The 118,667-nt window shown below is 27.5% G+C and overlaps 5 protein-coding genes across 7 annotated transcripts in view; 1 reads left to right on the forward strand and 4 right to left on the reverse strand.

Annotated features, from left to right (window-relative positions):
- Window positions 1-4,401: 4,401 nt before the first annotated feature.
- On the reverse strand, window positions 4,402-34,193 carry LOC100214148 (importin-11). Its single transcript, XM_065816681.1, has 11 exons — window positions 34,013-34,193; window positions 31,545-31,645; window positions 29,831-29,903; window positions 29,502-29,588; window positions 25,382-26,836; window positions 16,933-17,007; window positions 16,621-16,818; window positions 16,134-16,543; window positions 15,902-15,994; window positions 4,820-4,889; window positions 4,402-4,641 (listed from the first exon to the last, which is right to left on the reverse strand). The coding sequence occupies exons 1-11, from the start codon at window positions 34,133-34,135 to the stop codon at window positions 4,483-4,485; spliced, it is 2,844 nt and encodes a 947-aa protein (XP_065672753.1). The 5' UTR covers window positions 34,136-34,193; the 3' UTR covers window positions 4,402-4,482.
- Window positions 34,194-37,648: 3,455 nt separating this feature from the next.
- On the reverse strand, window positions 37,649-57,541 carry LOC100213606 (phenylalanine--tRNA ligase, mitochondrial). Its single transcript, XM_065816682.1, has 4 exons — window positions 56,733-57,541; window positions 50,585-50,861; window positions 50,180-50,448; window positions 37,649-37,960 (listed from the first exon to the last, which is right to left on the reverse strand). Exons 1-4 carry the CDS (start codon window positions 57,303-57,305, stop codon window positions 37,793-37,795), a joined length of 1,287 nt encoding a protein of 428 aa, XP_065672754.1. The 5' UTR covers window positions 57,306-57,541; the 3' UTR covers window positions 37,649-37,792.
- A 3,689-nt stretch (window positions 57,542-61,230) lies between these two features.
- LOC101238826 (NF-kappa-B-activating protein) lies at window positions 61,231-75,504 on the reverse strand. Of its 2 annotated transcripts, none has more exons than XM_065816683.1 (2): window positions 75,345-75,504; window positions 61,231-62,083 (listed from the first exon to the last, which is right to left on the reverse strand). In XM_065816683.1, the coding sequence occupies exon 2, from the start codon at window positions 62,077-62,079 to the stop codon at window positions 61,276-61,278; it is 804 nt and encodes a 267-aa protein (XP_065672755.1). In that variant the 5' UTR covers window positions 62,080-62,083; window positions 75,345-75,504; the 3' UTR covers window positions 61,231-61,275. The 2 variants fall into 2 exon arrangements, with proteins under 2 accessions (XP_065672755.1, XP_065672756.1); XM_065816684.1 differs by having other exon boundaries at window positions 75,411-75,499.
- An 8,386-nt stretch (window positions 75,505-83,890) lies between these two features.
- Window positions 83,891-89,791, forward strand: LOC100205573 (cyclin-dependent kinases regulatory subunit). The gene is made up of 3 exons (XM_065816687.1): window positions 83,891-84,060; window positions 86,568-86,695; window positions 89,456-89,791. Exons 1-3 carry the CDS (start codon window positions 83,999-84,001, stop codon window positions 89,494-89,496), a joined length of 231 nt encoding a protein of 76 aa, XP_065672759.1. The 5' UTR covers window positions 83,891-83,998; the 3' UTR covers window positions 89,497-89,791.
- A 12,652-nt stretch (window positions 89,792-102,443) lies between these two features.
- Window positions 102,444-118,667, reverse strand: part of LOC100203775 (survival motor neuron protein) — a 30,669-nt gene continuing 14,445 nt past the window's right edge. For both annotated transcript variants that reach the window (XM_065816689.1, XM_065816688.1), the window contains exons 9-11: window positions 111,477-111,539; window positions 106,775-106,924; window positions 102,444-102,871 (exon numbers count right to left, since the gene is read on the reverse strand). In XM_065816689.1, coding sequence (XP_065672761.1) covers window positions 102,527-102,871; window positions 106,775-106,924; window positions 111,477-111,539 — 558 coding nt within the window. In that variant the 3' untranslated portion in view covers window positions 102,444-102,526. The remainder of the gene's footprint in view (window positions 102,872-106,774; window positions 106,925-111,476; window positions 111,540-118,667) is intronic.

The following is a 118,667-nucleotide window of genomic DNA, read 5'->3' on the forward strand; positions in this document are numbered from 1 at the left end:
TTACTCATTTTGTGCTGAAGAGAAACTTGGGATATATATATATATATATATATATATATATATATATATATATATATATATATATATATATATATATATTCTAGTCGTTAAAATAAATACTTGGTATCAAAAATGTATATTTTGATATATCGCATGAAGTTAAACTCCTTGTTGACCACTAATAAACAGTAGGAAGATAGTAGCGCGTCAATTAGAGTGCTCAAAATTCAATTTTAATTTCTAAATTATAAGCTTGGTCAAATTTTGGTCTTTTCAAATTTTGTCAAATTATTCGATGAACCAAATTTTTTTTAGCCAAAAATGTCATTTCAACTTTATAAGAACTATTTTTCTACTTTCAATATCTTTCAATAATATTTCTATTTTCAATATAAATTTCAATTTTTCTACTTTCAATATTAACTTTAAACTAGAATTCAAAGATATAGCCGTGGCGCAGTGGTGAGAGCGTTATATTTGTAACCTAACGGTTATAAGTTTAAATCCCACTTGAGCACATAAGCGTCATCCATTAAGTTGAAATTTAAAACCAACCAATTAAATGCTAATCACAATGAGGCGGTACTCTTTGATAAGACCATCAGGTTTTCTTACAATTTCTTTAAAAAACTATATCGAATAATTTGAATAAAAAAAATACAAAAAAATTTCTTTCTTAATTATACAGATTTTTCAACAAAATTAATCAATGTCAATGCGTCGAATACTTATAGTCCATGGGCTCCATCTCTGATGAGCCTCAATTAATTTAAAAAATCTTTTTTTTTTTTTCAAAATATTCTATTTCACACTTTTGAATAGGGGAGACCGGGGCTAGTTGGCTGCAGGGGTAAGTTGACGAACTGCGTTTATTTTCAGAGCCTTTCATCAGAAAATGACAAAAATTACACAGAAACTTCCTTATTAACCATTTCATCATTCACTGTAGTATTGTCAGGATTCGCTCATGCGCATGGGAGATATTGAGGTTTATGCATTTTTTGGACAAAAACATAACTTTTAGAACATCGCTTCCTTTTTACTTTACAAAGGAAATAGTTAGTCGTATGGAAAAAAAATTATTTTAAAAGTTCCAGTCACAAATGGTTTACTATATCCAGTCAGATTATTTTTTCAAAGCTGCCATTTTTCAGGATCTATAGACTGTTTATTAAAAAAAAGCTTTCGGGGTAAGTTGAAAAATTTTTCACGGGGTAAGTTGGCTCATAGCATTTACTATGGAAAAAAATGTATATTTTTATAAAATTATTTTTTTTTTTTTAATTTTTAACAATATTGAAAAAATTTATTCTTACAAAAAAATTAAAAAAAAAATTTTTTTAGTTTTTTTTTTCACGGATAAAAAGTGGGCTATTGTTTGGCTTCTATACGGACTAATATTTGGTACCAGCTAAATTAAAGTAAAATTAAATTTTGGGATAAAACTGTTGCAAAAATTAATAGTAAAAAAAATTCTATAAATTTTGCACTTAATAGTGCATTAATAATCATTTTTATAGTTTTGTTTAATCATTTTTTTTAGTTTTGTTTTAATTTTTTTTTTTTTTTTTGAGGGCCCGGAAAGGCCCCAAGAATTTTTTTTGTAAATGAATGCAAATTTTATAAGTTATTCTAATCCATATTCTTAAAGACTACACTTTAATATTTTCAAAAAAATGTACTGTTAGGGCTACAGAGCTCATAGGGTAAAAACCGAGCCTACTAGCCCCGGTCTCCCCCATTATTAGAAGTTGTAAACATTTATTTATATATTTTTTATTTACAAAAGCGCATGATAATAAGACATGCTGTTTTTTACTTGCCCTAGTCAGATTGTAAAAAAATATATATTACTGGTTATACATACAATACCATATATTTACATGGTAAAATTTGTATATTTACAAATGTAAAAAAACATCATAGTTCAAACTGACTTCACGGAGAGCTTTGGAGCCAAGTTATTTGACAAAGTCTTGAAATGCTGCCTCATTGAAATGTTCGATTGCTGCCTGCTAAATACTTCATCACAACCAAATCAAATTTCAGCTGAACTGATGACACTTGACAATCCGGTGAATGAATGGTTGTCTGGCTGCGATAAATGAGGGCTTTCCCCCTCTTTAAAATAAGATACCTTAATAGAAAGATACCAAATGAGATCAAATTTTTTAAGTTTAAAATAACAACGAAAAATTTTATTTAAACTAAATTTTGTTAAAAATTGCTATTTCATTTAAAAGTCAGGTTTAGTTGAACTAAAGTTGGATCTTACCCGATGAATAATTAACATAAATTTCAGAATTAGAGAGAGATAGTTAAATTTGAATTAAGATGCTATTGGAGTTTGGTGTGGACAGAGTTTTTCCTCATATTGGTCGTGTTCCTGTCAGTACTTTATTCTGATAAATGACCTTGGGATAACTTTTATCCTCCGTGTTGAGATCTTGGATTTTTGAAAAAAGTTTTTTTTTCTTTAATTCTTGAGTTTTTTTTAAACATTTAACTTGCTTTTAGCTTTTCTTTAAAATCAAGCGAATCTTTTCCAAGTCTTATTCTATTTTTAGGTTTCCATAATTTTACGATTGCTACAAAAACAATTTGCTTCAGACTTATAAAACTATAAACAATTTGCATAATTTTCTTGGAACAAGAATTAACACCTGTGTAATTCTCTTTGGACAAGTAACTTAGAGTAACTAACGATTGCAACACTACCATTCTCTCGGATATTGTTTCCGCTAGAAGGATTTCTTAATTGTATGCTTATGAAACGCATAGCGTTAAACTTACATTTTTTTGGTAAAAAAAACTTAATGTATTTTTATAAAAAAAAAAAAAGAGCTTTTTTAGCGCCCCTTAACTATTCGCGGCTAGAGCAATAGTCCATGTCCAAATTTAATAAAATTCGAAACTCAAATTTGAATTTTAAAACTTGTGTCCAATTATATAGAATACGAATCTGAAAACCGAAATTGAATTAAGATCTTAAATTTGACATAGAATTCCAAATTTAGTCGAATTACTTCGATTCGAATTTGTCTGAGCTTACTCAAATAAATTCCCCGGCCCTTTAGTTTCAAGATTTGATGTATAGTTGTCTATATAAACGGTTCTTTAGAGCTTTGCTAATTTTTGACTCGTTCTAGTCCAATGAACAACTAAATTTGTGATGATTGCATTACCGTTATTGATGCTAAATGAAAAATAAAGATAAACTTTTTATGAGCGTAGGCAAGTATATAAAATAAATCAAAATATTAAAATAAGTTATCAATTAGTTCTTTTCTTGTTACTGAATTAAGTCAAAGAATTCTTTGCGTGTTTAACTTAAGTTGTATAGTTAATATTTAATAAAAAATGAACAGTTTCTAATTTTTTGCTTAAGACTTTACAGCGAGTAAAAAAAAGTCGTCCCATAGCAGCTTACATTCTTGTAGACAAAAATGCTGATTTAATCAGTTTTCACAGTCACTTATAAAATACTTTAAAATTTTGATCCATTTTATTATACTGAGTGCTTTGGCGGCAATTCATTACTTGATCCTATTTTCGGTTTTTTAAAAATAAACCAAAATCATTAAACATCATATCAATATCCTGTATTTTTTAACTCTGCCATTCTGGAATTGGAGTGTGTGTGTCTAGTGAAAACTATCTAATTCATCAGTTATTCCATTCCACTGCTCATCGTACGATTAGCAGTGGAACAATTATCTATAACGTTATAGATAGTTGTTTAATAACTGCTTCACGTTTATAAATGATTCTTAATTTAAAAACTAAAGTGTGTCTATTTAAAAGAAGTTGCTGAAGGTTTTGCTATATTTATAATGGACAAAAATTTGCTAGAAATGTGCAGTTAAATCTTTGAAAAAAGCAGATATTGTTAACAATTTTAAAGGTTTTAAAACTAAGTTACTCAAAAAAATATTTAGTTTCATAATTTTTCATTTTCAACTCTGTTTTTTTTTAAAACTTTTATTAAGAGTATTTTTTTTTTAATTTCTCAGCCGTATTATAATTTATAAAGATTTAAATTGTAATAAGTAAGGCGCAACTTATAATGGCGAAATTATAAATGAACTTATAATTGATTTGAAGTTTATTATTAGTTAACCCTTAGAGCAACATAAACATTAAATTATGTTTTAAATTTAATTATAGATTGCAAGCTGATTTATTTATTTAAAAATTTGAAAGATTAGTCAAATAACATTATTATTTCAAAGAATAAAATGCTATTAACTAATAAAATTAAATTTGAAAAAATTTTCAGTGCATGGGTAGGCGTACGAGTAAACATATGCTTATTATAATGGATGGGACGAATATATCCCACTCTCCTCAAAGGTTAATTAACACGTTCCGGATATACTTTTGCAAACAAAACTTTATGCATTTTCTTAAAGAACTGATATAAAAATAATTTACTTTTGTTTAAAAAAAACTGTTTGCAGTTGACACTTGACATAATAAAGTTTAAGAAATAAGTGTCATTAGTTGCTTAGCAACAGCAGAATCCATAGCCTCTATAGCCTCATTAAATAGCAGTTCACCATAGGAAGTCTTACATTCGTTGAGAACATTTCGACAAAAGTCATGAAAAACAATAGTGTGTGCAGGGTCTTTTGATAATATCTAAAAAAAAAACAACTTCAATGTTAGAAAAAGTAAATTTTAAATAAATAAATAGCAAATAATTCACTATAAAAATGTTAATTCAATTCAAAAATAATAAAGCATTAAAAGTAAAAAAATATATATATAAAGAAAAGAAATATAGAGAAAGTATATAGTTGCATTATTATTTGTATACCTCACGATCTCTGTAAGACACAGCGTCTGTGCTTTCATCGTCTCTATCTTCTCGATCCGTGACCAAATAACTAAATAGATTATGAAAATAAACAATACTCCAATGAACTGCTAAAAAATGCCTATATAGGTCCGCTGCAAATCCACGAAAATAATGTTTGCTGGGATTTGTTTAAAAATATAAAAATTTGTTCATAGAAAGCTTGTAATAAAAAAAATTAAAAAAAAACCTTTAATATTTTTGTAAACTTTTTTGACCTTTAAATATCAAAGATAAATTATATAACAAATGATCAAATGCATATCACTGACGTTAATAGAATTTATTTCCCCTTTTCTATGTAAATCATCAAAAACACGTAAAAATTATACCATCTATTATTAATCTCAATGGCGAAATTCAAAAACCTCTATTTTTCTCAAATTTAAAAATGTGAACTTTGTCAAACAAAACAAAACTACCACTAAAATACACAAAGCGCGACGGGGCAGCGTAATAAAAACAGTTGAAACAAATGTGTTAAGTATTTACATTCCAAAAATGTTTCTTTTACAGCATTAAAATATTCAATAAATAGCTAAAAAAAATCATAGTTTATCTTTCCGTAAACAGAAAAAACGTTAAAATCAAAGTTTTCACATTAGTTTTCACTCATAGCAATTTATTTCCATTATCTCTTTATTTCCATTATCTCTTTATTTCCATTATCTCTTTATTTCCATTATCTCTTTATTTCCATTATCTCTTTATTTCCATTATCTCTTTATTTCCATTATCTCTTTATTTCCATTATCTCTTTATAGTCGTTCGAATAAATTACCAAAAAGAAACGTTTCAGCTTTTATATAACTTCTGCCCCATTGTATTAGGCTAAAACTGTGAGAGTTAAAATACCATAAAACCATTGTCAAGATAACATTGTACTACGTACGTACTTTATGGATGCCATCCACCTCATGATCGAATATACTTTATTAATTTATAAATTCTATTTATTTCATGGACCAAACAATCATCAAAAAGCTAGATGAACAGTTAGAAACAACAATACACAAAAACGCAACTGATAGAGCAGCACTATAAATTTAATAATGATTTTGAAGTGTTTCAAAATACTATTTTGGTTTTTTTAATCAACTTTTTTACGCTACTGTTGTTTTAAATTTACTGAGTATCTTTTATTGAGCATCAAAAAAAAAAAAACAATTCCAATTCAAACAATATAATTTAAAATGATACTCGCGCTACTGTTGTTTTAAATTGACTGTGTATCTTTTACTAAAAGCACAGAGTTTTAAAAATTTGTTTTTAATTTTACTTGTTCTTTTCGTGTTTTTTTTAGAATGGCGAAGAATTCTATGTAATTATCAAAGCTGCCATTTTCTTTGAAATCTTCCATTTCAGCTTTCATTTTGTTTTGCTGTACCTATTAATTAATTCTAAAGTTACGGTGTAGTCCTATTTTAAACTTTGCAAATTTGACCGTGCAAACACCTTTTCTTAACTGTTTATACGTCGGCTGTGCCATTAGTCTTTTTTAGAAGTTGTACAAGGCGACCGTGCCAATAGACAGTATCATAATTAAAAATGATACTCACGCAACTGTTGTTTTTAATTTATTGAGTACCTTATACTAAGTATCAAATAAAAAAAAAACCCAATTCTAACAATATAATTAAAAATGATACTCAGTAAACTTAGTACACTTTAATAAAGCCACTTGTCAAATAAGTTATTATTTCCTTCAAAAATTTTATTAAATAAAGCAAGCAAAACAGAAAAGACTAAAACAATCAATAAAATATGTTAGATAAGAATGTAAATACATTCTGAATGTAGATGCTTTTTTTTTTTTGTTGCAAGAACTAAATATTAATGTTATATGATAATTAAATATTAATATTATATGAACCAGGAAAGCAAGATGAAGGAAGCGAAATCCTAAGAACTGATGTTCAAGGAAAAAAACTAGGCGAATAAGACTTTTTGGAGCACTTAGAAACAGTCACAGTAAAAGAATGAGACTTAATTGAATGACGAGTAACATGAGAATGAACTTTAGTAGATGGCACAAGAGACGCTAACTCTTTAGAGCAGTGCCCATTAAAGTATTTGTAGAAAAAAGAAAGAGAAGCAACATTACAACGATGTGATAATGGTTGGAGGTTGGCTGCAAGAGCAGGTCCAACTGTGTTTACAATGCGTTTTTGCACCTTGTCTAAAAGAGAAAGGGCATCATTAGAAGAACCGCCCCAGATATGGCAACAGTATTCCATACAAGGCATGATTTGAGATTTATAGAGATAGAGAATAGAATCCGAAGTAAGAAAGTGATGAGCTCGATAAAGAGATGCAACCTTAGCAGATGCTAATTTTGCAACTGATTTGATATATGGTTTCCAAGAAAGATCGGAAGTAAGAGTTAATCCAAGAAGATGAAGAGTAGATGACTCATCGAGTACATCACTGTTCATAAATATAGGAAGATCTAACTTATTGCGATAACGATTGGCTGAAAAAATCGAGTTTTGTTTTGAATTGAAGTTCTGTATTGAAGTTCACCAGCCACTATGAGTCCCATGCTGTAGCAGAAGTGAGATCCTTTTCAAGCTCAAATGGCCCATCCAAGCAATCAGAGAGTGTTGGTATATAATATATAGTGTTGGTAATAAATGGTAGTATCATCAGCAAACAAAGCCACCTTAGATGCGAGAATATCTGGAAGATCGTTAATGTAAATTAAGAAGAGTATTGGGCCAAGGATAGAACCTTGAGGAACCCCTGAAGTTACAGGATATGAAGAAGAGTGCTGTCCATTGAGGACAACTTTTATACTACAATTGGAAAGGAAGGATTCAATAATTTTAAAGATGTTACCAGATGCACCATAAGAAGAAAGCTTATGGAGAAGAGCAGCATGCTAAACTTTATCAAATGCTTTAGAAATGTCAAGAGCAATGGCCTTAACCTCTCAAAAACCTTGCTTATGATAGGAAGAAGACTAATGGGACGGTAGTTATACGAATCAGATTGCTCTCCAGAATTTTTGAAGATAGGGATAACAGATGCCGCTTTCCAGCAGGCTGGAAAACAAGACTCTGATAAGCACTTGTTGAATAGTTTTGAGAATATAGACGACAGCTCGGGAAAACACTTCTACAAGACTATAACAGGTATGTTGTCTGGGCCACAAGCTGTAGAGTCTAGGCGGGAAATCACTTTAGATACAGAAGCTGGAGTGATACGAATGTCAAGCAATGGATCAACTTGTTTGTTGGGAATATCAGGTAGAACGCAACTAGTGGAATCAAGATTAAAGATTTGCTCTTAATATTAATACTATTAAAGATTCTCCAGAAGTCGCGAGAGCCTAATTTTTGAGATGAGATACGAGATTTCATGATCTGAGAATAGCGGGCTTTGACGTTAGACGAAACCCTTTTACAATGGTTTCTAGTAATAATAAACAGACGTCTGTTTTCTGGAGAATTGTTTTGCTGATAGATATGGAAGTAACGATTTCAATTGGCAATCGCAGCACAGTGTGAGGAAAACCATGGAGAGTGAGGCTTGACCTGGAATCGTTGAGAGGGAACAAAAGATTCCACGCCAGCCTGAATCCATGAAGTTATGTAAGAAGCATATTTGTCGACAGGAAGACAAAAGATTTCTAACCAAATAAATGGAAATGAAGCATTGTCATTGATGTTGAATTTAAATATGAACAAGACTGCATTTTTACTACATTGAAATTGCAACCTGTATCCTACATATAACAGTATATAAAATCATCAAAACATATATCAAATTATCAAACCTTTTGTGCTACCCTAACAAAATGGTTTTTACTGACTATATTGTAAGCATGCCACTACAAATTTATAGAGGTGGGAGTTAAGGTTAGTTTTAGTCTAATTAAAATTAGTCGACTAACTTTTTAGTTAACTAAAATTAGTCAATTAACTTTTCAGTTGACTAAAATTACCCAACTAACTTTTTAGCATAACTAAAATTAGTCCATTAATATTTTAGTTAACTAAAAATGGTCGACTAACTTTTTAGTTAACCAAAAATACCCGACTAATTTTTAGTTAAATAAAATTACCTGACTAACTTTTTAGTTAACTAAAATTACCCGACTAACTTTTTAGTTAACTAAAATTACCTGATTAACTTTTTAGTTCAAATAAAATTCAAGTCAAATAATATTGTTATTAAAATAAATCATTTTAAACTAAATTTAAATATTTGTATTTTTTCCCAGCTCGGAGATAAATGCCCATGATTTCGTTGCAACTGTTTAAAAACACCCAATAGGCACAGAATGTAAAAAAGACACCATTTAGACAATTAAATTAAATTTAGTATGTTTATTTACCATCTAATTTATTTATTTCTTTATGAGCCGCGCTCTATAGGTAGTGTGCAATAATAATCGCACATCATGAGTACTCTCCCCTGGCTTATTGCAAGGGTGGAGTAAACCTCCAATTTTCACCAAAAATCTCTTCGATTCCAATTAATTACTTTCCATCCAATCTATGCTTTTTCCCCCTAAACACCAACCCCTTCTAACAATTTATAACAGCCCCAAAATCCAAAAACACGCATTAAAAAAAAAGGAATAATAACTGAAAAAATACTCTAAAATATGAAATACAGAAACAATGCAGTTAATAACGCATAAAAAAATGTTCTTCAATATATCTAAATAAATAATTTATAATTTTCCTCAGTAATTTTATTAATTCATAATTTTCTTCAGTCATTTTTTTCAGTAAACAAAACTAAACATGTAATATAATTTAATATTAGCACCTATTGGGCATCTTATATAATATTTAAATAAATCTTGTGCTAGTTCTTTGTAGCCATCTTGTATTATAAATTTCTTTTTACCAACAACTTTCCCTCAATCTATTGAAATCTTAATGTAACCACCACAATAATTACAATACACAATCTATGAGTACTTATTGTTGTGTCTTCTCCCCCGACTATTAGTACCACAACACACAACAATAAGACAGGCAGGGTCGTACCAAACGACAAATACGTGCAACTAAAAAAGCTAATTTTACCAATGAAGGGTTTTTTTTTAAGATGCCAATACTCAGTTTTGAATTTCAGCACCCACTTCCACCACCTTGTTGGTACGACCCTGTAGGCAGGCGAGAGTATTGCCATAAACCCAGAATGTAATCATTTATAGGTTACTATGTGAACATTTTTATTGTTTTCAGAGTAGAGTTGTTTGTTGGTTGGCGAGACTTACAAAATTTAAAAGAATGCATTTATTATGCAGGTATTCGCATTTAAGAATGCAATTTCCGCAATTTAAATCGTTGAATAGTGTTTACAAGATAAAAAGTATTGAATAATACCTGTTAAATAATGAAAATATTTCATTAAGTAGCTACGGTCGCTTTTTAAACCAGAAAATTGTTTATTACATTTTAATTACTTGAAAATGCAATGCGTAATCTATCATTTTTAAGTACTTGTTTGTTTTTTGTTAGAAAAAAAATTATCATAAGTTTTATTTATATATTTATTAATGTCAAAAAATTATTATTTATTATTTGGAATAAATATCTATAAAAAAGGATTTCTTTTTTAATATTGAAACTATTATTTCCAATACCACACCTCTATGAGAAAGTTTAACAACAATGTCATGTTAGTTTACGTTAAAATATGATGGCGTTAATGTTTTTATCAAAGTCGTTTTCACTTAAATGATCACAACTTTTAACCCCAATCGAATAACTATTTTCGGTATATTTTACTTTCCTTTTAAATACTCAGAATATTTCGGCCATTTTTTACACAAACTATGTCATTTTTAATCTATTAAGAACCAGTAAACAAATAAATAACAAAGGATGCATTTTACGAACTTTGAAAAAAGTTCTACAATGAACAAAGTTCTTTGGAATGTATTAGTTAATGCTTTAACAAATTTTTTGGGTCCAAAAAATACATAAAAACGCAATATCTCTTATGCGCATGCGTAAAATTCTACAGCTGTAAAAGATTAAATGGTAAATTAAGATAATCCATGAAATTTCTGGTATTTCTGATGAAAGGCTCTTTTACTTGTAGCCTATTAAAGCGATACTTATTTTTTTAATGCTCGCTTCATTATGTATATATGGCTACCGCATACCGAAAAGAATCTGGCAACCCTGGCCATGTGGTGGACAAAAGTAAAAAAAAATTCAAACATGACATTTAATCACACCATTTTGTATCTTAAAGATGTAGCTTTTATAAAATGTATATATATTTTTATAATTATTATGGATTTGCATTTTAAGCTGTTGATTTAAATCAAATTTTTTTTTTTTCCAAAAAAATTCAAGCTTATTTTTTGTGTTACAAAGAAGCATAAAATAGTTAATGATTTTAAAACTTCTCCTTTTATTGCATAGTTAAATTAATTCATACATTATCTTTCAAATGAGTTATTGCAACACTATTTCAAACATACAATCATTGTTGAAATACAATACAATATTGGAAACACATGTTGAGTTTGATGCCAAAAGTGTAAAACATTTTGATCATGTACTGACAATTTTATATAACCACTATTTTTTTTTTTTTAAATCTAAACTTATTGTTTTGTCATTATCATTTCCTGAACCATCATCTTCATCGTCATATGATAATTTAAATTTTTTTGATTTGATTGTCACCTTTTTAACTGGAATTATTTCACAAACTTTTTTTGTCAGGTAAAAATTTGACAAAAATTCTTTCACGCATTTTAAATATTTTTTTTTGTCATACTTTTCAAAGAATTGAAAACTTTTATAGTTTGGATTCAAAAAAGTGGCACATAATAAAAACGAATTGTTCTCTAAATCACATGAGTCTTTGTAAGTTTTTAAAGATTCTAATAAATGCAATTTTAAAAGTATAATTAAAGAAGGGGTTTCACTTTTTTTCTTATTTAGTTGCTTCTCAAGGTACTTTATACTTGGAATAATTAAAGAACATGTTGCATAAGTATCGCCTGAAAGTAAAAAACTTACTTGATTAAAATTTGCTAATGCTTTTCTTTTAAGTTAACTATTTCATCTTTGTTAAGCAAATTTTTTCTCATATCTTTGTATTGTTGTTTAAAATTAAAGATATCTTTTATGTAGGAGTGAAATTTAAGCATTTTTTCTGCCATGAGAAACGTGGAGTGCCAACAAGTTTTCATATCTTGAATCAAATGAAGTGCGTGATTTCTTTCAACACCTTGTCGCATTTTACTTTCTTCTAATAAATCATTAAGTTGAGATGAATAATTGAAAGATGTAAAAAAATTTCTGCACTTAGTTAATGTTTTTGCAATAAAAAAGAATTTAGATGAACTATCATTTTCACCTTCTTCAACTAAATCTATGACATTTTTTACTACTAATTGCAAAACATGTCCCATACATCTTATTGGTTGAATGTTTAAACTAACTTTTAAAGAATATAAACAGTTGCGTACGTTACTGGCGTTGTCGGATACTACACTCATTATTTTATAACCTACCTTGAATTTTTCTAAAATTTTCAGTAAAGCATCTTTTAAATTATCTGCTTCATGTCGCCCATTAAGGTATGCAAATCCCAAACAAAAACTGATGAAAGTGGTTTCGTCAGAAATGAAATGTGCAGTTGCAGATATGTAACTTTAGTTTTGACAGTTTCCACCCATCAGTAATAAAATAAAACTTTAATTGAACATAATTTAGACTTCAAAAGATCAACTTTTTCTCGATATAAATCTGTTAAAAGAGATCTTAACTTTTTTTGGCAAGGCACTTTATACTTTGGATTTAAGCAAAAAACAAATTCTTTAAAGGCACTACTTTCTACCAACATAAATGGAAGACAACAGGCCATAATGAATATCAAAAGACTTCTATCAACCTTATCGCAACTTTCTTTTTAATGAAATTTAAAGACATTCATTAAAATGCCTTTAAATTTCAGAAATACCAAAAACCATATATAATTTGTGAAAAATAGGTAATTAAAATGTTTTGTCTGTACATGTATTGCCCCAAATGTTATTTTACTGAATTAAATAACAATCGGTTTTTTAGCAGAACAACTTGGTTAAAACAGCTGATATTTTATTAAAATATAATTTCATACAGAATCAATGGCGAATTAAAGCATTTCAGGCCTTAAGCAGAGATACTTCGAGGGCCTCATTTGATGACAACTGAGGGTCTTTTCAAAAAGACTTTTTTTATTATTTACTTTTTTTGGTAGTTTTGCCCCCTTCTCCACGAAAATGTCATGTCATGGCGCATAAATTTAGGCATATCACTATCAAAATTTTTTTTGTAAGTTTTAGATGGATAAACCGTTTTTTCTGTTAAAACTAAATCATAAAATTACTTATATTAAACAATATTAGTAACAAAAATATTTAACTAATATATGCTATTTAATTTTTTTTTTCTTTTTAATTTAATGCAGTATATATTTGTATACTTGTTTCAAATTAAAATTATGAGCCTCATTTTTGAGCAGCCCTTAGCCAACTACTTAGTTTACCTAATAAATAATCCGCCACTATACCGAATACATAATTAGTTAATTTATTTTTTACAACTTTTAAAATAAAAATAATAGTAAATAGTTTAACATGATATTCAATTAAACAATATAAAAACCTGAAAACCTGAAAAGCAAACCTTTCAATTTTTGCGCTTTAGTAAATTACAACTGTAAATTGTAACTTACAGCAATTCGTAAAGACAAATTAATAAATACTTGGAGATCTAACCTCTTCACAACTAACGCATTACAAGATTTATAAAGATTATTTTTAAGCCAACTTAAATAAATTATTTTTTAATAAATTGCATTTTTTAAGATATTTCACTTTTAAAATGGTTGTAACTACCTCTGTAGTTTACACGGCCTGCGCAAGTTGGTATTATGTCAAGAGTTTTATTAAAATTGTTGCTGACTGGAAAAGAAAATGAAAAACCTCGCTTTTTAAAATTTGCTGACCAGCTGGTCTGTAAGGTCTACATTTCCTGACTGACTTATCTAAAAAAGTCAAATTTGCCAACTAAATGAACTAAAAGTTAATTGATGGGATGTCACACACCTTCACAACCAACCACCCCACTTCTTCGTGCCGGCATCTCGTTAAATTTCTGGAACTGAAAAAAATTATTTTGATATTTTTTTATTTTTGCGGTATTTTGCGGTATTACAATGATCATGTATTAACAAACTTTTTTCGAAAATTCTGATAGAATTCTTATTAAAGTTTATAATGTTGTTTCTATCAGAAGTTTTGAAAAAAATTCTTTTTCTTTGGTGCCCCTTGGACATTTGCCGCCTGCAACAAATTGTCCCTTTCTCCACCCCACTCCTCTCGGAGGCCCTGAATACTAGCTTTTTAGCTGCAACTGAATATCTAGCTAAAAATATATTATTAATATATTAGCTGTATATATAATATAATTAATTTATAATATAGTTTTTAATAACTATATTATATAAATTAATTATATTATATATTTATCAATATATTAATAATATATTTTATATATTACTAATATATAAAATAAATTATCAAAGGGACAAGTTTGACGAAAGGGACAGTTTGTCTAAGGTGGCAGATGTCCAAGGGGAGCCAAAGAAAAAGAAGGTATCTAAAAAAAATAAAAATAAAAAAGGTCCTTCACTGAAAATATAAGGAAATTTTGAGAAACAGGGACGTAAAGGCTATCAGCACCCATGCTAGTATTATTTAGACTAAAAATTTAGTCGACTAATTTGAATTAACTAAAAAGTTAGTCGACTATTTTTAGTTAGACTAAAAAGTTAGTCAACTATTTTTAGTTAACTAAAACATTAATCGACTAATTTTAGTAAGACTTTTAGTAAGATGTTTTAATTTTAGTAAGAATTTTAGTAAGAATTTTAGTAAGATGTTTTAATTTTAGTAAGAATTTTAGTAAGACTTTTAGTAAGATGTTTTAATTTTAGTAAGAATTTTAGTAAGATGTTTTAATTTTAGTAAGAATTTTAGTAAGATGTTAGTCAACTAATTTTAATTAACTAAAAAGCTAGTTTTAGTTACGGTTTTTTTAGTTTAGTTACGATTTTTAGTTTTGATCACAACACTACAAATTTATGTGACCATAAAACACAAGACTTTGTTCGAAATGATTTAATTTTGAAAAAGAAATAATTAATTAATTATTCATCGATAAAACCACTTGAAAGATCTTTAATTTTGTAGAAACTTGTATAGAGTTATCTAATGGCAACTCCATTTCAGTCAGATATATACTTCAAGTTACTATGATAGATTGCAAAGTCAATACTGCCTTATTGAATGTAACAAATTCCAATCAAAGTTGCTGCATATATGGATTTTCACTAAAAGACATGAACAACATAGAAAGACAAAATTATGTAAAGAAACTTTGCTATCAGTCGGATGGACTGCAATATGGATTACTTTATGAATGGATAAGACTTTGTATTTCATTCATATTTCATATTAAATACTAATCAAAAAATGGCTAGCAAGAGGAGGCGCAGAAAGCTCTTGCAAAAGTAATAGAAAGTCTATTATTGTCAATAGATCTACTTAGTGAAGCTCAAGAAACTAGAAATAAAAAAATTAAAAATTTAAAACATCATTCTGGTAAAAATTTAACAATGAAGATGTCATGTAAAGCCTTTTATGTATATCTGATCCAGTTATTTCATCCTATAGAAAAACTGTTTTATTAATAAATAAAAAATTCCTCCTGCTGTTGTTGAACTTTTGATTTATAAGAACTCTCTTGTTCTTGTTCTTGTTTTTGATTTGTAAGAATTCTTGTTCTAGAACATAGATAAGTTTTACATTTTATTTGTAAATTTTTTAAAATACATTTTATATAAACTTTTTTCCTTTCAGCAATAAATATGAGCTTGATATTCATTTTTTATGATTTGTATATTTAAATTATAACAATTCTTATAACAAAAGACACTAAAATAATTTTGGAACAAAAAAGGCTATTTGGTCTAACTACTACAGTAATAAAATATATTTGATTATGAACTTACTCTTTACTACTATCTGCATCCAAGCATTTCTGCAAATCAAACATAACATTGACACAAAGATCAAGAATTAATGCAATGCGGTTGTATACAAATCTAATAAAAGAGTTTAAATATAAAGCAGAATTAAAGAGTTTTATTGTAAATATTAATAAGGTTAAAAAGTATAGTATAAAAGTAAGATAAAATTTTAACAAATATCAAACAAAGAAATACTCATCGAAACAAAATATACTTTGCTTTATGTGGAAGCAATGAGCTTAGTGCTAAAGCAGTGCACTTCTTCTGTTCTAAAGGCATACAGTCAATTTTTTCTAACCAAACATCCAGCAGCCTATCCATTAAATCATCAACAGAAGATTGCTTTAAAGAAGCAAATGAACTTATAAGTTCACTAAAAAGATTTGGTTGCAAGAGACAAACACATGCTAAAGTAGTTATATATTCATTCATTACTGGAGGTGAATTAGTGTCTCGAATAACACAGTCTAATGCCAAAAAAAGAATTTTTTGAAAATAAATTATGGCTTCCTTAGATATTAGTAATACTGACAACTTAACTATCTGAGTTATTTTCACAGTTGACGTTTCTTTAACATAATCTAGTAGCTCAGAAAACACTTGACATAAGTTTGAGGAATAAATCTAAAAAATAAATTTGAAATAACTTAAACAACATCAACTAAGGAAAAAAAAATAAAAACATTGAGCAATTAACAAACCTTCAAAAAAGAACTTGCATCCAGTGCTAAGTAAGCCTTTGTAATTGAAAGACATAAATCAAAGGTTTCAGAAGCCCTTTCATACAGTGCCAAAATATTTTTAAATATAACTAAAATATCTTCATTAATTGTTTTGCTGTTTTGTATTACAGAAAGAAACAACTCTAACCCGTCTTCTAACAAATACACATGAGCAGGCTAAAAGTTGATCCAAATCAGTTTTAGAAAAATATAACTATATAATTGTTCATTTATAAATATAAAAATAAAAATTTTATTTTTTGTAAGTGGAATAAATCTTATCTTAGATACCTGATCAACTGACGTGCTAAACAGAATAACAGGTAAAGTTATTTGCCATATTCGATCACTTTCAAAACCAAGACCCTTTGAAAAAAATAAAACAAAAATAAGGAATGTAATAAAATGAAAAAAATTTATGCAAGTAGTATTTTTATAAAATAGAGTTATTAATTATTGGAATTTCATAAAATGTTGAAATTTCTGATGTAAACCTCTGCTACAGACATATAACTGTCAATTTGTTAAACTTTTGACTTAATATTTATACTTCCTATTAAATAGAATAAACTAGGGACCAATTTATTGGATCAGCCTTCATAATTAGGAAAAATGTGGCAATTTATTGCCGACCTTAAACTGCTAGAGTCACCCACACATTAGAACAAGCATCATTTACTCTCAGGTCATTCATTACAATTGATTTCCAAAAATGACAATCCTACTACAGAACTTAAAACACTCACAATACAGCTGATTCTTAGAAGATATCCTTCACACACTATCAATGCGAACATTTCTAAAGCAAGATATAATCTCAAATAATAAAAATAAATAAACTAAATCAATCCCCCTATAAACACTTTCTCCCACATTCAAATCAATAAAATAATTAGGAGAGCATAACATCAAAGACAATTCAGAATTATCCATTATATTTCCAGTAAAACTATACTGTAAAACTATAAAAATACACTCATTAGTCACCCTGTAGGGAGACTAATGAGTGTATTTTTAATCAACCAAAATCCATTTTTTAGGTCTACATTTGGCTCTAATGCTAGCCCATTAGCACAAGAAGTGAGTGTGTTTAGCATTTTATTCTCCCAATGAAAGAATGAAAACATAACAAAACCAAACCAGACGACTAGATAAAACAAACTAATGCATCATCACATCTATAAACATTAATGACATTAAGTTATATTAATGACATTAAATGATATTAAAGGACATTAATGTCCTTTAATATCATTTTGTTTATTCTTTGTTTCACTTCAAATTAATTAACTTCAACTATTAAAACTTGACTGATAACATTTTACTAATTTAGCTCAACTACTACTAAAATAAATAACTTTGTATTTATTTTACATAACCTTCTTTTGGCTTTTATTTCCTATGCTATTATGCCACCTCTAACACAATCGATTTCTAAATTTACAAGCAAACCATACAGTTACTTCTGACATAATTCTTGTCAATCTGTTTTCAAGATTTCATTTTGTCATTGTTAGAATCTTTCTTGAAAACAATTTCATTTTCAGCTTCAGCTGCCCTTATTAATTGGACTGCTAAATTTGTTCAATTTAATTACTTTTATTATTTACAGTTCTCTGTGAACATAACTTTCATTGATTTTTGCATTAATTTTATTGAATGCAAAAATAATGACTTTTAATTAACGGGTAGTAAAAAAATAGATCCAATTTGTACCAATATAGTTACGCCTATATTTGCTTACCAGATATGGTAAGGTTATTTGTCTTTTTAAATTCATCATTTAACATTGTATATTATTATTTACATTTATTATTGTAAGATCTAGTAAAAACTATTGTATTATTTAGTTTTTACATTTTACTGTTTATATCTACATTTATATTCTATTATTTATTTTATAGTATTGATTAAGTATATATTATTTTTGTAGTATAGACTAAGTATACTTTGAGTATGTTTGTCTCTACATCCATATTTTTCCTAAAATTAATAAAGTTGTACAAATTTGGAAGAGATTTAAGTTTTACTTACATTTGTCTGCTACTTAATTCTAATTGGATCTTACAGTACCAATATACTTTTTATTATCTTTCTGTCTATATATATATATATATATATATATATATATATATATATATATATATATATATATATATATATATATATATATATATATATATATATATATAACCAAATATAAAAATGACACTAAACTTTCTAAAGAAGTATAGAAACTAAAATCTAAAAATAAAAAACTTGTGATTACATGGAAGATAATAGCACAATGTAAGCCCTACAATCAAGTATCAAAAGTTTGTAACCTTTGTCTCCGCAAGAAATTTCATATATTATCATACTGGGATCTTGGTATTTGGAACAATCTAGAGTTGCCAAAATGCCAGTATTTGAAAAGTTGAATACCGTAATTTCGGCATTTGACATAATTTCAATATTTGAAATAATTTCACCTATATAATGTGATATAATTTTACCAATATGTTTTTTATGGTTTTTTATTACAAAAAAAAAAAATACTTGCATTATTTCCTAATGCAAAAAAACAGCAATTTTATTCTATGAAAAGTTTAAAAGGGTAATTGTTTAAAAATATTTTATTTATATTAATTATTTCTTAATGCCAAAATCGCAGCAATCTACTATTCTATGAAAAGTTTAAAACTTAATTGATCTTATAAATCATTGTACAAAATCTAATTGTGGTTATATGATTCAGGTTACTTTTATGTGCTATAATGGCTTAATTAAAATATTATCATATAAACATCAGCAAATGGTACCATTAAAAAAGTTTGTAAAGGGGTCAAAATTTTTAAACTTTGCGTACAAAAAATGATAAAATACTACAAAAATATATAAAAGAAGAGATCGGGAAGATATTGTCTCTGGTTTTAGACTCAAGAACACAATAGAATAGTTTGGTGTCTACAATTTAAATAAATTTTAAATCATAGACATATAACATTTAAATAAATTTTACATGAAAAATATTAAAGAAATAACATCAAAAAGAGTCTAATAGATTTAAAATCATTTTGTTTTCAGATGCCAAGTTTGAAATGATGTCAGATATCCTTTCAGTTTTTTTTCCCATTAAGCTACAGTTGAAGCAATTTGCCGACAGGATGCAACTTTGTTATCTGCAGATGCTGCTATTCAACTTATGATGAAATCAATAACTGACCATTCATGTTCATTAAGTTATGAAATGAAAGCAGTTTTAAAAGTACATATTCTTGAAAGACGAACAGAGAATGCTGTCCAAGTGTTTTTCACTATTTACTCAATGCAAACTGCAATGGAAATCTAAGCGATGATGAAGCCGATAAAGATTATAAATTATTTCTGATTATTACCAAAACTGCAATCGCAAAAGTTATTATTCTACAGATACAACGTCTGGGTGTGGTCAACTTGCATTATAAAGGTGCATCTGTAGCAACAACATCTACTTTAGCCAATGTTTCAGATACAAATATAATATTTTATGTCAATGATGATAAAGATGATTAAAGAAATAAAATATCTCTGACTTTATAAGAAAAGATGAAGAGGGGAATGCCAAAAAAAAATTTGCACCAGATTACCTTAAAGTGGAATCAACCAAAATAAAAAAGGTCTCACATGCTCAATAGAAAAAGAAATATCATATTATGAGACAAATGGTATAAAAGGCAAATACTTAACTCTGTTATATAATTATTTGCTAAGTATTCAATCAAGCAGTGTAGAATCGAAGAGAGTTTTTTTGGCAGCTGGCTTAATCTGCACCGAAATTTGGTCAAAAATGGGAGATAATTTGCTCAACAATCTATGTTTTCTGAGGTCTTATATCAACAATCAATTGCAGAAAACGTAGAACCTTTTTATTTTTTATTCTATAAATAAATATATTTAGTTTTTTTTAATTGCCAAATCATTTTTAAATTAAATTAGTTATTTATTCGTATTATTATAGAAAAAAAAATAATACCATTATTAAAACCAAAACCCTGGGATTACAAATTTTTAATACCAAAATACCAGTATTAGATTTTTGGTCCGGTATTCTCAACCCTAGCCATTGTGCTAGACCATCTAATGGATATGAACTTAGATAACGACCAATATGTATTTAGCAAATTTTGGAAACTGTGGAAAGTGGAAAAATAGAAAATGTTTTTGAAAATTTTTGCAGTAATCTTTTTAAATCAAGTAGATTAAATGCAGTAGATTAGGATCCAGGATTAGGATTAAACGCAGTAGATTCCAGGATAAGGATCATTATGATTATGACAAAATGTAATCCAGTATTACTTATTACTTATTACAAAAGTCAAATTTGAGGAGAGTTATTTGCAAATAACTTTTCCTCAAATTTGACTTTTGAATGTAATGCCCATACTCCTTTTGCCATTCCAATTAAACAGATTGAATCATGTAAACAAATCAAGTTATAAAAAAAACTTCTGTAGCTAAAGTCAATTCTCAATTAAAACCTTCTACAGCTTGTGGTCCAGACAACATTTCCATCATAGTCTTACGAAAGTGTTTTCCAGAATTCTCTTTAATTTTTGCTAAACTAGCAAAAGTGCTAAATAAGTGGTTTTAATATTTTTAGTGGTTATAAGTGGTTTCGATATTTAAAAACTCTAGAACACACTCTGACCTCTCTAACTATCCTATTATTAGTCACTATTTTCTTTATATAAAAGCTTTAAGCTTTATTAAATCATTTGTTTCTAATCGCAGCATTAAAGACATTCTCAAAGGCCTACACTCTTCTTGATTTCCAATAACTTTAGGAGTACAGAGGTTTTATCTTTGCTTCCGTATTGTTTGTTATCTACAATATGATCTTTATGACAATCTTACACCTAAAGAGGCTTTATTTGCTAACAATTCAACTTTATACTTCTGTTTTGACAAAAAATCTTTCACTTTTTTATTGCGTAAAACAAGAAGCCAATCTTAAATCTGATCTCTCTTCAGTAACAACTTGAGGTTTGCAGTGGCTTGTGGATTTTAAATTTTAACAAAAACCTTAAAACAAGTTATTTACTGCAAACAACTTTCACAATACTGTTGACATTCCTATATTAAGGTATAACATTATTCTCAGACAAGGTCCAAAAGCACATTGTAAATGTAGTTGGACCTGCTTTATTTGGCAAACTTGAGCCACTCTCCCAGTGTCATAAAGTTGGATCTCTTTTTTCTACAAATACTAACATAAATGCTACTCAGATGAGCTATTATCTCTAGTTAGATCAATTAAAACTAGTTCTTGCTTGTCATTCAGTAAAGTTGCATCCTTTTACTGTATCTGTCCCTTCATGCTATAAAAGTATTTATTTATCTAGTTTTTTTCCTTCCGCATCAACAAAATCTCAAAACTCTCACCCATTTTTATGTGTTCTGACTCATTCAACCTACAACTTTTTAAGTCTTCAGCTAATCATACCAGTATTTTGTAAATTGTAAATATATGCATAATTTTATAATATGATAAATTTTTTTCCTAGCCCAGACTATCAACCCCTACTAAATGTCACTTACTGCTGAAACATCTTTTTATTATTGCAAGAACTCAATGTAAAAAGGTATTGTCTGATACTAAAGTCCATTGTTCTCAGATCACTAAATCTTTCCATTTCATCTTGTCTGAAATTAGGCACAAGAAACTTTTGGAAAATTTTTAACAATATCATTAATAAACCAAAGTATAACATCCCATCTCATACATAGGCCTGATCTAAAACAGAAGTTTTTTTTCAATAATAATGACTTTTCCTTGATCTTTTATTTTAACGCACTTGCAAATATTTGTTGTGAACTTGCAACATGTCCTGATGGTGCTGCTAATATTGTTGCTTTTGATTAGAAAGCAAAACATTCTATGGGTTTTGCAAATTGCGTTCACATAAATGCAATAAATTGCATTCAAAGTGTTCAATGTGTTATTGAACCTTTTTATACATCTCCTGAGACTTCTACAAACCAGAAAGTGGTTTTAAGGTCGGAAAGCACATGATGTCAATGCCAGGGCTGTAATTATTTTTTGCAAAAAAAAGTTGTAGAAAAAAGGGTCTCGATTCATGTAAAGATTTTCATCTATACAGATGATTTCTTCTATCATGAACTTAAAACCGGTATCTTTATTCTTTTTTAAACTGATAAACAAGAAAGTAATGGTCTGCTACAAAATTTTGCATTTTGCAGAGAGTAGTATGTTAAATGCTGCTACAGAAGGAACTTCTTGTTCCTTCTTTATCTAACAAATCAATGTAATAGAAAACATCTTTATATAGACAGTTTCGGGCAAAAAGATAAAAAAAATATGCCTCAAGAAGAGTTTGTGGAAACATTGAGAGTCAATCAATCAACAGTTTCTAGGCGCTTGATACAACTGGAAATGATTCAAAAGCAAGAAAATTGGGTGCCATATGAGTTGGAACTGAGCGACATCAATATCATTTTTTACTTGCAAACAGTTGCTCGCGTGACAAAAAAGAAAAGGTTTTCTCTGCATCGAATTGTTACTGGTGATGAAAAGTGAATATGTTACGACAACCTTAAATGCAGAAAAGCATGGGTTAAGCCTCATGAGTCATAAATATTGAGAGCAAAACTGAATACTTATGGTTCCAAGCTCAATCTCTGTATCTGGTGGGACCAGTTCAGAGTAATACAACTTATGAGCTGCTTTAACTGAACCAGACAATTACAGCAGATCGTACTGACAATCAGATTGTACCGATCAGATCGTACTGATTAGACTGATCGTACTGATCAGATTAGATCGTACTGATCAAGCATAGCCTAGCATTGAAGGATAAAAGACATAACAAGGTTATTCTTCAATATGATAATGCATGACCCCATGTTGCAAATGTTGTAAATAACTACCTGGAGAACTTCAAATGGGAAGCCCTACCCCACTTGTCAGATTCACCAGACATTTCCCCTCTGATAACCACTTGTTGCACAAATGAAGGATTGCCTCAAAGAATAAAGACTTTTATAAGAAAATGCTTATTTTCAATGCATGTATATATATATCTATGTATGTATGTATGTATATATATATATATATATATATATATATATATATATATATATATATATATATATATATATATATATATGTATATATATATATATATATATATATACACATCTAAATACATATATATACATATATATACACATATATATATATACATATATACATATATATATATATATATATATTTACACATTATATATATATATATATATATATACATATAATACATATATATATATATATATGTATATATATATATATATATATATATATATATATATATATATATATATATATATATATATATATATATATATATATATATATAAGCTATTTACATTTTTATATTAAAAAAACTAAAAATTTGTTCAGTAAACTAAATTTGCTGGTAAAATGCACAAAACTAACAACAACCAAAAAATCAAAAATGAAACTTGCAATGAAATGTATCATTTATATTTATATGCTATATTTGCATAAAACATAAAAGAAGATGATTAAATATATATAATTTTTTATAATATTTTTCTATTTCATTTACAAATGCCAAAGTTTAATTTACAACATTTATAAATACAAAAATCAATTTTTTTTTAAATTTACAAATATAAAATTTACGTAAATTTTGTATTTGTAAATTTTAAAAAAATTATTTTTTGTATTGAAATATTATATAACATTATATAATATTTAAATTTTGTAATATCTTATATATATAAAATATTACAAATTGATTTATTAACTTAGTTGCGATTTTTATTAGTTTTATTGAACGTTTAGTTTTATTATATATTATATATAAAAATAATTATTTAGTATTAAAATTTAGAATGAATATTTTCAAAATCTTTTTATTCATTTTCTTATTTTATTTAGAATGAATAAAAAGATTTTGGATAAATTAATTTCTTGTTAATTCAAAAAGATTCCAAAAATATCAGTTATCTCAATAATGTTTGGTTATCCCAACAAGTAAACAAGCAGCATAAGTTCAAGAAAAATTTACAAATTAAAAGTTTGCTAATTGTCTGGTTAAATAGAAATATTAACTGAACTCATGTTTTGTTTACTTGATTGTAAAATAAGTGTCAAAATAAATAAAGACCAACTTATTTAAATCAAAAAATTTCATTTTAAAACAACAAATAAATTTTAATATATAATTTTAAAATAATAGTCACTTTTTAGTTGTTTTTTATTTATTTATTATTTATTTTAAGTAAAATGTTTTTATTGTAGATTTTTACAATTTAAAAAAATACTTTTATTCTTTTATATAGGGTTAAAATTGTTGTTTTAAGCTAAGATAAGATGCTAAGTAACACTTTATCATGCTAAGTAAAACATAAAATGTATAAGATGCTGTCTATTGTTATCTTCTATTAATGTTGTACTCATTGTTGTTTTTGTTATTAAACAACAATAATTTCTCTAGTAACATCTTAAACTTGTCTTCGAAAACTCATAAATTTCTATTAAAACATAGTAAATTTGTCTCAGTAATTTTAATTTATTAGAGCAACTTATATGTGAAATAGTCAGCACAATTAACATATTGCAAACATAAAAATTATAAACACGTGCATTGTGTTTATGTTTATTAATAGAACTAAAAAAAAGAAAAAAATTTAGCAACAATAAATATAACTAAGAATACATTAATACAAATACCTTCACCACATGCACTAAAACATTAATTACAGCCCCTCGTAAAAGATTATGCTCCACAGAAATCTCCCAAAGTTGAGGAAGATATTGAATTAGGAGGTCTAAACTATTTGCAACATGTCTATTTAACCGCTCAATAATAAGACTGATAACACTAAGCACAGACATTTTCAAATCACACAATTCAATAGCAGTAAGTAGCTTACACAAAGCTGTAAATATATTATTCGCATAAGGTGTGAATGTATCTACTTCAAAATCAAAATCATCGATTGCTGTATGAAGCGTTTTGCAAGCTGTAATTTTAATGACTACATCAGTTTCATTTTGAATTATGTTACACAAAATTTCGTACAGTGTAATGCGGTTAGCCTTTGAAAACTTTACATTGATCCAACGCCCAATTAGCCATATAACATGTTGATGAAGGATGGCTTGATTGGGCCCATTGCTGCGAAGTATTGGCAAAAGAGTTCTTTGAAACCAACAGTCAAAGTCAAGGTCGTCAAACAGTTCATATGAAGATAACCCAACAGCTTTCAGGACAGCACAACATTTTAAAAGTACTTCCATTGAATTAGGATTTCCAATATTATTAACATCATTAACACTCTGTAAGATACGTGGTATCACAATAGATTTGTATTCATAAAATAAACTGACAAACAAAGCCTCCATGCAAGGACCCAGAAGAAACTTGTGTGACTCTCCAGCTTCAACTATACTATAATCTTCAGGATTTGTTAACCATTCTTCTAAATCTTGTTGATTAAGTGGAAAATAATTATATATAATATAATTACAAAGTTTTTCTACACAGTCGTCTGAAAGCCACTTACTTTTGATAACGCTTGCAGTTAACAATGGTTCACTTTTTTCTATGCTGACTTTGGCTTGTTTTTTATAAGAAATAATTATGTCTTTAAGTAAGTTTCCACAGTAAATTAAAAACAATTTAAAATCACAACTGCTGCTAGCAGTCATAATTGTCTCTAAGCAAAGTATTATTGCAGGCTCTAACAAAGCAACAAATGATAATGGTTGTTGACTTATACAATCTGAAAAAATTTTCATAAACAAAATGATAGATTTTTCTGCTTTTTCCTTAAATTGAATGTTATTTTTTATTTGAAGAAGCAAGGAGACATTTTTAAAGCACCCATGAAGATATAGAGCTTGTTCTGAATCAGGCTGGAATTTTTTGGTTCCATAAATAAGAATTTTTCTGAGAACCTTTGTGACAAGAATATACATATCATATACAAGTAAAAAGTCCTCTGCATTATTAAAAGTTGAATACCTAGAACTCAGTTCATGTAAATAGTTAAAAATACTTGCAGAGATATTTTCAAATATTTTTCTGTCAGACATTAATCTTTTGGATGCTAACTCATTCATTATTCGATTAAGTATTAACAATGAGCAATGTTGGACCACAGATTTATCTGATTTCACACCCTATAAAAAGATAAAGATAAAAATAATGTTAAAATTAATGAGCAATAATGACCACTTCACAACTCTGATTTTACAGCATTAAAAAAGAAACAATTATTAGTATTAGCTATTTTACTAAAATAATAATATAATACTGTACATAATTATTTAAAAATAATATTTTTAAATATTAATATTAAAATAATATAATTAATATAAGTATTATATTACTTTTAAAAATATATTATTTTGTTTGCTTGAATAATCAAAAGAAAGCATCAGTGTTTTTGTAAAAAATTTTTAAACAAACCCTCTCATTGAAGGACGTCTTAAAAAACTTTAGAAAAGTTTTTAAAAAGAGAAAAATAAGTTTTAAAAACAAATTTTTATTGAAACCCGTAGAAAATTTGCTTCTCTGGCCCTTCTTATATTTCAATATAATGATATAAATTTAGTTTTTTGGGTTGTTATTTGATTGGTTTGTGTTTTGATTTGGTTTGTTCTTTGATTGGTTTGTTTTTTGAAATTTTTTTGAAGATATTACAATAAACATGACACAACTTGCCATAAATTAAAACCAGTAAAAAATGTAAATTTCAGAGAAATAATGACTTAAATCATAAACATGTTAATGTTATTTTTAAATATGCATTTCATAGTAATTCAACTGTTTCATAGTAAATCAACTGTTCATAGTAATTTCATTCATAGTAGTTTCATAGTAGTTTCAGTTCATAGTAGTTTCATAGTAAATCAACTGTTCATAGTAAATCAACTGTTCATAGCAATTTCATAGTAAATCAACTGTTTTATATTACAACTGTTTTTTTACAAATTTATGATTATTAGTGATAAAAAGCATTTTTTCTTTTTTCTTTATGAGTTTTATATTTATCTGATTTATAATATTTTTTTTTTTATATACTTTTTGATTTTTTTTTTAAATAAAGTTTAGATTAAGTTAAGTAAACTATATTATTTAAAAAATAAATATTAAAAAAAATTATAAATAAAAAAGATTTGGGTATATAAATGAAATAAACAAAAATCTAAAAAACTAAAACATTGCAATAATTATTTTGCATTCAGTGTCAAAGTTAGTTGAGTGCATTGTATTGAAGTTAGTTAAGTCCACTTCTTCCAAGTTAGTTGTTTGCACTGTGTCCAAGTTAGTTGTGTGCACTGTATCCAAGTTAGTTGTATGCACTGTCCAAGTTAGTTGACAAACAAGCAAACCTTAGATGCAAGCAGGGGTGTACCCTCATGGCTGTCCGGTACTTGCTTTCTCTAAGAGCGACTGAAATTTAAAAAAAAATGCCTGTCAATAGCCCAGCAGGACAACCAAACAGTTTGTTACTTACAAAAGTGTGCTTATTAATAAAACCATATTTTGATCTATGAAGATTTTATTCCTTGTGACTATTTAAAAATAAAATTTAGAAAGTATTTAAAGTAGTATACACTTCATTTAATGAGTACACTACAGTGCGTTATATAATTTTACTAAACTTAATAAACAGAAGCCAACAAGCAATTTAATACTTTGAAATGCGACTATACTGTTTTTTTAAATGTTGGTAGTGTATTTTGAAGCACATTTATTCTCAATTTAAAATAAGTTTTAAAATAACAATTTCTTTTAGTTTCAAATGCTAATTTATCATTTTTTAAACATCGTCGCATTTTGAATCATGTGAATGGGCAGTTGAATCATTAATAACACTGAATTTCTTTTGTTTTTCATTAGTAAAATAAATTTCTATTTTAACTTTGTCCAGCAAAATTAACAAAATAAAAACATTATTAAGTGAGTAATCATTATTAGAATGCAATTAATGATACACAAGGAAATTTCTTTTCTTTTTTTTTTCTAAAAAAAAAAACACTTAATATAATGAAAAATGTTTAAAACATTAAAAACATTCAACTAAATTAAATTTGATTAAAGATTGAGAGAGAATAATATAATATTTTTCTTTTTATAAAACGTTTCTTTGCGGTTTTGGCTTTCACCTTTTTGGATTCACATAATGAAACCTTTGTTAATATTAACAAAAAGAAACCACATGAAACAAATATCGACTACAACAAAAAATGATCTTTAAAAGTTGTATTTATTGTTTTCTCTTAACCCGTATCTCTTTGTAACTAAAGTTACTTAACAATATTTTCTAACAGGTTGTAACATTTTACTTTTTTTTATTAACTAATTTACTTTTAATTACACTGTTTCTTATTAAACATATTTTAATAGTCAAATGTTTAAATTTTTTTCTTTAGTATTTTAGGCCGAGAAAAATACCATAAAAAATTTTTATACTGGACTACTGATCATCATAGTGGATGACTCAAATGAGAAATAAAATCTATTTCAGTTGCCCACAGGGTGACCAGGAAAAAACCACAGGGTACACCGCTGGCAAGTATTAACAAGCTTTTAAAGTCCTTAAGTTAGGTGCAGTGTTATGTTTTCCTTCTGTTTATGTCTAATACTTAAAATTCATATTTAAATTTGAATTCATTATATGGTATAAATTACTAAGTTTTGATAAACATCAATATTTAGCAATTAAATTAAAATTATTAATGATGAATAAACTGAAAAAAATTATATAGTAACACAACATTTAATATGTAAACTGTAATATATTTTTCCTTAGCCATTCAATACTTTGACTATATATACCTGAAGTGCAATTTGAATTGCTTCTGGCCATATCTGAACATCAACTCTCACAATCTTTGCTATAACAACAGCAAGTTGAACTGCTAGCTTAAAAAGAAACAACTTTTATTAAAATTTAAAAATTTTTAATATTGCTTCCTAAACACTTTTGAGAATAGCAACACCAACAATTTAGGTTTTTCTTGAATAACAACAAATAACAACATTTTTTATCAGAAAAATCTGTTCAAAGATGTTTTTAAAAAAATGCTGAAAAAGATTTATCACAATTTTAATGAATGGAAATATATAAATTTTCAATTTCTAATTTGCAAATAGAATTTTCTCACCTGGCCAACAGGTTCTTCTAAATCAAGCATTATTTTACTACGTATTAGATTCTTCTCATCTTCTGGAATACCACTAAACAGTAAACAGTTTAAAACAAGAGTAAAATTTCAGTAATATAAAAAAAATATATATATTTTAAAAATTGACAAAAATAAAAAATCAGTTTTGTTTATAAGTGTCTATCTCTGTAAGCTTTTATATTGAACTGCCCTGCTATATTTGAAAATTTATTATTAAAATCTTTATCTAAACATGCTATAGAAAAAGTGTAATAAAAAAAAAAGTTGCAAAACAATACTCGAGTCTGTTTTTGGAAAAAATGACTTTTTTTTTCTAATAATACTCCTTAGGTGTATAAAAAACATCAATGTGCATTGAATAATCATCAAACATCACCTAATTAGTTATTCTAAACATTATTCAATAAACAAAGTTTGAAGTTAATTCTAAATCTTAATTCCATTTGCCTTATTAATTTGCATAAACTTTTTTTCATATTATAAAAAACAAGAGCATTTGCTATGAACAAACTGAAAACAATTAGGTTTGATACAAAGATTTCAAACCAGTGATAAGTTCAAAACACACATTTTTCTCAGAACAGCAAAAACAGACTTATCAGACTTCCTACATTTATGAATGGTGATGTACTCAAGTCATCTTCTCATCATCTTTTAAGATTAACTCTTACTTCCGATCTGTCTTGAAAACCATATATCAAATCAGTGGCAAAATTAGCATCTGCTAAGGTTGCATCTCTTTATCAAGCTCAACACTTTCTTACTTCGGATTCTATTCTCTATCTCTATAAATCTCAAATCTGGCCTTGTATGGAATACTGTTGCCATATCTGGGGCAGATCTTCTAATGATGCCCTTTCTCTCTTAGACAAGGTGCAAAAACGCATTGTAAACATAGTTGGACCTGCTCTTGCAGCCAACCTCCAACCATTATCACATTGTTGTAATGTTGCTTCTCTTTCTCTTTTCTACAAATACTATAATAGGCACTGCTCGAAAGAGCTAGCATCTCTTGCGCCATAAAATCCATTCTTTGTTACTCGTCATTCAAATTAGTCTCATCCTTTTTCTGTGACTTTTCCTAAGTGCTCCAAAAACTCTTATTCGTCTAGTTTTTTTCCTCGAACATCAGATCTTTGGAATTCACTTCCTTCATCATACTTTCCTGATTCATATAATTTGCAATCCTTTAAGTCATCAGTCAATCGTTATCTTGCACTGCAATCTTCATCTTTTCTCTTCCAGTAACTTCCAACTTTAATTAGTGGTTGCTTGCAACCTTGTTGGAAGCAAAGATGTTTAAAAAAAAAAAAAAAAACGATGTTTTGTCTTGCAGCGATGATACACAAACACATAATTTATATTAGATAAAATTTAATTAGTTTTTTCAATTGAATTTAATGGTTTTTATATAAAGTGTACTTAATTTTGTCACTTTTAAAGACAGAGTTGTAAAGAGCTGCTTTTCACCACAAACAAATGTAAATGTCAAAATAGAGGAATATATATATATATATATATATATATATATATATATATATATATATATATATATATATATATATATATATATATATATATATATATATATCATAACAAGTAAATTTAAATTTAAATATTAGGATCTGATGCATCAAAAAAAAAAAAGTTGGCATCAGTGTACCCCTAAATAAAATAAAAATAGTAAACATACATTTTGCCACATCTTCTCCAATATTTTTGCACAGTATTCTTTAAACAAATTATTGCCATCCATCGATCTGGGACATCAAGATCTTTTCTGATAAAAACATCCTAAGTATTATTAAAATATTTTGTACAATATAAACTTTGATAAAATAAATTTTAAAAATGATTGATAATTTTTAGTTTTTTTTAAATATATATTAAAAAATGAAATTGAATCAATAAAATATTATAAACACTCAAACAAAACAACAAAAATATTTATCATTATATTGAAGATAGAAGTTGATATTTTATGTTTTGATACAAAATATTATGGCTAGTACATTTAATATATGAATAATTTAAAATTTACAGACAACTTAAAAAATATTGTACAGTAAAATAATTTTAAACAGTACTCTTATGTGGTTAATATTGTAACTTTCTCTTCAGAATGACTACACAAACACACACTAACCAAAATTTCCTTTATGTGACTACATAACAGTTCACATAACAGTTCTATGTAGTATAACAGTTCACAATACTTTAGAAAAATCTATATATTTTTATAATTCCTTACAATATATCTAAAATAGAAGAATTATATTAATACAAATATTTTATATGTACCCAGAAGTATTGTTAACTATTTATAATTTGTATTAAGCACCTACAAGTGAAATACAAACGAAACTAACAGAAATTACCTAAATATTATTAAAAAATTAAACTTACTAAATAATAGTGTTGTTATCAACTTCAAGTAAATCGACTAAAAGTCGACTAGTCGAAATTAGTCAACTAATTTCGAGAAAAAACAAATAGTCAATTTAATTGACTATCGACTTCCTGCTAATCGACTAAAAGTCAATTTAGTCGAAAATCTTAAAATCCTTTTATCTTTTCATTTGATTTAACTTTCCAATCTTTTTTTTTGTTCGTTTAAAAACAAAAGCATTATAACTAGAGATGTCACGAATAGTCTTGTATCACCAAATATTTGGCTGCTGTATATTCAGTAACACTTTTTTATTTTGAGTGTTCCGACCTGGTTCATTGAAGTGCATATCATGGGTATACTTGCAAAAGAAGTCAAAAATTGGCAGTTTTGACTTAATGATGCAGTATTGTAAAGTTTAAAATGCTTTACAAAATGGCAAAATGCAACTCAAAGGAAACACTATCTTTTCTCTGGTTATAAAAATACATTTAACGTTAACTCATAAAACGGGTGTTTTATTTAGGCTAAAAGCTTTTAAATAAAAAAAAAATAAAACTATAAATATTTTCTTAAAGAAACACTTTAAATTATTTCTTTATTATTTTTTCATATATATCTTAGGATTATTTATTTACGATTTATTTTTTAGTTATGCTGTTATGCATATGATTTTATTCGTTCCCTTCAGTTTTTTTGCATCACCAACTTAATAAGATTATAAAAGTTTCAAATTGGAAGAAAACTTATATGATTAATTTCTCTAAACAGGGACTTCTCTTAACAGCACACATTATTTGTTGGCTGGTACATCAATTTGATTTAACTATAGTTATGTATAAACATATCATACTTTTCAAACCACTCAAAAAGACTCAAAAAACTCAATTATAAAAATAACCAGCTTAGGTCTTTGCATTTAAGAGTTATTTTCAGAAGTTGATATAGATAGATCTTCACCTGAACTTAAAACTTTAGATTTAATTTTAATGGGAATGTCAATTATACAGTTGCAATAAAACGATGCAACAAAATCCTTTTCAGTGAAAGGCTATTTGACACTGATGAACCATCACCGGTGATTAGCACCGATAATAAGTCAGCTCTACTTTGTAAGAAAAAGATATTTAAATAAAAAAGATCAAATTAATCTCTACAAAAAAATGCATACATATAAAGATTAGAGAAAGAATAATTCCAATTGAAAATAATATTAGTTTTTACACGAAACCGTTTGCTTAAATCGGACAGCAAACCCTTACATGTGTTGGTCAGTAAACGCAAAACATTATTCTAACAGAACTTGCTTAAAATTTCTTATTAATTGTCGGCGGCAGTGTACATAGTGATTGGCTATTTTAGAAAATATGACATCTCAAATTATAACTATTACCTATTTAATTTGAATATGATGTTAAAAAATAGAAAATAAAAATAAACTACTTTATTATTTTAATGACAATTTATTTCAAAAAAATAAACTATTCTCATATTTCAACAAAATCAACTTGGTCGATTTTTAAAATGTTAAAAATTTTAAAAATCAACTTTAGAAAATATATTAGTCAACTTAGTCAACAGCCAAATTATTTAATAGCCGTAACAACACTACTTAATAAATACAGTTGCGATGCGACATAAAACAAATACAGTTATAATAAATAAATACAGTTGAGGTGCAACAAAAAACATAATAACAGAAATAAAATACTTTATATTAATCTTGTAAATTTTATATAAACTTGTGAACATTAATAACTAAAATAAAATACCAAGAGCATTGATGCAAATCCTGGACTTGATTGCCAAAACTCAATCTTTTCTTCAGCTAGTTTTACAAGATTTACATCTTGGCTTGAGGCAGCACGCAATACATCAATTAGCTCGTTGTTCATTGCTATAAAAAAAAAATAGGGGCACAAGTTCTTGCATTTATTTGCTCAACATGCTTCTTGCATTCGTGGAATGTCTATAAAGCGTAGAATTTAATTTAGAAATTGCAAAAACTCATTAAACAAATTGTTAAATGGCTTAAATGTAAGAAATTGTTTTACAATCATAATGCTTCCATTAGAGAAAGTTAAAAATTAGTTAAAAAATTGTATCAAAATCAATAGCAAAGTTAAAATTATTAATTACAGATTATTAACATTACATTTTTTATAAGGAGTCGTCAATAAATTACGTCAACATTTGAACATTTCTAACCCCCTCCCCCTGATTACAATATCTTAACTCTTTAGTAACAAGTCCTGTATGAATTGTCATAAACCACTAACCTGCCTCCCCCTCCTACTAGAATGTGTCCAACAAAAAAAAAGCTTAGATAGACATGCAAGAGAACTCAACTAAATTTCTTCAATTGATATAGAAAAAAATGAACAAAAAAATTTTTATTTGGTACATTGATTCTTAGATAGAAAAAAAACAAGAAAAAAATGACGAAAATTTGAGAATTTTTATTGAAATAACGAAATAGACCAAACTAATATTTTGTAGTGAAGCCACGGCTTTTGATCACTGCCTTGCACCGACGAGGCATACTCTTAACAAGTGATTGTAAGAGTTCCCCAGAAATGTTCTTTCATTGATTTTGAAGAATTTGAAACAACTCTTCTTCATTTTTTGGAACTCTTGTCTTGATTCCATGATCCAATATACTCCAGAGATTCTCGATAGGGTTCAGATTAGGACTTTGAGCTGGCCAAGAAAGAACCACTAATTTTTTGTTCTTCAAATAATTTTTCACATTGTTTGCCGTATGTTTCGGGTCATTATCTTGCTGTAAGACCCAACTTTTATTTTTAAAGAGCTCATTTGCACTAGGTATCAGTTGATGAATTAAGATTTGTTTGTACATTTTACTGTCCATAATACCAGGAATTTTATACAAACAATCAACACCCGATGAAGCAAAACACCCTCATACATTCACTTTTTTATCATGCTTTACTGTTGGCTGTGTTACTAATGGATCGTAACGTTCATTATGTAACCGCCAAACACGCGACCGCCCACTGAAGCGTAAACAAAATGGTGACTCATCACTCCATAAAACATTTTTCCATTGTTCGATTGTCCAATTCTGATATTGCTTTGCCCATTGAAGTCTTTTTTTCCAGTTACTTTCAGAAATGAATGGTTTTTTAACGCTCCAGTAAGATTTAAATTTCCCAATAGAAAAAATCCTTCGAAGAACCGTCCGTTCGTCAACATCCAGTTTAAAATTTCTCTTTATTTCAGCCGCTGTTATCTTTCTATTCTTTTGAACCTCTCTTATAATTAATCTGTCCTCTCTGGCAGTTGTTTTACGCCTTCTTCCGCTCCCTTCTTTGCGTTTAAAACTTTGAGTTCTAGTGCACCAATTTTTTTTCCAATTTCATGGTCAGTGTATCCACTTTCATGCCATGCCACAATTTGGCCCTTTTCAAACTCAGTGAGTTGTTTTCTTATCTTTTTTTGAGTTGTCTGGCGCATTGTTCGACTTGGATGCTTTGATAGAAAAAGTGACAATTGAAGCAAGAAAAATAATTTAGAATTAGAATTTAGAATTACGTTTTCGCTCACAATAAATTTTTTTTTTCACAACTCGCCAAAAAATTGTCCAGAATTCGACATGTCAAGCTCTAATTGACAAATAATAAAATGACGTAAACATGTGGTTGTAGTTTGCCCAAATATATTTCTAGAACATTAAAGATACACTATTGAAATAAATTATTTCTTCCTGAAATAGTATTAAAAAATATATATATTGTAAAGAATATTTGATTGTCATTCTTTTTTGTTGTAATTTTTTGAGAGTTTACCTAAGCTTTTTTTTTGTCGGACACTGTATATATATATATATATATATATATATATATATATATATATATATATATATATGCACACACACATTAAAATTGAATATTTTTATAATTTTAATTTTTAAAGTTTCATTTTATGCAAATAATTGAAACTTATTTAAAATCTTTATGTAATAATAAAAACATAGTTCATCAGTCTGCACATTTTTTAAACATATTAATTATTGTAAATTTAACTTTGACATCTGTTGAAACTTAAACACAAGGAGGGTAAAGTTTGTTTATGAATATATATTTATATGATGATATATAAAGAGGAATATAAAGAAACATTGATGCACCAGTTTTATTCAAAAAAATTTGATGTTTTATTTTTTACCTGCATTAATCTTATATTTAAAATGTACTTTCATAAAAAAAAAAAAAAATTATTTTATAAACTATTATAAAATAAAAAAGTATCTTTAATATTAAATAACATTTAATTTTAGTACATTAATGAGTACAACAAGTTTAAACAAATTTTTATAACAAATAACTACAAATAATAATAATAACAAATAATAAGTGTCATATAATATGACCTAAACCTTCTTAGGTCATCATCTCAGATTTCCTTGAAATTTACTTTTATGGAAATAGGGATTTCAAAAAATATTTTAAAGTAAATATTTTTAAGCATTCTAAAGTTATAATTATCTAAAAACTAAAGTTGTTGTAAAGTTGTACTTAAACATAAACCTTTCAAAAACTTAAATTTTAAAAAAGTTTTGGTCATTTTGGACTGGGATTTTATTTTAAAAATTACCAAAAACAGTGGTTGTTAACTTTTTTTTTAGTCAAGGACCTCCTTTAAAATTTGACATGACAGTTATTTAATAAGATGGTTGCTGCTGTTTCTTTTTAATAAGCACAGTTAATTGAGAAATTCTCTTAGACAATCTAAGATGCATATCGCCTTTGATGCCTAGCTGGTTACCATTTTTTAGTTTTTATTGACACTAATGCTGAGAAATTTGACTTACAACGGTAAGTAGCAGCAAATAGAATTAATATGGACATTGCTTGGTTAACAAGGAGATAGTAAGCTTGTCCTAAACTACACCAAAATCTACAAACAACCTTTGCATGAAATTCAACTTGCATCTTTTTAAATAAGATCTTTATCATTGATATTAAGCATAAATAGCCTCACACCCAAATCATCTAATTAACGCTTTTAGGGCAAAAGTACTCTTCAAAATAATTCTATTGTGTTTCAAGATGTCAGTTAATTAGGCAACTCCTTGCAAAAAAATATCAGTTTCCAGAATTAAATTACAATATTAATTACAGAATTAATGTACAATATATGTATTTATCTTTCAGAAATACTGAGACTTCTACACGTAATTCTAATAAGCACCTCAAAACTTGTCTTCTTGCTTCAATTTAGTTTTTAAAAAATTATACCTTCAGAATGCTTAAAGATATTAGGTTAAAACTTTGAGGAAATCTTTTTTTCATAAAACCTACAGAAGGTATAAATTTCCAGAAAATCTGAGATGGTAATCTGGGAAATTTAAAAAAATTTGATTTATTTAACATATAAATTATAAATTTTCATGCATTAAAATAATTTAATACATAATAAATAATAATAATAATTGCAGTAAGGACTAAAAGTTTTATCAAATAAAAAAATTACTTTCTTTCATAAACTTTTATCATTACAAACCAGCTATTAAAATTACAACTACAAAATTATCTCAGTTCAACTTCTAACTGTTTTTGAACTTGATTTCGTATTTCTTCCTGTAACATATTTACTTCAGAATCAAATAATGTTCTATCCATAGCACGGTATGTAATACGATAACAGAAACTTTGTTTTTGGGTCTTTGGATGTGTGAACTGATCAAGCAGTGTCATCTATTAGATATAAAATTGAATTATAAAAAATTTTTTTTTTTTTTTTTTTTTTTGTTAATTCACCACCCCAAGGCCCAGAAGACCACTACAGACCAGGAGGCTACATAATTGTGGTTATAACCCTCTCTCTTAGCAGAAAATAAATAGTTAAATGAAAAATAAGGTCCGCTGCGCAGAGAAAAAAGTTAAGTGCGGTACTACCAGGGAAGTGGTGGGGATCGAACTTCTTGCTTATGAAGCGAGCGCTCTACCATTACACCACTACCGCAAACTTAACACTTTATTGTATTACTAGATTTCCAACAGCGAAAATTTTCAGAAAAATGAAATGTTTTCCAACTCTTTTGAAAAAGACTTCATTTCATTCACCTTATTTTTCATTTAACTATTTATTTTCTGCTAATGTTATTAAAATCCTCACAACTTCATAAGCCAAAAACATAAATTTTATTTAATTAAAAAAAAAGCTAGCTTAGCTCATGTTTTAGCAACATCTTTTAGCTAAGTAACTCTTCATATTAAAATGCAGCAATGGTGAAGTAATAGAGCACTCACTTCATATACAAGAGATACAGGTTTGAACTCACAAAGTACCTTGGAACACTGGAAGTACAGTGCTCAACTTGCTTCTTAATGCAATGATTTTGTCATTAAGACTACTGCTTTAGATGTGACTGAGAGTGTGGTAAAACAAAAATTAGAAGTAAAAAAAAACCTGTTGGCTGCTATAATACTCATAGTAAGTGGTTGCCTACTATTTGCCAACAACAAAAATACTCATAGAAAACTGGCATAATAAATTTTCAACCTAATAGTAAACAGGTAGTCCTTCTAACTTATTTCAAATCATATTGAATCTGATTGGCTATGTAAACACATATAATTTTTATTCTTTAGCTTCACAGTGGATTTTCATAATAAATTGCATTCAAGCTTGTACTTAAAAAAACAGGTAGTCTAATTCAAATGAGAATAAAAATAGATAAAGCTTATAACAGATAAAATTAAAGTATATTTATTGTTGCAATTTTCTTTAATGAAAAGTATTGTGACTTATTCTTTTGCATTACATATTTTAAAACATTCACATAATGTTTTTTTACGTTTTATTTAGGTGCAAACTGGATATGGTTTTGTGGGCAATTTTTATTCTTAATTTGATGGTAATGAAGTTAAGTATTGGAGATTATTGTTGTTAATTTGATAGAAAACTTCATTTAAGCTTTTACCCAATAAATTTATTAAATCTAAACTTAACCAAAGGAATAGCTTTATTTATTACATATTTCCAGCAATTACATAAGATGGTATGTGTTAAACACAAATATATTGAAAAGATGAAGAGCTATTTTTTTGTACCATTGAGTTGACTTTCATAGGCAGTCATAATATGATACCATTTTATCAACCCAATATACTTCTGACATGCCTTGATTTTAATCTTGAACAATGTTGGGTTTGATTTTCTTTTCACCTCTTCCGTTTTTTCATATTTTGTTAATCATTAGCATCTCTTTTATTTACAACAACTAGCACGTTCCTTGATTATGTTTATGACACTTTTTTCAGTTTAGTTTTTGTTAATTTTTTTAAATTTGACTTGAGATCACTTCTTAATGTACAATATATGTATTTTTTATTTTATTTATCATGTGTTTGATCATTTAAATGAATTGTACTATTTATTAGTGTAATGGAGATAACCATTTTCCAAAAAGTTCTTAATTAAATATAAAACAATGCTCACATTTAATCGAACAAGTGCTTATTTGTAGTTGCCTCTCCAGAAAAGATTTTTATTTCTATTACAATAAAATCACAATTAAAAAGCTCCATATAAAAGCTGATACATCCATATATGATCTTTCTAAAGCATTATTGATTCATCAACTGGAATTTTTTTATATTTTTTATTTCATAATTTTTACAATGTTCCCAATTGTATTAACAAAATAAAGAAGCCCAAACAATCCAATAAGAGTCTACTACCTAAAATTTCATTTTCAACAAAGGAATGATTAATTAGGCACAAATTTCATAAGTGCAATTTAGCATAAGTGCAAAGAAGTTGCAAAAACTTGCATAAGTGCGAATCAGCATAAATGCCAACTAGCATAAGTGTGCCAAAAGAATTTGTTAACATTGGCATAAGTGCGAATTGGCATAAATGCCAATACACACCTATGTTAATATTTGCAATTTTATTCAGCGCACTTATGCCAATTTGCACTTATGCCAGTTCACACTTACGCCAGTTTTTGTAACTGTTTCACACATGCCAGTTTGCACATATGCTAATATTTGCAAATTCTTTTGGTACACTTATGCCAGTTTTTACAACGCTTCGCACTTATGCCAGTTCACACTTATGAAATTTGTGCTTATTCAGCCTCCCATCAACAAAATGTCAGAACTGTAGCATTAGCTGAAATTTATCTTGTAACATTGTTCTAGAAAACATTGGACTCTATGATGACTGTTCTTAGTCCAGTAGCACTCAAAGGATACCAATTTGTCACATCCAATACAAAGAATTCCAAGAAACTGATACATATCTTCATTGATCACATATCTTCATTGATCACATATCTTCTGCATTGATTGGTTTCTAATCTTTATTATAGGAACTTAATATGAATAAGAATATGCAGAGAGTTGCAAATAAAGTTAAACAGCTCAACTGTAGTAGCCTCCTCAACTGTAGTAGCCTCCTCAACTGTAGTAGCCTCCTCAACTGTAGTAGCCTCCTCAACTGTAGTAGCCTCCTCAACTGTAGTAGCCTCCTCAACTGTAGAGTCCCTTGGAGCCTTATCGAGGTTAATTAAAAAATAATAAAAAATTTATAAGCTCATCTGTAACAATTAGCCAAAAGAATTCTGCTGGAAATTTATTTTTAAAAATAAAATAATAAATTTATTATTGAAAATAAAATAATAAATTTACCAAACTTATCATTTTATTTTTATATTGTATTAGGAATATTTTGGGGTAATTAGAAAACATATACAGAGTGGGCCATAAGTAGGTTATTGAAAAAGAATGATTATAGCAACAAATAAAAACCTTTATGTATTTGTGAATTAGTTGCAAAGTTTGAGAAAACCGGAACAGTAATGGATGCTAAAAGAACAGGGAGCTCAGTCAGCATGACCACAGATGCTAAGAAAGAAGAAATCAAACAACATTCTCAAGATTATCCAACAACATCAACACATCATGGTTCATTGCAACAGGTTTAAATGTCAACGGTTTAATTGGTATGTTCTTTTTTGAAGGGACTGTAACAACTCAAAGCTATCTTTCAATGGTGTCAGACTATCTATGGCCTTCACTCAATAATCGACAAAAGCAAGAATTTATACTACAACAGGATGGTGCTCGCCACATTATGCTTTGGTAGTTCGAGATTGACTAGACTTTTATCTTCCAAACAAATGGATTGGGTGCCGCAGAAGTTTCTGTGAGTGGCCTGCAAGATCCCCCAATCTCATGCCTTTAGACTTTTTTCTATGGAGTGTTTTAAAAAAAAAAGTTTATTCTGTTCCTGTGGAAAATTTAGATGAGTTGAAATTGCGCATAACAGAGGCTTTTAGAGGAATTTCACCAGAGTTATGTAAAACTGTGTGTTATTCATTAACTGATTGTTGGGCAAAATGTATTGAATTTAACGGTCAACAACTTGAACATTTGCTTTAACTTATTTTGACTTTTCTTTATATTAATATAAACTTACTGTTCTTACTAGTTAATAATTTGTTCTTACTAAATAATAATTTGTATTAAATTTCAAATTGTAAAATGGGTGCATGGTGGAAATTTCTTATCAGTAACCTATTTATGGCCCACCCTGGACAGTATTTTGTTTTTACTAGAATTCAGCATATTAAATGCGCAATACATAAGCTAATCAAATTTAATATTTTTAAAGCGTTCTTCAACTTGAGTATTTATGTTTTTTATTCTTCTATTAAAATAATGTATTAATAAACAACAATAATAATAATGGATAATTGATAGTTATTAACAACTATGTTGATTTAATTAACCTTGCTGAACTTATTTTATTTAGATATGGATAAAAACTATACTAACAATAATATTATTTTAATATTTTATTTCATTTCTCATGTTTAATTTACTATTTTTTTTTTAAATTTTTTTTACTTTTTTTCTTTTTTTTTTTTTACATAACAAGTTATAATTGAAGTTTTTTAAAAAAGAATTTAACTTAAAAAACAATACTGATGTTTATTGATATCAACTATAAATGAATTAATCAGAATATCTATACACCAGAAATTTTTTTCACAAAAAACATTTAAAAAAAGTTTTAGTTTTAATTTCTAATCTTTCTAAGATTTTTATGCTTCTAAGGTTTATTTGTGAACACAACTTGTCTCAGCACTTAGGATTTCTTTTCAAGTAAATTAAAGAAATATTATTAAAAATATATTTAACTCACTCACACCTGATTGTATTGATACATGTCATTTTTATGTTGCACATATTTTTGTATAGCATATCACTTATTGTTTGGTTTCTTTGTCTTGTTAATTTTAGACTAAGAGTAAGTAACATGGTATGAGTAAATCAGTAGTAAATTTTAGATTTTCCTATTAGTTTAACACTCATTAATTCAAATGTTTTTCTTGTAAATGGTATTAGTAAGTAAATTAGTGCAACAGAAAAATTGAGGAGATAGGCATTCAGTCTTAGCTCATTAAACTTTTTAGTCCCCAAAAACACACAAATACTAAAAAAGTTATTAAAAAGCACCGTTATTTAATCAAAAAGTTCTATGTATCAAAAATATGGTATTAACATATTAAGGTGTTTTTTAATTGTGAAAATTTTAGACTTAACTATAATACTATAATATAAAGCATAAGACTATACAACATGTTACATAGATTACATAACATGTTAAGATTGAGATATTAGGAGATATGCTCAGGCAAGAAATTATAACTACCCTGAAGGGAAAAAAGCTATGTGTGTATTTTGATGGAAAGAGAAAGAGCTAGGCTGTTATACAAGCAGTCTATTTTCATTTATTTATTATTATTCAAAATAAATTGTAAATTAATAATTATGCAATTTAAGATTTTATATTTATTTATTTATTTATATATTTTTTTTCTTTTCTTTTTTTTAATTAGGTATATGCAGGCTGTACTTGACTTTTCTTCTCTGCTGCTTGCTGCTGAACGATTTTAAAAAGAACTTTTTATGCTATGTAACATGTTATGTAGTCTATGTAACATGTTATATAGTCAAACTGGTAAGAACAACGTCCTCTAGTAAAGCTTTTTTTCCAATCTGAATGAGAAATTTTTAAAATTTTATAAAGTTAATCGGTTTTCATTAAATTCTTAAGAATAGGGTGCATCATTACTTTCGAATGAAACCCTAAATATAACCATTGCTTTTTTTTCATTGATGGAAATTTGAACACAATTATTTTTCTATACTTTAAAATTGTTTCATATGGCCTAAATATATTTTAGTCATTAAAATGATTAAAGACATTGATAACATTTGTTATATTTCTAATAATGTTGGTACAACCCTATAAATGAAAAACATAAACTTTACTAATGTTGGTACAACCCAATAAATTAAAAACAGAAACCTTAATGAAAAAAAGCTCATTACGCAGAGAAACAATATGATTGAGTTAGACCTATAAATATTTTGCTTACAAACTGCTTTATCGCAGCCACTATAACATATACGACTGTGATAACTCACGTAAAATATATCAATAAGTCAAAATAAATGTTATTAAAAATACGGTATACCACTAAAGACAGAATATCAATATAAAAATAAAATTTGAGGTAAATATAAGGAATTCTTTTGAATAATGACCTCTATTGAAATATAAATTTATTTATATTTTTGAACCTTGTAATCCCAGCTAACACAAAAAATTCAAGTACGTTCAATGCGCATTGAGAATGTTGAGCACATTTTATGAACTCTCTGTAAATGTTTTAGAAAATATTACTTAAGGTTCACTGCAAACGCTCTTCTGATACTTCTTAAATGTTCTACTCAAACAAGCAATAACGAACACGGAAGTCTACCCAACATTTTACTTTTTTTAATTTAACTAAATGTATAAATATATAAGTTTAGATGGAAAAATGTTTAAACCTACATTTACTAGTTTTTATGTAATGTAATGCTTTTTTGAACTTACACAACCCTTATTTATTTGAAAAATATTAAATAAGTACTAAAGTAAAAGTTTATTTGTACTTAAGTACAAAACAATAAGTTTTACAACTGAATACACCATATTAAGCATGTTTAAGAGCCCATGATTTAATTATTACATTTCAACCATATGGCACACAATTAGCTGAGCTGATTACAATTAATAAAAATTCATACTAAAAAATAATACTTATTGCAATGAAATCCATAAGCACACATATGTCCTATTTTTTGCACTATACTAACGCAAATCTATTGGTATGAAATTTAAATAAGGAGCTAATCACCACTATAATAATAAATATTATTTTGGATAATAACTTTGTTTCATATACAGGCCTTGTTAAGAAACATTATGCCATTTGGATTTCACATAAGAAATGGCGATTTCACATACGCATTAAGCAATTTACATAACACAAAAACTTTTTTCGATTAGTTTATTCAAACAGTTTATTAAAACATTAAGTTGTAAATAATTGTTGTAAAAAACATGTGGATCTTTTTTTTATTAGATAGTAAAACATATAGATAAACTTTTTTCTATTTTCTGTTTTTTAAAAAAAACTTTTTAATTTAACTTATTAAATTAAATTTATTAATATAACTTTTTTAAATTTAAATTTAAATTTATTAATATTATTAATATTAATATAATAAATACATTAATAAATATAAATTTATTTTAAATTTAATTAAAATTGTTTTAAAAATTTTAAAATGTTCCGTTTTATAATTTTTTTTTAGTGTTATAATTTCCAAAAAATTTTAATAAATTTAATTCAAGTTACTTTTTAAATGTTCGTATTACATATAACTTTTTTTTTTACATTTCAGTTTTGAAATTGCTTTTTAACAAAAGTTTATTCTTTATCATTAATTTTTTAAATTGATCATAGCCTGAACAAATTGATTAGAAATGATTAACTAGTTTATGAGTAGTATGTGAAGATTTTGTTTAAGCTAAAATGTTAACAAAAAAGTTGAAAGTTTTTATTTATTTTTTGACTAGTAAAGTGATCCCCAAGTGCCAAGACAAGTTGTGTTCATATGATAAAAAAATCCTTGAAAAATAAGTTTCGTGTTAATCAAACTTTCTAGAACAAATTATTTATCAAGATCTTAGCAAAAAACTTTATAATTTTTAACGCCATTTTTTTTTCTCGAAGGTAAGTTCCAACTCTTTGATTTTTTTTTTCAAATACTGATTTGATTAATGCGCTTTGAAAGTTAATAAATGACGTCATAACAAAAAAGTTCTTTCAAATAACTTAAACTTAGTTAATTTTTATGTAGAAGAACATTTTTATAGATTTAAAAAAACACCATACTTTGATAACCGAATAAAAATAACACAATCATTAAGTAAACACTTTATATTTATTTCATTTTATATTTATTTCATTTTAAAAGCAAAAATTTAATTACCATGAGGTACTTTAAAACACGCAACTGATGTAATTAAACTTTTAACGGTGTAAATATCATTATTGAGCTAAATTTATGCTTTTCTGTTATGCAACAAAATCTCATAACAAGGCCAGCATATAAATATTGGTAATTATAATTATGAACTCAATATTATGTTTCTGCGCGTAAACTTTAGTCCCAATTAGCTCCTTGTTTATATTTCATACCAAAATATTTGCCTTAGTCACATTAAGGAAGTACTGTAAAGTTCTTTGCAACAAGTTGAAAATACATACTTAAGATGTTTAGCATACATATTAAATTAGAAATTTTGTTTAAAAAGTTGAAATAAATTATTTCCTAATATTTCTCAATAATACCTATAATTGAGCTATGATTACCTATAAATGATACTAATTGATAACAGTTGACTATTATTTTAGTATAGGATTTTTCTAATTACGTTAAAATTGAAAACATTGCATTATTAATAAGATGTAACCTATATTTTCCAAATGGTTTACTCTATTATTACAGGCTCATAGCCAATCTACAAGGTTATCACAAAGAGGAGGATAAAGAGTTTAAAACTTTAATATAAAATTTTAATAGAAGATATTATTTTATACACACTGGAAATATTGACTGAAATTTCCTACAAAGCAAGTATAATATCAACTATTTCTATAAATTCTATAATATATATTTATTTATATATGTATATATATGTTTATATATATATATATATATATATATATATATATATATATATATATATATATATATATATATTTTGATATTTTGAAGTCCTAACGGTCCTGTCACAGAGCATCACGGAAGTGCATTTAACCAGGAAGTTCACACCTCCTTCCTTCCGTGACGCGAAAATTTGTCCAGAGCTTGTTTCGAATCTGGATCTCCTGATTATAAAGCAAGCCCTCTAACCACTGCATCACAGCCGCACAATAGAGAGAGAGACAGTGCTTTCAAAAAAAAAAGGCACAGTAAAATTTTGTTGCTTAAAGCACATTTAAACTACCATAAAATAAAAACTAAAGAAGACATTGAGCAAATTTTATTTTATTTGCAAGAAAAATCTTTCTTAAACAAATCTTACTTATTGGATGGCATACTAAAACATAAAATCGCATACAAAAATGTTATCAAACATAATAACCAAAAATATCAATTAAAACTGCAATATACAAAAAATTAAAGAAACAAAAATAACATCTAAGCTAGTATTTAAAATATCCCCCACAAGCTTTTTTGCAAGCAGCACATCTTTTTGCATCGATTTTACAAAATAGTTGCAAATTTCGTGTGGAACTCTTCTCCAAATGGTACCTAATTCTTGCTTTAGGCTATTTATGGATTGTATTTGCAATTTGACTAATTCTTTGTCCATCAAAGCCCAAATAGATTTAATTGAATTCAAATCTGGTGATCGAGCTGGCCAGGGCATTAAATCTACTTTATTTTCTTTCATCCATGCTCTTACTGTATGAGCTGTGTGGGCAAGCACAAAATCTTGAAAACCGTTCAACGAAAACCGGAAAAAATACATTTTTTCCGGTTTTTGTTGAATGCGTCAGTGAGTTAACAATAACTTAACATCGGATTGGCTCTTACTTGACGAAATATAAGACTATTTTTGGGTTCAGTCGTTGTTTTTTTTAACCTTCCTGATCCTGCATGGCCTTGGATGCCACCTGTTGTTTCAAATATCTTTAGAGTATATCTGATGCAATTCTCTGAAATTTTTAATTTTCTTGCTTTTTCTCTATTACTGATCATTAAGCCATCCTTCCTACCTATTATTTGCCATTTTGTTACTTTGCTTACTGCTTTTCGACCCATTTCTATGTATATTTACTTTTAGGTCTTATCAAATTATTTTAAAATTCTTTGCATGTGACTAAACTGATCATTATAAGTAATTTTATCCAACACTTTATGCGAAATTGTCAAACTAACATATAAATTAATAAAATAACTATGAATAACAGTTGGGTTGAAAAGAAAAGTAGAACGGAAGTCAATTAAAAAGTTTGTGCCTACTTTTATTTTACAATCTTTCCGGTATGTTTTTTGAATTCCTTTGAAAAAAGTAAATTATTAAAAAAAAAGTAAATATTGAACTTGTTATTGACGTGCTAGTTATAAATTTTTTTTTGATTTTACGATGTTTTGAAAAAGAAAATGTACCCAATTTTTTACTACATCTATTTTTTTTGAAAGCACTGTATATATATATATATATATATATATATATATATATATATATATATATATATATATATATATATATATATATATATATATATATATATATATATATATATATATATATATATATATATATATATATATATAATATATATTTGTTTAATTTTTTTTTGGTTTATTTTCTTTTTTCTTTTTTTTAATTTCTGTTTATTTTCTTGTCCTTGTTCTTTTTTGAGTTTGTATTGTTTACAAGGTATTACACTATTCTCATTTCAACTGTTATTTGTACTTAAATTAGGTCATAATATCTGACTAAAGAAAGCATATTTGAGCAGTATCATAGGTTAAATTATTGTATCGTTTATTTTAAGCTAAATAATTGAAATATTGTGTTTCAACTTTCTAGATAAAACATATAACTAAATAGTATTACTAATGTATAATTTAGAAGTATTTAGTAGTATAATATGTATTTAAATTATACACGTATTAAATATGTATATAATTTATATACATATTATGCATAAATTATATACATATTATGCATAATTTATATACATATTATATTATAATATATGCATAATTTATATACATATTATGCATAATTTATATACATATTATGCATAAATTATATACATATCATGCATAATTTATATACATATTATATTATAAACATGACAATTATACATGTTTACTAGTCAACTCTGACAATTACGAATAACTTATTAATTGTACTTGTCAGATTTGACTAGTCAACATGTATAATATACTCTTACAAATATGAGTAATAGCCATATTTATATATAGGTACACAAATGCTTTACATGAATAATTTACACTTATTTTGTTTAATATGAATGAATAATTTACACTTGTTTTGTTTAATATATTGTTAAAATACTTAAGTTATGTTTTAGAAAAAATATATAATATTATCATACTTGAAAATAGTTGAAATGAAGCATAACAATAAGCTTTTCAGATAAACAGACCAAAGTGGATAGCTGCTAAGTGAAATCTTTAGCAATAACCACAGCAAAGCAACAATCAAAGTGACAACAACACTGAAAGAAATTTGTTTAAAAAAAAAATTAGTGGAACTCAGAAAAAGTGTTTTCTGTTCAATCTGATTTAGATTCTGATGCTTCTAATAAAAACAGTTTGTCATTCAGAGATTGATTACAAATCTGGTATGCAATATGTTTACCTGGAATAAATAAAAATTTGCTACAAATACTAGATCATCTTGAAGAGGACAAATTAGACAATTTATTTGACTTGGAAATCACTCAGAATATTGATGGACTATTTATTTAGTGGAGACAGTTTCCTGTTTCAACTATGTAAAGCGTGTCTTATGAATCATATTAGAGTACTAACTATTATTATGTTCATTTAACTTATTTAACTTATGTTCATTTAGTGGTGTTTATTTTAGTGGTTTGTGTATAAAACTGTTTTTTTATAGAATAGACAGTTTATAACAGTTTAAGTTTTTTATAAATGGTACATTTAAGTCATTCATAAATAAAACTAGTTTGTTAATAAAAACCACAAAGAGCTTTTGTTTTTTTAATAAAAAAATTTAAATTTTTAATAAAAAAAAAGAATTTTCCATTTTAATGAAGTGTTGTAAATTGTAATATGCCTTTTGATGTAAATTGTTGCTAGTGCCCATTAAAGCACATACTAAAAAATAATACTTATTGCAATGAAAACGTTCCTTGCAATAAGTATTATTTTTTAGTATGAATTTTTGTTAATTGTAATCAACTCAGTTAATTGTGTGCCTTATGGTTGAAATGTAATAATTAAATCATGGACTCTCAAATAAGCTTGATATGGTGTAACTCATTTTTAAAACATGTTGAATTTGTACATAAGTACAAATGAATTTTTACTTAAGTACTTATTTAACAATTATTAAATAAATAAAGGCTATGAAAGTTCAAAAAAGAATTACATTACGCAAAAACTAGCAAATGTAAGTTTAAACAGAAAGTTTGTCTAAACCAATACATTCATACGTTTTATTAAAAAATTAAAAAACAAAAGAAAAACGTTGAGTAAACTTCTGTGTTCATTATTGCGTGCTTGGCGTAAACGTTCAAGAGCTTTCAAAAAAACGCTTGCAGTGAGCATTAAGTAAACATTCACTGTTTTTTATTAGAACGTTTGTATTGAACATTCAAGAACTGTAATCAGAGTTCACAAAAGATGGTTCTTGTAATATTTGCAGCGAATGTTACTTGAACCAAATGAATGTTGTGGCAACATTTTTTGAATGTTAATTGTTAGCTGGGATGAACTAAGAAACAGAATGGGTCATCAATTAAAATTTAACATTTTAAAGTATACCTCTTCAATGACATCACCAGAAACACCTCTCACAATTTCAAATAAATCATTTGCTGAGAAATCTGAGTTAGCCCAAAAAGAAATATCTTTATATGAAGGAGGATATTTACTAAAGGGCTTAAATTTTTGATCATTGCTGCTTCGAAATTGCCCTAAAAATCTTTCGTCTTCACTCCAAAATAAACGAATATCTGGGATATCATACAACCTCATTGCAAATCGTTCAAGTCCAAGACCAAATGCCCATCCAACTTTATCAGGTGCTCCAGCTGTAGCAAACAAAGATGAAAAATTTATCAGATGCTCCAGTTGTAGCAAACAAAGATAAAAACTAAAACATTTTGTCACCATTATTTAAGACTTAAAACTATAAAATTTAAAAAAACTTAAAAAGTTTTTACATACAACTCTGAAGAATTTTCTGCTCTAAAATACCACAACCTAACATTTCTATCCATTCATTGTTAAACTTTACTTCTAGCTCCCATGATGGATGTGTAAAAGGAAAGTACGCATCAATCCAACGCATTTCTACATCTTGACCAAACAAATGTTCAACAAGCTTTGATAATGTATACTTAAGATTAAACTCTAAAAACTTTGTTGCGTCTAAAGTTATTAATTCCTGCTTTTCAAAAGTTCGCTTTGTAGGGTTCTTTTCAATTAACCGCAAAGAGTCATTCTAAACAATAAATAACTTAATGATTAATATATTTGTATGATTTTTAAACATTTACTTAAATAATACACAGGATAAAAGATATTTTGAACAACAACAACATAAGTAATAAAGCAAGAAGTACAAGTACCAACTCTTAAGTAACTAACATTTATTTTCTTTGTATTAATTTAAAGTGAGAAAACTAAAATTTTGTAGTGATAGAAGCATAATGAAGTTCTAAGAGAAAAATGCATCAAGCTAAAAGAGATGGTTTCTGAATAAAACTATTTATCTTGGACAGATACAAATTGCACCCAACTACTGACTTGCAGAAGACCTCCTAGGCAATAACTTTAGGGGTAAACAAGAAATTTTTGTTGGCTTCACACTTTTTCCTCCTTCCTTTGGTAGTAGCTATACAACTCTTTATGTTATCTTTTAAAAAGGGTACAGTTTTAAAACTCAGTTTAATAGTTCTGAGGCATTGGTAGTAAGGTTCTAGAACTCTGTGGTAAATTCTCAGAGGCCGATGGGAATGAGGCAACTGCTTATTGCTTAGGTGCTAAGTATTACTTATACTTTAGTCAAATTCTCTCTAATAATTTAAAACATGACTATAGTAACAAAAAATATTAAACATACAAACGTCTTTAAACATCTTTACCAAATTGTTTCAATCTATTCTTTACAAATATCTGTAGTTTTCACAAATATTTGTAGTAACTTTTCACTCATAGAATTGATTCGTATAAAAAATTCAGCAGATCTACTTGCTCTTTGTAAGACTAATTTAAATTTGAATGTTTCATCTTTGGATCTTAGTGTTAGATATTATCCTTTGATTTAAAAATTCCAATAGTCACATGCTTAGACTAGCATAAATTGTACACTGTTGCCATATCTGGGGTGGATCTTCTAATGATGCCCTTTCTCTTTTAGATAAGGTGCAAAAACGCATTGTAAACATAGTTGGACCTGCTCTTGCAGCCAACTTCCAACCATTATCACATCATCGTAATGTTGCTTCTCTTTCTCTTTTCTACAAATACTATAATGGGCACTGCTCAAAAGAGCTAGCATCTCTTGTGTTATCTACTAAAATTCATTCTTGTGTTACTCATCATTCAATTAAGTCTCATCCTTTTTCTGTGACTGTTCCTAAGTGCTCTAAAAACACTTATTTGTCTAGTTTTTTTCCTTGAACATCAGATCTTTGGAATTTGCTTCCTTCATCTTGCTTTCCTGATTCATATAATTTGCAATCCTTTAAGTCGTCTGTCAATCGTTATTTTGCTCTACAATCTTCATCTTTTCTTTTTCAGTAACCTCCAACTTTAATTAGTGGCTGCTTGCACCCTTGTTGGAACCAGCCTTATTACTAAACTCAGTTGACAGTTCTTGGTTTATAATTTTAGGATCTTCCCTTACCCTTTATTACAATAAGCTTTGATCCCTAGAATTAAGTTATGACGGTCTTCCAAATCTTGGTGCATTTTTTATTTCATTTGAAAGTTTTGAGTTTTTCAGCGTAGTTTAGACACAACATAATAAAATACCACATAACCTTGTTATTTCCCGTTGATTTCAGTGTTTTTTTTGGACTGATTTCAGTGTTTTTAGTAAAACACTACACAATTTTATTATTTCTCATTGAATTTTTTGATAGACTGACTATATCACCACAATTAAGTAGCCTCCTCATCTGCAATGGCCTTCTGGGCCTTGGGGAGGTGAATTAACAAAAAATAAAAATAAAAACTGTGATTTGACTTATAATTTTGACACATTTTTCAATAAGTAATAGTGTTCCTTTAACTTACCATTAAATTACTCAGAAAGGATAAATCGGATCAATAAGTGTTGTATATCAATAGAAACATAATTGATTATATAACTCAAAAATTAAACAAGGTTTTTAAGTATTTATCATTTAAAAAACTATTTAAGAGGTAATTGAACAGCTGTCAATAAAATCAAAGTGATCTTATATTTTTGAAAACCACTGTACTTACAAATCGATTCATTTTTTCATAAAACTAAGTTAGAACCCTCTGACTTGTTTTTTACAAGCTTTTATTTAGCATTACTACACTTTATTACTCTTCTCTTTGCTATTTTTTTAGTTTTCTTCCTTCCCAAGACTGCACACCTTACCATGCATGACCATGCATACAATATTTAGTTTTGACAACTTGACCTAAACTAAAAGAGTAAAACTCTTAACGAATCAAACAGTCGCAATCATGTATATAACTATAAATCAAAGCAATCATATATGTAACTATAAATCAATCTAAGAGCTACACTAACGTAGTCATATAGGATAAACTATATTTTAAACTTTAAACTATTGAGGCGCTTTTAAGTTAAATTAATTAGGTTTAAATTGTTAATTGAGACGCTTTTAAATTTAAAAAAATATTATTTTTATTATGCTTTAATTTTCTCTAGTTTATCCTTTATTTATTTTATCATTCGTTAAGTTTGTTTTTATTTTTATTTTATGGTTTGTTTACTTTTGATTTTTTCTAAAATAATTTGGCTTTTTCAGTGCATTTAAGCACGCAAATTATCAAAATATGCAAAAAGTTGTCGCCAAGTTGTCAAAAGAATATACTGTATGCGTGGTCATATGCATGCAACCATACACCTTTCCTGATAAGACTTGTAAATCTTTAAAATTCAGTTTGGCATTTAGCAATTTCAACATAAAAACCAATTTGGTTTAGCTTTACTACAGCATTTAACCCCTAACTCAACATTTATAAGCCGACCTAAAAATTTAATGATCAAAAACAAATACATTTCATAAAAATTATTATACATTAAATATATTTTAATAATTTAGTTATCAAAACCATTTTTTTTTTCCTTTTAAAATTGCATGCACATTGCAGATCCTTACAAAAACATATATGTTTTAAAACAAATCTTTGAAGAGCATGGTTGATAATATAACACCATTAAGTCTGGTTGTAGAATCAGAAAAACTTTTCCAGTTTGCATTTGACTAAGTACAACACTGTTGTGCCAAACTGAAAGCTTTTTGATTTCGAATCCTTTGGCTGCATCAGGGTATTAAAATCTTGTATTTTATCTTAGAAGGTTCTAAAAACTTTTGAAAAATCTATAATAGAGTCATTAACAAAAGCAAGTCTAACATTTCTCTTATACATAGGTCTGATTTTATTACTTCTCCCAAGGTAGCATGTTCTCCAACTATATATTAAGTGAATCTTGTCTTTATGCATGCTAGAAAATAGTATTCTAATTTTGAAAAACTCTTAAGAGTTGGTCATAAGAAGAAAATGTTTCTTGAAACAAATTAATAAAAAAAAAAAAAATTTTAATTTTTCTATTAAACTTCCTAAACTATGGAAGGTTTGATGTGAAACTACCCTACTTAGGATAATAAGAGACATGTGAAACCCAAAAAGATGTTATTGAAACTTTAAGCAATGAAGAAAAAACAATTATATCTTTACAATGTATCATTAATTTATCAAACTTAACAATAATATGTGAAAGACATACTCAAAAATATTTAAAGTACTCAAAAATATTTATCCTATATGGTAGAAAGCTTGCTGTGACCCATTCAATACACTATACATATTCCTTTTGATCAATACACACAATACACATTTAATATAAACAAAACCACTAAATATTTTATTATTATATGTATTTTTTTTAGTTTTTTACTTTCTAAAACATAACAAAATAAAGATTTAGGCAAACAAGCTTTATAAAATTCAATTATTTTTAGAAAACCTTGAATTAATTACAATAAAAGACTCACAAGACATGATTAAAAGTAGCTTGAATATCGTTCCTGGGAAGAAACTCTAACCTCCTTGTAAACAAAAGATTGCCAGAAGAGAAGATTATCCAAAAGAGGAACAAAGTCAGAGTGAACAAGATGATGAGGATTTTGTAGTACCATCATCCAAAGTAAAATTTCTCTCAAAAATGTGTTATGAAATAAATAGCATTTAAAAAAATCCTAATATCAAAATGCCATATTGTTAGTGCATGCCTTAAATATTGATGAAGTGTATAAGAATCTTCTTTCAAAAACTGTTTGATTTAGTAAAAAACAAAGAATGTATACTTGCACAGTGTTATGATTGTCCTGGTAAAGAAATGCTCACTTGTATGAGATTTTTAGAGAACATGAAGATAATTTTGAGATAAACTACAAGCAATTTTAAACTACAAATTGCACAACACTATCGAGTTTGAAAGCAGATGCTCCAACATTTCTTGAACTATGGTATCTTGCTTTAAAAAGCTATAAGTTCATTATTTAATTGTTCATTCTCAATTACACTACCTTAATCAACTAAAACAAAATACGGCCAATCGAGCATAATAATCATCAGCAACTTTGTAGAAAATTTTTTGTAGTCCAAGATGAAATATAGAACTATCAACATCCAACAATGTTTTTTACATCCATTAGTGATATACTATAAAGACGATGAAAGTGTACTAAAACATATTGCTTATTGCTTTATATTAGCCAAAATTAAACACAATTTAAACTATGTATACAAAGTATTTCAACTAATCTTACCCCCATTAAAAACTTCTCAATCTGCCCAAATTACATTAATTCAATAATGGTTAGCAGGGTAGTACAAAAAGATGTAAAATATATTTTATAATATATGTTAACCAGCATAACAATAAGTGAAATTGACCTTAAAGCTAAATGGAACTTTTTTACCCCACAGAAAATAATCATGAGAAAGGATTAGCGGGACTGTAGTTGAGAGTGCAAGAAAGTTTAAAACTATTATACCAAAACTAAATTCTACTGTTTAATTTCCAGCATAAATATATTGAAAAAACTATCTGTTCCACAAGCTTGCTCAAGTTTCAGTAGAAACTTTACGCTTGAAAACGTGGAAATGGAAGAAATACAAATCAATGGCAAAAATATTGTGAACTCTAACAAATATAGTCAAAATAATTTACAGCTTCGATATCTTAAAAAATTTTGTATATTTTTAAGTAACTTTTTAAATGAAAGTAAATTTATTTTATTGTATTTGCAAATATTTTTAGACAATTTCTGGAAAAAGTGATAGATTTATGAAATAGAGTTCTATGTTATTGTTGTTTTTCCAGTTAGATTTTTGGTGAAATGTAAAATTATAAGTAACTAAAAGTATATAGTAATGGCAACAAAAAAAAAAAATTAAACGAAGGCGTTTTGAGATATTGGGTCCGAAAGTTGTGTCATATAAACTAGTTGTTTTATTAACTTTTAGGCTTATTCCCTTCAACACTTTAACTACATTTATTGAGTTCTGCATCAAAAAAGTAATATAAATGACTATTTTCTTTCTTTTTTTACCATTGTTATTACTTATTTTATTTAGAAAAACATTTTTTTTCCTAGTTTTCATGACATTTTAATGTCATTTTAGAAAATCACACCAATATTAAAATTACCATATCACGCCAACTGCTCAACATTTTAAGCTGAAATATTTTAAATTAGCATGCAATGTTTTTTTATAAATAGGAATTATGTGTCAAAACATGAAACAAAAAGAAAGATACGTGGTCCAATAAACTGGGTGATTCGATGTGGAATTACCCAGTATTAGAGTTGTACTTGTTTAAAAAAATATACATTTATTTCTAGTAACCTCTCAAGCCCCTTAGTCCTATGTTGATTCTTATTTATATTGATGATCTTCCTGAAAATCTCACTTAAAAATCTTTACACTTTAAATTTTACTTCAAAATAGGTCTATAAATGTTAGTGACTACTCCTAGCAGTAAATTATATTCCAGTTACATAAAGTGAAGTAAATAATTTTGATATTAGTTTTGAATAAATATGCTTTTATAAGTAAATTAAAAATAAAACCTTACAAGACTATCTTGAAATATCTCATGCTGTTCAAATATTCGAACTCCTTCTGTTTGGTGAAATACAGGATAATGAGTACGATCAATCTCATCTCTTCTATAACAATCGCCAGTATTAAGAAATGCATTCCAACCACTTTTTATCAAGTCTCTCTCATGAGCAGTGGTATGAGATCTTAACACATAATTTGTATTTATATAGTAATTATCTATTTTACTGCGACTTACATGGTCTTTTGGCACAAGTAGCCCATCAAAGTTTTGATCCACTGAGACAATCGGGTTTAGGTTGTCAATAGATGCAAATATGCAGCCCCCATGACGTGAACGATAATTTCCATGGAAATGGTCAACTATTTTTGACTTAACTTTTTCAAGAGGGTGGTTCTTTTGCAAATGAAGTTTTTTTGAGAGTTTGCTTATTATACTTGATCCGATATTTGTCATCTTATCTGTTTTGTAAATTGTTCCAAATAATTCTAGATCTATAGCTGAAGCTACTTCTTTAACAGAATAACATCTTTGAATAGACTTTAAAGAACAAATTGATCTTGATGAGATCAAAAATTTAAACATAATGAAACTGTTACAACTTGTAAATCAATTGATCCGAAAGCCAGGGTAAGTTGATTAGTAGAACGGGTCAATATGATGACTAGGAATAATTTAAAACATTCCAAATAATTATAAGGAAATTTAAAAAGTTTATTGTGAAGAAGAAAAAACTAAAAAAACAAAAGCAATGTCTCTTCAGTTTGTTACTACATATTTGACTTTTCGGCCGCCGCCGCCGTCGTAGCCGCAATCGCCAAAAAATTTTACAATTCAAATGTTTGTAACTTCTGCGTCTTTATTTGGTATTTAGGTAAGAAACTACCGACAACGTGATACGCCGTTTCTCTAGACAAACGGCGTATCCTTAACAGAGCTTTTTATTATTATTATTATTATTATTATTATTATTATTGTTATTATTGTTATTATTATTATTATTATTATTATTATTATTATTATTATTATTATTATTATTATTATTATTATTATTATTATTATTATTATTATTATTATTATTATTATTATTATTATTATTATTATTATTATTATTAATTATTTTAGGTGCCTCAAAAAGTACTTACGGTCTTGTCACAGAGCACCATGGAAGAGCATTTGAAAGGAAGTTCACGCTTTTTTCCTTACCGATGTTGTTAAACTTGCCCAGAGGTGGTGTTGAATTTTCCAGGTGCCGTAATCTCATCTCTCCGTTAAGCTTAGCGGAGCGTTAGCCAAAAATTTCTATTCATTAATTCTATTTCTATACATCAATAAAAAAAAAATTTCTAATATAATTTTTTAGACATAAAATTTTCAAATATAATTTTTAAAAATATTTTAGTAATCGTTTTTGTTTTTTTTTAACAAATTTGAATAAAATTTGAACAAAAGTTCCGTTACGCTTAGGAGAGATTTCAAGACAATACATTCTTGAGGTGTGGCCGTGGCGCAGTGGTTAGAACGCTGGCGCAGTGGTTAGAACGCTGAGTGCGGCCGTGGCGCAGTGGTTAGAACGCTTGCTTTATAAGCAGGAGATCCAGATTCGAAACGAGCTCTGGACATATATTCGCGTCACGGTAAGAAGGACGCGTGAACTTCCTGGTTAATTGCACTTCCGCGGTGCTCTGTGACAAGACCGTTAGGACTTCTTGGGGCACCTAAAAAAAAAAAAAAAAATAAAAAAAAAAAAGGTGTCTTGAGATTTTTTGTTGTTGTTGTTATTGTTGTTATTTAGGTGCCCCAAGAAGACCTAACGGTCTTGTCACAGAGCACCGCGGAAGTGCATTTAACTAGGAAGTTCACACTTCCTTCCTTACCGTGACGCGAATATATGCCCAGAGTTCGTTTCGAACCTTGATCTCCTGTTTTTAAAGCGCTCTAACCACGACCACACACCTAACCTAACAAAGATTTAACTCAATATTTTCAATCATCCAGTTTTTTTATTAGGTTTTTCAGTATAACTGTATTAATAAGAGTGATAATTTGCAATATCAAAACAGTTACGTGATTACCATATAGAGGGGTTGCAAAGACGGTTGTTTTTTTTTTATTTTAGAAGGAGGAGAGGGGGAGTGATATCATATTAGTCTAACTCAGTTTAATCTTAGTTTAACTTTGTTAAAATGCTTTTAAAAAATTATTGCAGTTAATACAATTTTTTTCCTATTGGCAACACCAAAGCAACGGGTAAATTACTGTTTTTTTAAATATTGTTTTAAAATCAAGTGCTCTGCTTCTTAATTTTAATATTAATAAACTTAGCTTATGGTTTTTGTTAACTTGATTCATTTAATACAATAAAAATTATCCAAATGTTGTTTGATTAAAACGATATTTTTCTTCAATAATTTTTAATTAGTTTTTTAAGTGTGAATTTTTTTAGTGTGAAATTAATTTTAATTAAGTTTCAATTTAAATCGATTAAATTAATTTGAAAATTTAAATTAATTTAAAATAATAAGTTATATTAAAAAAGATATTTGAACTTTTAATATTTTTCTTTGATTTTGAACCCTGAACTTTTCTATTGTAACTATTCGAATCATCCGTTAGGTCGCCGACTAGAAAAATGGAGATGAAAATTGTAATTTATAAAAAAGTTAGCTCCAATTTTTTTCAAAATTATTTAAGCCGCTTTTTTGCGGCTAAAGTAATTTTTAAAAAAATTTGAGCTAAATTTTTAGATCTTTATATTTTAAAAATGAATTATTAAATTTAATAATTTAATAGCTACATTTAACAACTTAATAGCTAGATAATTTATAAATTATTTAGCTTTTAAGTTGTTTTTTTCGCAACCGTTTTTTAATTTATTTAATTGTAGAACAACTTTTCTGTTTTAAACTGTAACTTAAAAAATATATTTTTATTAATTTGCAATATTTATATTTTAAACTTATTCTAAATTTCAAAACTCTACTTAATTGACTATATTTAAATTTTGAATTTGTTTTAAACTTTAAAATTTAAGTAATCATTGGAGCTCCCTAAGCAAGTTGAAATCGATTGACGATTCCTTTATAATTTAATAATTATTTGTTTGCACTCGGTGTAGTTAAGGCGATTTACAAATTATTTGAATTCTTTTATTTGAAATTAGCATGATTTTATCAGCGTATTATGTCCAAACAAGAGCTTTAAATGTTATAATTTTTTTTACTTCAGATTTTTTTAATATTTCAAGAAACCTTTTTTTTTAATATATAATTTTTAAAACCTTTTTACTACTCCTAATAGTGAATCTAAAGAACATCATTTTGGAGTCTTTAGATCGCTTTCGCTCATCGGCTTTAACAAGAACTTAATTAAAATCTTTTGAAAAAGTGCCTCAACCCACTAAAGATCCTAGTTCTAATCGGTTCTGACGTATATTAACTATATATAGTTGTCAAAATACAATATTTCTATCAATTTTCATAAAAAATACTAGAATTTCGACCAAGAAAGAGCTTATAATAAAGAAAAATTACCAATAAACAATCAGAACAGATCACATTATTAAATTATGCTCATTTCATCTAAAAAAAACGTATTTGTTTAAAATCTTATTTAAATTTAGACAGGCGATTGTAAAAATTTAAGAAGATTTTTGTATAAAAAAAAAGAATCTTCGGTCTGGGCTTTTTCGCTACAAACATTTACATTTTATGTTACCGCAAAACTTGTCATTTTAATTTTTTTTTTGTCTTTTCAAAATTCACAGACCTGATCATTTAACGGAAATATGTCGTAGTCAACAAAATATCATGCAGACGCTATATTTTAAAATTGCCTTAACTACACCGAGCAGTTGAACTATTTATGTCAATTTATATAAAGACGATCATTTTAGCAGTTTTGTTTACCGTTTAACCTTTCAAACAACCATGTAACCTAGTTTTATCAACGAAATCGATCATTTGATTTCAATACAAATTTTTCATACTTGTGAATTTTAATTATCTGTTTTAGAAAAACTTAAATTTCAGATTATTTTTCTAAGTTTTAATTTAAGGATAATAAAAGGATTTTATAATAAACAGTTAATATAATTAAATTAGGTCCATTTTATTAAAAATACAACGATATTTTTAATAAATAAATGTGAAAACTTTTCTATTCTGTACTCGAACCTCACTCAAATACTAAAGTTTAGTATTATATTAACAAATGGCAGAAGAAATTTTTATGCTAAATAAAAAATAGCGTTTGCCTATGTAATATTGATAAAAAAAATCTAGTACAACTGACCATTATGAGGACTTATTTCGGATATTTAGAATATATATATATATATATATATATATATATATATATATATATATATATATATATATATATATATATATATATATATATATATATATATATATATATATATATATATATATATATATATATATATATATATATATATATATATATATATATATATATATATATATATATATATATATAGATATATATGTATATATACTGTTTTATTTGAATATAAAATGTTTCATTATTAAAATCATTTCTTTTTTTTTGTTTGAACAAGTTCTCTAAAATCTGCAAGAACTTTGTTTTCTCTCTTAGCCTTTTCTTCTCGATTATACATAAGCAAAGCTCTTTTTTCATCAGCACTATAAACTTGGTTTTCTTTTCTTAAACGAACTGCTTCCATGCGCCGATGACGACTACCACTCATTACATAACCAGCCGATTCAAATGATTCAATTTCTTCGCTAGTTAAACCAATCTCTCCTCTTCTAGGGATGCGTTTACCCTCCTTTACAAAATTGGCCATAGCTTCCCCTTCGCCAGGTAATAGAGCATGGCCGTAATCTTTCAAAGACGTTTCCTGAACAGCAGCAATTGCTACTGGCAACGGTCCAACAGCAACATTGTCTGATTTCGCATTTTCAGTCCATTCTTCCTCCTTAGTTAAATCAGCTTCATTGTCTGAAACATTTTTCTTTTTCTCAGTTTTTTTTTTATGCTTTTTATGTTTTTTTTTACTTTTTTTTTTCTTTTCTTTTTTAGAAATATCTTTAATGTTATTTTCCATATCATCCAGTGAATCATAATTTGATTGTTCAGGACTCAACCCCCAAACTGATGCACAACCTTTCTCAGCTATTTTTTCTCTGTCTGACCGCCACATGTCACCATTCTCTATACCTTTTCTATTATTGTATCTGGGACTATTATCATTAAATGGGCTGTTAGATCTACTGCGATTAATTCTTTTTAGATAACCAGAACTTTTAGTTTTCTTATCAAAATCTTCACATGGACTTGGACTTCGTGATCTTTTACGAATATATTGGGCCATTTATCTAGAAGAAATTAAGAATAATGGTTCTTAACAATTATATCGTAATTAAAGGTTTAATGATGCTATTTAGTTTAAGTTATGAAATACGGTAAAGAGCTTAATAATACAACAAAATATTTTGGAACATTCAAACTGTTTATTTAAATTTTACACACACACACAGAAAATAATTTTTGATAAGTGATTTTCTATTAATTTATAATTGCTCTGTCTTTTTAAGAACATTGAGCACTCTGTTTTGTAGAATACATTTAAAACTATATATATATATGTATATATATTCCAATTTATATACACACTAGGGCTTGCATGCGATTAAAATTTTTAATCGCAATTAATCGCATGATTAAATTTTTGATCATAATTAATCGCGCGATTAATCGAACACTATAATTTAAATAAATAAAAGAAACAAACAGGAAAAGTTTTAAAAATCATTTGATCTATTTACATGCAAATGATAAAACATCATAAAAAAGTTTTAATTATAGTTTATATTGTTTCTAATACAACAAATAAAAATAAAATATTTGAAAAACTTGAAATAAAAAATTTCTTAAAGCCAGTCTTTTAAACATAATAACATGTTCAATGAATCTGGCAGCAGAGATGATCTGTGCTTGTCTGCAATGAATCCAGCGGCTGAAAACAGTCTTTCGCATGGAGCTGTAGTCGCTGGAACTGACAAATATTTCTTCGGAATTGTTGCTAATCGAGGATATGACTTCGATGTAGCTTCCACCACTGAAGAGGATCTGAATCCATTTTGGCGCAGGGTTCTTTTCGATATCGACTACTTCATCTTCACTTAGGGAATCAACTTCATCCAGATCTGGTAGATTGAATGCCATTTTAAGATTTTTTGCTGATGCCTGTTGCAAAATAATTATTCAAGTATTACCATAAATAAAGCGTATAGATATTAACTATTTCAATTAATATTATAGTACTCATAGAATTTATCTATAAAAAAGGTTATTTTGATAAATGAATCCATTATTATGCCATTAGATAGACTACAAAATGCTCACCTCTTTTGGTTCTTGTTCTATTAATACTGGTCTGAGGTCTGGAACAGATTCAAGAAGCTTCGATAATCTCTGCCAGACATTTGATCTTTCATTTGAAGCTATAAACGATAAATTTTTAAATTTTGAATCTAATGCTGACAAGATTTGCAACCAACTATCATTCGAAAAATCATTAAATCTGCGCTCCATTTCATTTACAAATTTTTCTTTAAATAGCGTGATGTAACGAGGATCATCATCTTGAATAACCATTTCACGTGATAAGTGGCATATAATTGGTAAAACCACCGAACTAGATACGTATTTATTACCACCTAACAATTCTGAAGCCACTTTGCATGGTTGCAAAACATCAGCAATTTTTTTCCATTTTTTCCCACTCTCTTTCTGTCAAAGTCTGTAAGTGATGGTTTTGCTCATCAAGTGTTACTGTGATGGCTTTTTTATGTTTCAACATACGTCTCAGCATATCATACATGCTATTCCACCTTGTAATAACATGCTAAATTAGATTTTCTTGTGGCAGGTCGAGGTCAATCTGATTTTTATGTAATTCCATATTATTTGCTGGACTATGTTTAAAATGTCCAACAATTCTGTGACATTTAGCTAGTGTTATGTCAAATGCAGTCTACTCAATGGCAGATTTTATAATTAGCTGAACGGTATGTGCGAAACATGGAAGATGTTTGAAGGGAAAACTTGATACAGCCTTTACAATGTTTCTACCGTTATCAGTACCAATAGAAAAAAAAATTTCAAATAATCCCCATTCATCTGCAATATTTCTGATGAGGGTTGAAACATTGTCACTGGTGTGTCGGTCCAATGTTTGATGAACAGCTAAGGCAAATGAGTTCAACATCCAGTTGTTATCTATTAAATGACAATGTTAAACCAAGATAACTGACATTACCCATTGAAGACCAATGATCACAGGTAATTGCTATACTAGTAGCCATGTTTATGAGGTATATTTTTTTTCTTCTCATCTTCATAGAGTGTTTGCATTTTTATTTTAATTGTGTTTTGACAGGAAAGATTGTAACTGTAGTCGTCCGTTGCTGTTCGAATGACATTCGTCAAACCTGGATCTGTAACAATGTTGAGTGGTCGACAGCTACTGGCAACCCAGCAAACAATGGCTTCCGTAATTTCCTTTGATTTATCTGCAGAAATTTGTTTATTTACGCTCTTTTGTGATTTAATACTATCCTCAATTGTAAGTGGTTTTGACGAACTCGCGATCTTGCTTTGATTTTTACTAGTAGTTGCGAAGAACACGTGTTTACTGTTCAAATGATACTGAAGCGTTGTAAAACTTCGGTGATATGCAAATTCTTTGGAACAATATTTACAGATAACCAATTTTTTTGACTCATCTTTAAAAATAAAAGCTCCGTTGAGGATAGATTGATTGCCATTTGAACCCATAATTTAAATTATTAACAAATAAAGTTCATCAGGATAAGATATTAAATATTTGGAAATTTAATAAATTTATTGACAAAACAACAACGCGATCAAAACAATTTCGAAAACAAAAAGTATAAGGTAAGAGAGACATAATTGAGAGAAATAAAAAAAATGGCGTCATCACAGGAGTAAACATTGATTAGAAATAAGAAAGTGGTATAGAAATTTCTTTATTGCTCAAAAATTATTTTTTGATGCTAACCAAAATTAGCATTGCCATAAAAATTTATGATCTAATCTAATCGCCAAAAAAATTTATGAGTTAGAAAATATGATCTGCGTTAATTTTTTTAACTTGCGTTAAATTATTAGCGCTTTAACGCGTTTTTAACGCGTAAACTTTGCAATCCCTAATACACACACATATATATATATAAATATATATACATAATATATATATATATATATATATATATATATATATATATATATATATATATATATATATATATATATATATATATATATAGACACACACACACACACAGATATATATATATATACATATAGATATATATATATATATATATATATATATATATATATATATATATATATAGATATACATATAGATATATATATATATATATATATATATATATATATATATATATATATATATATATATATATATATATATATATATATATATATATACAGTACCTACTCAAATTATTAGACTCAAAAAAAAAATTCAAAATTTTGTTACTTTTTTGGATTTTCTTTGTTAGGTAGGGGTTATTGCTGTTTACTTTTTATTATTTATATGTAATATAACTTCCTGTCATTCATTTTTTGTTTTAGATTAAAAACATTTATGAAATATATACACTTTTTAACAATATTTTCAACTTTATAAAAGGTATGGTAAATTTTAAAAATATAAAATTAAAAACATTCAGTTATTTTTATCTTTCATAACTCAAATTATATGTCTTTATATGTTCAAATTATATGTCTAAATTATTGTCGACTGTCTTAAAAACTCAAATAATGAAATTTCAGTTGTTTTTAAGTGTTTTTTTAAAGAATCCCTGTCATATAATAACTTATTAAATGTTGTTGTGGTTTTTAGATTAATAATGGGTAGAGCTAGTGATGTTTCCCCACGTAAATTAGCTAAAGTAGCTGTTCTTCTGCAAGAAACAAATCACAGTCAAAGAAATATTGCCAAAATTGTCAAAGTCTCACAGGCTACAGTTAGAAGAATAAATTCTAAACTCAAAATGGGGGTCAAATTAGAAGCACAGCGAACAGGCTGCTGTGGCCGAAAAAGAATAACAAGTGCTAGAGATGATAGAAAGATCAAAAAAGTTATTGAGCAAAATCGTAAGATGCCAGCAATAAAACTGAAAAGCGTTTTGAAAGACCAAGGAATCAACATTTCACTTGGATCTTTAAGAAGGCGAAGTTACGAGTTAGGATTCAAGTGCAGAAAGCCACTGAAGAAACCAAAACTTACCACTGCGATGATTAAAAAACGTCTTGCTTGGGCTAAAAAACACTCTTCTTTTTCTCAGGATGACTGGAATAAGGTAGATTTTCTATTTATTCTCTCCTGAAACTTAAACAAACAATATTTTATTATTACAAGTTTTCAAAAGACGCTTTTGCATTAATATCTTACCCCAATTGATTTTACTAATACTTTAAATATTATTAAACATCAATAATTATTGCTATATTCAGGTTGTATTCAGCGATGAATCTACCTTTCAAACTTTAGAAGACAAAGCCACATTTGTCCGCCGCAGACCACGAGAACAACACAAGCCAGAATGTATCGTAAACAAGGTAAAGCACCCAGCATCCATAATGGTTTGGTCATGCATATCAAGCAGGGGTACCGGTCAACTTTACATTGTACAAGGGACAATGAAGCAAGATCAGTACAAGACTGTCCTACAGACCACCCTGATTCCACAGATACGAGAGTGGTTTCCTAATGGTGAAAAAATAGTTTTTATGCAAGATGGTGCTCCTTGCCATACTGCAAAATCCATAAAGACATTTCTTGCTAATGAGAGTATTGAGCTTCTTGATTGGCCTGGAAATTCTCCAGATATGAATCCTATTGAAAATCTGTGGGAGCTAGTAAAACGTAAAATCAGTGCGGAAATAATAACGAGTAAACAGAAGCTTACAGAACAACTGATTGATGTATGGGTTCGAGATCCAGAAGTTAAAGCATTGACCTCAAAGTGCATAAATAGTATGCCAAGGCGTGTCAAAGCTCTTATAGAGTCAAAAGGGCTCACAACCAAGTATTAAGTTTCTTAATATGCTTTGTATGTAATAATATATAGATTATATAACAAAAAAATTAAGTTGCGATTGCTTGTATTGCATTTTAGACACACAAAAAAGACAAAAAGCTAAAAATTGAGCTTGAGTCTAATAATATGAGTAGGTACTGTATATATATATATATATATATATATATATATATATATATATATATATATATATATATATACATATATATATATATATATATATATATATATACATATATATATATATATACATATATATATATATATATATATATATATATATATATATATATATATATATATATATATATATATATATATATATATATATATATATATATATATATGTATATATATATATGTATATATATATATATGTATGTATATTAGGGGTATGACTAAAAAGCACATTTCATTTTTTCGGAAATGGCATAGTGGCCAAAGATGAACTTTTTCTTGTATTAACTTAAAATAATAATACTTTTTTCCAAATTGAAAAAATACTCCCCCACCAGTGTGGATAAATATTTGGTCCCAGCCATCTAAAAATGCAAAAAATTTAAGTTTTTGCATTTATAGAAGGGGCAGGGTCACTTAACGAAATTTTAAAAATGCCAGAAGAATTATTTTTGTAGCTTGATCTATCTACTTTTAGATTGTTTTGTTTTTTGGTAAAAAAGATGGAAAGAGTTGATCTTAACCATTTGCAATCATGTTTATATTTGAGAGTGAAGGAGGGGGAGAGGGGGCTTTTTAATTACTTTTTTATGTTCTTTAAATATAAAACACTTTTGTAGCTGTACATTTTTTATTTAAAGAAAGTTTATGGTTTTTATCCAAGATTATTTATCAGTTGTTTTAAATTTACTTTTCCGTCTACTTTTGTTTCTAAAAGTTTTAGTGAGGTCTTGACTAGAATTAGAACGTTCTGCACTGTAATGTAGAACAAAAAGACCAGTGACAAATTTTTTAAAATCTTTTATAATCTGGAAATAAGTATATAATATATAGCGATATATACACATAGCCACAATATGTTCCAGTTTGATGCACCGATTTTCAGCCATTCTGTCTAAAGTAATGTCATTTTTAGCAAACAGAAGAAAAATTAGTTTTCAGGTCCAAAAAATCTTTAATTGCTATACAACTTGCAGACTTTTCTGTTTGAGCTAATTCAAGAGCTAATTTATGTAATTACTTTACAGATAATGAATAAAAATAGGAACAATATACTTTTTAAATTTTCTAATTGGCTGGAGATACTGTCTACCTTATTATCTCCATTATTGCAAGTATCTAAACATTTTATTGTCTCCTTAAACTTTTTACCAACCAGCCTTTGTTTGTTTCCTAATGGACTCTTATAACCTTTAAATTTTTTTCTTACTTCACTTTCCATTTTGCAAGATTTTTTTCGCGCAACATTTTTTGAACATGCAATCCTTTCTGATCATTGAGAAAATTTACATATTCTTGTCTAGCTTTTAAAACTTGTGTTTTATCTTTCAAGATGATGAGTTTTTTTATTTTTCATCAATTAAATCTTCCTCTTTTAAAACCTCATTTTTGCCTTAATGGTTTTGTGTTTAAATTCTTTTTATTTTTTTTTATGTCAACATTCTTGTCTCTAGATGGCATATCAAAAGTGAAAGAATTCATTAAAAATATTGTAACTAAAAACATTTATATATTGATATTTTTATCATAAAAACATATTACTATATTACTAAGTCAATTTAAATTTGGACTGCATTGTAAACTTATAAGCATTTTACTATAATATAGTAAACATCTGATATGTTAGTCAGTATTTTCTTCACCTAATAAAGGGTGCATGGTAAATATTTTTACCATGAGACAACCTCCAATTTCAATATATTAAGCTGTAAAAAAATAGACATAAAGCTATATTAATTGTAGAAATGTTTGGAAAACATATTAACACATAGGATTATCTCTGTAATACAGTTTTCTTAATAAGCAAGTGTTATTAGTTATGTATAATTTATAATGTGAATTCCAACATGAAAAACTTCAAAATGAGATATTTTGTTTTAACAATTGCTTGTTGACATTTTTTTATTTACAAAAAAATTTAAGAAATTTCACGAAATTCTTTTTGACTCTTCCCAATCTCAACAACCGATTGAAATGTTTAGAAACAAAAGAAGATGGAGAGGCAAACTTAATGGTTGTAGCTTATCATTGTTTAAAATTTAAAACAACTGATAAAAAACTTGGATAAAAACCATAAAATAGCCTTTCTTTAAATAAAAAATGAATGAAAAAATGTTTTATATTTAAAGAACATGAAAATAAAATTAAAAAGCCCCCCCCCCCCCAAAAAAAAAAAAAACCCTCTCAAATATACACATGATTGCAAATGCTTAACCATTTGCAATCATATATATATTGACATATTTTTCAAGTGAACCACATACAGAATTCCAACATGTTTGAGTAGGAAGTAGTAATTTTGTTCCTCCACCTTCTTTATAAAGCTTGATAACTATTTCGTATATATTTTATAACCTGTGTAATATGCTTGAATGATCTTAACATTTACAATGTTAAGACCATTCGCTAAAAAATTTAGCATATGAGCAGCACACCTATAAGTTATTATTATATCTCCTTCAGATGACAGTACTTGCATTGACTTCATATTAGCTGCATTGTCTGTCACAAAGCTTTTTATTGTGCATCAAAATTTATGTGTTACAGATTTGTTAAATGACAATAAAAAATGTAATAATAAATTTTATTATTTAATATTAAAAAACAAAAAAATTGAAATAAAACAGACATTTCACAATATGTACATATACAAAATAACATTTCTAAATTTGTTTTTATTAATTAATTAATAAAACTTATTTTTCGGTAATTTATTTTATTCTGGTAGTTTAAAAAAGTTAATGTCCATAAATAAAATAAAAAATAAACTTTATGAACTCAAAATCATGATGAGCTACTGTACTGTACTGCTGTTTTTATTTAAAACAAGGCCTGAAATAGCTAATACTTAAATCAAAATGAAAATTAAATAGTAAATATGCATATTTAATGTTTATATTTTGATTCGAATAGTTATAGAAAATAACTATTTAAATATATACATAATATATTATATTATATATAGGTATATATATTTTATTATATTATATATAGATATATATAATCTATTATTATATATAGATATAACTATTCGAATAGAAGATGTAAGCGTTTAATAGGTGTAATTACTATGATTTTAATTTTGCAAATACTACCCTATTTGTAAATATTGATCTAAAAATTGTTTCTATTGTTTTTAAATAAAACTTATTTTTCTATTATGAACATTTAATAACTACTAAAATTAAAATTACTTAAATATAGTTACTAAATGTTTAAAATAGTTTAAATCATTTTCAATAAATATTTATAAATAAGAAAGTATTCGCAACTTCAACCTTAAAAAGTTTTTCTTTGCTAACTAAAAAAGCATGTTCACGTTTACCACAAAATTCATGTATTCAAAGAAATGCCTTTTAAAACAAGACACTATTTTAAAACAACTCATTATCTTCTGATAAAAATAAAACTAAATAAAAACAAACTAAGTGATATTTAAAAATCATTGCAATGGCACCAGTTTTAAGTGGGGAGTGGGGAGAGGGAGGCTACCAAAAGAACTTACATTTTTCCCTCCCCCTCCCATTTTGTCAAAAAAAATGTTATTCCCAAATAAAATTTAAGTATATCACTGATATATAAATAATACATATATATATATATATATATATATATATATATATATATATAATATATATATATATATATATATATATATATATATATATATATATATACACTTCTAACATAATCTAAATACATATTAAATTTTATACAAGTATATATAGATATAATTCTAATAATTTGTAAACACAACCCTTTTTTGGTTTACTTTCCTTCTGAAAATTCAAAGTTGTTTAATAAAGTGGATAACATTTAAATTTAAAAATATTCTGGTAAATTAGCCCAAATAAAATAGGTCAAATGTTGAATAATTTGTTTAAGTTAAGAAAATTTGTCAGAATATTAATTTAAAAAATTAAAATAATGTAGAATTAGCCTAATATTAAAAATATTAATCTAAAAAACCTTGTTAGAAAATGAGCCGGTAAAGAATACAACTTTATTCAAAAATTAAGAGGTGAATCTGCTTTCGCTATGGGTAATTCCATGTAAAAACATTCAGTTTTTTCATAAAATGTAACTCTAAGTCTCAGATTTTTACACCAATTGAAGATTTTAATAAGTTATGAACATCCTTAAAATTTCATCATCTAATTCCAACTGGTTTCCAAGATATAAATTTTTTAACTTTGGCTTAAACCAAAAAAAAGCTCAACTTTTTTAAATTTTTTTTTAGATGTTGTCCTGAATAGTTTCGTTAGAGTGACTAGAGTTATTACTGGTTATTTGATAGAGATTTATTTATAGAGATATTATTTATTGATTTATAGAGATATTTATTAAAAAACCCTATTTATTTTATACAGATATTTATTATTATTCATTTTATTTAGTTATTATAGAGTTCTATAAGAGTGATTAGACTTTTATAAATGAATCAGAAATAAAAAACATTGTCAAATGTATTTAAAATTATTACTTATAAAAAAAATTTATATTTATCAAACAAAGAAAAATAAACTAGAAGACAAACAAAGCACTTGGAAAAAAACATATTAGAAACTCAACAAATAAAAATGATATAAAAATTTTTTTACCAGAATTTATTTAACTTATAAAACATTTATTGTGAAAATGTTCTGTAAGTAATAAATTTAAGTACATTTTAAAATGTTTTTTATTTCTGTTTAAGGCAAGACCACAATCCAATTCTTTGTGATAGCTTTAACTAAATTATTCAAGACAACTTCTGAAGAAAAAATTGAGCTATACAATAATATTGCCGCCAGTGAAATCTTAATAAACTTTTGAAAATTGGGATCAGATTTGATTAAACTATCAAAAAAACAGAAACAGCATTTCAACAACAACTAAAGGATCAATTTGATACAGTCAAAATTGTTTCAATTACCTTACTGTCAAGTTACTCTAAGGTACTTAATACAAATTGTGGCAGGAGTAAAAAGGCCACTTTTTTAGTTATTACAAAAAATTGGACCACTGTCCAATTTTTTGTGATAACTAAACTATTCAGGATAACATCTAAAAAAAATTTTTAATTGAGCACCAGCATTTTTCTAATTAACTTGCCCCAGTAAAACTGTGATAAAGGTTCAAATTTCAGATGTTATGTTTATTTTTAAATGTTTTATTTTGTTTTATTGGATTCCTTGCTACAAAATATTTGAGTGTACATATTATCAGCTTTGCATTGCACATAGAAAAAAGCTTTGTAATGCACATATGACATTGCACACAGAAACAAAAGTGAAAACCATTTTTTTAAATAACAGAATTTAAAAAGTTAAAATAGTTTTACTTTTAAAACTGATTGGAACTAGATGATGAAATTTTGAGGATGCTCATAACTTATTATAACCTTTAATTGGTGAAAAGTTTGAGGAATATGGTTGCATGTGCTAAATGTTTTTACATGGAACTGCCCTATGTTGGAAAGAACGAGATTCTATTCAAAAATTAGGAGATGAATCTGCTTTTGTTATGTTGGAATGACAAAAAATACTTATCTTTGGAGAAAAATAGATTCAACTGGTAAAATAAAAATTTATGGATCCTGATTGATTGATTGATTGGAATTGAAAGTTACAAGACAAACCAATTTTAAACAGAAAGGTAAGGCTATTTGTAAAGATGTAGAAACTTTTTAGTTAAATAGTTTTCATTGAGTTAAAAAGTTAGAGGAATAGAACAAAATGACAACTGCTCATGTGCTGTTTGCTACCTAAAGTAGGGTACTGAAAGTAGTGGTAAACCTAATCGTTCACCTATAAAAAAACTGAAAAAATTCTATACAAAAAAAATTCATTTTGCCCAGAATGCTATCATTAGTTTCAGCATTCATCACTCTTGCAACATAAAAACAGCTGTTTAAAATCTCCATGTTTTAAATAAACATCTTTTGCTTGTGAAATTAGTCATCTGTAAGGCAGATAAGCAGTGAAACCACCTTGATCTTGAAGATAAACTATGACAATCTAGATTGTGAATAAGGAATAATAAAGGAGATGAGAAGAAATGTTGGAAGATTTGGGATACAAGAGATGAAAGTCACACAAAATTGTGTTTTAGTAGGTTGAAAAAGAGATGATATCTTGCTTAAGCAGGGAACATTATAGTATTTTTAGAAAAGAGTAAGAGAAGAAACCTTACAATGATGGGATAGAGACTCAAGCTTTTCAGCTAAAGTAGATGCAGCAACATTTACAATGTATGCATCATTAGATAGATTAGAACCAACCCAAATATGGCAACAGTATTGCATATTAAAACAAATAATCATAGAAGATTTGTAAAAGAGAATAGAATCAGAAGTCAGAAAATAGTGAGCACATTATAAAAGCAACTTTAGCAGATGAAATATTTGCAACGAATTATATGTGTATTTTACATGAGATGTTAGTAATGTAAAATAAACTGAAAAAACATAAAGAAGAGAACTCAAGTGTAACTAGTGCTATGTATACTATAAAGTAGAAAACTCTAACTTTATTCATCAGGATAAAATTATCAACAAAATTTTGATAATTATCAACAGTAAACAATCTAGTTTTTTGGGGGTTAAAATTCACCATTCACTGCAAACCTCAAGCTGTAACAGAAGAAAGATCACATTAAAATGACTGTCATGATCGAAAGTAAGTTGTTGGGCTCAAAATAAGATATTAAAAGTTTGTTAATTAAAAAACTTGGTAATAACAGTAAGAAAACTAATATTGATTTATTTAATGCTATTTTGGCATGAAACTTGATACATCTTACAAAGTTAAATTAGATAAGCTCCATGGTTCAATTGAAAACATATGTATTTGCAAAGAAGATTGGATTAGAATAAAAATGGCAAACAATCATCATCCATAAAACAAACATCCAAAGTAGTGCATAAAAATCTAAACTTTGTGAGAAAATAACTACTATGGTCAAGAATTAAGAGCGGTTGTTAAATACAGTTCAATGAGGCTCTAAGAAAATCTTCAAAGGTTTACTTATATTGAAGGAATACAATATCTTTTTTTAACATAATATTATGCTTAAAATAATACTTGTAACATTTAATTGGTCTGAGTTTTTATTTTGAAATCTATGCATGTTTTATGTGTCAGAGGAGGAGGAACATTATTTGTATTTGAAATAGGTCTCTTTTAAACCCGGAGGAAATTGTTTTTTTTTGTTTTGTTTTGTTTTTTTGGTGCATTCATTAAAATAATATTTTATTTATAAATATAAATAATAATAAAAGAGTGCCTACTCAAAAATTTTAAAAATTCTAGCAATAATTACTTCATTTAGATATGTTTTCCAGCCTTAGTATTGAAAAAGCACTTAAATTCCAGCATTTAAGATATTTCTGCAGAGGTACTAAATACTGTCTTAAACATAACCTTATAAACATGAAAGTATATAATCTGAAATTTGATAAATAAAAATATTAATATAAAAATAAAATAGAATTAAATAATCTTAAAAGATCAGTAAATGTTTATAGAATACTAAATGGCAAACATTTTTGGATAAAAATTAAAAAAATAAAAACTTTTTCTAGTTTTTCTAGCATGTTTTTCTAAAACAACCTTTTCCCCAGTTTTTCCAGTGATTCCAGTTTTTCCAGCACAGTGGACACTCCGTAACAGATTTAAAACTTCAACAAAACATAAATTGGCACTCAAAAGATATGGCTACACACTGTTTAAAAAGCCCCTTGTTTTTTGAACATTTTACAGTTTAAAAGAAAGAATCAAACATTAAAAAAGATTTGGTTTCAATGGTTTCTATTTTATTTCAAACTACTTAAAGGTTTCAAATAACCTGAAATAAAAATAATTTCAACTGAAAAAAACCCAAAAAAAAAGCAGTGCATGAGCTTTTAGGGAGATGGTCAAAATTTAGTTATATAATTTTAAGTGGGATTTTGAGATTTTCAAAAGAGTGTGACAGATGACATATAATGCATGTGAAATTGGTATCGTTACAAGTAAAATTTTATCTAGATCAAAACTAATCATCCAGTGTAAACTTTTGTTAAATAAAAATACTGTTGTTTTATTTTTGAATCCTGTGTATTGAAAAATAAACTCTGCAACTATAAAAGAATATTAAATGAAAAATGTATATTTAAACTAAATTATTATTTATAGTAAAATGTTTTTACACGAAGTATTACTTTGATTAACTATTTATACTTTAATTAACTATTTATACCTTTTGTTTTATTGACGACTGTATATTATAATACTATTAATATATTTCTTACTATACTATAATATATTTTCTTATTATTTACCTATTTTGCTATTAGTTACCACATAACATCATGAAAGAAATTGTAAACTTAATAAAATTTACGAACATGCTCCAAGTTTAACCATAACATTTGTTTTTAATATTCATTATATGCGCAAAGTTTTGGTCTCGTCCACTTTGTTGCCATCGTTCTTAATAACGTTGAAAATTTTTGTTAAAATTAAAATGCGGAAAAATTCAGGCGAAGGGGTCAAAAAGATGTGAAAGTTCTTAGAGTGAGGGATTTGCAAAAAGCGATAGTAGGATCAATTAGAAAAGTAACGCAATCATTAAAAATATTTTTTTTAATTCATAAAGAGAGGTGAGGTATTTCAAAAGTGTAAGTACTTTTTAAGGGAGGAAGGACTTAAAAATACGCTAGGCAACAGGGGAAGGGGGGTCAATCTTTATGAACGACTCTTCATTAAATAAATTGTATGTAATATATACATGCATATTAAGGTAGGTCATGGTTGTTTTTTTGTTGTTGTTTTTTTTGCTCAAATAAATTTAGATAAATCATAAAATTAGTCAACATGTAATGTTGCTTTAACATCAAAATAACATTAAATTATAAAAAAAAACTTTATTTATTTTTTCCTTTCTTTGCCACCTCCTGATTAAAAATAAGCTGTTATAATAATATTATTTAAAATATTATGTCATGTAAAAATAAACTATGCATGTGTGACTTTTTTCTTTATTTATGTAAACTTAGCAAGAACGTTCGTAGACAAACTGGGTAATAGAACCATTTTAACCAGGATGATTAAGAAGTTATAAAAACATTAGCTTCATGTTTTTTCTTGGAAGTACCACTGCTCATGGAAATAATTTATATAGCAAGTGGCATTTAAATAGTTGATGATTCATTTAAAACTTAATGCCTATCAACATTTTGTTCGTTTAAATGTACTTGTACGTTTGATGTTTTGAATAAGAATTGAGATATTTTTTAAACGACAAACTTTGAACACACTATTTCAGACGGTAGATTATTCCCCAAATTTGTGACTCGAATGCTAAAAAAGTTTTTCTGTACGTCTGTCTTACAAAAAGTCTCTTTCAATTTAAAAGTTTAACCACGGGTGTTGATGGAGTGATGCTGAATGGTAATTAATGAGGATACGAAAAGGTTGTAACTACATTTATAAAGATTGTAAGTCCATTTGTAAGTTTCTACCATGTCATTACAAAAGAAACGATAGCTCGTGCTAGTTAAATTTAGTCTCAGTAACGTTTGTTTATAAATGAGACAGTCAAGCCAAGAACAGATTTATTAGACTTGCGTAAAACATTTTTGATTAACCGTTGACTTTTTTAAGCTTAGGATAGTAGACAAAGCTACAATAATTGACTGTTAGAATAATGGACTTTATTTTCAATTTAAATGAAAACAACTCCATATTAATGCATCTAGTACAACTAAATCAACCAGAATTTGCTAGTTGTACTTATCATTTTTAGGAATGCCAATTACTTTTAGAAAGAAGTAAGTCGATTAAGTGCTACAAGTGTTTTGTCCCCATGTAAAGAACCACAACAAAGCATAAAATCAAAGCATGTAAGTAGTAAGTATTACAAGCTTGGTTGATGGAAGATTGCTTGTAACATAAAAACAAAGTTTTGTTTGTGTAAATAAAATTAAACCTTTAAAGGTTTTATTTGCTGCTGTCAGCCATCGAAAATGAACCAATAGGCCAGATTTTTTTCCAAGCGTTCTGTCACTATACTTAAATCAAATGCCTTACAAATTTATATGATGCTGTTGATTCTTGCTGATATTATTTATCATAACCTCATGTAGAGTACTCTCTGGCAACTATCAAAAGCTCTATCATATTTCTAAAAGATTCCTCATCTAATTCAGAGGATTTGATAACTAATCATCATCAATATTGTTCTGAATTTCATTAACTCATCATCAGAGTTAATATCTGCATCTATATAAGAGTTGATACTAACTGATGATTCCCTAATAATTTTTCTAAATAAAGTTAAATACCACGATCTTTTTATGGTTCTTTCAAATGCTTTGGTTAATATAAAAAAGTTTTTTTTTCTATCTGAAAGATTATTGATCATCCCATATGTTGGTATGTCATAGTCCTAATATAAAGTACTTTACAGCTTTACAGTATCTATTGTAAAACTGGAAAGTTTATTATTTTTTTGACTTTTTCCAAACAAAAATGTACTTTCCAGCTTTACAATTGATACTGCTGAAGTATTTGATTTAGGAGAAACATTTTTTTTATCTAAATGGGTGATTATTTCAATTTATTTTCCAAACATATAATACATTTTTAGAAACATTATTGTAGGCAAGAGCAGTTTTTAGAAGAGACCAATTTAATTTAAAGTTAGTTTGATTTTTAGATCCCAAATAAATTTCTATTGAAAATAGATGGTTAGATGAGTATTTTTTTACTAGTTTATTACGGCTCTGTTCTTTATGAATAAAGAACACACTGAAAAGAGGGCTCTTTAAAATGATAAAAAATAATAAATAAGATAAATTAAATAATAATATTTTAATTTATAAAATAAATTAAATAATAATATTTTAATTTATAAAATAAACTAAATAATAATATTCTAATTTATAAAATAAATTAAACAATAATATTTTAATTTATAAAATAAATTAAATAATAATTTAAATATAGTAAAATAATTTTAATATTTGACTTGATAAGTGAACAAGATACTTTTCTCGAAGCTGTTCGCGATTTACCAAGCTTGTTGGATGTGAATCATCCCACTTACAAAGATAAAAGTGTGAAAACAAATGCATGGAAAAACTTGCCTTGATATTTAATAATAAAATTTTCTACAGAAAAAATTAAAAAATCTGAAAGATACATTAAAGAAATGTAGTCGTATGTGAATTATGAAAATAATGAAAACTTTTTGATTTTGCGTTATACTTTTTCTTTAATTAAAGAAGTAGAAAACTCTATGAAAAGAATTCGTTGGAAAACCCATTTTTTCTTAGAGTCTTAAACAAATAAAAATCCCCTTATTGGTAAAAAGCCTAGGAAGGAAGGGGAAGGAAGGGGCGAGATGATTTTGTTATAAATAATGCGTACGTACGCAGAAGGAGGGGGTTGTTGAAAGCATACAGGTGAATACAAGGGGAAAGAGGGTCTTAAATCAGTTGTTTTACTGCGTACGTACTTTATTAATGCTCTCTTAGTTAAAACAGTAAAATTTTAAAATGTAAGTAACGATTTCCAAAATGAACTCAAACTAGAGGTTGAAGATATAAAATCAAGCCCTAATATTATAGTTTTTGCTTATAAAATAAACAACATTTACCAAACTTCCCAAGATAACAACCAAAAAAATTCTACGCTATAATATTTCTAACTATTATGCAAAAGCCCCCAAAAAATTAAAAAACGCAATTAATTTTGAAGCTTAAAATATTGCAAAAATAATTAAGTGCAAGAATCGAATCCATTTCACCAGCGCAAGCGTTCATTTCATTAAAAGATCATAAACTTTATTTTCATAATAAACTCCCTTGTAGGCTTCTAGTTCCTTCTAGATGTAAACTAGGGCACGTCAGTAAAATTAAATTTGATAAAAATTAATAATATTATTTGAAAAAAATTAAATTTGCATCATTAGAAAAATACCATTGTTGCTATAAATTGGTTTTCTAAAATTAGCAATAAAAATGAATGAACATTTATTCAATTTAATATTAAAGATTTTTACCCCTCAATTACAGCAGAAAATTTTTATAAAACAATAGAATTTTTAAAGATCCCCGTATGAATTACAGAGAGCTTTATTCGTTTAATTAAGCATTGCAAGAAAACTTTATTATATTTTATATTACATAAATATTATTTTGTCATATTATGTGTGGAAGAAAAAAAAAAGCACACAAATATTTTGATGTAACAATGGGAACGGTGGTGTAGAAATTTGTCAGTTTTTAGGTTAAGCCAATGTATTGGCTTAACCAAAGGGAATGGAAAAAAACATTATCCCAACCACAAACAATCTTTTAAACATAAAAAACACTCAAAAAACACTATGCTCAAATAAGTTTTGACAGCTTTTTCTTTTAGAATCTAAAAGAAAAAAATACTGATTTTGAATTTAATTGGATTCTTTTAAAAACTATTCCTGTCTATAATAATGTTTCTGAAAATATTATTTTGGAAGAAAAGTTTAAAATGAAAGCTTTTAATTAAAAAGAGCCTTCAATTAAAATGAAATTAATCAATAATCGCCCATTAAAATGAAAAAAATTTGTTAAATAAAAAATCAGATTTAATTTCTAAATGCAGACATGAAAATTTCTTACCTTTTAAAATATTGTAAAAACAAATGACCAAACTCAAATTACCTATATTCTAAAAAATTCTTTTTACATCTAACTTTTACAAAAATATTGTGGTTCATTTAATTTCATGTTTACACAAAATGACAGATTTAAAAAAAACTGTTATAAAAGTTTTATAATTTCCTGTAAAAATTTTGATCCATAAATTAAACATTTTGAAATTTAGACTTTCTTCCAAATATTTTTTCCTTTTTGACGTAGGTCTAGATGTATTTAACTAACTGTGAATATTCTATTCTTAATCTTTTGAGACTATTTGCCTCGATTGCCCTGATATCTTTAATAAAGTGGTGAAAGGGTCCTTACCCAGCCAGCATTGTGATATGGGTGCCGTGTGGGACCCGTATGGGTTTTAACTGGGCCCCATGGCCCTCCGGGAACCCGCGTTTTTTTGGCCGCGCTTTCTATCTGGGGCCCATATGGGTTTGCCCGCCAGGGAACCATTGCAAATCTTGCAAAACTACTTTAAAATTGTTGAAAATATAAAAACGAAATTATATAGTTTTGTATGCTTATTTATTTCGAATAAAATTACTTTTTTATTGAGCAACTTTCTAAACAATCTTGTTAAAACTGTTAAAAATCGTTGTTAAAACTACTTTAAGCAATTCTTTTTTGATATAATGAGTGTTTCAATGATACAATGAGTTGTTTCAATAACTGTTTCTTGATACAATGAGTTATTTCAATGAGTGCTGTAAAAAAAATTATACTTTATAATATTATAATATTATATTTATTCTTTAATGTATTGTAAGATTTTAACTATTTTTGCCTAACACTCTTCATATAAAAAAATCTATTTTCTCACAATATTTTAATCGTAATAATTAGAGGAAATATCATCATCAACCATTAAGTTGGTAATCTCAAAAAATTGCCTACATGAGTCACCCAGTCAGTCCAATAAACAAATAATAATTACTATTTATTGAAACTGCGAACACGTTCTGGTTGTTTCTAGTCAATTTTAATCATCAGCATGCAAGTATTACATGAATGCCCATTATAGTATTTATAAAAAAGAGAAAAAGAAGCAACATTACAATGATGTGACAAAGGTTGGATGTTGGCTGCACGAGCAGGTCCAACTATTTTTACAATGAGTTTTTGCTTAAGATTGGGCTCCAAGTTTGGCCTTGGCTATGCACACCAAAAGTACTAACAGAGGCACTATCCATGCGCGCGGATAGTGTCCCTGTTAGCATGGAGCTGGAACTGTTAGCATGGAGCTGCCATTGAAATTCCAGGACTTTTCTAGGATTTTCCCCAAAAATTAAAAATTCAGGACTCAATGATTTTAACTATGAAACTTAATTTAAACAGTTTCTTAGAAAAAAAAAATTCACTTTACTAGATTTATTGGCAGCATTATCAAATTTAATCAAAATAAATAAATTTTTTTACTTAATTTTTTTTAAACCCATTTTGTTTAAAAACTGACTATAATATCATTTTAAATATAATACAATTATAATGGTGTTTTTTTTGTTTTTTGTTTCTTTGCTGTTTATATAAAAATAAAATAATAAAATTACAATGAAACTTTTACGTTACACAAAGAATATATATAAAACAGACAGGAGCTCAAAGAAGATACAGATGACTGGTGTCACCACAATCTTTTCATAGAGCCCCTTTACAATAACATTCAAAGCCCACATGGCTTTAGTAAAATTTACAATAAAATATTTTTTCTGAAAAATACTAGGTAAAGAATAAAAACTCATATATACATATTATTTTTTCAAAACTATCAACCTTGGAAAATAGTTTATTAAGGGCTCCACACCATTCTTTATCTAAAAAGATTCCATCAAATTTTTTCCAAATTAAAACTTGATATACAATGAAAAAAAGCTCATTAATTTGAAGCTAGCAAAAAGATATAAAAGGTTAAGAAACTCCTCATCAAAAAAAAGCATTATTTGCCAGACATTTTATTATGAAGCGTTTCCAGCTAGACGTTTTATTACTACTGTCAATTAGTTCGAGATTTTTTTCCTCTTTACATTAATAAATAGTCTAATTGTTGATTGTTAGGCTGGTTTAAATCCTTTTGATTTAGAGTCAGTACAATGAGTAAAGTAGAAAACTTTAGGCTCTTTGTCATATTGGTATAATTTTCTTTAATAATTTTTTGAAGGAGCTTCTGCTTTTATCATGTATAAACTGAAATTGCACTTATTTATGCTCCTGAACCATATGAAAATATCAAATTTAAAAGTGGTAATATAAAACTACTAATGACTTTTTCTTAACTTTTGAAGATTCTTCTCTTTGTAATGCTGTTAAGCTTTCTTAATACAGGGTTATTCATTAAAACAAGGAAAAATGTTACAAAAGAGCACATTAAAATGCTTAAACATTTAGTTGAAAGAAATTAATCTACAACAAGCATTTCCACTTTTCGTAATTTGCACACAGTTTAAAATCTTGTCGTTAAGTTAAACAGAGGAGATTTTGACGACATGACTGCATTCAAGTCGTTTTCTAATACAGAAAAACGAGGTAAAATACCAATAAACGCAAATAAAAAGTATTATTAAATTATGCGTACAAGAAAACAATCTTTTTACGCAAGAAGCAATATAAAAAAATCTTTCTGCAGCAGGCCTCAATATATCTCAGCCTATTATTTGAAGAAAACTGAAACGCTTGGATTTATCAAGAAAGCGTGTTGTGCATGTGCCAGAAGCACAAGTTATTGATGTATGCTATGCATTTGCAAGCGAATTCAACGGAATTTCAAATAAAAAACTTATTTATTTGGATTAAACTGGATTTAATATGCATACTAACAGCACATATGGTTATTCGCTAAGAAGTGTGCGAGCAATTTTACAGTCGTTTGCAAATCGTGGCAAGAATATTAGTTTGATTTGTGCTGTTTTAACAATGGAAGTGCTGGCTTATGAAATAAAAACTGGAGGCTGGAATGCAGTTTCATTTTGAACTTTTATTACTACAATGTTGGCACCAGCGATTAGGAATGCAGATGTGGAAGCGCCGGTGTTTGTTATGGACAATTGTAAATTCCACTGGAGTCTTTCTGTTAGGCAAAAAAGTACCTACTATTAAGTACCTGCCAGCATACACGCCACAGCTTAATCCAGTAGAAGAACTTTTCTTCTTCTTTAAAGCATACTTACAAACAGGGAGAAAGGCTAATCGAAAAATATTATGGATACTACAGAGTTTAACTTAATTCCATTTTTCAATCATATACGTAGATACATAATTCCAGCGATGGCTCGGCAACCATTTTATAAATAAATAGCAGCGGCAACAACCTAATTTATATTTTAAATATATCTATATAAAAACATAAAAGCCTATTTATTGTTTATATAAAATTTTCTTAGAGATTTTATGAGTGGTCGACTCGCATATAAGAATGAATAAACGCGCATATAAGAATGAATAAACACGCATATAAGAATGAATAAACACTTATATAAGAATAAATAGACGCGCATATAAAAATGAATAACCCTGTTAATCATAAAACTACATTATTGCACCCGCAAAGTTTTCTTAAACGAGACCCTACTATTAAATAAGTATTTCTTGTTATTCATCGGTTATTTTTAAATTCATTTTTTTCAAAACTATGTTGGAGATTTTATGTTTTTTTTTTCAAAAAAATACTTCTTAGAATATATAAGGAGTGTTTTTTTAAAAGATGCTAAGTCCGAGTAAATTGATTCTGAGAAATAAACGAAAAACTGGACTATTTATTGACGCGCATCTACAGAAATTGATATTTTCTCTGTCTATGATTAGAACAAAGAGTCTATTAATAGATCTAATAGTTAAACAGATAATATCTATAAAGTCCAAGAGTTTATTAGGAGCTGTCCATTAATAATGTCAACAAAATAGAGGGAGAGGGGTCTGAAAATATTTGACAACTGTTAAAAAGAGGGTAGGGAGGTCAAAAAAATTTGACGTCAACAATTTTGCTTTTTAAAAAAAATTATTAACTCAAAAAAAAAAGAAAAAAAAAGGATGCGTTTTTTAAATTCAAAATATCATCCATTGTATTTTTAATAAAACGTGTATTTTTGAAGTCGTGCTTAATTCCGTAGTATTAAGTAGGTAGTTAACAGTGGGCGCTAACTTATTCTGAGCCAATCAGCGCTATTTAATGTCACTGTCTGACCAATCGGTTTGCGCATTATCAAACCAAATAGATTATCATCAGTCATCATTAATTTAAATTAAATTTAAAATCAGAGCAATTTTATTTTGCCTTGATTTTCATTAAATATTAAAACTTTCAAAACAATATGACTACCCATAATAACATATATTATTCTGATAGATACGCAGATGATGAAAATGAGTACAGGTATTTCTTGTGTTTTCTATTTAAATGTTAAAATATTCTGCTCTTGATAATATGAAGTTAAGTTGTATTTAAAAATTACTGTGCTTCACAGATGTATATTCGCCTTGTATAACCTTAGAAAATAATCTTAAAGCAATTGATATCATTAAATTAAACCAGCTAATGTTGTTATGCTTATAAATGTTGCTTATGATTTATACAAGATGGTTTACTTTACTCTTATACCTAACGGTTATGTTGGCTTTGAATTAAACGCATTTTCTATGCCAAGATGATAACATTGCCATCTAATAAAATGAACTATTTGATAAATTATATGAGGTTATAAAATGTAGTACTATTTTCAAAAATTTCTAGTTGACAATTTAAACATAAATATAATAGTAGTAGTAAATCAATGAAGGAAAAAAAACAATTTTTGGTATATGTTCTTTTTTCTTAATGTTAACATTTTTTATCTGTTGAGCTCTGTTTAGTTTTTAATATTTTTTATTACTAAATTTACAATACCAAAATAAATTAAAAAAGCAATGATTTTATTAAAGCTAGTTAAAAAAAAAATTACTAAAATTTATTTTTGGTGATTAATCCTAATGTACATGAGTTATCTTTTTGTCCTTATTATTAATATTCTATATATTAAAATAAGATTTGTATTCCAAATAAATATAATATAACATTTTAACAATTTTCTTTGATTGTTAAACTAAGCAGTAATTAAGTTATTTAACTCTTTAATGTGTAATTTGTTTATTCATTAAAAAAAGCACCTGTTTTACATAACTGCAACATTATGCATCAATTTCTAATCTTATGTAGAAGTATTATAATTTTTAAAACAGTTGTTTTTCTTATTGTAACGCAGATAATAAAATAAAAGTTTATGTATACCCTTTGAACAATTCTTTCCAAAACTGTGTCATTTTTTCAAAATAATTTTTGTTAGATTTTATAATTCTTTCATAAAGAATTCATAAATTTGCCAATGTCATGTTAATGAAGTAATAAAAAAAAATGCATATATTATATATATATATATATATACATATATATATATATATATATATATATATATATATATATATATATATATATATATATATATATATATATATATATATATATATATATATATATATATATATGTATGTATACAAAAATATATATAGTGCAGGCTGGTGGCATGTGAAATGTGTACAAAGCACACTGGCGGCAAAGTTTATGATCAACAGTAAATGGAAAACTGCCAAAAAAATACGTTGTTCTGATAAAAATTAATCATTATTACTGGTGGCAATTTTGTTTGCGCACACTAAGAAATGCTCATGAGCCGGCTCTGTGTGTGTGTATATATATATATATATATATATATATATATATATATATATATATATATATATATATATATATATATATATATATATATATATATATATATATATATATATATATATATATATATACAACCCTCAGGGTTAGAAAAAAATGAGGTCAGCAACTTTTTGCTGACCTCAAACACTTTCAGGAATGCTGACCCTAATTCCGGGGGTTGTATATATATATATATTGTTGTTTATTATTTTTGTAATTTCGTGCCTAGCAATTATAGCATTCATTAAATCAACACTTCCCTTGTGATAGCTGTACCCTTTAATAATGAAAATTCCTTGTTCCTCTGGAATCTTTTAATATTATTTTGTCAAAAGTCTGCAGTTAGGTATTCTATTGTGACATACAATGCCTCTGGTCAGTATACTTTTTTTAAGCTAGATATGCTAACAGATGTATCTAGTATAAATTTGATTTATCTACAATCTTTTGCAGTAACTCATATGAAAGTTCTTATTTTTTTACAGTATCGTTGTTTTCTTATTCTTTTAGCTGATTTTTTTAAATTTAAATTGATAAAGACAAAGTTTTTCAGTTATTTGCTTTTCTTCATTGTAGCTTAAAAATATAAATAAAAGTTTTTTGATTTATTAACCAAATTCACACACATATAAACAAACAAACGCATACATTTAACACAATTCATAAAAAAAAGCTGTTATAAAATAAATAGCTAGAATGTATAAAGCATTCAAATCCTTTTAATCATCTACACAATCATCTGCTACAAATTTAATAAGATTGCTAGCTATAAACACAGAAATTATAGCAACAAACAATTTTTTTTACTTAATACTAACCATAAAAAAAACTTAAATTTTTTTATTTGTATACAGATTAATGTATTATATACTTTAAAAGATACAGATCAAGTAAAGTAGTTAAGTAAGCAAAATTTGATGCAGTGAATGAAAAATTCTCTTGTGTAGAAGTTTTGCTAATATCGGCAACTTAAGCTTACACATTTTTTAGTTTTTTTTAGCAATAAAGCAATACGTGTTGTTCTAATCTAGTTTTAAAAATGTTTTACATTAGTCAAGTCAATATATTGCATTTCTACAACATTATGCAGTTAAGGGTTATAATGTTATGGTTTACATTATAAATGTAATTTTTAGACATGTTATCATTCCTAAAGAACTTGCAAAAAAAATTCCAAAAGATCGTTATTTGACTGAAGAAGAATGGCGATCACTTGGCATTCAGCAGTCTCAAGGTTGGATTCACTACATGCATCATAAACCAGGTAAATTTTTTTAACTCCAAGGCTCAATTCAAGTGATCACAAATTGCGATATCTTGAAATATTTCTGGTCCTCAAATTCTCATTTTATTTAAAACCGTGAACTCTCTTTTAATAAAACAAAAATAAAGATATAAAAGTATTTTATATCTTATCTTGTGATTTCTTTTGTTTAAAACATTTTACCAACTATGGTAGTGTCATTTGGTGCCTTAACGTTGTTTTTAATACTAATTTGTGTACATAAATTGTTCCAGTGAATAAAACCATCTCAAGCTTAACAAAATATTAAAAAAATAGCTTGTGATACACCTAAAGCAATTTAATCTGCATTGTTACAAAATCATCTAGCTTATATTAACATTAGAAGTTAATTGATTTGTTGTCCGGAGTTACGGTACTTTGACTCAATTATTGGCACCAATTTTAATTCAGATCTAGAGAACCTAGACATTAAAAATAAAATTTGGTTTTTAATTTTACTTTTTTTTTTATACAACATAAATGAAAAGAATTAAATGAATACATATAGTAAATAATAGTAATTGTATTATACCAATAAAAATCACAATTTTTTTGAAAATTGAAGTTAATTAAACAAACGAAATTGAAGAAAATTAAAGAAATAAAGTTATTTATTTAATTGCATTCTTGTCACACAAAAGGAAATTTCTTTTAATGAGTTTTTTATATTTTTATGCTCTTCAGAAACACAGTTAAAATGTACGGAATGGTCACACAAATCACAATTCAGCCACAACTTACATTACAAACCCAATTTTTATTTGTAGATTTATTATCTTTATTCTAAAGTGTTGTATAAATGCTACACATTTCTTTCTTTTGTTTACAGTTTATGGGTCTAAACCACAGTTCTTCGAACAATAGCTTTCATTAACATGGCAGGAAATTTTTCACTTGTAAATCTGCAATTCACATGCCAAGTAGCCTTAAAGTGAATTTATTAGGACTCTCCTGATTGAGAAGCAAGTCTTTGCCAACTAAATATTGCTTAAACTGTTTCAAATAATGATAAAAAGTCTCACCCTTCATTTATCCACCAAATCTCCTCGGGACTATCATTCTAAATGGAACACATTGCTGAAGATACTTAGACAGTTTCTGCCTCTTTAAAATTACCATAAGAGGAGCCATTTCTCCTGCTGCCAAAAAATTAATTGCAACTGACATTTTCTTTTTCACTAGTATCACAAACCTGTTGCAAACATTTATGCTTTCTACCAATGAATTTACCTCTGTTTGAAATTAAATAAAAAGCAGTCTCATCTAAATTAAAAATACGTTCTGGTGTCTGAAACACATGTCTTAATTCCTTATCTTCAATAATTTTTTTAAATTGCTATACCATGCTAATAGAGATTCTTTGGTGACACTTATTAGATTAATGATGTCTAAAGAATGTTTTTCTAATGTTTTAGACTTCAGGTTTAGGTATCTGTATGCCCAAGTTCTAGAAGGGATTCATTTTTAAATGCAGTAGGATGCAAGCTTTTATGTATGATTTATGAAATTATTAAGTATAAATCTAATATCTTAAGCAAAAATCATCTTCTGCCATTTCAATAAGAAACTTCTCACAAGCTTCTTCGATGTATACTGGTAAAGTAGGAGCATATGAGGCTTGAGTCAATCACTCTCTGCATATTAGTAAAGTCATACTGTTTTCTTTTCTTGACTCCACTGATGTTATTAGACTTCGATGCTTTCTGTTTCGTAGACTGAAAATTAATAGAACTCAAAGTAACTTATCGTGCATTAGATAAAGGTAATTAGATAAACTTATTTTATCGTGCATTAGATAAAGGTGGAGAGGTTAAGGCCATAGCTCTTGACATTTCAAAAGCTTTTGATTAAGTTTGGCATGCTGCTCTTCTCCATAAGCTTTTTTCTTATAATAACTGGTAATAAGCTTTCTTCTTATGGTATGGTTATGGTATCTGGTAACATCTTTAAGATTATTGAATCCTTTCTTTCCAATCATAGTATAAAAGTTGCCCTCGGTGGACAGCACTCTTCTTATTCTGTATCTTCAGGGGTTCCTCAAGGTTCAATTCTTGGCCCTATACTCTTTTTAATTTACATTAATGATTTTCCAGATATTCTCACATCTAAGGTGGCATTGTTTGCTGATGATACTACCATTTATTCTTGTCATGATAAGAAGCCAACACTCTCTGATTGCTTGGAGGGGCATTTGAGCTTGAAACAGATCTCACTTCTGCTACAGCCTGGGACTCACAGTGGCTGGCAAACTACCCTTAATCTTCTAGGATTAACTCTTACTTCTGATCTTTCTTGGAAACCGTATATCAAATCCATTGCAAAAATAGCATCTACTAAGGTTGCATCTCTTTATCAAGCTCAACACTTTCTATAAATCTCTATAAATCTCAAATCCGTCCTTGTATGGAATACTGTTGCCATATCTGGAGCGGATCTTCTAATGATGCGCTTTCTCTTTTAGACAATTTTTTGTAAAATTTGTAATAGAAAATGAAAAGTGTCAATAGTTTAGTTATACCATTAACTGGGACAGTACCATATTGAGTTTAGTGATAAAATCAGAGTTCACGGTTTTCAAAAAACTTTAAAGACCAGAAGCATTTCTAGATATCTCACTTCACAATCACTTAATTCGAGCCTTGAACTTTTGTTTGTTTTATTGTTTTTTTTATTGTTGTTGAAATTTTTTTTTATATACATTTATTGTTATTGAAACTTGGCATTTTTTTTTTTTTTTAGAACCTCATATCTTAATGTTTAAGCGCCCAAAATGTCAATAAGTGTAAATATATACTTACAATGGTTTTGATATTCATGAAAGTTTTGTGTTGTTTGACAACCGCATTTCACTTCTGTTAAAGATTAAATCCAGTGTGATTGACAATGTTATGTTTGATATTTAAAAGAGGAAAGGAAATGTTTTTTTATAGTGGGTTTTTAAACATTTACAGTTTTTATTATTGCGATTTTTCATTCATACATTTTCATAGAAAAAGAATCGATAAAATTTAATTTAAGCTTTGGTTTTTGCACCTTAAAAGCTTAATTTGATTCTTGTAAATTTTTCGTCTAAAATTTAATTGCAAAAAATTTTCTTTGTTTTTAAACTCAAATTCTTTGATTTTAAGGTATTTAACAATTGGTTTGACCATTTTATATGAGAGAATGTTTTGATACAAAGGTTTATGCTTTTATATCAAACTCGCATTTTAATAATTCATGTAATGTATATACTATGTGTTGCTTTTCAATACTTTTAGTAAATGCTATGTTATAATAGACTTATTATAATATTTAGTGTATTTGTGATATTGTAAGTCTTTTTACAATGATAGAGTTTCAAGCAGTATTATAATTCTTGTGGTTGTTTTAAGAAGTATATTAACCTTTTAAATTTATAAGGGTCATACCTGCCTTAGCATTAAACATGTGGATTAGCATTTAAATGATTATTATAATAAAAACAATTTTTAATAAAGCCATATAAGTGCATAGTTAACAAAAAAAAGAGGAATTTATCGATGTTAATAATTTTGTTTGTAATTTGTACATCATACGAACTAACGTATTCATCTACGAAACATTAACTTGATAATTTTGACCATCTACCGATAGTCCTTTCATGGCCTACTATATAACAAGGCCAGATTTTTTGCATTGAAGGCAAAATATTAGTGGGCCAATTTTATAAAGTTTTTAACTTTAAAATCAAAACCTGAAGGTTATTTTGTAAAGACTTTATTGAGGTTTAAATAATTTACTCGATTAGCCTTAGAATTCTAATTATTATTACCAAAATTCATAACTTTGAAATATTTAAACAATAAGCTAATGATAAATCATGATCGCATTAACTAGTGAACTATTTTATAGAATTTTTAGCCATTATTAATAACAATGGCTAAAATAGCTACAAAAATTTTAAAAGAAATGATAGTTTTACTAACATATCGTGGGTATACTGGCAAAAGACGTCGAAAGTCGAAAACTGGCAGTTTTGACTTAATGATGCAGTAAAGTTTACAATTCTCTGGCAAAATACACTAAGTCGAATGAAACATTATCTTTTCTCTGATTTTAGAAATACATTTAACTTCTTTTAAAAATACATTTAAAGTCTTAAAACGGGTATTTTATTCAAGCTAAAAGCTTTAAATTACTTAATATTTTTCAGAGTCGTGGTAAATATTTTTCTACTGGAAAAAAACGTTAAATCGATTTAGCGTTACCTGTCTATGGATGCGTCACCTGACTTATTTCTGGCAAAAAGCTTTAACTCTACTTATTATCATTGCCTGTAAACATTTCAAGTGTCTCTGACTTTTGAAAATGGCGTTTAACATTTGTTGTGTGTCGTTTGACAGCTAAAATCGTTTTGCAAGATTCATAAAGTTTTCTGTAATTTTACAAGTTTAACGGTTAATCAATGAACGAAATTTTTAAATCAAGAGATATGAACATGTTTCCTTAATTTGAAAACCTCCATAATTCGATTAAATGCAAAGTCACCGTGAAATGCGTTTAAGAAAGATAAACTTTCTATAATTCGAAAATCTCTCAAATTCGAACTTTTATTTTCCCCCATAAAATTCGAATTAGAGAGATTCTACTGTACTATTCTGCTTAGTTTTTTTTTTGTTTTACGAAATGTTTTTGTACCAATGATTAAAGATAGGTATTTAGCATAATTTTTTTTTTAACGCTGTTCACGAAAACAATAAAATTCAAAAGAAACCCGTTTGAAATTTTATTGCGGCCGTGGCGCAGTGGTTAGAGCGCTTGCTTTATAAGCAGGAGATCCAGGCTCGAAACGAGCTCTGGACAAATTTTCGCGTCACGATAAGGAAGGAGGCGTGAACTTATTTTCATTATTATATTGCAGATGATATAGCCTCTCAGACTGATGGTGTGAAAAACGATGGGGCAATCATACAGCTGAGTATAAATGAGGTAGCAACATCAATATATAATGAAGAGAGCGATCGAGGGGAAATTCAAGCGGAAAAGGAGATTAAAGACGACACAATGCCAGATTTGTCTATTGAAGAAATTGAAATGCTGTCTAACGAAGCAGTTATAACCGTTCCAGATAATACTTGTATTCCACCAAACGTACCTGCAAAACTATGCACATGTCGGAAGAAATGTGAACCTGGACGACGGAAAAGAAATATTCAAAAAAAAAAATAGGGATCAATTTTTACCATATGAAAATAGGAAAGGTGTTGCAAGACCTGCAAAAATACCAAAAGTAATAGACAGCTCTGCATGTAAATTCAAATACACAGAAAAAATAACAAATGAGGAGCGAATTCGTATTAGCGAAATCTACTGGAGACTTAAAAGTTTTGAGCGGAAGAAAGATTTTATTTTAAGGAATGTGGAAAGCAGCGTCCTAAAATATCGTAATGTGGACACCCCGTAAATTAAGCAAAGGAATAATTCTAAATTTTACTATTTATATTCAAACACTAATTCAACAAGAGAAAGGGCCTGCCAAAAGTTTTTTTGCTGTACTTTATGCATTTCCAATACTGTCATTTTAAATGCATTTAATTATCGGGATGACCAGGGGGGCTTCAAGGGAAAGCACATGAGAGGCTGCAAAAGTCCTTCAAACAAAACAAAGCAAGAAGACATAAAATTTCTATGTAACATTTGTAAAATGTTACATAGAAATTTACCGCTCTATGTAACATTTGTAAAATGTTACATAGAGCGGTATTTAACAATGGAGAGCTATTACACAAGATCTGCATCCAAGCGCCAATATTTGGATAGGAGCCTCTCAATTAACAAAATCTATATATATTGCCAAGAGTATTGTCATATAAATCAAAAGAAACCTGTGAGTCAAGTCACATATAGACCAATATATATATCTATAATAATATGTATAATCTCAGCTTTTTCCACCCTAATGAAGACTAATGTGTTACATGTGTAAAATACAAACAATCATCAGGAGATGAAAGGACTGCGTTGGAGACAGAATACATGGAGCATATTACTAGGAAGGAAGCGGCTGAGAAATCAAAAAACCTTGACAAGGAATTAGCAAATAATAATGTTAAATACATTCAAGCTACTTTTGATTTGCAAGAGGTGTTGCAAATTCCGTCATCACAGGTTTCTCTAATGCATTACATGAGGAAATTAAATATTTTTAATTTTACTGTTTATGAAGGACAAAACAGGAATGTTCATATTGCGGCTCTTTTTTTAAACCTAGTCCAATCTAGGAATAACCAACAGGTTATTGAACATAAATTCCTGGAGAGTGGACATACATACATGGAGATGGACAGCATGCATTGCTCTATCGAACGCTGCCAAAAGTATATGGACGTGTTCAGCGTACAAGACTGGTTAAATATATTTAAAATGAGTCGAGCAAAATGTGTCAAAAATAAAGTAAACCCTATAGATGACCAATTTTTCTTTTTATTAAAGCTTCAGTTTTCATATTAATTGATTAGAAATAATAAATTTATTTTAATCTACTATGAATAATTTTAAAACAATAATAAGCAATTATACTCTAGCTATATTAAACATCAGTAACTGAAATAGATAACATGTGCTTTTATTATGCAAGTCACCTAACAATCATAACAAGAAATTAGGTGATAACAGCTTATATTATAAGCTTATATTATAAGAAAAATTGGTGCCTCAAGAATTTTTAAAAATAAAAAAAGTACTTCAAAAAAATCAAGTTTGGCAATTTTCCCCCAAAATGAAGTTACTTCTGCGAGCAAAGAATTGTCATTAATTGACAGAAATAACTTGAGCATTTTACCTAACTTCACAACATCAACTAGCAATGTTATTGCCAATAATGAACCTATTCTACAACCTCAAAGTAACAAAAACGAGTCTAACTATATTTTAATTGATCTTGATATAATTGCAGAAATTCTTACATTAGTCGGAACATGCCCTGACTGTGAGAGCAAGTCAATCAATATTAATACAGAGCATAAAAATAAAAAAGGTTTAAGTTCTTTGTTGCTATTGAATTGCACTAAGTGTTCATGGAAAACAAAGTTCTATACTAGTAAAAAAGTAAAATTTCTGAAACGATTTTTTATATGAATTTTTGTTCAGTAGTTGTGATGCGTGAAATTGGAAAAGAGCATAGTGCATTAGAAAAACTGGTTTTTTTGAATTGGTGTGGTTTTTTAAACTTACCACCAATTCAAAAACCCACATTTAATGATGTTCAAAATAAAATATTGCTGTCATATAAATATATTGCAACGCAATCAATGATTATTGCTGCTCTTGAGTTTAAAATGAGAGATGATACTGGAGTTTCAGATATTAGTGTTTCTTGTGACGGTACATGGCAGAAACGAGGATATAACTCCTTAAATGGTATAGTAACTGTTATTGCAGTTGATACAGGAGAATGCCTTGACTATCATGTTTGCACAAAAAAATGTAAAGCTTTTGAACTTTGGGAGGATAAGTTTAACTCTGATGAATATGAAGAGTTTATGCAAAAACATAAAAATGACTGTCACCTTAATCATATCGGATCGGCTGGATCTATGGAAGCAGCAGGACTTGTTGAATGTTTTAGTGCCTCTGTTTTAGAAAGAAACTTAAGGTGCATTAATTATCTTGGAGATAGTGACTCTAAAGTATTTTCAGACATTCAAAAACAGAATCCATATAATGGAGAAGAAATAACCAAGCTTAAATGTGTAGGTCATATTCAAAAAAGAGTTGGAGCAAGACTAAGAAAATTAAAAGCAACTAATAAAAGGTTATTAAGTGATGGCAAAAAATTAGAGGGTGTTGGTCGCCTTACGGACAAAAAAATTAACAAGTTACAAAATTATTTTGGAATTGTGATTTGTCAATGTTGTGGAAAATCTGTTTATGAACTAAAAAAAGCTATAGAAGCTGTATTATTTCATTGCTCTGAAGCATCATTTTCTGATGCCTCCTGTGTCCTCAATGCTATGTGTCCTCAAACTAATAATACTTGGTGCAAATACCAAGCAGATAAAATTAATAGAACAAATATTTATAAAGAAAAACCTGGACTGCCTATTGTTATCAAAGACATAATTAAACCAGTATTCATAGATTTATCAGATAAAAGCTTGTTAAAAAAGTACCTTCATGGAAAAATTCAAAACAATAATGAAGCCTTGAATGCAATAATTTGGATGACATAAAAAGATGTTTATGTGGGGCAAACTGCTTTAGAGATGCAGCATCAGCTGTTATTAATTTCAATGAAGGATTAGCTGGTGTGTTGAATGTTTATTTAGAGCTTGGTATAAATCCTGGCAAAAACTGTATAACATTTTGAAATCAAAGAGGGAGTCAAAAATTTAAAAATATTGCAAAAAAATCGACTGATGAGGTAAAGCAACGTCGGAAACAAATAAGTGCAAAACGAAAAGGTTATAGTGATCAAGATGAAGAAAGTGAAGGAATAGCTTATGGCCCTGGATGTTTTTAGTGATTTTACTATTTTTCAATTGATATAACTATTTGTTTTAAAAATTTAAATTTGGTTATCATAATTTTTAATTTTTTAACTTTTTTTTAGTTCAAAATTTTTATATTTTTCTTAACAAGGATACTAACCTCTTTATGGTACTTAAAAAATTAATTAAAACTCATTATAAACTTAGTTTATTAACATTGTTGTTAGCTAATACATTGAAGAGTGATTAGAAATCTTTAGAAATAAAATCAGAGCTTATTTTATATTTTAACTTGTTTTTTTCTATGTTAATTTTTTTAAATTGCTGTTTTCTCAGAACGACAACTTTGAACACAGTGCAATAAATAACTTGAGAACTACTTGTTATGGTGCTTTAAAATTTTGTACAATTGTAATAATATATATGATTAACTCATTGAAGCAATATATTTTTTTGATGTTATTTTTTGGCAGAGTTATGGGCTCTTAAAGGGGGCAGTTTTGGGGTAAAATTTGACCCGTTAGCTGTATATACTGTATCTCCTTGGTGCTTTAAGCTAACTTTATAATTTTGCTTCCATGAGTTCTTTAATATATTACAAGTAAAACTGAAAGTTTGAGTTTTATAGCACCTACCATTGTCTCAATATTTATTGCAGCGTCTTTTAACTTTTTAGGTTTCGCAACCAAAAACTTGGGTCCAAATGTAAAATTTAATTTTTTTTTTTTTTTTATGTTTTATGCAGTTTTTTAATATTTTATGAAAAAATCAATATTGTTTGGTTAAAAAGTGATTTTAGAATTTTGACCAAACTACCACCTTAACAAATGCTAGATTTGGTTGGTTGTAAAATTTATATTGTATTTGAATTAGACAAAATTGTAACAACATTGAAGAAATGAGATTTTTAGCCTGAGCAAGTTAATTCAGCAAATCTTTTAGCAAAAAGAATTGGGATGTCTTATAGGTAAAGGCAGTTTGTATAAACACAATCGTGATAAAGCTAATAAAACCTTTGAGTATTAACCAGGTTTCCTATTGAAATTGTAATTAAATTAAACCCTATTTATGTAGGACTAAGCTCAGATCCTTACTTAAAATGTTTACTGCATGATAAAAATAAATTTTAAATATGAATAAGGAACTTATACAAATTTTTACTTGGTTCAAATGCAATAAATTAACCTTAAATATTGACAAATCAAAATTAATTCTGTTTTTACCAAAAGATTTGCCTAAACTTTTTATCGATAGAGTAGAAATTAAAGATTTCTTTCTTAAGTTCCTTGGTATTTATCTTGAAGAAAATCTGACATGGAAAACTCATATTAATTATATATTAACAAAAGTTGCAAAAAATATTGGAATCCTATATAAGGCTAGAAATTATTTAAATAATAACAATGTAAAACAACTATAACCAGGGGTTAAAGTAACGCGGCGGCGGGAGAATAGTGGGGGGAACGCCGTTTCTCCTAAGCCGACAAATCGCAAAATCGTTCCGCTTTTCTTTATATATTTTTTTGCAAACGTTCCAACATCACGTTTTTAAATTGTTCTTTTTTAATGGGATCGTCCTAAAATTTAGCAACGCTTAATTTATTTCATAATAAAAGTGGAAGATTATTTTTACTTTAGCTTTAATTTTTGCTTGAATATCCAATAATCCAAGAAAAAGTTGTGATCTTTTTCGACTAAATTTTAAGTTGCGTAATTTATGGTTGTAGGGCCGAATTAAAACATTTTCAGATCTGGGGCTGTTTAATATATGAGGGCTAATGCGGCGGTAAACTAAAAATTCTAAGCGTAAACGAGTTATATTTGGGAGCAGGAATATAAAAGGACACTATCTAGCAATCCTTTTAGAGCATTTTTTAAATCATTTTTTACCAACTGGTTAAGTATGGCTAAACTTTTTTGGCATAGACATCCATATATATGTAAACCGGTCTTAAATCGTGACTTAAGAAAGCAACCTCTGAGCTGTAGATATGTAAATTATTGGGACAGTGGAGCGTTTGTATCAGGTCGATAGTGTGTTCACTCACAATAAATGAAGAAAATACCAAATGAAAATTTGGCAAAAATAAATAAATTAATAACTTTTTTATCTATTTATAAAACCTTACAACTAATCTTGTCCAGCAATAAGGTTTTTTTTTCATTGGTTTTTGAACAATTTTTCTATATATAAAATAATATGCTAATATTTTTTAACCATGTGCGAGTAAGTCCATATTGTATCATGGAAGCCTTTACTGCATAACCTTTTAACAATATTTCTTTTTCAGTTATAAAAACTTGTCGATATTTGTAGTTTGGTGCGTACTTTATTTAACCAATCTATCTTATTGATTCTGAACAACCACTTAACACACCTGCTTTTTAAGACAGTTGATCTAGGAAAACAAAAAAGGGTCGCTATGTTGACATTACCACCTCATTTGAACAATAAGCTTTAATCTTTAGACAGAACTGTCTATTGACCATTTAAATAATGGGTTTGATGATTCTCCAAATGAAATATTTGTGGAGTTACTAGAGTTAAATGCAGTAAATAATGCAGAAATTGCAACTCAGATCTTAAACTGTCCTAATCGGCAAAGTTTTTTGGATTCTTATTCATGTAACTATTTACTAAAATTTTGTAGCGGCATTGTCTCCATTAAGACTAGATCAATTAATGGCGTGTTTAAGGTGGTACTAGCCCATAAAAATTAAAACAGTCAATTTATTTAATTTTAATGCAATTTTTTTTTTAAACTATGTGCATTAAAAAATTATTTAGAGTAAATATAATAAAAAGTATTAGTATACTCGAAAACATGCTGAGTCAGCAAAAAATATACAATTTTAACTACATTTTTAAACAAGGATTTCTCATGAAATAGTCAGTGTGTGAAGCTAAAATTTTGAAAAAAGGTTAACAACATGTTGATTGAGGGATTCGACCAGAATCACCATCAGAACTTTTACAGAATCAAAATGGCTGCACTTTAAAAAATAATTTTTTATTTTTATGTAAAATTTGTGCTGCTAATGTTAATATCTCGACAACAGCTAACTATAAAAGTCTCTTTTTGGTCAAATCCCTTCACAGTAACCTGATGAACAATCTGTGAAAATTTTAGCCATAATCTCCAAGTAGTTCAAAAGATATTCTTGTTCAAAGTTTAAAAATCTGTTAACAGAGAAAACGCAAGAAAACAAAATAAAACAACTTTAACAATATATATCTTTAAAAATTTCCAGACACATAGGAGTCATCCTTGCTAAATCCTTTTTTTATACCTCTCAATTTTTTCCTTCTTGATTTTGTCACTTCTTTTTCCTTCCTTTCCATATGAATGACGCGATTTTTGTCTTTTTTAATTGCACCGAGAAGGAAATATTTTCCACAATGAAATCCAAGTTGCTTAAATGTTTCTTTATGGGAAACGTAACCTCCATTAAAAGATATAACTGCAGAGAAAACACCTAACTCTAAAACATTTTTGAAAACAAAGTGTTTTGGGGCATTTTTCCCAGATTATTTGATTAAAAGACTCATTAGGATTTTGGGTATAGCTGTGTAAACATTTTGACAAAAGATTGTCCGAACTAAGTTCCATAAATATTGGGTGTAATAGGTCTTTTATAGCAACTGGTAAGTTTAACTTGTTTTTATAAGTGCATTGTCCTGTAATCTTATCCCTTTGCCATTTGCACCAGCTAGTATTGGTTCTGGGACAAAATTGATGACGCGTAGCTGCATCACCTTCGCAGCAGTGCCATAAAACTGCAAGTACAGCTTTTTTCATAGGGTAGAGTTTATCATTCTAACGAATAGCCATACCAAAGTAATTCTGCATTAAGTTAATACTTGCATCAGTTAGTCTTCCTTTACCTGAGAGAGTTTTACTGTCATTCAACTTTTCTTTTTTTTTTATTGCACGTAAATTCCGAAGTCTTGTTCCAAGTCTCTTTTGAACATGACCGAGACACTCTAGTTTTTCTGGTACCAACGTTTCTCCATAAGGTCTTGCTTCCCTTACTTTGCTGTATGCTTTAGTGTCCCCATCTCCTATGTAATGACTGTACCTTAAGTTAAACTTACTTAATGAAGAACAAAAAATTGAAATAGCACCAGCGGACTGCATAGCACCAGATGATTCATGATGATTAATTGCACACTTATGTCTTGTTTTCCATAGTTCATAACCAGCTGATCCTTTTTTTTTTGACCAAATCTCACAAGATTTACAAAATTTTGACATAGTGTAATAGTCTAAGACCTTTTTATTATCCTTTGAAATTGCAGATACCACGCCATTCAGGGATGAATAACCCCTTTTTTGCCATGTTCCATCAATAGAAATATGACAGTCAACAATATCATTGCTACACGCATTGATGTTAATCATTTGACGCACTTCATGAGCAGCTTTTTGGGTACTTTTTTCAGCAGATTTTTCATATGCACAATAAAGAGTCTTATTAATTTTTTTATAAGTAGTAAATGCAATAGAAAATGGCATATTCATCATTGTTGTAAATGTTTCAATTCCAGCATGACCTTTGCCTATCTCGCGAAAAGCCATAACTGTGCGATAGTTAATTTCATGTGCTTTTTTTACAGTTTTACTTTTTTGTAAAGGTATATATTGAGGAGAAGTATAAGAAAATCTGCATGCTGAACAAACACTACATTTTATACATAATTTAAGTGAAAACCCTTTGTGTTCATTTTTATTATGTGTAAGCTTAACAGGTGAGCTACACTCAGAACAGCGTGAGAACTCCTCAAATAAATCTTTCATAATGCCAAAATGTATAAATATAAAAAAATTAAGGTCGTTAGATGTCTGTTTGTTTTTAGCTGAACTGCCAATACAATTAACTGCTTTGTTCAACTTTTTAGCACTTGTACTAATAGTACTACTAAACATATTTGAATAAGAAGCACTTTCAGGTGAAATGTTTTGTTGATCAGACATTTTATGTTGATTTCCATGAAAATAATTTCTTTTTATTCTTTTGCTATTTTTTTTTTTTCCCATCTAAGAATAAAGCAGTAAAATGTAAAAAATAAATGCAATAAATTCAATAAAATAATCATAACAAGCTGTTATTGATATACTGTTATAAATTCACTTCCTTCTCACTATACAATTCAATTTAATATTATTAATGGAATTAACGTATTTGCAAAGTTGATATAAAGCAAAGGAGATATATATGAAATGTAGAACAATAATAGAAATTAATTGTTTGATGAAATTTAAGTTAGCCCAAAAGTAAGCATTGTTTATTGTTGCTATGCGGTTGCTAAGGGCTTCTTTTTGAGATCATATTACCAAATTAACATTTTCTGTCACTAAATTACTTAAAAACATAGTAAAACTATACATTTTTGAAATCTACAATGATTCTATTTTTCAAATTTAGAAAAAAAAAAAAACTGAAAATTTTGAAATTGGTCAGGCTAGTACCACCTTAAACAATTGAAGCAGAAGTATTCTCGGCTAGTTAGGGGGCATTGCTTGAATCATCGTCTTGAACTGGCATTAAGTGATGCAGTTAAAGTATTGATACTCTTTATGCTTTGTACAGCACTCAGTTTTCAAAAAACCATAAATAGCTTTCCGTTGTTTCTGAAGAATTTGTCTTCATTGGGCGAGTTCTCATTTGATATGTAAAGGTCGTTTTACTCAAATTTATATCGTTCCATTTGCATTTCATAAATGCTTTAATTGATCCAACATGGGACTCAAAGCCTTGCACAGAAACCTGCAAGCGTATTATTTTAAAAAAAATTGGTATTGTTACATTGGAAGAATTTAAATCATCTTCAGAACTTTTACAATTACAAAATGTCACACTCGGAAAAGCTATTCACATATTCTTCACATTTCTTTGAAGAAAGAAAATTTAGAGAAGTTCCCAAGGTTTCTGAAGTCAAACTGGCTATTGAAAATGGTATTTTCCAAGACGCGAATATATTAGAAAGGAAAGGAAATCAACCTTTAATTAATCAAGACATCTTTTATCAGAAGCTGGTGATAGATTTTAAAATCACGTATAGAATCTGTTGATGAAAAACACACCCAGTGCAATATTTGTGGCCAAAAAAATAAACAAAATGAAATATAAACTTCCCGGAAAATCTGCTAAAAGAATTCTGCAATTTTCTGCTTGATGATTTTTTTTAACAAAACCGCAACCTCAAGGAACATTTTAGTGGTCAAGTATATGTTTCTGGTTCTTGTGGTCATTTTACCAAACATAGAAGCGATTTTACTTGCTAAGTTTAAAACTTTTGTGTTCTTCATCATACCTGTAAGCAGAATGTGAAAGAGGCATTTTCATTTTGAATATCATCTATAAAAATGTACGAAGCATATTGTCAGTAAAACATGTTTTACTGCCAAGGACCATGTATAAAGGAAAAAAAATTAGCTGGAACAAAATCATTAAGAAACTGTTATAGTGTTTTAAAATGCTCATATTACTATGATATCTACTCAATACTTATGTAATATTGAACATAGTTAATTCTTGTTAATGTTATTACGTTTCTGTTTGTAAACCAGAAATAACTTATTCCAGTTTTTTTTCCCTAATATAAGCATTTTACTTTAACATTTGATATAAGCAAATAAATGTGGACGTAAATAGTAATAAGTCATAATCATACAGCAAAAATGCACCTACAGCTAAAATTTGAATGACCAATTTTAAAAGACGGAGGGGCTATTTTGCATTGCTTTGAACGCACACTTTGAACTTTTTAACACCGTTCCACTTGATTACCTATTCTACTTTACCCCTACTCATGTCAATACTTTAACCTACTACTCATGTCAATACTGCCTTAGGACGTTCAAAAAGTAAGTATGAATTTCATACTTTATACGAACTTTACGGATGTCCCCTAATTAGGAACTGGGAACGAATGAAGGCTCAGATTTCATTCAAAAATTTATGAAAATTATTGAGACCCATTGATTAAAACCCTAGCTAGATCAGCTATACATCAATTTTTACAAAACTGAAATTATATTTAACAAGTTTGTCTTTTAACTAAATTTCAACTGTTTTTATTAGTTTTATTTTGAGATTTACGACTTTTTAAAAATAATTGCGCACTTTTGATGTGGTGTCATACAAACTGCAATGCTGCAAACTATGTTTTTTATGCCATGCAGTTTACGATATCTGGTAAGTAAATATCACAGCGGCTAAAATAGCAATGCAAAATTCTATATAATGCTTAGAATAGCAAAATGAACATAGAATTTGCTTAGAAATATATAAACAAGAAACAATCGAATTGTATAACATTAAATTAGTTAATTTTGTTTAGAGTGCAAATTTTTAATCAGGAAGGTTCACCATCAGTCGTTTCAATCTCACTCGTTAAAACTTGTGTTAAGTCTTTATGAGTTGCTACAAAAGATTCGCAGTCTGTGGTTTCAACATCACTCATCAAATCTTTTTCTAAGTTCGTACGACTCTTTTGAATATGTGAAGATTCACCATCGGTAGTTTCAATCTCACTCATTACATCTTTTCTAACGTCCGAATTTGTTTTAATATGAAAAGGTTCACCGTCGGTAGTTTCAACCTCACTCGTTACATCACGTTTAATGTCCGAATTACTGGTTTTAAAGTCATTGTTTTTTATCTTTTTTGATTCGGAATCACGATTTAGAAAATGCATCCCCTAAATAATCATAATAATACTCATAATTCATAATACCTCTACCTTAATACACCTCATTCCTTTAATCTAGTTAAATATGAAACAAAAAAAAAATTAACAATGTTAAATAATTTAAAATTTAAGGGTATAATTATTCTTTATGTGTTAACTAACACTTAAACGAACAACACTAATATGATAACTAAATACAACATTTCTCACAGTCGTTAAACGATTCGAACGAATTTACGACATTTTAACATGATTGAAAACACTACAATTACAGCTTCTATTGCATTATTTGTTGTAAATATATGTATATGTAGTATATAACTATTCTTAATTTATTATTTTATTGCTTTACAATAAAATATAACATTTTTCGTTTTTGTTTTTTTTATAGGCAAGATAAAGAAAACAAGACTGCAGAAAATAAGACTGCAGAAAACAAGACTGCAGAAAACAAAACTGCAGAAATTAAGTTGAAACATCTGGTCTTTATATTAAATTACAAGACTGCAGAAAATAATTTAAGTTAATAGTTGTTAGAAAAATAAAAAACTTAAAAAAACAAAACAAAAAACTGCAATATATATGAATCAAGAAAAGATGGCGATGTTAGAGAGCTCTTAAGTATTGATATTCAATAATTTATAGGTGAGGTCAACAGTAAAATATTTTAGATTTATTTGTTTTATTTGAGTTTAAATTCACCAGCACTTGCAACTGATGGTCACAGAAGAGAGATGACATTTAAGGTTTATTATCTATTATAAACGTTCAAAAAGTACTAAGTCAATATCAAAACTGAAATAATATTGATATTAACTAAGCAATTAAAATTTATTAGAAACTATGAACCTAAAATTCCTTGAGGTTAAATGTTACTGAAAATAAAGAATCTCTGCAATATTATTTCTTTGCTAATGTAATTAAAAAGAAAAAAAACATCAACTAATTTGCTAACCTTTCCCAAAGTAATTGTGAATATGTTTTAAGTTCTTTCAAAAAAGACACGCATCATTAATGATGGCATCGAGGATATGATTTAGGTCATAACAACAAAGGCCTTGTGGAAATAATCTAGACAATAACCGTTCTTAAATATGCCAGCACCATCACTACTGATAAAGCAATAAATAGACTTATGCAAATGCTTTGCTTATGCGAAACCTGGCCAACTAAACATATGCTTTCGAAAATATCGACAATTTTCGAAACACTATCAAGTCAATATCAAGATCAATTGAGAAAACAAAGAGTAAAAATATTAGTACACAAAACAAAAAAATAAAAATATTCAAAACATAAAACATAAAAAAACAAATTGCGGGTAAAACCACTAATACTTTTATATTTTGTTCAAGTTCTAACTTCTTGACTATAACTCAAAGTTAGAATCAGAACAACACAAAGCCGGTATATCAATGCGGTAGTGGTGTAGCGGTAGAGCGCTCGCTTCTTAAGCGAAAAGTTCCAAGTTTGATCCACACCACCACGTCCCTGGTAGTACCGCGCTAAACTTGTTTCTCTGCGCAGCGGCATTGTTTGTCAAGGTTCGGGTTTCGGAGTTGAGAGAGGATTGTAACCACCAAAAGTAGCCTCCTCCTATATTTATTTTTTAATGGTGAATAACATTAAAATATGTATATATCGAAATCAGAATAGAAAATCTAGTCAAGAATTGAACCAGCAGCCAAAAAAAGAACTTTGTGAGAATTTAACTAGATTATCAACTGAATCATGCTCCTTCAGCGTATTTGGTATGCAGTTTCATTATGGTTTTAGAGTTTTCTGGTAAAATAAAACCTTACATACATTGTTTTGTATAGGTTTTTTTGTCATGTTTTATGAGAATTGTCTTCAGAAAGAAATGAATTTAAAATGTATTACAGTTTTAGCTCAGATTGGTACGATTTTTGTAAAAAAGTGAAAATAGAAACTAATAATAGTAAAATATTAACAATATTGACAAAAAATGACCGTAATTTCATTTTCAAAATTTGATTGCATGCAAATATGTTTTCAAGACTCATTTTTGTCAGTTTTGCTTATGTTGAGTAACTCCATATATTGAGATAAACAAATGAAAATTGGCAATAGAAATAAAGTTAAAATAGAAAATTGGCAACTAGGAATTGGTGGTCTTATATCAGATGATAGATTCAGAGGACAATAAAGATAAACTGTTCTGTATGGTAAAGCAAATAGTTAGGATTAACAGGGATATTGTTGGAGAAGGCTTTTTAAAGGACGAAAAGTGAAAAGACGAAAGGAGAAATAAAAATAAGGTCATCCACCTTATTTTTAGATTTATTTTGAAAAATTACTAAATGAAGAGTTTAACTGGAATAAAAAAGGTTTATCTGAAGTAAATAAGGTTAGTGGGCCAGTAAAGCTGATAACCTAAAGTAAGTAAAGTCAAAAGGCTCAGTTTAGGCAAGGTTGCTGATCCATCTTCTGTATTGGCTGAGACGTTTAAGGTTTCAAGATATGTTTGTTGTTTGCTAAGTATCAGGTCATTGCAATGCTATCGTTTACGAAGATAAAATTCCAAATGATTGAAGAAAAAGTTAGATGCTAAAGATTTATAAAGAAAGCGGAGATGCAAAAAAATTTCACAACAGTAATCAAAACAAATGACGGAGAGATAATAAATCTCAGAATGAGAGAGTTTTAAAATAAATGTTGGGGTGCATCAGGGTTCAGTGCTCAGCCCTTAGCTCTTTATTACTATTTTAGAAGTTCTGTCAAAAGAATTCAGTGATGGTTTACCATGGGTACTATTTTATGCAGGTGATTTTCTATGCAGGTGAAAGTAGAAAACAAGTGGAAAATACTGGAAAGTGGCCTTGTGAAGTGTGTAGAAAAAGAGATACAGCAAACTCTATTATTTGTGCAATTTGTAAGCAAAAGGCAAAAACAACTTGAATGTAGAAAATGTAGCTTCGGTAAATACAGAAAAATCAGAAAAGAGATTGAAACAAATAGTAGTGGAAAGATAGTGTTTTGGTAAATTTTGTGATCTCAGAGATACAATCAGATCAACTGGTGGGTCAGAAGAGATATCAAGAGCAAGGGGTAGATGTGCCTGAGCCAAGTTTAAAAATCTCTATTTCTTACAGCAAGAGGTGCATCAACAAATATTAAAGAAAAGTTGTACACCACATGTGTCACAACCATATGCATCCAGAGTGCTATGATGCATAGCAGTGAAACATGGCCATTAATTGGTAGACGATGTCTTGAAAGAACAGAGTAAATGATTTTCAGATAGATGCATGGTGTGACTCTTGAAGATAATAAAAAAAGCAATAATCTTAGACAGAGATTGGGAATAGTGAATATTTTTAATCTCTATTATTATTGTGTGCCTAAAGAAATCTGTAGTACCAAAGAAGTTAATAGTGGATGGGCATGTAGAGTGTAAAACTCTAGATAATTAGGTATATATATATAGAGTTTTAGGAGGAAAAGTAGAGGTAGGAAAAATCATGAGAGCGCATAACATATGACATGTAAAAACATAATGAGAAACGTTTAACCTGTACAAGCACAGGAACATAGTAAAACAATGATGGTGATTGTCACCAGCCATATTAATCTCTGATATAGTGTAGCAATAGTGTAGCATTTTCTCAATTGTAAAAATATGCACTCTTGGTATTTAAACAAAAATATCATTTGCACAATTACAACTTTAAAACAAAAGTAACAAAAAGTCGTTGCCAGCCCTAATTTCATAGGATTGAGATTTTATAGTCTATTCAGTATATTTTTTATGACTATTTATGTTTTTGATATTTATGCTTTTCATAACAAATGAATCTAATATATATGTATTTTTTGACAAATATGTTAAATACTTATATTATGTCAAATACATCAAGTATTACTTGATACTATAAAAAATTAAAAACTTACCTGGTAATATCCTGTATGGTAACCACTCATATACCAAGACATCAACATTCCAGCTAGGGCTTCTTCATCTCCAGCTTGAACAGCTTTGGGCACTATAGGAGGACTAGGAAAAGGCGGCAAATTTGGAGGAGGAAGTGGTATAGATCCATTCTAAAGATAAACATACCTGTATGCTGTACCCTGAGTAGAGTACCTAAAACAACTTTTTTTAAACACCTCTAGGTACTTGATAAATCTATAAAATGACATTAGATTTCAAAAATTAACAAATTTTTCTATTACCAGATCCCAAAACCGATTAAAGATCAACTACACAAATCCTTCAACAAGTCTTTTTTTATTTTTTGCAATTGATCTTTAAAATGATTTTAAAATTATACACTACACTGTTATATTCAGAGTGTATCAAATATATAAATCTTTCAACAAGTAAAGATCAACTATAAAAAGCCTACACTGCATGTTCAGAATTGAAAATTTTCAAATTTATATTCATTTCATGCATTTTTTTTTAGGTGAAATACTTTTCACAAATTTGTAAGTTTTGGTTTTCTCAATTTTCTAAGTTTAATATATTTATCACAATATTACCCTGTTTATATTTGAGATAAAATGGGCTGATGATGCTGTTTTGTTACGTGACATATGTGAAGGGTATGTATAAAACTGTGACATTACCAAAAACGTAACTATCTACAGTCTGGAGGATAGTCAAAACAAGTCAAACACAACAAAAATTGTGCGGTATCATTAAACCGCAACTCCTAAATAACTAATAAACGTAACCAATCATGTGGTTTAAACTCAGACGTTGCATTTATAAGATGCTAAATAAACGTCCCTGCACATTTATTTGGCACCAATAATCCGAAACATTCTTATCAATCCCTTACAACTAATTACACTTTTATTGCTAAATTTAAAAATATAAAAAAGAACTTCTTTAAAAATATGCCAGCCTAGGTTTTAAAATAAGAAAATTAAAAAAACTACTTTTATTAAAAACATTGTTATAAACATTTATTTATTGTTATAAACAAGATGTTTTTAACAATAATCAAATAAATAGTAGGGTAGCACTGTTTCAAGCATTTTTAAACAAAGACGTATTGCATTTGCAAAGCCCCAATATTTATAAAAATATGCCTTGCTCAGAATAGCCTCATGCAGGAGCCAAACAAAAGTCAATGTGTGCAAAAAAATGTTATTATTAACATCGTTTTTATTTAAATTGTATGATATTTTTTAGGTCACATGTATTTCAGAGTTATTTGTAATATCAATGGACAGATAATAAGGTATTTGTAAATATACATTAAACTTGCCTTTTTTTGAGCAAGTTTTTGATTTTCATTCTTTGAAACCACTTCTTCCTTTCTATGAGTTAAGGCAACTTTTTCAGTGAGAACTGCCACATTCTGTTTGCAATCATTTTTTTTCTTTTTTTTTATTATTTATAGCTTTTAGAGTTTCTTTAGAAAGATTTGGCGACAACGCTTTTAAAATAGCAGCTCAAAGTTCACAACGAGGAGAGTCATTATGTTTTGTATGCTCCGGCATCACCAGCACTTTTTTGCCAGCTTTTGATGGATCTAACAGATATAGACCAGAGGCTCCAAAAACAAGATTCTAAATTGTTTACTTTCAGCCAAGTTAGTCTCAGTAAATTTGGAAAAATAGCCTCTTCAACCAACATATGGCAAGATTCTTGGAAGATATTGTGCAAAATATCTCTCTAAATTTGCTTCATTGGTTTGAAGAAACCAACATCTAAAGGTTGTAATGCGTGACTACTACTTTGGGAAGGTAAATGAGTGCAATCTAAATTGCAGAAAGTTATCAATAAGCTTAAGATAAAGCCGCGTGAATTATACGCCGCATCTAGAAAAAATTGTTTATTTCCTTCACTGGTAGAAAATCTGGTCTCATCTAGATTTTAGCATCGGTCAGAATTATTACGTAAATCATACTTATCATAAACTCTTTTAATGGTTTCAAAAAAATTTGTTACATTTTTCACAGAAAAAGATTTGGCTCTTAAAACTGTTAAAACTTCTGGAGTTGTTTTATATATGCAAGAAAACCATCTTTTTTGTAAGCCTAGAAAAAAGAAGATCGTCACCTGGTCCATTACTATCCCAGGGAAAAACCTTCACAACTGTTAGAAAATTGGGTGACTACTGCTTTCATGCCTTTTCAATTTAATGGCCAACCAAAATTGGACACATTTTTAAATGAGGATACAATGTATTCCTCTTCACTAAAAGGCTATTGGATACCCTTTACTAAGTTTTGACTTTCCAGATACGTGGACATAGAGGGTGGTGAGAGGAATGTTAAACATTGATGCAGCCGCACAAATTGAAGAACCTACTTGAATTACTGCTATGGCTAGCTTAATATCTTCTGAAGTATGAGGCAGATGGTTTTTTTTAATAATGACAAACCATTATGAAAACTGAAGAAACTCAGAAAAAAAAATCATGTAAAATGCATATTTAAACACAATCAATCACGGTCAATCACAGTATAAAAGTGATACAATAAAAGTTAAAAAGTAAAATAAAGAAACCAAGTAAAACAATTTGTAAAAACTTAATTTAAGAAAATTATTTGATTGACTTTTTCTCAACAAAACAAATGAAACTAAAACGTTATTTAAGCAGAAACCACAATCATTATGTTATAACATGAATTAGGTTTAATTAACGTAATTAAATTAATTACTAATAACTTTAGTTATTAGTAATTAATTTAATTAAAAATTTAGCAATTATGGGAAAACAAATTTATTTTCAGAAACTATTGTGTTTTCGAAAGTATAAACATCATATATTGCGATTCCACAATTATACTTCCTCCATTCCGAAATACTGTTCTGTTTTTTTTTTTTTAAAGTTTTTTTTGTTCCAAAATGCTATTCCTATTTGATTTTATTACTAATTGTGATGAGAAAAAAATCAAATATTTTGAATAAAATGAATTTTTTGGAAAAAAAAATTATTTAAAAACTTGTATTATGGGTCACAGTGACAGGGGGCCGAGGGGGCCATGTTACTCCTCCTCCAGACTTTTTAAAAAAAGTTTGGAGGAAGGGTAACATGGCCCCCTCTTAAAAACCTACTTAGCTAAAAAAAGTCTTTTTTTTTTTAGCTAAGTAGGTTTTTTTTAGAACGCTACTTATTAATTTAGGTGTTTTTGGTTCTTCACTGCCCCCCTTCCCTAAAATGTTATATCCTACATCTAGGATATTCATATCTGGACTGTTTGATGGCTGACAAATTAAACGAATATCAAACTCATCCTGACACACATTCACCAAAAATTCTGAATCATCAATGGTTATATGCAGTTTTACATTGTCATGTTGCATAAAAATAGTTTAACTCCTTTCAGAAAATATGATTTTCTGGCCATTTTGAATGTATGGCTGTTAAAACATTATTTAAAAGCATGTTGCAATACTTAAATTTATCTACAACAATTGGAGTTGTAACTAGTGTTTCCTTACTTTGATTCTTACTGTTTCTCTTCGCAGGCTCTTGCTTTAAAAATGGTCAAATGCCAATTTTTCCATCAAACCATTCATTTGTATGTTGGTCAAAACTTGGTCTCGCAACGGTGACCAAGGTTTGACCAACATACAAGGGGTTCAGGTTCATCAATCTTCAAGTAGTACCGTCCTGATTCTTCTGTCAAATAAAACCATTTTTCATCAACATGAGTTGTGATGAATGTATTTACAAACTGAATTGTACCAATTGTCGAAAAATTGTAAGTGAGAAAGAATAAATTCAATAAATGCTTCCAATTTTGATTTGTTAAAAAAGGTTTCACAGCTGACGTGCACACTCTCAGATTACCTGTCTTAAGTTGATGATAAAGGCTTGTTGTTGGAATATTTAAAGATCCTGCCAATATTGGAATGGTTTTATGCTTCAAAAGGATTTTACTGATTCTTCCTTTCAGTTGATAATTTTTGTTTTTTCGCCTACATCTTCCCTTCTTTTTGGAGCACACATTTGATGGCATACTTTCTTGTCTGCGATGCAAAATGGTTACTGATTGTTTTAGTGCAAAGGCTAAATTTTTCAGCAGTATTTTTAATTAAGCCTTTTTTTTTAGTTTTCCATTACAGAATTAAAAACAATAAAGTCATCTATTGTACATAAAGTATTAACTAAATGGTTTTAACCACTAATATAAAACCAAAATAACAAAATGGTTTTAACCACTATTAAATAATTTGTTACTGGTTAAGAATTTTTTAAAAGCTGTTACTTATACTAGTTAAGAACTGTTACTATTTTCTTTTTTCCACTAAAAACAATAAAATGTTATTATATTTTTAAGTTTATAAATCATTTTTAACAAATTGCAACAGTATTTTGGAACAAAATATTTCATAAAAAAAACATCCTTTTTAGAAATTAATGGTGTGATGGTATTATATAACATTATCTGAATAAATTGTTTATAACATTATAGAAAAACATATATTTTATATAAAAAATGTGTTTAATCAAAAACATAATTTATCATGGTTCTAAAACTTCAAGAAGATCTTCAATAAACCTACACATTTAAATTTTCTACAAATATGCTTTTTTCATGTCACTTAGAACACTCTTTAAATCCAATGGAATTTTTATAAGAAAATAAACTTGGAAAAACTTAAAAGCAACTGAATAAAAAAACTTACTTGTAAAAATGAATCTTTATTTGAAGTATGTATTTGTGGGAGAAAAGGAGGAAACATTGGCGGCTACAAAAAAGTGTGAAATAAAAGTACAATAAATAAATCTGAATTTATACAAAAAAATTATTTTAAAAGACCGGAAAATATTTGAAAACTTTAAAAAAAAGTTCAGTCTTTTAACTTGTGCTTTTGTAGTTTAAAAATCTATAAATTTAATTAGTTTCCTCAATTAAATTTAATGATTTTGACATAAAGTGTACTTAATTTTATCTTCTTTAAACACAAAGAGTTGTTAAGAGCTGGTTTTTACTACAAACAGTAAGTTTAGATGTCAAACTATAGGAATACATACATATATATATATATATATATATATATATATATATATATATATATATATATATATATATATATATATATATATATATATATATATGTATATATGGTGCTTTCCATAGAAACTTTGAAACTGTTTATGCCTATGGATTATTATAACATATACTTTATATGTTTTAAAATATATATTGATATAAATTCAAAACTTAGCAATGAGACATCTTCATGCTGCCAAAACTCGGAAATTTTCTTATTTCCCTAAAATCAATTAAGTATTTTAATAATGTTATACTTTAAGTATATGTGATTGCAATTTTTAAAAAGTTTTTTGATAAATAAAGAGAGAAGGTAGATGCACTATTTCATAGCAAAAAAGATTTTTAACCAAAAGTAAATAATTAATAAAAATATTTGATGAGAATAGTTAAAAAATATCCGTAACGTCAGTAAGAAAAAATATATAAAAACTCGATTCTTACAGTAAAAATTTTTTATTAAGAAATTTTTTTTTAATAAAATGTAACTCTTGATTATTTAAAATTTGATTATGTAACTCTTGATTATTTAAAACAAAACTTTATTATTATTTTTTCTATCAAAGAAAAATTGATTCCAAATTTTATACTTAAAGTTGCGTTATGTCAGTAACTACTTTGAAAACGTGATTAAAATGATGTTATTGACATAACGCAACTTTAAATAACAATGAAATACATGACCACAGAATTTTTATTTTTTCATTATTTGAAAATTTTACTTGCAGGCATTAGATTTACTTTTGAAAAATTAAATTACCATGCTGTGAGTTTTATTTTTTAATTGTTTAATAATCAAGTTGCTCAAGTTATATATAAATAGTATAAAAAAAGTAATTTTGTTTTAATCATATAGTGAGACACCAAAGAAAAGTCTGCAAAATGGAGGAAACAGAATCCAGAGCAAAACAAAACTCTTAATGCAGGTTATTCAAAAACTTATAGACAAAGATTAAAGACTTCACTAAATGATGAGCAAAAGAAAATAAGAAATACAAAAAATAGCAAAAGGCAAAAGAAGTATAGAGAAGAGAACAAATAAAATATTTTTCTTGTCCTCAAGTCAAAGGTAAGTTAATAAAAAAAGTAAAAAATGCCTTAGCTAGATCTCCAGAACAAAATACTTCTATTTTGAAAACATTATTAGCTGAAAATCAATCGTTTAAGTTAAATCACAGCAACTGTAAAAGTGTATCAGATGATACTATAAAACTAGCGCAAAGTTTTTATCTAAGCGATGATATAAGTACAACATTACCAGACATATCAGATTTTGTTGAAGCTTGTGAAGGCGGAATTAAAAAAAAAAACGTAGTGTAAAACATTTGATCTACCCTATAAAGGAAGTTTATGGAATGTTTAAAAAACAGAATCCAAGTATTATTATTGGATTAACAAACTTTTTTTACTTAAGACCATGTAATGTTTAGTCAATCACCAAAGTATCACATAATGTTTGTGTTTGCGCTATTCATGAAATTATGCGTCTTAAATTAGTAACTTTAAAAAAGTCACATCCCATCATTGATTATTTGTCGACAGACAATGACATGCACTTAAACTTCACATGTGAGAATCTGCTTATTGAGTGTTTCATGAACCATTGTAAATATTGTATGGATGCACTTAACATTCAAATATTGGAGTATGAAATTGAGAGTTTAAATAATCAAGTAACTTGGCAAAAATGGGTTAAAACTGAATTAAAAAAGGATCATCCTAACATTTATTTCAATATCAAGAAAGTCTTTAAATCTCGGCCAATAAGTGAATTATTATATGAGTTATACGAACTAGCTCTTGATTTTTTGGATCACGCAAAAATTAATCAAGCTAAACTATATCGTCAAACGATTGATATATATATAAAACAAAATTCTAACCAATCTGTCGTAGGAGTTGATTTTGCAGAAAACTTTAAATGCATCACTCAAAACAAACCACAAAGGGCTCATTACGGCCAGACTCCAATTTCAATCTTCACCTAAGTTGTATATTATCAATGTCATTTGCAGTCACTTGCAATTGCATTGGACCATCAAAAACATTCAAAAGAAACTGTGATTCCGTTTATTGATGTCATTATGGAGCAGCCGCTAGAAACAGTCCAACAAGTTACATTTTGGAGTGATAATACAACACCTCAGTTCAAAAATAAGTATATAATGGAGTTTTAAAAATGTTACAAAAACGACACAAGATGAAAATTAAATGGGCTTTTTTTGCACCCATGCATGGCAAATCCGTTGTTGACGGTTTTGGAGGATTTGTTAAAAGATTTGTAAAATCCAGAATTTTGGCTCAAAATATCAAAGTAACAACAGCATCCCAATTTGCTAAGGAAGCAGAAAATATGGATGTCAAGGTTATTTTGGTTGATGTTGATGAAATTAAAAAACGCAATGAAGAGATTGGATTGTCAAAATTAATTTCTTCATCAAAATTGTTACCAGGAATAAAAAAAAACAAACATTATTTTCAAGTTCAAACTATTACCAAAAAAAAAAGAAAGTTATTGAGAAAATTATTGGCAAAAAAATTGCACCTTGTTTGATTTAAAATATCTATTTGCTTATTAACTACCTAAAGTTTATATTGTAAAACTGTGATTAGTGTCGAAAGAGAATAAGAAAACAAAATTGGATTTTTCATTTTTTGGTTGCTTGGTGTAATTATTTCTGGTCAATGTGACAGTATTTTACGGGCTTTACTCTCAAAGTATTTATAAAGGAGTCACAAATAATAACCAAATTTTAAAATTAAAGTTAAAGCAACCAAATAGTTATTTTTTGTTATTAGAATTTTTATTTCAAATTAAAAAAAAAAAATCTTTGACATTTAAGCACCTTTTCACTTTGGCGCCCACAGGCTATGCCCCAAGATTTACTGGAATTATAAAATATCTTTAATATACCAATTTTATCAATACTAAATGTTATTAAAAAATAAAATAAAACTATTTATGTTTTTAAACAACTATGATTATCTGAGTTAGAGCGTTACGTCAGTAACGTCTTATAATGCCAGTAATTAATGAACTTCAGAATAAAATCTTCTGCAAAGGAAATTAATACATCTATATAGCTTATATGTACAGCAAATCATCTACATAAATGTACAACAAATCATCTACATAAACTTTAATTCAGTTTCTCTGAAAGTTAAAAATATGTATATATATATATATATATATATATATATATATATATATATATATATATATATATATATATATATATATATATATATATATATATATATATATATATATATATATATATATACACGTTACTGATGTAACGTTTGCAAGTTTCATACCTAATTTAAATACTTTCCATTTATATATTGTGATAAAAGTCAAAATGTATTTATATATATGGATAATATTAGTGTATATATAAAATTTCCATACTATTCGTATTTATCTTCAAGTAGAAAAATATATGTTCGTTACTGACGTAACGCTGCAATCTGCTACTTTTCTAATATTAACATTTGACTTCATGTTTTTCTGAAAGTTAAAAAAAAAACAACTGAAAAAGTAATTTTTAAGTTTTCTTTTTTTTAACTTTCAGAAAAACATGAAGTCAAATGTTAATATTAGAAAAGTAGCAGATTGCAGCGTTACGTCAGTAACGAACATATATTTTTCTACTTGAAGATAAATACGAATAGTCTGGAAATTTTATATATACACCAATATTACCCATATATATAAATACATTTTGACTTTTATTATGAGGATCTAATAAAAATGGAATGTATTTAAATTAGGTATGAAACTTGCAAACGTTACATCAGTAACGTGTATATATATATATATATATATATATATATATATATATATATATATATATATATATATATATATATATATATATATATATATATATATACACAGTACTGTGAATAAGTTTTAGACCACTTACATTTTTTCAAAAAATCCCGGAGAATTCTTCTCTAATATTTAAGTTTGTAGTTCTAAATTATAAATTTATCAAAACACATGTATTTCACACAAAATATAGAACAATTACAAACTTTTTAATGTTAAACTTCATAAAAAACACTTAATATTTGCCATGTCCTCCTTTTGCCTAAATCCCAGCCAATATTCGCCGGGGAATAGATTCATACAAGTTAGTTATAAAATCCTGGGGTATGTTGTGCCATTCTCTTTGAAGTACTTCAAAACATTCTTCATGTTCAATTATATTCAAAACTGGACTCTGGGGAGGCCAGGTCATCAATTCCAGTACTCCTTCCTTTGCCATTTCATTTAAATAATTCTTTGCCACTCGGGAACAATGCTTTGGGTAATTGTCTTGCTGCAGCATAAAATTATGACCTATTAGTCTCATTCCGGATGATACAGCATGGTGCCTTAGGATACCCACATAACATTCCCCGGTGAGTCGACCCCCTATTTTGATCAAATCACCTACTCCAGATGAAGATAAACAGCCCCAAACATGTGAAGAGCCTCCTCTGTGTTTAATAGTAGGCTGATAGGCTTTAATTCTTCTTCAAACACATTGGCGTCCTTTTGTTCCAAAAAATTCGAATTTGGACTCATCGGTGTACAGAACCCGATTAAACATTTCCTGGGCCCAATCTTTGTGTTGTTTTGCATATTTAAGTTGTTTTTCTTTATTGCCACACCGTAATAATGGTTTTTGAATTGCAACACACCCTCTTAATTCCGATTTAAGTAGGTGCTGTTGAATAAAAAAAGAGCTGACATTTTCTCCAGTTGCTGTCTTTTGCCAGCTCGGTTGATGCTCATCAATTTTGTTTATTTATTTAAAATAATTTATTCCTTCAACTTTTCTTATATATTATTAAACTTAAGTACGCTTTAAAAAGATTACAAAGGAAAAAATTGTAAATACGTCTGATTATACAAGTGGTCTAAAACTTATTCACAGTACTGTATATATATATATATATATATATATATATATATATATATATATATATATATATATATATATATATATATATATATATATACATATATAGGATTTTTCACGCATAAATTATTACACTTTATTTTAATGTTTTATGGTTAATCTGAATTAAAAGGTTCTTGTCTATTTGCTGATACTTGTTTTTTTAATATAATTTTATTATTGTATTATTAGATTAGATGATTTAGCCATGCATCATAACTTAGATTTTTAGCGTGTTTATAGAAAAAAAAGTTTGTTATATTGAAAAGGTTAACATGTATTGTAAAATTATTATAAATTATTATATGTGCAAAAATTAAACAAAAAAAAAAAATAATTTAGAAAATGCATTTAATTCAGAAGCCCAAAGAAGCGCTGAAAAAATAAACTTTTGAAAAGAAAAAAACAACAAAAGAAAACAAAACAATTGAATCCACTGCCCCTGCCCAAGCTTTTGTAACACTTAAAGATCATAAATCAAATTTTCTAAACAAACTCTCTTGTAAGTTATTGGAGCAATATTTACTGCTGTTACCACTTATTACACACCAGTGTTTCCATTACCCAGCCAAAAATATTTTGCCAGAGTAATAGGTAATTTTAAATTTACCTATTACCTTGGCAATAGGTAAATTTAAAATTACCTATTATTGGCTGGATAATTTTATCAATTAGATGTTACAGCAGCTATTAAATAGCCTATTGAGTGTAAATTTAGTCAATTTGATTTAAACAAAAACAAGTTTTTGAAAAATTTGAAGTTTTTTATCATTAAACTACACTTTTCTTTTTTTCAAGTTTTTTGTAGAACTTTATTAAAATTAATGCAGGGTATCATCTCCCATTCTATTTCTTATTTTTATGGCAAAAAATCCTATGGCTGAAAAAGCTTGTTCTGGCTCCGCTGATGTTGTTTTAATAGTTAATAAAGCTTTAAAAGGTTTTTCAAGATTTTTAGGCCTTGCACAAGTAGCTTCAAATAAACTTATCCCTTTTTTCAAAATCTTAGATCTAATCTTATTTACGGTGATAGCTTCATGCTCTGTATGGTGATTGCTTCACCATACTATAAAAATAACTAATGTTACATAAAACAAAATTTTTACTAAATATTTATATTTACTTTTTTAAAAATCCAATTATAAAAAAAAAAAAGTGCAAAAGTGCAATTAGTAATTTTATTTGCAATTTGCAGAAAAACTTACAAAAAAATAGATAAAAGAATTTAGAGAAATATAAAAAAAATTGACTGAGTGCAGATGAAAGTAAAAATGTTCATAGTTAAATACATATATTATTATATTATTAAAATAATATATAAAATTTTTTTAATGAAATAATAATAAAATAAGAACTTTATTAATTTAAAAAAAAAGGATTTTCAATATTAGTAAAATGAAATTAATTTAAATAAGTGAAGCAAAAAAAAAATTATCAGATATAGTTTCCGCCGTGTATAATAAATTTATCAACAAAGTGAATTAATGAGTTTAGGGTTGTTAAAGCAGAAAAATTACTGGTTTCTATTAATATGCTATAATAATTAGATAAAAATTTAAACAACGATAAATTTAATATATACTCAAATATATTTGAAGTAGTAGTAATATAAAATTATAAATAAATTTTAAACATTTTTAAAACAAAGATAAAAACAGTATCGAAAAATAAAAGGATCAAATAAAAAATTATAAAATAACTTCTTTTTGCTTTTAAACTTTTCGCTTTAACAACCTGCTAGCAATTAAATAAAAAACTCACTTTAACTCCTTTTTGCTTTTAAACTTTTCGCTTTAACAACCTGCTAGCAATTAAATAAAAAATTCACTTTAACTTCTTTTTGCTTTTAAACTTTTCGCTTTAACAACCTG

Source organism: Hydra vulgaris, chromosome 13 (assembly GCF_038396675.1).
Source record: "Hydra vulgaris chromosome 13, alternate assembly HydraT2T_AEP".
NCBI classification, from domain to species: Eukaryota; Metazoa; Cnidaria; class Hydrozoa; order Anthoathecata; family Hydridae; genus Hydra; species Hydra vulgaris.

Coding starts and splice junctions, on each gene's coding strand:
- LOC100214148 (XM_065816681.1), bottom strand. CDS start 34,135: ATGAACAACGAGCTAATTGATGTATTGCGTGCTGCCTCAAGCCAAGAT. Junction 29,904..31,544: donor TGGAGAAGATGTGGCAAAAT/GTATGTTTACTA, acceptor TTTACTGTTTAG/TGGTATTCCAGAAGATGAGA. Junction 4,890..15,901: donor GATGCAGATAGTAGTAAAGA/GTAAGTTCATAA, acceptor TAATCTATTTAG/TTATTTGGTCACGGATCGAG.
- LOC100213606 (XM_065816682.1), bottom strand. CDS start 57,305: ATGTTTAAATTTTTGATCTCATCAAGATCAATTTGTTCTTTAAAGTCT. Junction 50,862..56,732: donor AGATATTTCAAGATAGTCTT/GTAAGGTTTTAT, acceptor TTTATTGTTTAG/AATGACTCTTTGCGGTTAAT. Junction 50,449..50,584: donor GCAGAAAATTCTTCAGAGTT/GTATGTAAAAAC, acceptor TGTTTGCTACAG/CTGGAGCACCTGATAAAGTT.
- LOC101238826 (XM_065816683.1), bottom strand. CDS start 62,079: ATGGCCCAATATATTCGTAAAAGATCACGAAGTCCAAGTCCATGTGAA.
- LOC100205573 (XM_065816687.1), top strand. CDS start 83,999: ATGACTACCCATAATAACATATATTATTCTGATAGATACGCAGATGAT. Junction 84,061..86,567: donor GATGATGAAAATGAGTACAG/GTATTTCTTGTG, acceptor TGTAATTTTTAG/ACATGTTATCATTCCTAAAG. Junction 86,696..89,455: donor CTACATGCATCATAAACCAG/GTAAATTTTTTT, acceptor TTTTTTTTTTAG/AACCTCATATCTTAATGTTT.